Source organism: Anopheles nili, chromosome 3 (genome assembly GCF_943737925.1).
Source record: "Anopheles nili chromosome 3, idAnoNiliSN_F5_01, whole genome shotgun sequence".
NCBI lineage: Eukaryota > Metazoa > Arthropoda > Insecta > Diptera > Culicidae > Anopheles > Anopheles nili.
The window spans coordinates 10,331,774-10,470,215 of NC_071292.1; the positions used below are offsets into that span (position 1 = coordinate 10,331,774).

Consider the following 138,442-nt stretch of genomic DNA (forward strand, 5'->3'; position numbering starts at 1 on the left):
GGTGGTTTGATGCCCACATTACATGTGGGTCTCTGGGGCAGCATATCGAGAGAGAGAGAGAGCTTGGCGGGAAACATAAGTAAAACAAATTTCCCGCCAAATTCGTTCGCTTTCCTTTTTTTTAGCTCTTCTCCCTCAGCGATGGGTCTCGTTTATGTTGTTCGCCTTTCAAATTCCGGAATCATGCCAACATGGAACCCACCCTAAAGGTAGTGGAGGCTTCCAAATTAAACTTCCCATCCCTGGGCCTTTTACGATGGATTAGACGTGGAAAAACCGTTTAGCTCACCAAACTGACAGACAGCTTTTAAGGTGTGGTCGTTGGTTCAGGACTCCTCGGAATTGGAACCACGTGATGCGAAAGGCGTCTAGGCGTTGGTTCTATCACGCCATGCCCTAGATTATTAAGTCGCCATGTCTAAACCCTGCCAACTAAACGCCCAATGAAGCTGATGCTCGAAAGCCTGGCCACTCTTAAACACCCTAGTGCAGCTCGTGTGCTCCAGCATCACACCGCTAAAGTGACACCGGTTAATTAAAACCAATAACCCCGACAACAAATGCACCCATTGAAGGGTGAGCCGCACGATTGCCGGCCACGTGGTTGCCCCTTTTTGCCAACTGTCACGCTTTTGTTCGCGGCGCTTCAATGCCACCGAACAAGCGGACGAGTTCTTCCATCGCCACCTGTATGCCCGATCGATCGATCGTGCTGGCCGCATTCCAAAATGGCAAATGTGCGTGGCGTAATGGCATCTCAGTCACCTCACGCTACCCAGCCAAGACGTCGCCATCGATGGATTGAACGATGAGATCACCCTCGCATGTTCGCAAGTGGCCACAGCAGCTGAGCAGACAGAAGCCAGTCTGAGGTGTTTCTGGGCGGTTCGACGAGACAAAGCAAGAGAGAGAGAGAGAGCTAGGGCGTTGTAGGGGGAAAAAAGGCTCTCGAAGGCACCGATTTAGTGACACCTTCGCCACGAAACAATGGACCCCTTCTGGGGGGATTTCACTCGATTATCTTCGGATGCAAAATAATCACGAAAAGGGGAAGCAATCACCGTACAATCGTCGTTGTCCGGGAGCCCAATCCGGTCACGGCGTAAGCGCTAATGCCAACTTCCGGGCGTCTGTAGGGCGTAGAATGAGGTCCACCACCTTCCAGACGAACAGCTTCACTTTTTCGCTTGATCCGCGCATTGTTGTTTGAAATTGGGCACGGCATTATCGCCGAACCTGCCGAGGGTGGTCACAGATTGAGGGTCACACGTCGCAGGTGACATCATCATTTTTGAACGCGTAAGGGTTCAATCCAGAGGCTTGTTTTTTCTTCTTCTCTTCGCCCTTTGTCGCTATAATGTGTGTGACCTTCACGAACGATGGCGTGCTATCAACGGACCCGACCCTTCAGAGACCTCGGTGGGTTTTGATTTCTACCCACTTTGAAACAATGCTCCATTCAAAGCCGGGGACCATTTTTAAGGATAATTTAACGAACATCCCTTAAACCAAGGAGACACTCTCTAACCGGGCTTATTTTCTTTAAATGTCGTCGAGCGAAATAAATGACCCCCTCTTGGATGCATTATTACACGATCGCTAAAACGCGCCACAACAATTTACACCCTGCTCGGTGTAACGCACTAAACAACGGTCAGCTTTCGTTGGGGATCAGTTTAAAAATAGCTCAACCTACCGCACAACACCCAACTGGAAGGCATAAACAACTACGGTCACAACTGCGCCAGCTGTGAGTTGCAGTTCTCGGCCCCATATTGTTTCCATACGCCCGCCAAAGGGCTGCAAACAGGTCCACTTTGAAAAAGTGGCACACACGAGCGAGAAAACGAGAGAAATAATTCCAGAACCACCGGCCACCCCCATTCGAAAGGGTGCGAGAGCTTAATTGCATCACCTTGGCGCAATTAATGCGCCTCGCGTACGTGTGCAGCATCGATCGCGCCTTACTCACACGGTTTGAATATTAAGCCACAGGCACCATGTGGTCGAGGGACTGCTGCTGGAATTCCAACACGACCACAGTTTGATTCCAGCACAATCAACGACACTAGCGGGCCGTCATGCGAGACGACGCCCCATTCCGTTCGGGACTGACGTTGATCTTTTGATCTTGAATTTTAGCTAATTTAATTCATAAATACTCTCTCTCACTCGCGTTCACGTGGGCATGACTGGGAGCATTCCCCAACATGATTCCATGGAAGACCCAAGGGCGACCTAAGAGCTACTGGAATGTTTGCTGGACCCCTGAAGCTCAGGCACAGTGAAGTAGATTAAATTTATCGTTAATTAATGTCGCACTCGGGTGACATTTAATCCACCGGGAGGGGTTGAGAGTTGTTCGCATTTGTCTTTCGGGGGAGATCACACAACGATGGGGTTTGGTTTGTGCGCCCAGTCGTAACTGTTGCACTTGCGTGTCTGTTTTTTCTTCCCGCCCAACCACACGAAAGAGATGCGCTTTTAATTGACACCATGCAACTGCCTTGGTAGGGGGGGTTTCAAGTGCACCGCCTTTTTCCACGTAACGTGAAAAGCGCATGCTAAAAGGGGTGGCATGAAATGAAGAGTGTCAATTTGGGCTCGGTTGTTTGTTTTGATTCCGGAACAAACGACCAACCACCGGATTGTCGGAGACAATGAATTGTTTTTAATGACCTGTCCAACAGCGAAGTGGTTCGATTGCGTCACAACCTCTCACTTTCCAAAAATGGAGCACCCCAAACAATTGGAACGCGCACATATTTGCTCACACTCATCGTCCAAGCGATAGTGTGGATTTTGGGGGTTCGAACGTCTTCGAATAAGCACGCTTCAAGTACATGCGCTTAAGTAGAGCACACGAACGTTCGAACGAACCCAACGCCCTAGCTTCTTCATCAGATGGCTCACGATCACTTTGTTTGCCTGGCCGAAGAAGCCAACAAGTGGGAAAACCGTGGCAGTGGTGCTCTTTCAAACAATTCTGCTCACTCCCTTCCCATCACAACCGACTCGATTGTGACCTAATGCGGAGTTTTACGTTTGACTGATCACCGACAACGCCTCGTCAGAAGGTTGCGGGGCTCCAAAGCGAACTAACAAACAAACATACGAAAATGTAGCCCGCATTCGGCTAATTACTTCCCAAACATTTCCACCCTGAAGGACGCTGAATTGCTTATCCTTTGGAGTGTGTCGTTTCTCCGGTTCGGTTGCTGTAGATGGAGGTTTAGCTACATCCGTCACCATTATTGTTTTATTTTACTCTTTTTCATGCAACTCCTGCTCCGCCATCGGTTATCAATAATTCAAATGGCAAAAAAAACCGTCAAACCAAACATCTAATCTAACCGCTCAGGGTTTCGTTGCGCAGGGAGAGACCGTGAGCCGTTTCCTTCCGTTGCAGTTTCACAAACACGGTCTCTGCCGATGGTGACCAGCCTCCAACTTACCTGCTTCGAAGCCGCACAGCACCAGCAGCAAAGTTGAAACCAGCACGAGCTTGGGCGCCATGTTGTTTTATGGGTGGTGGTGGTTTTTTGTTGTCTTCTTCCTCTCACACTTTTTTGTTCCCTTCTTTACGTCACACGGATGCTGCACGGATGAAAGAAAAGCGGCAAATTGTCCACTTTTCGTCACACTCGTTTTTGGGTTTGTGTGTTATTTGAATTTTTTATCGACGCTCTCGCAAGCGCACTGAAACTTTTCAAAATGCACAAACCGCGCGCACCGAAGGATTGCTGAACGCTGGACGAAGATCACGCACGATCACAGACCAAAGAGGATCACTCGATCGCTTTACACAGATGGGGTAATGAATTTAGGCAGGTCAAATCGGTGACTGTTGGACACACGTGAATTAAAGCACACGTTCTAACGGGTGTACGGTTGCCAGAAGACTAAACAGACCCGCTTAGGGTGTTTTGCTTAGCGTGGTTAAGCGCGGTTTAGCATTCCCGAAGCGTGCCGATCGCGAACACAACCCGAACCCGAACGCACGAATCAACGCCACGTTTGGTGGGGCGCAAGCAACGGCGTGGCGTTGTTGTGACGCGTGATTTTTTCTTTCTTTTTCGCGGCTTCATGTTGCCACGCTGATGGTGTTGTTAATGTTGTTGCTGCTGTTGTTGTTGTTGTTGTTGTTTGCAACCACGCACGCGAACGCCTCGCGCAAAAAGGCGTCTATAGCAACGCGCGTAGCCAGTCCTGTACGCCTGCCAGCCTTTTTTTTTTTGATTTCGCCACCATAGGAAATGATTCAGTCATAAAAGGGGTTCGACACACACACGCTTGCTCCCACAGAAATCGTATCCTTCCTGCAAACAAACAACGGGCGCGTTGCCCGTGTGCGTTTGGCAAACGGGTGATGGGAAATTGGACCCCCACCCAAAAGCGTATTAATAAAATCTCGCCCGCTTGTCCGTGTGCACTTCTCGGAGCGAAATTCCTGCGGTCAAACCACCCGTTTCGATCTGACCTCCCACTTCACGCGCACCCCGTGTGGCTTTACGCATGAATTTGAGCGCTTTCCCAACGTCGAAAGCGATGTTTGACGATGATGTAATTTATGTCTTCGAAGAGCGAGACGAAAGAACAACAACGCAGCACAGCACGTGAGTGCGCCACCGGGGGTGGAGGGGATGGAATGAGGTCTGGAAGAGAAACAAGTTCTTTTCGGCGATGAAACGTGCCAAGCAAACGCGCCCGGTTTTTCGAGTTGATGCGCGAAACAAAGAATGAAACGATGGCAGCAGCGCGGACTGGAACTGTGCCAACGCGTGGGGCGTTCGGAAACGATCGCCCAAGATCGCGACCTGGGATTGGTAAAGGGATCCAAACGAGAGGGAGACGCGATCGACGAAGGTCAACAAGGGCTCCCCACCCTGGCTGAAATAAGGGTGAGCCGAAATACAAACCACACACAAACAAAAACACAACGCGGCGGCGGACGCTTGCGAATGATCGAGAGAGCTGCAAACGACCACGCCAGAAGACGGACCTCACGATTGACGAAAATGAGCGAGGTTGAACTATAGATGGGGGTCCAGGTTCAGGTAGATTTGAGGCCGTTTAAAGTAACCAAACGTTGCCCGGACGGTCCGTTGATCGTTTGAAGTTTGATTTTCTTTGGCCTCAGCAAAAACAGGCAACATTAATCTCGAGCAAGGGGACTTGTTTGGCGAAGCGGTTTCTTCTCAGTTTGACCCGTTCGTTGCTTTGCGTCATACTCCGGTTGGGTCCTAAATTCTCCATCTCTGCAACGTACGACTGTACTTTGGAGTGAAGGCACGATCGTTGGCGATTCGCCAGGGTAATCTTCGCTTTGGAAAGTTACGTACCTCATCGCCACTTGCTCTTCACACTTCAATACATCACGGCCCGGGTACGGCATAACAGGATGCCACCAAATTCAGCCGCGGGGAAAAATAAGCGAAAAAAAATGGACTCATTCGACACGGTTGATCGATGCCCGTCGGTTCCACTGCGATGTACTCTTGACCGACATCGATCCGGAAGCGCTGGTAGCCAATCGAACGGAATCAACCACCCGAATGTGGTCCATGAGTCTATGCGTAATTACGCGTGGTTCGTCTCCCTCCACATTTGACTGGCTTTGACTGTCTGCTGAACGGTGGGTGATTTTAAAATTAATTACTCTCAATTGATTTTGGACGATTCCGGGTACCCGATACTGGTTGGTTTTAGCGGTCAAACATGTTCAAGTGTAAAGTTACCACCATACCATGCAAGACTAAATCCCTTAAAATTGCATTAATTAACTGCGAGATTGTTCTTCTGTTTTCTGGTAAACGATCGCACAATGTCGGCCCAACAGACGTAAGATAAAGAGCCTCACAACGTGGAAAACATACTAAAACGAGAAGAATTTTAGAAACGAGTTTTTCAATTTGTACATTCGTGATATTATCAATATACCTTCCTTCCAGCTAGTTCGTTTAATCAAATAAACTCTTACCCTGTCGTGGTTGGTTTTGCATGTCGATTTTATTGTACTCCCTGCTTTCTATGACTCGGTCGTATTCCGCACTTCCGTAAATAATCCTGCCACGACGCAGATAGCGTGTCCTCGTTATCCCTTTAGGAGCACGTTAACTCACACCGGCTCACCCGTAAGTACGTCATACGATGTCTGTTGCCGCGTTTAATACTGCTGAGCTGACCCACCCCCATCGTGCCCATCGATCGGCGCATTTTCAGGCCCAATCCTTGCCGTGGGTCATCTGCACTGCTTTCCACCACCCCCTTTGCCTATCGGCCGGTGCTCACAGCCCGCTACGCACCGCACGACTAATATATGTAATATATGGTATGTGCGTACTGATTTTCCTAAACGTACTAAATATTTCACCAAGAGACAGAAAGAAAAACACACTCACAAGCAAAAGCCTAACGCGGTTTGCGTTTGCTGCGTACCGCTGGGCGACATCGAGGAAAACGGACGAACTGTGACCGTTTGCAAGACTTAAGCTCACCACACACAGACACACTCACACACCCGCTCCTGCATGGGTAGATTTTCTTCTTTCTTGGACTTTTCATGCCTAGGGCGCACGTTAAACAAGTGAATTTTTCAAGTCCTCCAACACCTCCTGTTCCGTTCGATGGCATTTGAATCACAATGGTTATTATAATTACTGTGTTGGAAATAAGTACTGATGAAAAAAAGAATGGAATGCAACGAGAAGTGCACCTCGGCGAAAATTGAATAATCACCACGGATCACGCGAAAGGAAGTCAGGTTAAAATAGGTACAATACAACGATAATAAGGAATTAAATTTTGCCCCTCAGCGGCATGCCGGTAAGGACGCAATCACTATCAAGCGTATTAGGAACGTATGGTAAAACAAAATGTCTCTCCTCACTGACTAGTGGCCTTGGGAAACCCCCAGCCCGGGTATGCTCGTCCTTTCGGGCGGCACTGGAGTCTCTTGCACTGAACCGGCGCTTTCCTTCACGCGTCATGCGTGCGTAGCAGTTAAGCCTTTATACGGCGTCCAAGTCGCGTGACGCCATACTTCGGATGTCCACCACCTCCGTTCCGCAGTTCCCCATTCGGAAGGCCTCCGTTACCGGACCGTCCCGGTATGACGCCGTTTTGTCGCGATCGGCTCTCGAACAGGACGTCCGAATCGGTTTCGCTATCGGAAATAGTCGTTCCCGTGCGATTAACTGCAAAAGGTATGTATTAATTGTAACGATTATAGAAACTTAAAGTCGTGCCTTATCAACACAGTGCATGAACAGTTGCGTGATCCATCCTACGTGAAATAACCTGCTTTTGTAAAGGTCTAGAACCACAATACTTCGAGACACTGTATTATGATGTATTATGCTTTAATCATTTAATTAATTATATATATATTACTTTTTGTATTAGATTAGGGCTCGACCCCTAGTGGGATCGAGACTGACAAAAATTCATATTAGACTCATTAGAGTACCCCTCTCCACGGAAATCTTTAGTAAAAGGCGAAAGATTTATTCGACAACTGAAGAGAGGTCAGAGTGAAGAGAGTAGCTTTTTCCCTCAGACCACACCAACCGGTGCCATGCTCCGTTAGCGATGTTTAGACACAACGCTTCAATCATATGCTGCACGCTCTTTACCCTTAACTTAACACTTTAAAAAGAGCCATAGAGCAATGAGTTGCTAACTAATGTCATATAACACAGCTAAATGGGGTAACAAAAAGGACAAAACGGGAAGTTTTTCACATTAGCCGTATATATTTCGGCTGTAATTTACCGGCATCATCGTCGGAAAGTCTGCTAGTTTTCATTGCATTCACGCAGCACCATTTTGACACATCGCGAACGCATATGCCAAATATGAGCGTCATTTGTTAGGTTCCGCGAAACATTTCAACAGTAGCTAAGGGTGCAGGCCAGCAGTGCATGACATAAATTTAACTACACCCATCTACAATACAAAATCTCATACGTTTTCAAGTTATAAAATAAAATAGTTTTCTAAAAACAGTTTTTTTTTTTAATATCAACCCAATATTTCTTATTGCTATCTCTAGCCGAAATATTACTTTATATGAATCACCCGAGTTATAATTATAAGCTAGATGTTATTTTATCTGTAACTCTTTGGAAAACTCATACTTTATATTATAATCTCTTGAAAAGTGAACATATGAAGGCATATAGAACACTGTTTGTAGTCTCATGAACCGGCTAGTCACAGCCTGTTGGAATTGATTAAGTTCATGAACACTTTCACAGATTTTAAGCAGATAACGATAAATGTAATTTCCTTTATCAATCTTAAACTTTACATTTTTGTGTAAGAATTAGGGCTCGATCCCTAGTGGGATCGAGACTGACAAAAATTCATATTAGACTCATTAGAGTACCCCTCTCCACGGAAATCTTTAGTAAAAGGCGAAAGATTTATTCGACAACTGAAGAGAGGTCAGAGTAAAGAGAGGAAATTTTCCCCTAACACCACACCAACCGATGCCATGCTCCGCTAGTGATGTTTTGTTGCGACGCATGCAACGGTTTATCGAACAGCTGAGTGACCATCATAACATCAACATAGCAACACCATAAATATGAACCGGTTCATAGCTGCACCATATACTCTTTAACACATATCCTGTCTGCTAGCAAATGACAAGTCATTTGATCGACATCGCAACAAAAAAATGGATTCTAAGCCTGCATTAATACAGCATTTTCTAACCGGCTCATCATTTCGATTATGCTGACATTCCACCGCATCTGTCATCGCAAGGATGCATTTTTTTGCATACAGACCGGTAGCACTTTTGTAGGGTTCCAACAGCATGTTAAAAGCCGTTTAAAAATTTGTTAACCCGTAAAATTAAGCATAAAGCCAGAAATGGAACATAATGGTCTATGTTTCTACCTAGTCGTAAAAAAATTAAAAAAAAAGTAGCTCAACCGTAACAATAAGCCATATGGTCCTTGTAAGTTTAAAACCATTGGCTACGTATAAATCATAAAACATCACAAATAAAATAAAAATAAAGATATACCAACTTTCTACTATTTTACAATATACTCACAGGAAGGCAATTCCTCGTCGTGCGTCTGTAACAATGAGTACTTCTGCGGTTTGGGTCTCGTACGAGGCTTCGCCGACCGTCGGCAAAGGCAAGTGATTCCCCAGCAAATTCCGGACAACACGAAGAATACTATCAATACGCCGACAATAACGTACAATATTGACCAATCTGAAAGAACGGATAATGAATTTAGGAAAATATGCGAATTTATCTTCCTTCTCCCTTTCCAATACCTACCACAATTGGCCTCGGCGATACCCCAGAAGTAGAAAACATCCGGCATCCAGAAGCTTTGGCAAATGCACTCCCGTGTTTCGGCATTGCACACGCCGTGCCCCGAGCACTCGTTCTGGCAAACCGTCGTTCGAATGCCCACAACCGACGTCCCTAGGATGGTGTAGTCCCGCCAAAACTTTTCCTTCAGTATTCGCTCCACCTCCAGTGCGGGCATCAGCTCTTGTCGTTCCTTATCCTATAATGGTCATTTTCGGTCAAACATTTTCGTTATTTCACACCCTCGCAATGCCACTTACTTCGAGGCCGTATTTTTTCTCTACGTAAAATACGATCACCACTTGACCAGTCCTCGGTTCCACCTTCAACTCTCGAACGTGCAGTTTTGCCATATTATCGCCTATCAGCAGGGTTAGCTTCTGCTCGATCGAATCCAACTCGGCCGCCGTCAGTACGGTGGCCTCGGTCGTGATGGTTACCTCTACCAAACTCATCAGCAACGGGTCCGGGCGCACGATAATACTAACGGTGTCGGAAGCGGACAGGCCTTGCCCATCGTAAACGGTCAGCTTAAAAACGTATCGTCCGGTAACGATGTTCGTCAACTAAAAGAAATTGAATTATAGTATACTCGGCTCGGTACAATCTCCACAGCCTACATACAATCAGCGCCGGTTTGGTGTCGCTGTCGTCGATTATTGTCCCAATCGCAAGACTGCCCGGTTCCCGCGTCCAGCTGTACCGCACTATACCGAGATCGTCGCTCGATCGACTGCCATTCAGCACGAGCACATTGGTGGGCAGCGTCACCGTTTGATCCCCTCCGGCATTCGCCACCGGTGGGGTGTTTTTCTCCTGCACCAACGTTATACGCACCCGATCGCTGGCATTGTTGTTAGCTTCATCTGATACGGTCAGCTCAAACACGTAGTCTCCTATCGTTAAACCGGTCGCATTCGCCGTCTGCAAAAAGAGTAAACCGTTAACCTACTGACGTGAAAAGAACACGTGTCTTCATGACTCACAGAAGCGTTAGCGTTAGCGATCAGCGCTGTATTGGGACCGGAAACTTGTTGCCAGGAATACGTTGCAATTTTTATGTCATCGCTTGATTCGCTTCCATTAAGCGTGGCCCAGTTCTGCGGTAGATAGATCGTGGTCCCGTTCGTGCCTGCTTTGGCAATTGGTGGACGATTCGTGGGCGGTTTCACGAATACGTGGACCATCGAGGTGCTGCTCTGGTTCTTTGCATCCGTCACCTTCAGCTCAAACGCGTACACTCCCTCCTCCAGATTGGATAGTTGCAAGAACGGAGTCCGTGTGTTCTGCATATCGACCGCCTTCGACTGGTTCGTGCTGGTTTTTGTCCATTCCCACGCCACGATGCCATTGTCGTCCTTGCTAAGTGACCCATTCAACGTGACGTTATTGTTCGGTAGGTATAGTATAACGTTTTTTCCCGCATTTGCTTCCGGCGGATAGTCGATTTCCTTCAGCACTTGTATGATGGCCGTCGTGCTGTTGCTTAGTCCCTGCTCGTCTACTACGGTCAGATTGAACGTGTAGTTGCCGGCTATCGTGAGGTCCTTCAGCTGAAGTGTGCTCACCTCTGGCAGCTCGGGCTGGTACCCGAGTGGGCCTTGGGCCAGCACCCACTGCCAGCGGATAATTTTGACGTCGTCGCTCGAAGCGCTCCCATCCAGGATGGCTTCGTGATTCGGCAGCCGTACAGGTTGGTTCGTGGGAGTTATGACCGCCCGAGGAGGTTTATTAATTTTCTGCTCCGGTAACACGGTGATGTTCATAAAACCTTCGCCGTACGAGCCGTTCTGGCCACTGACCGTTACCTTAAATTGATATAAACCCTCGGCTAGCCCCGACAACTTCGCGATGGACTTCGTTGGGTCCGCGATGGTGCTATTGTTGTCGCCCTTGGGCTGCGATACCAACGTCCACAGATAGTTGTACTTATCTCCGCTCATTTTCTCGTCAGGTATCACGTATGCGGACAAGGTGGCCTCATTCGTCGGAAGACGCACATCCTTCGAGGCCACAGATACGGTCAGCTCCTTCGAAGATCGCATCGGTGTCTGCAGCGGGTCTTCCGAATCGCCGGTGTCACCGTTTTCCATCGTAAGCTTTTGTGCGGACAGCATCTGCGGGACAGCAATCGAGCTTCCGATAGCTTGTTCCACCAATGGTTCCTTTGAACGGCACATATCCTTCTCACCGCGCTCGAACCCCTCAGGACACGTACAGATGCCTTGGTGGAGGGATGAAACCACGCGAACGCAGACTTCGTTCCTTGGACATGAATCCTCGCGCGTTACATCGCACGGCCGCATGGAGCCAAGCGCCTTCGTCTCCGAGTAGAACTTGCTCTCTTCAGCTTCCTCGTCGTACTGATCGCGGATGTAATTGTTGGCGTACTTCTCGAATCCTGCTCCCGGAGCTCCGTAGTCGAGCGATTTATATTGTCCTCGGTAAATGTCTTCAACGGATGGGAGACTGTACTTGTTTTCGCCTCGTGTCCGCACCACACCGTTCGCCAAGTTGTACATCTCCGCGAGTTTTCCCAAAAGGTTTTCCTCGCCATCCTCTTCGGGCATCGGCACCGGAGCTGCTCCATTCGCTAGAAGATGCTTTTCTTGTGTCTTTTTCAGCACCTCCCACCATGAGGCACCGGATAGGCCATCCTCGACCGGGTTAACTAGCACCATGCGCAACGTCGACGAGGTCTCTCTCTTCGCCGGAAGGCACATCTCGTTGCTGATACACTTTACATGGTAGCACGTTTCATTAAATATAAACGCCGTGTGACAGTTTGGCCCTTTGCGGCAGCAGTCTCTCACACACGTCTCGAGTGAAGTCGCTTGGGAATTTTCCGTGTAATTCCCAGCATTTTTATTTCCTAAAAACAACAATACACAACAATTAAATAAAGATGTAGCAGTAACAATAAAAGCGAACCAATTCCTACCCATCGGCGCATAGCCGTCGAAGACGTAGTGCATCATGCGAGGACATTTCTCTATGCCCGACAGCACTGCCGCCGTCGGAGCATGTTGTTCCTCCTTAGCATCGTCAGCGAGCCCGCAATCGACCAACGGAATTCTGGTTGCAACCAGCGCCGACACCAGCAAAATCCATTCTCGACCCGCAACCATCGCCACCTGTTTAAAACTGTTGCTTTTCGAGTCCTGCACGCCCGTCCGCTCCTTGCCACGGTGATTGACTCTCTATTTTGCTTCGTGCATTCACTTACTCCGTCGTAGCACGTTTACCTTGGCCGCTGCAATGCACTCCTTTTCAGCTGGTCCGCCAGTCCGTTCGGTGCATTTTACTTCCGCGAGCGTACAGGAACTTCTTCTCGATGGTTTCGTAAAGGCGCTAATTTTCAGGACAAAAACGTGCTGAGCTGTTGATAATGGAAAATCTGTGCAAATTTGCAGATACGTCAGCTTCGTCGAATATGAGCAACTTTGTTTTGTTATCATTGGATACACACACCACTAAGGCGCAACTCCTGACAACCGTTTGTCAAAAGTTACATTCCTTTTTCTCTCCTCCATGTAATGCAAACAGTGCGGAACAATTTATCAGTACGACTTCATCTGATAGGTCGTTTCACCGGTTTTTTATGAACTTCCCACTTTATCTCGTAACAATTAGGCTTTGAATTTACAATAATAATTATTGAGATATGAAATTTGTCCGTCCAAAATGAGCCTTGTCTTAGCCATATTCAATGGTAGCGTGTTGTGTGTTGTCTAAATTGTAGTTTACGCTTTAATTTTTAAATTTCAAACTGAAAAATGGAAACTAATCAACTTTCTTGTGATGAAAATTGTTTTAATCGACCGATTTAAATTAAATTGTCTCATATGTATCATATGACAAATGTTATAGGCATGCTTAACTTAATATAATCACCGTGTTAAAAGTAAAATGGACGTTGGCCATTTCTTATTCCATTATCGTATCGTATTACACCATTTTCATTTTATTCACGAAGGACTAAGAAGAACATTAAATCCCATTGTCGTCTGTATTCCTGCTTCGCAAACCAAACTCGAGTAAACTCTATTAAAATTGTGTTCGTTTCAAAAGTGTTTTGACCAAATGGCAGCTGTGGAACTTAAAACGCATATTTCAAAAGATACGAAAAATGTTAGAGTATCATACGAGCAAATGATGATAAATGCTATAAGCGAAAACGGAAATCAACGGAAAGGAATATCTTTTACTTCGATTATTAAATTCTTTAAAGCTAATTACATGCTTGGCGAGGTGCAAAAATTTTACTTTAAACAAGCATATGAGAAGTTATTAGAAAAAAGCGTAGTAGAGCATGCGGCTGGAAGTGGTTTATCAGGGAGCATCCGATTTACTAAAAAATATGTTAATGAAACTAATAAGCAAGCAAAATTGGCATCAAAGGCAAAGATTGAACCGAAAAAAAAAGATAAACCGACTGAGAAGGAGACCATAGACAAAAATAACAACAAGAAAAGCGGTGAAAAATCCAAGGATTCCAAGACTAAGTTGAAGGAGAAAACTAATACTCGAAATCCGAAACCAAAGAAAACCGCAATCACTACGACGAAAATTAAACGAATGGGCGGCAAAGTTCGGTTGTCCATTGTGCCAGTTTCACAGTCCACACCCAAGGGAAACCCTTCTAAGAAAATGTTGATTGCAGGTACATTGGACAAATCGAAGAACATTACTAAGCCAAATTCCAACACTAAGTCTAGGACCAAAAAGCAGACAAGCAAGTAAGATAAGCAAGTTTCATCGGCTAAAAGCAGCTCTTAAAACTGGAAGCATTTGATAAATTTCGAGTTTGAGTGATTGATTTTACGGCATTTTCAATTCTTGACATGTATATTATTATTTGTATGACAAATTTATGTAAACTTTTAGAAGGATTAAATTTTCCCGCTAAAAATCCCTGGGTGTTTGTTTCTTTTTCTTAATAGAAAAATAAGATCAATCCAAAATAGTAGTTTAAACGAGCTGGACAGTATGCCAGATGGACATATTTATTTAAAGGAGATTGTTACGATCGTATAATTTATAGTTGATGTTACATCGATGATTACGACGGGCATTGAAGTTGGATCTACTCAAGATCTTATGATTTAACTTTAATCCATAATGATCAAATCATCATCATCATCATCATCATCATCATCCACCTCGTGCGCCGAAACTTTCGCTTTTTTGCTTGCAGGTTCGTCAGCTTCTTGTACGTGCTTTCGTTTCTCCACACCAGAACCACCAGCTGCAGCCGCAGGTTTGCCCTTTGATGTGGAGGGTTTCTCGTCGTCATCGTCCTCCACTATGCACAGATCATCTTCGTCGTCTTCATTGGCAGGTTGCTGTTTGCCATTTGAAGATCCATTCAATCCGCTAGACGTAGATGGCTGGGCATCGTCAGGCACCGGTGCCGTAGGTTTGCTTTCCGCTTCCTTCGGTTTCAACGAATCCGGATCAGCGACGATTTCAAAGGCGGCTTCCTCGCGCCCGGGGTCCTTGTGTAGGATCGTGATGCTGAGCTCATAATTTTGGAGGAAATCGTCCGCCTTCAAAATGCACCCATTGACTATCTTCATCTCATCTAGTTTCTTCTCGTTGTTGCAGTCCGTTTCTCCCTCCTCCGATGAAATCACGATCGTGCCTGTACCGTCCAGAATAACATCCGGACTGATCATGTTCAAGGCTTTGATTAAAATTTCATCACGAAATTCGCGGACGGTCAAGTTCTTCGTGTCGACTTTCAACACGACCTCGGGCTTGGCGGCGCACACGTAGCACTTCGGATTCGGAGGAATGATATTATTCTCTGGTACAATGAACTGATTGCGCCCGTTCACCCGTAAACGCACGTACACAGTATTGCATTTTTCGTACGCTTCCTTCAGCACGCGGAATGCACGCATGACGACTATGCCTGCCGTGATAGCGTTGGTTGTTGCAATCGCCGGTATAATGTTTCCTGCCATAGCTACAAAATACATTATATTATCATTTGTGTTCTACAGTTCCTACATCTGAACTGGACATCTGCTAAACTTACATTTGATTTCAAATCGGCTCTTTCTTGGAATGCCAAATATTTGAGCACGAATATTCGCACATGCTGCCACAAAATCCATCGCATCTTTGTCGTCTTTGTCCCACACCAGATGGTCCTCTTCCGAAAGTTTTGAAAATGATTTCTTCAGTGCCTGGATGCTTTCCTCGAATACTTTTACTGACTGTGCCTGACTCAGCACTTTCTGATCCCGCTGGACACTGTCTTCGATGATGCCGTCATCTTCTTCCATCACTGTATCCCATTTCGAAGGTTGTGGCGGAGTACGGTTCTTCCACAGATTCGACATACTAAGCAAGTAGTTGATGTCATCGAAGAACAGTTTATTGTAGATCTTCTCTGCATCAAAATCGCACTGCTTCGCCCAGGTGCGTGTGTTGACACGATCAACGTTTCCCTTCTCGTTTGCTTCCTTTGATAGGGCTTCATTGCCAGCGTCCGCGCCAGCTTCCGGATCAGCCGTGTCCGGCGAAACGTCTTCATCTTCATTACTCTCGCCAAATAGCTGACTAAAGAATAAAACAAAAGAATGGGTTTGAGGCATATTTCAAGTGATAGTTTTCTACAACAGACTTGACTTACTTGAACAGATGCTTTGCCCAAACAATACAATGAATAGGTTCTGACGGTGTGTTACGGATGGTGCATCCAGGGTATGTTTTTTGCGCCGGTTGGGGAAAACATTCGTAGCACGGTGTAACACCGCGCTTAATTAGTTCAACCTGCCCATTATACCCAGCCGTTCCTGATTCGATCAACGGAACATCAGCTGTCAAGCATAAGCGATTTACATGACTCCGCGCGGCACGATTATCTAGTGCATTAAGAACGATCGAAAATTGTTGGAAAAAATTTACGCCATAGTTGTTGCTGCAAGTATGTTTAGAATGTTAGTATATATTTCTCTGCAATGGGATGAAGCTACTTACGTCGTAATACTGTCATGGTATGCCTTAATCTTCGCATTTGGGTTAAAAGCGAGTGCACTCTCTCGAGCGACATTCGCTTTTGATTTGCCGACGTGCTCCTTGTGGAATAAAAATTGTCGGTTCAGATTGCTCACATCAATCGTATCCAAATCGATCTGTGGAATATGAGACGATGTTAAACCAGATTTTAAACTCTGAATGTTCAAACCCGATGTACCATTAACGACGAAATGTAAGGTTATGTTAGTCGTGACGCTACCCGGTAAATCTATTGGCTACTTACGATTTCAATATCTTGAAATCCCGTGAGAACGAGATTTTTTAAAATCTCACATCCAATACCACCGGCACCGACTACCAGCACCTTGGATTTGGTAATTTTCTCCTGCAGTCCCGCCTCGAAAACACCTTCAAGCTGGGCAGCCATATTTCGTCCGGTTCGGGAGAATCGCTAAATACAGGGGTGTGAATCGATTTAATTATACGATATAAGCAGTCTGCAATTGAACATACAAACTTAAGATCTGATTAGCGAAACAACTATGAAGATAACACACATATAAACTCACAGAATAAGCTGTTTTTCTGCAGAACCGGGTACACAAAATCGCAACACAAAACAGCGTTTGTTTCGTCCTTGTTTCAGCAACTTTTTGACAGTTAACGCCGAGAGAGATAAATACAGCGCATGAGAGAGATATACTTTGACAGCTTGTAACACATCTAACCAGTGCACAGTGGGTTAAACCGTTATGGAAATACTATCTAACAAATTATTAAATTATTTGATTTTATACAAATTTTGCTTTTTAGAATGAATTTTATTTAACAGAAACATATTATGAGAAATTTAGATTATAGCTTAGATACATTTCATAGATCTAACTGGTTCCCATAAGCTATTCCGTTGAGAAGAAGGCGTTACGAAATGTCAACAAAATGATTAAACTACACAACAGATTCTGTAGCTGCATCAAGCATGATTATCGTTTGCATTTCGTATTCCTATTCTGCTACTTAGCGGTAGGTTCCATCGTAATGTTCCTTTAATAGTTAAAGCAAAAGCCTATCGAAGAAACACCAGTGCCCTCTTGCCTTTCAGCAATGGATTATAACAGTGCGTACAACAAACCATTGTAAGTGATCGTGTGGTACTGTGTAGCATCCCAGGAGTTGATCGAATTGAATGTTATTGGTTTTTTTTAGCTGCGGTGTTTCTCAACCCCATCCTGGTAGTTCCGGTTTCTTTCAACAGAATTCCACACCTCCGACGTTTCTTAAAATCCCTAACCCTCCGGCATACATTAAGCAAGAATCGGTAGCTAAGAGTGATACGGCGATACCTGGGGGAACTGTAACACCACCCGTGAACTACAGTCAGAATCAGCACTATGCCGGGCAGGAACCGGAGAAACCATTTTTCTACGGAAAACCCTTCGATTTTCAGTATGTGCCGAATGCTTTCATACAGCCACATCCTCAGCAATTTACACAGCACCATCACCTGCATTCGCATGCAACTCACCACCATGCGACTCACGGTCAGCATCACCAACAACTCCAGGTGCAGCAACAGCAACAACAACTACAACAGCATTCTCCTGCTCCTGATACGGTGCCGTCTCATGTACACTCTGCACAGCAACAGGTGCAGCATATGGGACCGCAGCACCTTCAGAGAGCACAGCATGTTACAAATTTTCACGATTATCCAGATCATTCAAATGCTTCCAGCGTAGCTTCCGCTATAGAGCCTCCCGCGTACATAATTCAACAGTCGCCCGTTCCGTTGCTAACCAATGTTGCGATGCCGTCTCCTTCCCACTCGATTGCAGCAAGTGCAGCACCGCCTGCCGCACAGCAGGGATCCCGTTTCAGCTGTGAAACCTGTCCAAAATCGTTCGATACGAAAGCGAAACTGAGCAAACACGCCAAGACGCACTTAGTGCAGGCTTGCAAACAGGAGTTCAAATGTAGGATGTGCGAAAAAGTGTTTCGCACAAAAAGCACACTAATATGCCACGAGAAGGTGCATGGGGAAAACGGCGTGGATAATAACTTCCCGTGTGCCGAGTGCGGCAAGGTGTTTGCATCGGATGAAAAGTTGCAGGTGCATCGTCGATTGCATACTGGAGAAAAACCGTATCAGTGCAAGGTATGCATGAAACGGTTCAACCACCAGTCGAACCTGATCGTGCATTCGCGCATACACGAGAAGGTAAAGAAGGAACTAAAGTGCACACAGTGCACCAAGGTGCTGGACAACGAGGAGCGTTTGGCCATCCATATGCGGGTGCACACTGGCGAAAAACCGTACAAATGTTCGTACTGTGACAAACGCTTCAATCACAAAAGTACGGTCAGCACGCACGAAAAGTCGTCACACATCGCGGCCAACTCGTTCAAGTGCGACCGGTGCCATAAAACGTTCAATCAAAAGTGCCAACTGCAGTACCACGAAAAGCTGCAGGACGAACAGACGTACACGTGTCCGCTCTGCGATAAGGTGTTTTGTTACAAGGCCGGCCACGAGGAGCACATGTACAAGGTGCACTTTCCGAAAACGAAAAAAAGCCATAAGAAACGTCACGCTGGTGATGTTGGAGGTGAGAGCAACAGGATAGTCAGCGAGGGCAGAAATAAGTTCAAATGCACCGTTTGCGATCGCCGGTTTTACTACAAACGCGCACTCGAGGTGCATATGGGGGTGCATGACGCTACGCTGGATGTAAACGTACTGTATTTCTCGTGCAATTACTGCCCAGAGACGTTCACGGACGAGGGACCACTGCAAAAGCACGAAGCAGAACACGTGGAAAACGGGACGACAGACTTCCTGCAGAACATGAAAGCGCTCGAGCAGACGGAAAATCCTGAAAACGGACAGGGAGATGACGAATTCCGCTGTGCGCTGTGTTTTAAGCGCTTCGACGATCGAGAGACACTGCACGAACATCACAAAACGCACCTTTGCCAGAACCGGGACTGCACCAAGTGTGGACCGGTGCACGATGAGGAGTTTCAGTTCACAAACAGCACGTACGACGCTAACGAGGACACCCGGGAGACGGTCTGCAACGTTTGTTATCGGGTGCTACCGTCGTTCGAGCAGTTCCAGACCCATTTCCATTACCACACGTCACGTGTTCCGTTCTACTGCTACCATTGCCGGATTGAGTTTAACGATAAGCGCGAGCTGTACGCACACACGAAGACGCATTCTCCGCGCGAGCTGGAGTCGTACACGTGCGAGGTGTGTGCGAAGGTGTTCTCAACGAAGGGCAACTTCAAGCGGCATCTGAAATCTCACGAATCGGTGCGTGCGTTTGCTTGCGACCGATGCTCTAAGCAATACGATTACAAAAGTGCCCTCGAGGCCCATCTGAAGAAATCCCACGATATCAAGCTGTAGCCCGTTTTGGTGATTCCGCACTGATGCAGTGCAGTTCATCTAGTTATAGTTTAGTGCTTATACGATCTGCTGAAGGGTGGCTTCCATAAACCGTAAATTACACGAATAGTATGTAAGAAAGCGATGCAATAAAGTACCAGTGAGGTATGTTTTATAGCAGATTATTTGTTTTTATTCAACCCGCTAAATAAATGACTCCCCGGGACGGATAATCGATCGTTTGGCGCCCTTTCTGCTTTGTTTCGATTGTGTGATGAGAATCCATCTGGCAAACGGTTAACACGTTAAATATGTACAATATACGCTACTTCTATAAATAATGACATTTAAGTTGCTTGATGACTATGTACAAAAACGGTTGGCATTTTCCTCCCACTGCCAACTGCCCTTAGTTCTTAATGTTGTTCTCCATTGCGTGTATGATCTGCTCGATGCTTCGGCCTCGCGTCTCTGGTATAACGATGGCGTTGAAGAGACCGGCAGTTAGGCACACGGCGCTGAACACCCACATACAGCCATGCACACCAATCAGTTCGACCATCGCGGGGAAGTACTTCACAACCAGGAAGCTGATCATCCACAGGAACGCCGTGCACAAAGAGCCGCCAAGACTACGCACCTGGTTGTCGGGAAGTGGCATTATTATTACAACATTCCATAAGCAATCTTGAAGGGTTTATCGTACCTTTGGTGGAAGAATTTCAGACAAAATGACGAACGTCAGCGGCAGCAGCCCGACGGATGCGATGAAAATGACAAACGACAGGCTAGCGACCGGGATCCAATTAATGGCACTAACGTCCACGTGTTGGCTCTTCAAATAACCATGCGTCCCCATCACAAACAGGCCGATCGCAGCGAAGAAGCACGTTGCAATGTACACGTGCTGGAACGATACACGATTGAATGATTATCATACTGGCGAAATACGAGCCTCACGGTTTTAGGAATACCTTGCGCTGGCAACGATCAACGATGATTGTCGATCCGTACGAGCCGATAATCTGTATAGCGCCTACCACAATGGCGGCCATGTTGGGATCGAGATCGGAACCGGCGTCGGCAAAGATCTGTGCGGTGTAATTGATTAGGGCGAAACATCCCGAGAGCTGATTGAGCGATACCAACACCAGCCCGATTAGGAGGGCTTTCCGAGCGGATTGTGGAGCTGTCGGTGAAGGTCGGGCAAGGACAATTACATCATTAAAACCCACGAAAGCCATTGGAACATCGCAAAGCAGCTGCTACTTACCGAAGTCGGCCAATGAAATGCTGCTCTGTTCCGAGCTGTCCTTATCGCCGGATACCTGCACCAGTAGACCGTCCATTTCCGATCGCAACATCTCGAGATGATCGGGCGTGGAAGTGTACCCACGCAGGTACTTTAGCGAGCTTTCTGCGTCCCGGACACGGTTCCGGCGGATGAGATACTGTGGCGTTTCGGGGAATTGCAGAAAAAGCACCAAGAACACGATGGGAAGAGCAAACAGGATGTACGCCGTCAGGTGGTAGGAAAGGTAGCTTCCCATCACGAACGACAACAACGTGCCGATGTTGAGAAACAGTATGAAGAATGACCCAAGTGTACCGCGGATTCTGTGGAAGAGAATGTGAAGCAAACATTCACCAGGTGCACTCTTCGATGCGTAGCTTTAAACGCTGATTGTACCACGTGTTGTTGTTGCAGCCTGCCGGAAACAGATGCGCTGTTTTCCGATGACCTTGAACGTGATTGGCAATCTCGCTCGCTGCGTCGTTCTTTTAATCACATTGTACACCCACCCCATCGCCCCCAAACGTACCTGTCTTCAGCGATTTCGGTGACGTACATAGGCACCAGCAGGAAAACACCAGCCGCTCCAAGTCCTGCCAGCAACCGGGCCACATACAGCACCTCGACGGTGGTTCCAAACGCGACACAACCCCAAAATCCAACCAACGGAAGAGCCGTCGCCAGCAGTGACGCCTTGCGGCCAAACTTTTCCGCACTCCAGCCAAACAGGAAGGTACCACAGAACGCTCCGATACAGAGCAAGGACGCGATCCAGGTCGCTTGTACGTCCGTCACCGGACCGTGGTCGAGCGGGGAGTCGGGTGAGATGAGTAGCGGCAGAAACGGGGACAACCAACCGATCGCGGTGCCCAGCGACAGCGAGATGATGTTGGCTGCAAACGGCCGATTAGGGAAAGGTAAATGTATCGTCGGTGAGATAAGTACCGCCGGTCGGTAAACAACACGGTGGGGTGGTCAACAACAGCCCATCAACAATGAACAAAAGAAGAAGAAGAAGAAAAAGAAAAAGCCTACAAGCTGAAAAGACAAATCATCTGCGAGACCTTCACGCAGGGGACTCATCTGGCGATTATCAACAGCTCCAAAGACAAGCCCCAAGATGTTGTCGCCTGTCGTGTGCCTATTTTTGCGCACCCAATCATCCTGACGGGGTTGGGAGCTGGGAATAGGGGGGAGGGGGTTTAAAAATAGCACCCCCTTTTTGCGGTGGTTCCGATATCAAAGCGACCCTTCTCCTTCCGAAGCCACGGCCAAACGATACCAATCTAATCGTCCGCTCGATTGGCCGTTCCGGTTCGGGGCGTTCATGCGTGGCGGAGCAGACATCAGTCGCAGGTAGCGGTTAATCACAAACAGGCGGTGGTGGGGTCTATTTATCGAACCGCCCCGGTAAGGTCACGAATTATCACCGAAGGTGCACTAGCCCACCGAGCCGGTTATGAGGTGAAGTGAGTAACCGTGTGTGTGTGTGTGGTTTTCGTCCTTCGATCCGATCTTCAAGATAATTCCCGTTGCCCTCAGCCCTTTCGATAGCCAGCCAGCCAATTGCTTAGTAAACAGAGGCACCGGCACTTTAGCACCTAATGACCGGCGGCAAGTATGACCAGCTGCCGGAAGTAGCTTTCTTTGTGTTCTATATATCGCTCTCTAAAAGGTGATTTGATTAAAATTACGATCACCTCAGATTTTGGAACCTTAGGTTGGAAAACTGACAGTTGAAATCGAAAGGGGCAAAACGGGAATGAGATTCACTTTCAAGGGTTTCAAAAGGGGGGTGTAGGTTACACGCTGGAGAGCGCTGATGGCGTGTTCGATTGTTATCGCTCTAATGGACACCCGTAAAACGGATGCAGCTGATGTTACAACCCATGGCACACTGTGAAGCGCATCTAGTAATCACTCGTTGCTAGGGGTTGTAAACGGGGGTGTTTTGTTCATTTTCAGCCTGGCTTCCACTGTCCACTGATGCACTTAATTTATCACAAATTCAGAGGCAAATGATCGCGTAGCACTTAACCATCGGACTGCAAGTCTACAGCGATTCGCTCGCCCAAAAAACCCTTCATCCCTTAGAAAAATAAACAACCGCCCTACCAGCGCAGGCTTTGTGTTCGGCTGTAGAAAGAAACCGACTCCTGCATCCCGCCACGATGACACGCATTGCCGTTTTTCTCGGTTTGTCCGTGCGGTGATTAACTTCGAACCTGCGATTTGCAACCTCCGAGGGTGACTGACTAGCTGGGTGGCCGGGGAAAAAAGGCAACACAATACGACCACCAGCACCAGAAGCCTCCTCAGGGTTCGGCCATTTCCATAGCCTTCCTGTGGGGCCGCAGTATCGAATCTGCGGTGCCGTTGCAGTGTGTTTGTTCGACGAAACTCTCCTCCCAAAACAGCATGTGAGCAAACAAACGTTTCGTAAATCCCCAAACCAAAGGCAACACAAGGGAACGCTGCGGTGGGTGGGCGTGAGGTCGAGGGTGAAGAGTCTAAACAAAAGAAAAAAAAGCGTGGCATTGTGTGGCGCCCGGGAAGGAACACGATTGCAGCATCACCTGGTGGAGGAGTACGTTTAGGGCACTTTTTTCCGACCCACAAGGATACCGGGTTGTGATCGGGAGAAATGAACCTTCTGGTTGGACACCCTTTCGTAGGCTTGGCGTTTTGGCTCGAAGGCTCACGGAACAACAAATAAACACCCCACAGCACCGAGAAAAGGTTCTAAGGGCCAGACTGTGCAAACAACCGACCATTGATCGCAATCCGTGCCAGCCTCCAATCGACTTCAGTTCATCAGTTCTCGCGCAGTAGCGATGGCGTTCAACACCGCGGTGGTAGAAGTTGCCTTCCGAGATGAGATTTCATTGCCAGTGATACTTCCCGTGGGAAATTGGAACACACACACGCCGGCCGGGGTGAGCCATTGTGAGGTGCACTTGTGATGTGAGAGAATTCAAAAAAAAAAAGGTGGCCACGTGCATTGCTCATGCCCCACCGATCGTGAGGGGTTTGGGCGGTGGTGTTTCGGTGAGTTCGATGCTTAGTACTACTGTTATTATAGCGCTAACCGTCGATTGTGTTTGGTTCGTGCACGTACGCGGATAATGACGGGGAGAACGAGGGCCGCTCAACATTGAACTTGGCACTGGTAGACACAAATCGATCGGTTTCGCGTACCGGCGCCATTTTCCCTTCGTGCGCGTTTGCAGAAAGGCGCATAACGCAACAGTTCGGCATGATAATTACCTCCGATGGCGGCCAAATACAGCTTGACAATCTTCCGGTCCGGTTTGATCGTGCCCGAACCATTCGAGCAGTGTTTTTCAGCCGTCATTTTGTGTCGCTGTCGCTGCTTCCGGTGTGTCGAAAACTGGGAACGCCAAAAATCACACACTCAAACACCCACACGCACGTACGCACGCACAGCGAGTTTCACCGAATTCGGGAAGTGACGTCACAACACGTGATTGGGTCCTTTTTGGAAGGTCCTTGTTCCTGTTCCTGCGCCTTCACTCGCACGTGCTTTGTAGCTCCTCGATCCTCGATCGATCGCGTCCTGATCACGATCGACGATAGGTGAACAGAGAGTGAACAGAGAGATAGAACGAGTGACGGGAAGAAGAAGAAGAAGATTAAAAAAGCACACACCAGGAGAGCAGAAAGCACACGCGGCCAGGAATCACAACAGCGACCGTGTTACTCGACCGATGGATCGAGCGCGAATGCGTTTTTTAGCCGCGCGTCCAGCGCCTTGGTTCTCGTGTGTGTGTTCGCATAAAACGCAACCGACGCTTGGACCGGCGTTGGTCGGCGGTGGTGGCGCCTCCGCTATCACCCTTCCCTCTCGGACCTTCCCCATAACCCCGCTCCAGCCCCTTAGGGTGCAAGGCGATGGGCATTGGCGTGTGTTTGATTTGATTCTGTCCCGCGTTGATCTCCCTGGAGCTGGTTGGATATGGCGGCTTGAGGGATTTATCAGCAGCGTGCTGTTTGTCTCTCGGTTGGTGAACTCCGGTGATGGGATCCGGTGATCCGGATGGAAGGTTTCTCATCCGCGCGGGAGAAGGGAAGGAATTTAGTCTCGCTTAGTTATGATCGTTTTATGCAAAAAGGGCCAACGGCCGTGTGTGACCATGGCAGTAAGAGAAAGATGCTTCAGTTGACGTGTGGGCTGATGACGTATGATCGATCATAAACGGTAGGGCTTTGCTTAAACGACACCTATCTGCGAGTCTGGTAGATTAGAAACCGACCGGATGCCGAACCGCGAGTTCCTGCTTGTTGTGTACGGAAGTGACTCCGGGCAGCCAAATAAGAGCATGTATATTTAACCGCTCAAGGACACGGTCTGGGGCTGCTCGTTCGGTGGTTCTTCTGGTACTTTTGGTTCCCTTTCCGGATGGTGTCAGCAAGGTCAATCGTTGCCAAAAATTCTGACCGCGGAATCGGAGTACTTCTGCAGACATGTTGTGCCGCCAGATCGGGCTCATGCTCAAATGAACACAGCACTTTTGGGGTACATTTGCATAAAGCGAATTGAAGGCAATTCAATGCTGTTACGCAAAAAAAACCCATCGGATGTCAATTATCGTGTACAGGTGCAAAAACGCATCACCGTTTGGTCGCGTGGACCGCCAACGTTGCGTCGCCACGATCACCTCACTTTTTTTGCTCTCTCTCCGTCGATTTCCCAGACAAACTTATTAATTTTAACGAGTGAACATTATGCTGATTCGGGCAGGGGAGACGTGTGCTGGTAAACGACGCTCCAGCCGGCACCTTTTTGGACTTTGTTTGATCAATGTGGGTCTGGGGCTTTGTCAAGCCGGCTGTTAAGTTGTTAGCCTGCGAACACGTGTGATCACTACAATCAGCAGGTATTGTATCGTTTGCATCCCTTAAGCCCTGTAGGAGAGTTAGACTGCTTTTAGTGGCTGTGTTAGGTGGAGCTTTTCGAGTTACAATCGAGCGTACCAGCTTCGGAGGAAGTGTAATGAAATCGCGCACTTATTTTCATCACCCGAGCCAGCGAAAATCAGCAAAAATAATGTCAAGCGCAAACGCGCTATCAGGGAAGTACATAATTGATGGCCCATTCGTAATTGCCAATTACACTATTGGCAATCGGTGCTCGAGCTATCCTTCCAATTCGGATCCATTTCTAACAGATAGCACCGGCGCAAGAACATAAAACAGGTTAACAGGCCGTAGGGCGGTCTCTGCGGCACAGATACTCCTGCGGAATCGTACCGAAGGGCCCTTTAAGCCCCCTAGAGGCACCTAATTAGCCGGTTCGCTAATCGAAACCTAAGCCACTCGCCAGTTTGCGGTGGGACGGTTGACGAAAAAAAAAGAAAACCTTCGCCACGGCTGGCCAAGACACCAAAATTTAACAATTGTGCCGGTGGTGATCGGTCCTTCGCAGGATGGCTGCGAAATTGGTTCATCGTGTGGCGCGGAACCACTGATTGGCGGAATGAGGATTACCGCATGACCTCCGCCCTTTCCCCCTCTCTCACCACCAACCAGGGCCAATCGTCATCCTCACGGGTTGAATGGGAAAATAAAATATAAAAAAAGAACCCTTGCGTCAAAGACGACAATGCTGATATCCTTCCACGGTAATTGCGCTCGTTTGCGGGTCGTTGCGTGAAATTTAATCAAATCGCCGCGTCGGAGTGCGGCACCTTTCGCGTTTCAGCGGGGCCAAAAGGGCGCAATACCCCCCCCCTCCCCCCTTCCGTTCCACCTCTCAGACACTTAAGGGGGGGTTTAAAGGAACAATAAAAAAAGCCGTGACGTACAACGAGCGCCACTGCGACAGGTACTTCACGGGGCCTAAGTGAACTCCAGCGTAACGCGACCTTGCACGGACCGCAATCGCACAAACCGGGCAGCATGGCGCACGCCGAAGAACAGGCAAACGGGCCTACTTCCGGAATACTCCTCGTCATTCCACCCCCAGGGGTTGTTTGGAACGTGTCGATACGCGATCGCCTGGCCTGTTGCAGCGATTCCGTTCGATCCCACCCGGTTGACTAATTGGGCATTCTTGACTCGTCAGCCGGTTCTTCCTTCCCCCGTCCATTGGAGGGGAAGCCGACCACTTCGTACGGCGGCTCATTACCACGCAGAAATCTGCCCCCAGGCCAGGCGACCTTCGCGAGCGGAGACAAAACAAAACACTTTCGGTTGCGCGAACCGGTATGCGCCACGAACCGGTTCTGTAGAGGAGTGTTCCGTTTGATTGAGCGTGAAAGTGGCGGGAGGCCGGTTCGATCCGGTACCGGTACGGGAGGGACATCGTGCGTGCGTGTAGAATGAATGTTCTGTTTGTATAATTAATCGCGCCTGGTCGGAAGCGCCCCTAGAGGGGTCAAACTGAACGGTGGAAATGCGCGATCAGCTGGTGGGGTCGGTTGTTACGGTAAACGTAGCGGAAGAAACATAACTCACCTCTTGGTGATATGTTTATTTTTTGCAATTTTTTTTCTCGCACACACCACGCGGCGCAATGATAGTGCGCAACGTGCAGCGTGTGTTCACGCACTTGCCAATCGACATGCACGGATCATCATCGAGCGCATCGAGCACGCGGGAACTGGTGGATTGACGATGGGGTGCGTGGGGGAGCGAAATTTGCATGCCTCTTACAGCTTTGCCACTTTGTCACTTCCTGCACGGTGCGTTCGTAAGCGCTCCAGCTTAGATGCTATGTCATATTTTAAATGATTCTTGCCGGACAGAAATTTCGCCTCCGGAATGTGTGCGATCATTAGCGGTCGTTAGAATGCGCATTTTTTATGATTGCCTCTTTGCCAACAGTTCCTTCCGTGCTTTCTTTGTCGTGCAAGGGTACCGTTGCTGTCGTTTACTGGCGGTATGAAATCGTCTCGAGAATAGTTTCGAACCTTCACGATCCTAACCGTTTGCGGTACTTGTTTTAGATGATACACGATGATCAATGAAATATGAATGAAAAGATTAAACAAACAGTAATAATTAAAACACTGAAAAGCATGTAAATAAGAAAAAAAAACATTAAATGCATTTAAAATCGTTCCCTTCTGTAGTTTTGGATACAAGTCAGTATATCGATTGTTCGCTTGCGTGCGAGACGTTGCATACAATACTTAGCCACAATTCGAGCAGACACATTGAGCTACAAATGCATTGAGCATGATGCACAAATAATGTAAACAGTTGTAATCTTACGCAGCATTTAAATGCGAGTTTATTCATTTGGTCGTTCATATATATATATATTTTTTACTAATAATTTATGAATATTGTATGTTGCGCTATCCGTAGTCATTGTAGTATATTATTTTTTAATGCTTGTGTTTTGCTTTCTCGTAAAGGCCCATCTATCGAGTAGAAGAGGACCAGTAAACCTATTCAGTATGTCGGACGCTTCCAAGTGAACAAATCATAGCTTTAATCGTCATTCGTTTGCTTTAGCGCGGTGATTAGCAAAATTATTAGTAGTGAAATGGGAGACCTCCTACTTTAACTAAATCACTCAGTCCGGCGAGTTTAAGGGTGATACGCGTACGCACCAAACACTCGGGACGTCTTTTGCTTACCCCGCTTTGGTTGCTTTTCATTCCTTAAATTCTACTTTTTGATGACCGAATTTCAGCCTAAGGCAAACGCTAATGTTAATGAAATTGTAATTCATTCTTGGAATAAATTTATGATTACTCAAAACAATAAACAAGAATCGTTAATTTACATATGCAAAAATGTGTAAGAGAATAAGTTAATAAATAAACGAAAAAAGGCGTAAGTTCATGTGATCAGAAAAAAAAACTAAACTAAATATTTAAAGGAGTAACAAAAAAGATATTTCAACCTAATGCACATTGTGCATTGTGCTTTTAACGAAATTCATATTAGCTCAAAACAAAAACTTTAAATATTTGTTAGCTATTGCGCTTCTAATAAACAGGTAACGAAATGCATTACATTACATAACTGTAGATGAGAAATAAATAATTATAACGTTAAATGAGACGTTACATTTTTTAACGATGCATTTCGTGTTTCGCAAAACCGGGCAATGGGCCATAAGCGTATACGAACGCTAGTCTTTCGAGAGATGAAAAATATAGATGATTTCAGCACGGTCATTGTGTTACTAGCGCTTGTAAAAGTTTTTAAAATATTCCTCCTCGAAAATAATAAACATGCCGTTGCATTTCCCTTTTGTTCTATGTTGTTCCTAAACCGTTGAGGTAAGGGTGAGTCCTATCGGATCCTTGCCATTAACATGTTTTTTTACCACCTCCGTATATTCGACAATGCCACTCTCACCATTGCATGTCGATCCGTTCGCAACCCCGCCGGCGTGTTGCTGCTGATGTTGGACGGTCTCGATCGTCGAAGGGAAGTTCTTCGATACATTAGGGCTGCTGCTGCGGGTGTTGCTGACGACCGACGAAGTTACACCGGAGACTGGATCTACTACCACGACCTGCAACTCGTTATCGACATTTGAAAATCGTAAGGCAATATCTTTGGATTGTTTTTTGTCGATCATGTGGTTGATCTCAAGGTTCGCGTTCAGGTTGCGATTTTTGTTCATGTCTACGTACGAAACCACCCGCCGTGGCTGACGGCTAGGGGAGTCGTATTCACTGCTACTACCACCGCTTATGTCACCCGTTTTATTCGGGGTGCTCGTAATAAAGGACGTTTCCTCGAAGTGATTCCGCATACAACGTGGAGGGCTTGTAGAGGACGATCTGAACACACTACAGTCCGATCTCAAGCTCTGGCTCAGGTCGAGCTGCTGTTCGTCGATCGAGCTAGTTGAACAGCCGCTCACGTTGCCGAGCTTTTTCGGCCGCAAGCGGACATCGTTTTCGTAACGTAATTTTTGCTCGATCGTAGCTGTTTCTATCAAAGGACGCGGTGTGTCATAGCTCTGAAGAAGCAATTCTTTCTTGTCTTCGCTGAGAGGTATCACAGCTGCCACCGCCATTGCTGATGGAGTTTGGTAGCGTCCCGTCAACTCGGTGCTATTATTGTCACTCATCGTTTCATATTGCGGTGGCGTCCAGAGACTCTCCAGTCGGTCTTGTTCTTCTTTGCATATAGCGATCTTGCCGCAATCGATTTCTAGAGAAACAAGATAAAATTAAATGAAGAACCGAAAACTTGGAACATTCGCAATCCTAACGAACTGCGTAACATGATGCTTACCATCGATATTTACACAATATACCGGATTGGAAATGGAATTCTGCTCCATATCGATATATTTTGCGCTCCGTCCCAGCAATTGTTCAAACTGGCCAGCCAAATACTTAAAACTGGGACGTTGTTTAGGATCGTCCGCCCAGCAGGATCGCACGATGCTATATCTGTTTGCCAAACGGAAAATGTATTTGATAATCAAATGTTTTATGAAACACGGCAACCTAAGGTGACTTACATTTCTTCCGAACAATTCTTCGGACATTCCATTCGGTAGCCTTGCTTCAATAGATTGTACAAGTTTTGTGGAGGAATACCGGGGTATGGCGATGCACCGAGGGTTATTAGCTCCCAGCACAGCACACCGAAAGCCCAGACATCACTCTTGGTCGTGTAGATATGATCAGCAAGCGATTCTGGTGCCATCCACTTTACTGGGACCCGATCCTTGCTCTTCTTCAAATACGCATCGTCCTCGTACACATCTCGCGTAAGTCCAAAATCGGAAATCTTGCAAACTTTACCCTCGGCTAACAGCACATTTCGTGCGGCCAAATCCCGGTGTACCAGTTTGATGTCGGTAAGATAAGCCATGCCCTTGCTGATCTGCCAAGCGAACGAAAGAATATCTTTGACCGTTATGGGTTCGACGGCGTTTTCGTAATCTGCGTTCAGGACCTCCAGCTTGCGGCTCAAACGAAGATAGTTCCTACAAATACAAACAGACGAATAGCACTATGTTTGTTATATCCGGATATCTTCCCGCATGTCTATCGAACTTACTTCAATGATCCGTACTGGCAGTACTCGATAATGAGAAGCGGCGAATCACCCTTAGTGCAAGCTCCTAGCAGTCGGATCACGTTGGGGTGGTTAACTTCCTGCAACAGCTGGTACTCCGATAGCAATGCAAGCAGCTCGACAGAATTGGCACCTGTTTTCAGCATTTTTACAGCCACCGTGGTGATACCTGGTTTTTCCGGCAAATCCTTAGCGAATGCCTTCAATACTTTTCCGAATTCTCCCTCTCCAAGGGTGGCATCCAAAATCAGGTTCGAACGGGGAAACTCCCATTTCGAGTCATACTGCAAAAAGAAAATAACATGTGTTATTTCTATACATAATAGTAAGCAAAAACATATACATACTGTATGAAGATGGCGTTTTTCAAGTGAATCAAATATATAACCTTTGAGTTGTACTTACATCGATCTTGAAGCTAATTTCGTTCATTCGTGTCGTTAGTGGGAGCTCAACATTGAAGATTTCCGTGTCGTTGCTGACGAGATTCATGCTGATGCTGTTGAGTCCTCCGGTTGTTCCATTACCACCACTACTCTCCAACAGTTTGTTCTTCACCGTTAGCTTGCGACTGAAGCAGTACAGGACAATCATGACCGCCACGATCATCGGTATCAGCACGATCGCTATCAGGTATATCGAAGCATGTGGTCCCTTAATGAGTCCCGGTTCGTAGAAGCTTCCGTCCCGGACAGCAGCTGGTGGTACATCTTCCGCCCGCTCGTTCAAATCCCTCCGTTCATCGCCGGTGGCACTTGATGCATTTTGATTCCTGCCACTGATCGGAATTAACTCTACATCGCTTCCTGATACACCAATCACGGTGGCCGGTGTTGTGGTGGTTGTCGAAGTTGAGCTCGACGTTGTGATGGTTTTGTTTCGCTTATACGATGAATTTATACGCAAATTATCGACGCATTCGCAATGTCCCGAAGCGCGGCACTTACAGTGACCTGCTGCGGTATGAATACCACGCGGTTTGTCTGAGTGGTGTACTCCGAAGATGTCCTGCTTGAATACACAATCCTGCGGGCAAATGTGGATTTTCTCCTGGTGACCCATCTCTTCCAGAGGATCACAAATCCCATCCGGACAGTGCGACAAACCGGACGAGCACGTGGGATAGTCCTCGTTCCAAGCCAAAGGATTTGGTATCCCCATCATTGCTGGCGGACGATACTCGCATTTTCCCAGCAAACTGCCTAGCCCACATGCACCCTCACAACTGGTACGGTTCGGATGTTGTGCACAAAAGTCCTCTTCAGCTTCCTCAATCGGCACTGGCGAACAATGAATGTCCGGATTTTTCTTCAGACGGATCAGAATGCTTGTACTGTAGTTCTTCCATGCTACAATGATTTCATGACGGTTCTCTGGCTTATTTTGAAAAGCCGTATCGTTCTTGAGGTAAATAATACCGGCGATTTGCGTGATTCCAAACGCATTTAATGGGTTGTTGGTGAGTCGAAAGTTAAGATCGGCACTGTTTTCCTGCACGAGCTGCTTGAACGTTTTGGGTTCCGCGATGCGGGCATACTTGCGCGACGTATCGTACACTGTCGCCTCTTTGGGGTAGGAGATCTTTGCAGGAGTTGCTTCTTTTTTGCTCTTCCTTCTGGTCAGCTTTGCATCGCTACGCATTCCACTTCCTTCGCCATATGCCGCCGCACTGACGATACCATTGCTGGTCAGGGCTTCCGGGCGCGGTAAGTCGTATTCGTGAATGCGATTCAGATTGGTACTAAGGCAAATGGAGGCGTTAGCAGACGCGAATTGGCCATCTCTGCCTGGCCGTGTCCGGGGATTGGGCTGTTCCAGATCGCGAGAAAGATGCACCGTTTGATCCACCGCTTGCAACGTGACGCAGTATGGGCTTTTCCGTAAGATTCCAGAACGAGCGAAAATGAGCTCTGAGAATGCACAAGAATGGATCAATCGAAATATCATGATAGTGCAATAAATACGATATACTTACTGCAACCAAAAACTGTTTGCTTTAAGCCCGCGTCGTGTTCGTTTTCGTACATGGCACAATCAGGATGAAACAGTTCCATCAAGTCACCGAGTAATTTGTAGTGCACACGAGAATTCAACGGAATTGAATCATCGTCAGTGAATACGATCCGGAAATGTCCTACCGTGTCACCCTATGCGTTTAAAAATATATATAAAATCATTATTCGTAATCTATTACCAGTCAAATTAATATCGACCATTGATATTTAAGCATCATGATATCTAAGATAAAAAGTGCTCGGAAACGATTTATCTGTAAATGATAGCTTCAAGAATATCCTACTGAAAGGATATCAAGTCAAAAAAATGTAATACATATAAAGTTTTGCAAAACCATTCCGATGAACGTCTCTACAAAGGTTTCGCAGACAGATGTGTATAAAAGAGAAAAAAAAGGAGTATAACTGCTTGCCAGCTAGTAGTAGAAATATTGTCGAACTACATTTTTGTCGTCAGAGGAATCTCTTTCCAGAGTACAATCAACTCGTCACACCACATCACACACTCCTTTGCTTTTATGGCCAAAACGAGGATACTTTGGTTTTTATGCAAACCAACTCCCTGGGTTAGAAAAAAATAGTCACACCGTTAGAGAAAAAAGAAAAGAAAAATCGTGTAGCGGTGACACAAGAAGGCAAAAGATCCACACCAGGAAAGAGAGCAAACAAAAGACAAATAATGCTCGTATAACAAATGAATTCACTTTATAACCCCGGCCGAATTGCCGCAGCATTTGCAGACTAAAGGGCTAGCAAAGAATCGTAAATGTTGCTTTTATGAGTCCTTTGTTCTTGTTCGCGTTGCTTTGCAGCCATCAATTTTACCGGCATTTCCGAACCCGCCAGTCTGCTACGGAAGCGCACTGCCATTGTGGTCCGTTAGCGATATTTGCATGTGGGGATGCGCTTGCAGGAAATATGCAAATTCATTTGCCCAATCCGATGTCGAACACCCGGACAAAATTGTTCGACCTCGCTGAGCGGAAAATTCTGTCGTCCGTTAATCCGTCGGGCTTCATCCCTGCGGTGTGGATTGGGACTCGTGAAGTGCGGGTTATTTCTCCTCCTCCGGAAGGGCACATGTCCATTTCTCTCGACTTCAGTCTGCAACAAATCTGCTAACAGCGTATTAGATCGTCTATGCATTGCTTGGCAAGGTTGCAAGCGCAGCGATTTGCATTGACCATTATATCCCCCCGGGATCTCCCAAGGAGGACCTTCACAAACGCAACCATGGTCAAAGTCATCGAACTTGCCAACAGTATCCACACGAACCAGCAGTGCTAGTGGTCAGTTTCTGTGGAATTAAGCTACGACATTCAAATAACAAACACGCCGCCTGCGAGGTTCTGGAAAGAAAGGATTGGAGGATGATTTTTGGATTCAATCTCCATGAAGCACGCTCCCTTCGCTCGCTCGCTCGCTCTATCTTTTTGAAGGGCTTGGCGATGAAGGGAAGCTTTGCGTGGCTCTTTTATCACTGTTTTATGCCCGTTGCCTAGCGGATCCAGTCATTTAGTTTGGTAATCCAGCGTAGCAGCTGCTCGCTTGCCTCGGAGTGCTTCGCTAGCGTGATTAGCTTGCATTAATCAGCGTGATGGTAAACAGCAGTGAAACGTAACGTCTGTCTGAACGAGCGACTCGGAAGGGTCTGGTCTGTGGAGACAGTGAACCATCCGTTGCCCCCTCGATCGCTAGACATATACTAACCGCCCATCGCTAGGGCGCTGGTACCGGCGTCTGCATTTACCATGTTTCCAACGGCCTAATGCCTTCGTCCAACCTGTGGCACTGTCATGATCCTCCACCCCCGTACGGACACTTGCCGCGGATCAACGGTCACCCTTCTCATTCGGAAGGCTTAGCGTGAAAAGGGAAAATCTCGGAGTAACTGATCGTTGTGCGACGTGTTGTGACAGATGATGATGGTGCACAGACAGCCTACAAGGGTTAGGCTCGTGATTAGGCGACAAGGTTCACGGTCAAAGTCAACCCATCCAGTTAGATGTAGACATATGGAGTATTCAGCTCTGTCACATGTATACAGTTGGTTGTGGTGATTCAGAAACTGCTTTGTAATCTTTATCTTTCTTGAGTAGAATCTTGTGATAAAATACATGGCATCACCTAAGAGCTATTTGTAACCTGAATCTAACCAAAAGCTACTACCATATAAAAATATAAATGCTATTTGCACATGGTTTAAATGTATCCATATTTTTATCTTTACTCTTTTCAATTATAACTATTCTAGAAGTTCTTCAAATATATTTCCAATAATTATAATGGATTTAAATAAGGCTAATTGACCGATTCCGCTTTAACTTCTTCCATTCTCGTAAAACACCTTTTACCAGAGCTATGCCTACAAGCACTCAATTACGAATAACGTACGTTACCCACGTCAACAACCCTCCTAAGGTTACAAGCAATTTTTTACGCCAATATTGATACAAGCTGATTGATACAAGTTCAATTCCTAGAAAGGCTTGTGCTAGCAGGAAAAGAGAAATTGCTTCATTTTTTGGCCTCACTTTTCAATAGGAAATGACTCTGCCCCAGTTTTATCCGATTCGTTCGTTCGGGCCATTTGTCAACAAATGTAAAGCAGGATGCCACCATGAAATTTGAAACGTATCCTGCCTCTCTCCATGGATCCTTTTCCTGCGTAACCGGGAACAAATATGCGGTACGCGTGCGAAGAGACACCATTCACGTGCAGGCATTCAAGTCAACCTTCGACCGCAATTTTCATGGCATCATGTCAATGAAAAATTGAATCGAATTACAGACATAAAGTAGATGAAGCGATTCAGAGGTGTAAAAACAGCTTAAATTACCATAAGAAGGGTGTTTTTTACGAGGAAGAACACACAAACAATGCGATAGAAAATTTGGTTAAAATTGTCGACATCATACAAAATCTTTTGATTTCATAAACTACAAACTCATATTATCGAAAACTATTGCAGTCAATAGTTCCTGCTAAAAGTTTTCCCTAAATTTACATGGTATCCCCTTCAGCGGGAAAACCATCATTGTTATTGTCAACCCTTTCTGTATTTTGAACGTAAAATAAATTGGGGTGATTTTTTTTGTTTTTATCTCGTCACCCTACAGTCCTTGCTCGTCCTTGTACTATTACACATGCATGTGGCTCTGTTACAACATGCCGTGAAGCGTTATGTTTGCGTCAGTGCGAACTTTGCTGATGGTAATGCAATTCTTTTTGTTTATTGCGAAAGGAATACCTCCTGCTGTTTATCTAAGGATGGCTTTCTGTAAAGACAGGCTGGCTTCATCAACAGAAACCACCACCGGGCGTTTGCAAACAAATCCCACCCCTTTACTTTGTACCTCGTGCTGTAAAGCTATACGATAGCAAAAGGCCAGCTATCAAACGTCCTCTGTTCCGCTCCACATCAACCAAGCCAGCTCTTCCTGTCGACTACTCTTGACCATCCCTCGTGCGTTTGTTTGATAAAGTCATTAAATTTTCATCGCCATTGGACGCTAATCACCTCGCGACGGTGCAATCTCTTTCCTTCATCGCCCAGCCAATTTGCAGACCCTACCTCTCGCTCTCTTCCTCAATTTCATTCGAATTATGTTTTCTCTCGGGAAGCGGCATGTTGATATGGAGTTTTGGGGTCAGCAAACTAATTGAATATAGCTCCCACAGCGGGGTGTATCTGACGAGCCCTCGCTAAACCTCCTGACGGGGAGCATCACTCATCAGTGAGTTGACCAAAAACGAAACGCAAGGGTATTTCGTGTCCCCGCTGTTTATGGTCTTTACGATGTCCTTGCTGAATGTTGGGGAATGAGTTTCCCAGGACAGGGAAGGAAATGACAAGAATTCGATACATTCTTAATTATGTTAGCTTGTCTGCTTTTCCGGTACAATGTTTGGCGGGTTTTCTGACCACAATCTAATACGTAGTAACGTAAAAGAGAGAGAAAACTCACATCCGAGCGTCGATTCTAAGGCACGGATAGCGAAAGACTGTTTTCGTTTGAAATCGTGCAATAAAACGATGTTCGCTAGAAACATGGCACCTTCATAGAGCGTTAAATAATCCGCTACGCAATACCTCTGGAATGAAGTTTTCCTTAGCTAGGGAAAACATAATATAATAGAAAATTCGTACCATCGACTCACTGGCGCAGCAAAGAAAATACGCTATCTCCGGGATTCAATTACGCAAATGGATGCTAGATTACACAATTTGCTACGCTGTGTTATCCTTTTGCTCGCGAGGCTCAATTTCTGCAGGGATTCGAAAGGAATGCCAAGTTCTATGTTGTTCGTTCTTTGTACTTTGGATAAAATAAGTTTCATATGTCAAAATTTATCAACACTAATGATCAAGTAGCCTTTTTACGAATACGATTAAATATCCGAAATCGAAATGTAAGCGATATTATCTACAAATGTATGATTTCTCACCTGATTAACGTGCGGATCGTCAATATGCACGTGATAGCTGGGAATGTCATCCGGTAGCTCTGGATGATCGGAACCAGTCGTTCCAATCGGAACTTCCAGTCGAGGTAAATTATCGTTCCGATCTAGCACGTTCACTGTGATCGTTCGCTCGACCTTTTGAGATTCGACAGCACTGTTGGAAGTGGAATCGGAAGCCTCCTGCTGGAGAGTGCATCGTACGCCAGCCCGCAGCGTGGGCCCCGGTGCGTGTGTATCGAAATCAAAGGATACTTTCGTCCTCAAAATACCTTCCTTAGGTTCGAGATGCAAAAACTCATTGCTGTTGCTACGGCTGCTTGTGTTTACAGACACCGGCGGAATCAGTTCGTACAAGGGCCGATGTTGTGGACAAAGCCGCCGATAGAAGGCTGGTCCAACCGAGCCAATGGCCCAATCTCGAGGACCATTCTCCGCCACTCGGTACTGGACCGTGTCCCAGAAACAGGCACGCTCCGGATGATGCTCGCAAAAGCTATCCAGCGAATCCTCGGCCACCGGTAGTGGATCGATTGTCAGCGTGAGTCGAGCAACCGGAGGAGTCCCATAGGTGTTGGATTGGCCTCCGCTCGCATTAATTGCAGCAATGACGAACTCCGTCACGTTCGACAGGGTGTAAAGATGTGAGGTTATCCACAAATCGCCTGTTTGACTGTCCACCTTCAAGTATTTGGTATCGAGAGGGCTCTCGATGGTGTAGTCGTACTTGGGTTGTTGAATGGCATTCGCTTGTTGCTCGCTCTCCGCCGACAGAAGGCGTAGGTTGACGATCGGTTCGTTGCGCAGGATGATGTAGGACTCCTTCGAGATGGGCAACGTCACGCGGAGCTTTGAAATGGGAAAGTAAACATCCGACGAGGCTGAAAAGGGCAAGCATCGAAACGGGTTGTACATCAGTAAACGGTAGGACGAACGAAACGATTAAATATTAAACACGATAAAACGGAATCATCAAGGGTTTCTCGCGGGACGAGATTAAATTGTTCAACCATTTGCTTTCTCTTAGACCTTCTTTTAGTGGTCCAATTAGGACGTTGCTTTTGTTATTGATTTATACAAGTTAAAAGTTCACCATAGATAACCGACCCTCGGCTACCGATCTGCTTAGTAAGCACCGCAACAAATTTTTCGAATGACCAAATGTCTGTGAAGAAACGCTTGTTTACTTGGGACATTCTGTATTTTATATTTTTTGTCTCAGGAGAGCCTATCGAGATCAATGGCGACAGGTTGGGTTACAGAATTCATCGTAAGATAGATATTTCATTCGCAAAAAAAAATAATCATAACGACACCTAACGGGTTTGCTGCTGTATCAAATGTCTTTGATCTCGCCTTTTTTCTCAATCAAAAATTGAAATTTAATCGTCTAGCAGCCGGAACGTTTCCCATCAATTAGAGCACACGCTTAATCGGAGAACCCACACCCCAACTGGATCGCGAACGCCACGGTCGCGAGGATGAAAAGGATTGGGGAAAGCATACCCATTTACTGTTGCTAGACTGCCGGTGCTGCTGACGGTGATCTGTAACCGCCCTAATCTCTCCACAACACTCCTTTCTATCGTTTTCTGCTTCAACTAGGTGCGAAAGTTCTAGAACGTCATTTTTATGAGCCGCTAAGCACCATCAATGAAGCGAGACTACCTCTGAAACTTTCACGTTGATGGTATCATCAGGATGGTAGGAGCTATCTACTGAACGGCCTGATTAGAAACTCATCGCATTAGATTATCCTCCCGCTCTAGGACGGTCCGGTAATGAGAGTTAGCTGATAGTTCGTGCCAGGCACCTCTGTCCCCGATGCTAGGTACACGCAACCCGTCCATCCATCTGTCGAAGGCAAAGAAAAACACAGCTTCGAGAAACAATGGTCCTTTTCGAAGGAAGCGGCTCCGAGAGACCGGTGGTACAACGAACGTGGCTTACATCAAACAGGATGGGTGGGTTTGATGGAAATATCAATTAGCGTTACGTGGACTCTACCGTGAGTTTCTCGCCATTTTCCTGTACGTCTTTCATTCGCAAACAATGGCAAACCACGTCAACATCGATGCGGTGACGCAGCTACACCACATTAGGCGAAAACGTATACGATTACGATCTGTTGCGATCGCATGGAAACACGAGTGGAAGAACAAAGCTCTGCTCCTCTTCAGGATCGCTGTCGGAAAAGCGTGAAAAAATGGCCAAAGTTAATGCATTGCTGTTTATTAGATTTTTTGTCCACGGTATCGTCGGTGCTCCAGTAGACGACAAAGTGTACCGTGAGTGATTTTCCATTTTTGGTACGGATGGTGCCACATCAATGCACGGCTATTGTGTGTGCCGACGAGCGCTATCGATGGGGAAGAAAATAAAGGTGCAAAATGCCGTTCTACGTACCGATTAAACGAAATAATGATAAATGAATTCCTGAAACGCGACACAAGCGCAACTAAAACACTCCATTTTCCCAGTCGCGGGCCCAACGCAATTTCCCGCCACGAGTCCACAAGGTTAAGTAGTGGGTTCGTCGAATACCTGACCACCACAGCATGGTACACCTTTGCTCGTCCTTTTACATTGCAAACCAACAACAGCAGAAACAGAAAATTCGTCATTCGTGAACACATGAAAGTCAACTTTGTAATTTGGGAGTTTGCTACATGCTTTTCCCGGGAGGCTTACGTGACTGCGTTGGCCCAGCGATGAGATGTGAAGGCGAGGAATGATCGAGCGTAATCAACTCAACGAAGCACACCCCTTCATAATTGGGGAGTTGGCATAGAGGAGCCATATATTTTGCACGCTTTTTGTGTTCATCAACACCTTTGCGCTTTTTGTGACATAAAACCATGCGACGGTTTCGGCGCCAGTTGAAGGTGATTGAACTAAGAGCTACAACATTTATCGATCTTCATTGAAGGTGTGGGTGTTTCATACGTCATTTTGCAATCATCGTATCCGATACCAGAATCAATGACATAACGAATCGTGCTCCAATATGCAATCAATTCGCGGTGTGCACACGTTGAGCTCATATCAAGTTTCCGTATGAACGTTGTTCGAGAAAAACGAACGCATTTTCTCTTCCATCCTTACTACCGATATCAATCTACAGCTGCTCATTGCTGCCGAGAAATCAGATATTGCAATGCCGACGTATAAGCCTCGTAATTAATTTTCCGTACAAAAAAAGTTTTTCATCCATGAAAACCTACCACCTTAGGACATATGTATGTTATGAATCCACCTTCAGCTATACTTCTATTAATGGCGATACTTAACAGTAGCAAAAACTTCTCATTCAAGTGCAAGCAACAAGTGTTCACAGCATGGATTTCCATGGGCTTTTCCGACACCCTGCGGGGTTAATATTGTGGCTCTCCCACACCACGTTCATTTACATCGATCGATTAGCAGCGTGAATTGAGAAATGATGGCACAGATACGCCATCAATCACAAATACAGCCCAGAGCCATGTTTGGTTTGGTCGGCCACGCGTCTCCACCAGACGGCACACGATACCAGGAGGACCGCGACGGAACCCGTCGTATGGTAATTCGATAATATATTTATTGATGATAACGATAATTGTCTTATCTGTGGCCCGCCGGCGACTTCCCAGCACCGCCTGTGGCTGACGTATGCGATCAGTAAACGACCCACCCGTGGTGGTGTCGTTGAAGCTGTTTATCATTATTTTCCTGCGTAAGTTTTCTTTTTTCGGTTTGACACAGTTCGACACTTTACGGTGAAATCTCTCGCGCTTTCTCACGGCGGCGATGGTACAACGATTCGTCATTTCGTGGGTGATTATTTTATCTCAGAAAAATTTATCAGCGACTGACGGCACGTGACGGTAATCGAAATTGGTTTCATGATTTTTTCCCTTGAAGCACCCGAAAAGCGATGCAACGAAAAGTAAGCAGGAGCATGATGTTCGTCTTGTCGTTTTCAGGACAATAATTGAACAGTCAAAATGTTAGCAGTGTAACTTTATTTCAATAATGAACCTGGCTGATGCCATGATGTTAAGCATACTCAATTTACATTTACCTTGATGTTCCATTTTTTACTTATGTGTTGCCAGTGGAAAATATATTATAAAAAATAACACCTCAAAATATTTCTGTTCAACACAGGCGAAAAATATTGATGAAAAAAAGAGAGTGTGGGAGATTTCGTTATGAATGGAAATTCGTTCCGCTTTAAAACTTGGCGAAGGAGTTTGCGAGCAAAAAATGACGAACGCGACACGACCAAGAAACAAAGTTGATGTCAACATCAACCATAACTGTTCCATGTCTGCCTGAGAGGCGAATCAATGAAAATTATTTTCAGCAAACAATCTTTCGTCCTAGCAGCGTCATCACTCACCACCGTCACCAGTGCGTGGCTTTTCATTTCTCTTTTTTTTTTAAAGCGTCGTAAATGATTTGCGAAGTGGGCTGGGATTTTTAAGCAATATAAAACGTGATGACCGACAAAAAAGTAAATAAAACATATTTTATACTAGATATGGCTTTGCAGAATGCAAATTGAAACATAAACATTTCACAAAATCGCTTCTCTTTAAAATAAAACCTCCGCTGAGGCATGATGCACATTATGATTGATTTAAGAACTTTTTAGGAAGAATTTTACGTAAACATGTTTAGACGTGGAGAGAAAAAACACCAGCAAATGGTCAATTTCAGCTTGCTTCGTATTTTGAAACAGATTCGCCAGGATTATTTGCCCGCCTTCGAGTCCGTGAAACCTGCTAGCGAGGAGTCTTTTATGCTGCCCAAATTGATGTACACCTTACCTTGATGTTATATCACCGGACCCGCGCAACGTTCGCGCAATATGGAGGAACAACAGCAAATAGGGTTTTCCGCATTTTTTCCTCGGTTTGTTAACGGAGAGAAAAATCCAATACCCTCCAGGCGGTGGATCGCTTTCAAGGCACAATCCGTTGTTAACGTTACTTAGTTAAGATTTCAGAACGAGCTCTGACGATGGACACGCCGCTGTCGAAAAAGGACAAATAAAACTTTCAAGGGCACGAGCACGTGGCCGACATAGGATGCTCGAACAACAGTTCAGCTCCGTAAACCTTTATGCTCTAAGGCTTGCTATATTTGAAATACGTTCCGAAAAACTTGCTGTTTCAGTACGCAGTCAAGAAAAAAATATATGTTTATATGAATCAAATATATCACATGTATACACATTTTTTTAAAATAGAACTACAATCGTGCTTTGCTTTGTTTACCGTACTTTGATCGCCTTTTCAAAAATGCAGATCAATGTATCCTATTCAAACATCCGTATTTTTCGTCATACGAAACTGCGTAAAATCAGAGTATTGATTTTACAGTGAGCTATGATTGAATACCCCTCATCGTACCAGACGATGCCAAACTCTCGTCGGTAATGAACTTCGCAGTGAAAGATTACTCTACGATTATTTGCGTGATGTAGCGCAACGAACGAGCAGCTCCAAGCTGCTTCACCAGGTTTGATTGCCTAAAATTATTTAAATTTTGTTACACTCCATTGATTAAACAAACACCCCACCTCCATCCGTTGGCATCGTTTATCTCGCCGGAACATAAACACTCCGTTTATATTTGCAAACGGTGAAGGCGAACGTAGCACGCTCTTTTACAAACTCGCCGCCAATTTGCGTGTGCAGTTGTCACCTCGCGCGTGAAATTGAAACGAAACCCGCCGATGCCAGCAATCAATCGCTTCCCCCGAGTGGCGACTCAGCCAACATGCAACATGCTCGGGGTTGTGCTGAAATCGCTGAAGTAGTCGGCGGCAGCGGTTAAGTGCTCGAGATGTAAACAATCGTCCCGACGAAATGCCCCGTGCGCCCGCGGGGGCATCTTCTGAAGGGAGGATCCGTCCAAAAGCAGCTTTAACCGGCAGCCACCCACGTCGATGTCGAACTTCTGCCAATGGCAAACGACACGGGAGCAGCAGCGGAGAGATGCGGGGGAGAGACACCCAGACTTAGGGTCTTCTTCTCCAACGCAATATCTTGCCAGGAGCCCGCCCGCGAAGGGGCTGCTCTCGAGGATGTGTTTGTAGTGAAGAAGGTGAAGTGTGTCCTTTCCCGGAAGCAGGAGGATTGTCCTCGTGCGGCCGGGGAGGTGAAAGAAAATGGGAAGGAGAGCGGGGGGTTCAAAGAGGCTATTTGTTGCCGCGTGGTGGAAGATTTTCGCGTGATTTATATGCTCGTGTGCACTGAATTTCTGTTTACTCATCGAACTTCGAGCCCCGATCATCGCCAGTCGGAATTGCGCGAAGGCGCATGATGAGATGACGGATTTCGTGGAATTAATTTGCCCTCAAGCGGTGCTTTTTGTACCATTTTTTCTTTCGTTGTTGTGCTGCGATGGAAATCGTCGTTGGTAACGGAGGGGTTTTTCATACAAAACCGATTAAGGATAAAACTGGCAAGGTTGCTCACATAGCCATCACGTGAGGCTGGAGCCAGCGGAGCGATTCGCTTGATGATGAGAATGGCGGTACGCATCCTTATGTTGGTTCTGAGAATTTTTTTATCACGTCAGGATATAACACTAATCCGATCTAATCGCCTAAACCAACAACTGGAACAGGAAGCTTAGCTCTTCCTTTTTTTCACAACCACTTGCTCAATGCTGATAATGCTTGCGTGGGTTTGTGAATTCGGAGGAATTTGTGAGCTACAAGAAGCTACAAGAGAACATGAGTAAGGTAATTTAATTAATATATTCCTCTCGAAGCGAATAGCGAGAAACGTTGAACAGAGCAACATAAATATCAGAAGATGCTTTAAAATACGTAGAATTCGGATATTCGTTAAAACATTAGCTTTCACATGAAACAACAGAACTATTTTCTATATCAGAAATACCTTGCTCTAGAAATGGTAGCTAAAACATTTCCGCTGCTTGTAAAATGTTGCTTAATTTCAACACTAATGCGGTTAAGCACAAATATACTTCCTAGAAAACATTCCACTTTACCAGCTGTTCCTTACGTTCGATCGCTTCCAAACACATGCTCACCAGCATTATGTCAACATGATTCTTCCGCAAGATTAATGATGTTTCTCAAATACTCATAGGTCCTTCCTGTTTCCGGGAAGGTCACCACCTACCAAACCCTGGACAACCGAAAATTGAGGCAACCCCAAAAGCGATAACCGCAATTGGGAGCAACCCCAAAAGGACCCTACGAAGAAACGTCGAAAGTTCTCCCCATTTCCGCCGATCGGAATGGACCGAGAAGTTTCAATGGGCGTACGGTGGTTTTCCACTCACCCAAATCGACTCCGAACCTGCGAATCATGAGCAATCGCGTATGTCCGTTGGTGTGTTGTGTGAAATTCCACTCCGCTACCAGACTTTTCAGTTCTGGGTCATGGTTGGAAGCTGTCCACACGATGAGTGAGAGTCCCTTCCCATGGGTGCGGTGACGAAAGGAGCTTCTTTTTCCAGCCAACCACCCAGTATGCTTGCCTTTACGCTAATCGAATGAGCAGCTCGTACAACCGGGAAAGCTACAGGGAAAGTGCCTACGTGAACGCGAGAGGACGCCATTTATCGAGACTGCAAACAGCAACGGGGAAAATGCCAAGCAACCGAATGTAATCTTTTGCGAATAAGAAAAATCTCCCAGACACGCGGCCTGCATCCTTTTGTGCGCCCTTTCAGTAGGATGAAAACATTTCTGGGCGTGTGCCAGTACAGCTTAGGGAATTTCCCCGCCACGTTGCGACAAAACCCTGACGGTCTGAGTCATCACCGGATGCTGCTGGAGACTGGGTTTGGGTGCATCAGGTTCACTCAACCCGGGAAAAGGCAAGTAATTTATGCACCTTGGCGATGCAACCAGTGTGTGTTATATTCCCGGCCAGGAAAAAAGGACATAAAAGATACGCATTATGTATGCTTCCCGGAGTATTTGGGGCAGTTAATTTCACAGAAAAAAGGTTTTAATTTGTATGCAAACAATAAGAATGTTAGTAAATATGTGCCATGCGTTCATAGAAATAGCACTAGTATCTTATCATAGCATTTTAATAAAGTTTCTGTAGTATTTATTGGCGTGCATATTCTTTAAAGAAGAATATTCTTTCGAAGAATTGTTTTGTGCATTCTGTTAAAAAATGCAATAAAAAGAACATCCACAGTTTACAATGTGCTCCGGGAATGTTTTTCCTCAACGACTTTCACAGAAAAGAGAAAGTTTTAACTTTCAATTGGGTTCACAAGCGATCCGAATCATGTTTTGCCATCTCGATTTCATACTGCTCTGTTCGATGATTCCATGACTATTTTTTACTCCTAACTTGAATCAACATTAAAGAACTCGAAGGATACCGTTTGCGCAGAACGGTTCGTGCTACTTAAAAAACTTTGCCCGGGAAAAAGCAATCCCTCCTAATCTTTTCCCGCAAACGATATGATGGAAAGTAGTTAAAAGAATTTGCCTCGCATTGAAACGACGAACGAATACTTTTCCGGAAAATTTGTGTACGCCCGTGGCTAGGGACGCGAGATTCTATCGCGCTCTAGGGTTGATGCTCATAAAAATCCCCCCAGGCACACTTATTGAACAAATGAATAGAACATCCCATAAGCCAGTAGCGAATATTCGCTGCACTTTGCAAGTTTTATTGATATTCTTCCAAGCGCTGGGGCAAAGCTACCTCTCAGTACGACTCAGTAGTAATCGAATCAATTCGTAACCAAGGGTGGTGCTGATTCATCTGGGAAGTAATGACCAACCAAAAAGGGGGTTGTCAGGACGATTCGCGCCAATGTCAACACCATGGACCACTTTTATTACACAAGCGGAGATAAGTGTTCGCATCACAATTGTCTTTAAAAACTTGTTCAGAGAAAGTTGATGTAAAACAAAACAATTAACCAACAATTAACGTTCCCTTTTTAAACAGCTTTTTTTTTACTAAACCACCATGCTTTTAAAATTTGTTCTCAAATATGTTTCGATAAAACCGGGAGCCGAAAAAAAAACAAATAAAACGCTTACACTACACAACAATTGCTATTACTCACCGAAGGCCGTAGAAAGAAAATCACTGCAACAAAGGACCACCAGCAGAAGGTAGCACGATGGCAGCATCCTTGGCCTCATCATCCGGTTTCGTCTTTGGGAAGGACACTGAGTTGATGACAATCGCTTCCGACAGCCGAAGTCAGCTCGTGCTGATGTGATGAGATGTCTTGTAGGCGATAACATGACGGTAAGATGTTTTGTGCTACTGCCTTCCATTTCAGAATGTGTTCATTCGGAAGCGAACTCCTTTCTCGCGCCTTCCACAGCCGCCTTCTAACGCGGCTCGTCGTTCCCAAGAAGGGCTTGTGTCAATATACGATACCAACGCTTGCGGAATGTTTGTATTTTCTAGAATATATGGCCTGAGCTGCAACTAATGGTGAAGCTTCGCTTGGCAGCATGACATCCTTGCACCAGGAATCTCATCGCATCTGGCGCGTATCGGTAGACCTCTGCATGCACCACCCGGATGTTCGCTTGCAGGCACAGGAAATCATCAACCAATTACTGAGACACACGTCATACGTTTACGATGCAGTCGTGTGTGTCCTTGCTCTTATCTATCCTAGCGCTTATCTTAGAGGACAGGAATGATGCGTCACACGTTCTTGACACTCAGATGATGCTGCATAGCATATGATGACAGAGCTAGCGATCTTTCGTATTTAGTGCATTTGAATACGTCGATTCAAATCGCAAAAATACACAAAAAAATCGCTGATTAAGGGTGGCTGCTCTTTTGCCACCAGCACGTTCTTTTAGGAAAGGTTGCTTGCCTTCTTTTAGCTCTATTTTTCGTCCGTCAGGGAGTAGAGTTTTTTGAATCTGTCCAATTTAAAAACCATTTAAACTGACAGATCGACCCGGAAGGCGGGGGTGCCTGGTGTGGAGCTGTTCGGCAGCTTGTTGCACGTCCGTGTTCCGTGGGGTGCTTGTCTCTACGAAGGCGACCTCTCTTTCTCCGGTCGGGTACCTTTCGATTGGTGATAATTCAACGGACTGGCGCCTTGATCTCGCGGTGCCACGGTAAATATTCGATGTGAGACAATATTGATGGTGACAAGAAGATGCTGGGTGCTGACCGTGCGACCTGCAATGATAAGCGAAGATTTGGTGGGTGTTGAAGTTGTTGGCAGCTATTCATCTCATCCCGTATCGGTGGTTTGAAATCGTAATCAATCCCCTGACGCTTACGAAACATGAGTGAGGGATGGTCTTTAATCCATGATCGATTCGTAGGCTTCAGCTTTAATTCGCTTCGTTTATAATCAACATTCACGCTCTTTAATCCAGGAAATGATTCATACAACACTTTCCGGTCAATTTTTACGTACTTTCGGTCGTTTGCTATCGTCCAAACACCAGAAGAGAAATCTTCACGGCAGGAGAAGCTTAATTGGCACCATGGAAGCCAGCCAGTAGGTGTAAAGATAAGCATGACCCACGACAAAAGTGCCAGAACCATCGGCAAGGACGTGTGAGAATTGCCGATAAGAAGAAAAAAAGGGATATGCCGCCAAACGTGGGCTATGGGCTCGACTGGGTCATTAATTAGTGACGTCAGTGCTGCCAAAAACAAACCCCAAAGGGAACCCTCCGACCTTATCAATGCCTCTATCCGCACCCTCACTGCACTGTTCCCCGCACATAGATAAGAGAACTCTCGCACAGCAGGTAGGGGCAGAAAAATCAGGTGGTGACGACCTTTGGCCTCCGTTTGAAAACGATGCAAAACGTGACGAAGTATGTCTCGTTGTGGCAACGGCAAGCGTTGACAAAATAAAGACCACTTTATCACGCCATCAACCCAAGGGTTGGAACGAAATCGGAAGAACGAGGGAGAAGGAGATTCCATTACCTGTAATTGCGACAAATGCCTGCGTGTTACACCGGTAGGCTTGGTACGTGAGATTTTGGCGAACCAAAAATACTGCTCCAGAGGTTTCCAATCAACGATCAAACGACCTTATGATTCGTGATAACAACCCTTGATCAGGTGCCCCAAAAAAACACCTGACAGTCAACCGGTGGTTTTTGCAAATCTACGCTGATTCTTTGGCTTTTGGACTGCCTGCTGTGTGATGAACGATTGGGGATTGAAGCCGGTATGAATCGAAAACGAACCTAGCACACTTACCAATTGTCCTACCTGGAAGACGCCGGAAGCCACGAAACCTTTCAATGGAATTGTAGCCGCACACGGTGCGTTTCTTCCGGTTGCGATTTCATTCAAGAAACGTTAACGTCCAGCACCGCACCGGATACATTTCACAATTCACGTGCCACACACACAGAATTCACGGATTCGTTAGAACGAACGGAGCGTTGTTGTATTTTTTTGGGGTAACGGGTGTTTTGCCCAACAACTGCGTTTTCTCAGATTTCTGACGCTGTCACTATGCCGTCACGTTTGCAAGTTTCGCAGTAACCTTTGTATTCTTTTGTAACGCAGAAACGCGCCTACGTAGTGCACTTTTTTGGCCACACTGTACTTCTACTCTAACCCATTTAATTTGGCCCACACACGCCGCACATAACGAGCATAGCGAACGAATTTAAGACAACGACGCATGCCGCCGCAGGAACTATGAGCAAGGACGGACAGAAAAAATACCACAAACCGTCAGAAATATTCTAATAATCCTGACAAACGCGCACTACGGCTAGATGAACGGCCATACGGCGTATTGTTTTCCTACCCCGATGGGTTGTCGCGATTCACCTATGTAACCGCCTTCTAAGATGACAACACGCGGTACTTCACTTTTTACAGCCAAATGCGTGGATGGATGTACGAAATTCAACGCTGCAAAAGAACAAATTTACGAGGACAAAACGGGACGGTGCCAAAACGCACTTACTACAAATTATCACTTCGTTTTTTGGCGTCCAAATGACACTCTGACAATCGAGAACTGTTCACTTCACTTCACTGCAAGAACACGCGTTAGTCGGTTGGACGCGAGAGCAATACTAATGTGCCTGCGGAAAGCACCACGATCTCGATTGTCCGCGCGGATCCTGGAAAATAACAATAGCCGCCGCACATCCGTGCGCTTTCGGTGGTATCACAAAAGTGCTTGACTGTGGTGGTAGTAAGCGAGCGAGCGAGCGCGCGCTGGTTTATCGGTGCTTAGGGCGAGAGCGGGGCGGTGAGGATATTTTTGGAGCCAGCGAGACGCACCGATGCCTAGCCAGAGCGAGACCGCAGTACAGTCGAAAGGAATGAGAGTGAAAGGGCGAAAAATGGCGACAAAACAGCGATAATTGAGAGAACACGTGCACGCGCCGCTCTCTCATGGATCCGTGTGCTGTAGAGCGAGCAGAAGAGTGAGTGAGAGAGCGCATATTATTGAAGCTAAAATAGATGTGTCAGAAAGAGAGGCACACGATGGTCAAATTTGCTTGTCTAACGGGTGTCATGTAAATTGGAGTGAAAAGGACAGAAGGACAACAACATTTAAACTAACGAGATAAACTTTTAAAAAGCATGATAATAAAAACTGTTGTTTCATTAAAAAGCTGCTTTACGAATAATTCATTATCTGTAACGCATCTTATCTCATTGCCGCTAGGTAACATTGCTATAGTTGTTAATGAAAAAATAAGAACATGCGGACAAAAAGGATAAACTGGTTTGTTCTAACACGTGGTCCCGAGAATGTGACTTGCACATAATACTGCAAACCTTTACCGAAATAATTTTAAAGCGAGAATCTATTTTTTTATAAAACATGCTACATGCTCTACACACCACAATCATACACAGACGACAATAATGTTTGAATGCTTCTTTTTTGAGCATATTTGCTTTCTTTCACTGCAAGTGTAACTGAATTCGAAGAAGGAAGGTAACAAAGAAGAGAAGAGCAAGGCGTTTTTGTATAAACAACCCAAACAAAAGGGAAACCAAAAGGGCTGTGCAATAAGCCTAGCATGTGTAAAAAATGTAAATGATCCGTACGAACGGATTCGTTGGAAATAGATTACACCTTCAGGCATTGCGATTCCCAGACACCTCTATTCATTGCGCAATAGCATTATCGGATGCGTCAGAACATCGTGTTAACCTCGTCCCAGCGACGGCTCAATGTCCTTTTGGTACATTGTCACTGGGTCACACATGTCCGCCAGTGATCGACGCGATCGACGCTACGTGATCGGGTTGGCATGTCAAATGAGCCTCCCACCAAACCACCCAATGACGTTCGATGACCGCCATGCAAAGGTGTACCGACGTGGCCTGTATCCCTCTCTCCATCGGGGCTCATAATTCGGCCACCTGAAGACAACCCGGCCAATTAATCGGGTATAAATGTGCCGGTTGTGGCCAACAATCGACACAGTTCGCATTCAGCAGCAATTCAGCAGCTTACATTCGCTCTCAAGAAGCCTTCAGCGCACTCAACGCAAAAAAACCAACACAAAATGTTCGCCAAAGTGTTCGTATTCGTCGCCATTGCCGTGGCCTGTGCCGCTGGTAAGCCACTGACCGCTGCCGTCGTAGCTGCTCCTGCCGTCGTGACAGCCCAGAGCTCGCAGGTTTTCGCCCGGAACTACAACGGAGTTGCCGCAGCTTACACCGCGCCGGCTGTCGTGTCCGCTGCCTATACTGCTCCAGTTGCTGCGGCCTATACTGCTCCAGTTGCTGCTGCCTACACCGCCCCAGTTGCTGCTGCCTATACTGCTCCTTTTGCTGCTGCCTACACCGCTCCCTTCGGGGCAGCTTACACCGCCTCGCCGTACGCTTCGTACTACCCGTATGTGTTGTAAGCGATTGACCACGTTGGCCACCATTCCCGATCCCGATCGTTTGTTGTAAATAATCACCATGGTTCGCCATTAAGCATTCAATCCTTGGTCCGTTATCCTTGCTCCTAGGGGAGCGTTTTGTTTTGTTTCAAACCGAAAGAAAATTGTTGGAAAAACGAACGAGGAAAACCGAGCGCCATAGATGTCCTGCCGACGAGGAGGTTGCTTTGAAGTGTCTCCACCGTAAGGACGATTCCGCCTCGCCGCGCGCGCAAATAGACAAAAAAGATTTACGACCCTTCTTTGCGTTTGCCCCTCGTTTGAAAGGATTCCGGCCGGGGATGTCCTCTCGAGAATTGCAACCGGACATGGTGAAGCCTTTGATGGGATTGGGTCCGTGGCAGGTCGGGTGTGGGAAATTTTTATGCCCCAACCCAATGAAGTGACCATTTCCAATCGAATCGGTAATCTGGGACGCACTTTGAGTGTCACGTCGCGGAAGGGACACCATCCGGGCTGCTTCCGTTCTGTGTCAACTCGAGCGTGGCCTATTTTTCTACTGATGGTCGCCAGGAAGCAGGTTAAAGACTCAAACCGTCTTAGCTCGTTGCCTCAAGGTTAGCAATAGCTCAAAGTATCGATAATACTACTGCAAGCAATAGCGATGAAATGTCCACTTAACATAATTTGAAATGTTATCCTGTTGCGAAAATCGAAAAAAATAATCGATAGTTCAACTAAATTGTGCTAATGCGAGGCCAAGGAGCAACGCATCTTCTACGGGCAGAAAACACTAGCATACCGATTACCTTCATCGTAATGCAGCCCCAGTTTATCTTCACACATTGCAATGAAGATTATGCAGATGTACGCCGGTACTCATAAACGGTCCGGTCATCTATCATCCACGGCATCATATCTATCATGCGAACGGCGTACCTCCGATCGGAATTCTCGCAGTTATTTCGATATATTTTCGTTCCACTCCTGCTATATCGCTCTCTCTCTCTCTCTCTCACTTGCTTTCTTGTTTTTTTTTCTAGATCCTGCGTTCAACCAAGCAACTCGTCCTGTCGATTGTTTAAAGCAAGGATGCGCCAACAGACCGATATACGCTGATATTTGCTTGCCGTGCTATCACGAAAACACCCTCGCTCTCCGAAAGAGGAGAAGGTTGGCCCCGTGTGTAGGAATTTTCTTACCCCCTCCCCACCCTCTGATCTCGCACCGTGTCAAAAAGGAAACCGGCACGATTCGAAATGGCATTCCCGGCCACACGAACCCCGGTGAGGAATACTCGGAAAAATGCCAACAATTCCCATATTTAATATTCATGCCCATAATTATGCACGGTACGTTCCCGGGGGCGGTTAGAATACGCCACCGGATATCGTCTCCAGGCACCGCCACCGCTCTGCGTCTCCATCGCATCCTTTCACGCCGAAGGTGTGTATGTGCGTGTGTTCGAGGAAAGAAATCTGCTCCATCATCCTGGGACGCACTAAGGAACAAACAGGATACGAGCTACCGGGGGCCACAATTGAGAAAGGAGCAGCGAGGACACACCGACACACGTATCCGCTTGCGGACACCGGTTGATCCTGCGTGCTTCCCGCAATGCCGCTCAGGTACGGGGTGGCCATTTCATAACCGCGAAAAATGGCATACGACCATTCCAGGCTCCGTCGCCGTCGTCTTGTGAACAAAATGGACACCACCACAAAAGGTGCCCGCAGTCAAACGTCGAACGAAGGCGAACAAAAGCGATAGAACATGACGCGACGCCGGATCGAGGGATGGGGCGAGAAATGGCAGTTTGCAAGGAGCATTTCCACACGAAAAGGAATTCGCTTGCCCTACGCGCGGCAGGATGTGAGACCCAGCCACAGGATGCTTCGCGCATGATAAGGACGGACGGAGATATCGCGCCAACGGTGCCGGTTTATAATTGCACGAAGTTATTGCCGAGAGAATGAGATTAAAAGGCTATTGTCGAAGGGGGGATGCTCTGAAGGACCTTCGGAGGGTTGAACGGGATCCTGCCGGTGGGAAGGTGCCGACGAAATAATGCACGGACCTGCTTATGTGCCGTGGGCTTCTTCAAGTCCGTACTATGGGCGTGAGTTGGTGGTCAAATTTTGCTCCCAATCATCATCAGGCGTTGGAAGTGACATTATCACCAGTTGATCCTTTTTCGAGAAGCTTCCTATTGATGACGATCAGACGTTGTATGCTCCTTTTTGTAACTTTTTCCCATCGTCAAACTATCCCACTGTCCCACTTAATGTGGCCACTTCCCGTACGTTGGCATTAAAATGCACCATTTTCGTGCCCGCCGGCGAAGCGGATGCAACCGCATCATCCATCATCACCCATCGGCAGGACCTCGTTGATTCGCGATCGCTCCTTTGGTCCACCGTCCGCGCAATTGTCACTTCCCGCTCAAGGCGGCATCCTTGCATCCGTCCGGTGGTCGGATTGAAGGAAAAAAAAACCTGCAACGGCACGACACCGACTGTGGTCTAAGAGCTGCACGCCAATGGGCAAACACCGTTTAAATCGCGCACTGTATCGAGGTGGCGGTCGTTGACCCTTATTCCCCCCAAAGGACTACGTCCCGTTTCGGTCATCCATCAGGGTCTAGTCTAGCCGGGGACATCGATAGACTCGCCGGCATCGTCATAGGCGCGGGCAGCCGTTGGGACTTGAAGGAGGTTCGAAGGAGCTCGTCCCATCCTGGAAGCTTTGGCCAGGACACGACGGGGCGTGGACTTAATTGGGGGAGAGTATAAAAAAAATTAATTCGAAAGTAAACGTCAATGAGGGATGGCACGGCCGCGGCTGATGTTGGGTTTGCTTAGAGAGAGAAGGAGAGAGAGAGAGAGGTCGTACTTTTTTAAAGGAGTAACGTCACACTCCAACGTGCCAAGCTGGAGGCGCGAAACTTGAGCATTGCCCTGTCGATTGTAATAAATTTACGATTAAATTACAATCGCGATTGAATTACGTGGAAAGGGGTTTTGTGTGGCCAACGCATTCGCTCTAGACACCCCTGGCGGCCATTCCAATTATCGGCCGGAGGGGTTGGTTTATCGATTTGATTAGGATGAACCCGCGGCGTACCGAAGGCAACAGGGCAGGCCCGTATCCTTACGAAATAGGGGCGCGTTTTTGAGTGGACGGGCGTATCTCCTTCCAGGACGTACGATGAAACGAGGCAAAAAAAATCACCCTTAGTGAGTGGAAAGCAAAAAAAACGTCCCCAAAACGTTGTGCGTTGGCGATATCGAGGGAAGGATATATGATTTGGCCTTCCGTGTTTCGTCCTGTCCCGTGTCGTGTTCGTTAGAATTAGGTTACGCATTGGAAATGGTGTCAGATTTGTGCACAGTACGGTTTTTTTTAGCTGAGTAGAAGCTTGGATATGAAATATTCCAGCCTATGCGAGTTGCTAGCAAACGTTCGTCGTTTTTTTTAAAGGAACCGAGTCCGACAAGAACAAGCACGAATTTTACTATCATGTGAAAATCACAGAACAACGTGACATTACCAAACCACACAAAAAAGCGTCCGACCGCCTGCGAATGGGACAAATTTATAGGGGCCATAGTGATAGAATATTTTTTCTGTTGCCGTTTTGATAATCATGACGTAATTCCGGCGGAAATGTGTGCGTTTATTGCATCGCTCGGAAAAGCTGGCCATGGGTGCGCCCGGCCCTGTTGGTTCATGTTCATGTCTGAAAAATTTACATTTCCAAGGGAGGTGCCAATCCGTCAATTTAATCACTTTCGAGTTTGGGATGGTTTTTCCCCTGGCATAGACTCACTTGATTTTCGTTGCCGCCGAAACAGACGTATGTAAGTCTTCCGTTACCGTTCAAATATAGCCCTGTAATTGGCACGAGGTTAGTTTAATGGGATAAATACACTTTCAATAATTATTAATGGCTCCCTCCTACAGAGTAATGTGTGGGAAAATCCAACGCAATAATTACCATTTTCTTAAATAAACTGATGCCTTTTCAATAGGTCAAAACATGGTTTGAATTTGTTCCCCTCCACCGGTATTTTATTGATCCAATACACGTTGTCGAAAATTCACTACGCGATAGGTGAAACGTGCCGCGTAGGTTATATTTGGTTTTTCATTTCAATCTATCTAATAAACCCCAAAAAAGGGACCAAACTTGGGAGCGTTGCTCCTAATCAATTGATTTTACTCAAAATACGACGATCCAAAAGAACGAGTGACCGCTGCACATTTCGTCTCGTGATCACGATGCGATCCTGGTCACGTTTTGTCGACCATAAAGCTGATGGCTCTATTTGTACATTGTTGAATGAAGCAGCACGTGCCAAGGGTGGTGTCTTCGCGGGCGAAAGCGAAGCTTCCACACACGCAGAAACATCCCCTTATGAACCGAAAATGAATCCATCGCAACAAGGCCGCAAGGGTGTTGTGCATGCAAGCGATGTGAACCCCCTCGAGGGGAAGCTTCGATGGACAACCCTCCTCCGAAAGTCCAAGGGACGTAACCCTCGTTATTCCAAGCCGCCCTCGCCTCGGCCTAACGTGGCTTTGGTCGATTACTTAATTTGTTTTACATCGACAAAGTTGATGAAAACGGGCTATTTCCAGCGGGTGTGCGTATACTTGGTGGCGGAGATTTAGCATTAATCACGATCGAGAGCGGCTGCACGCATTGTGAAACTCGCAAGAACTTAACCTGTTAGGGCGTTTTACCGTAGGCTTTCCCTTTCGTATTATAACAAACCCTAAATCATTGGTAAACTTTTACCGCCATTACCAGCAGCATTGCAGTAATTCACTCCACTGGACGCTTCAACCTACTCCATATAATCGAAGAAGTATGTCCATTTCCTCGAGGTATGGCGACATATCGAGAATGGGCGGACAACGGGTGATGATGATGGTGGCTGTTTAAATACCATCGCATACTTGACATAATTTCCACATACGCTGGAACGCTTCTGCTGTAGGAAGCGAGCAGAAAAAGTAGTGCTAAGGACAGTCTGCCATCGCCTTAAGGAAGTGGAATTTCATCTCTGCTGCCGGTGGCCTTGTGCACGTTACGGGTAATGTCGTTCGTATTATTTTTTCAATGTTTAAGAGGAGTTTCTGCATGCTGTAAAATCTTTCGCACAAGTCCCGTGCGGTGTCTGCTGCACATGCAAATGGAAAACCGAAAGGGTGTAGAAGATATGCGAAGCAGTATTGTTGAAAATATGCTTCAATCTCCATATTGATTCCTGATTGCTAAAGAAATTTGGGCAAAAACGATTCGGTAAAACACCAATATTAGTATCTAATGTCACATATTCATAAAAAGTTGTGGATAGTAAATATTTGAATATTTAATTGCCTATAGTCCTCAGTAACATAGCATTACAGCTAGTGCATGCTTCTGAACATCACATGTGCATTTACGAAATAAACTGTTCAGGGGCAATATATGCTCTGCTGACACATGTACCAATTAACGACAAAGCGTCATACTTAAAATTAACCCATTGCATCCCTCAAATGCACCGGTCTCATTATAAACGCTGTGGTAAGATATAAAAAAAATGAATCTCATTTGTCTCAAAATAGATTGCTCCGCTTGCCCTATACCTATCAAAACCAATTATCATTACGTTCCACTTCAATACGCAAGAATGCAGCGAAAAGCTATGAGAGCATTAAATAATATCTTGTTTTGAGATGATTTTATTTTATTCTAAAATTTCTGAAAATACTGATTCCCTTCACCGATCCTAGAAAATCCATTTGATCTAAAGACACTAAGGCTCTTTCGAATAGGTACCGATCAGAGACGGTTCCACCTTTTCGCGACAGATCAGGCATTTTTACTTCTGCAACTGTTCGATGGCTTTCTTGTGACGAGCGATCGCTTCTTCGTGGTGCTTGATGGATTCCGAATGGAAATCTTCCTGGTTGATGGCTTTTTTCTTCAGTTTCGCGAGCTGCTCCTGTCGCTAAAGGAGAAATAAAAATACGTTCAATTCACACACCTGTTGCATTCATGGATTATCGCAACACAGAACGAATCTAACCTGTTTGTAGAAGTACTCTTCTTCATGTGCAACCTCCATCTTGCCGAAGGAACCACCGGCATCACGAATGGAACCGCCACCGCCACCACCCTTCCCCGCGCCACTACCCATTTCACCGGCGCTCATACGAGCAATTCTAAAAAGTAAAAAACGGGTGTTTTATCGGAACGATTATTGGCAGATAAGCAAGAAAACCGTCTTAACCGATAAGAAACGATCAACTGAGATAGAATATAAAAGGTTGCTTTATGAGCAGACACAAAATTTTACTACGCATTAAGAGTGCTATCCTTTGGAATAATATCAAGTATTTACCTCATGCCACTAGGAATAATCCAGGACGATTTACGAATGGATTGCATTTTCTGCTGCACTAATGAAAAATGACTGGATGGAAAAGCGTCCTGCTACGAGCGTGCACAATCTCAAAATACCAGACACTGAATATGTACTTTTTCTTATACTTTCTTTACTGCGCTAAAGCAACGGCTGCAATATTAAAAAAAGTGTATAGGTTGGATGCTAATATATTGTTCGGTTATTGTTTACAAGTTTATTATTATCAATAAAAACAATTCTATTAAAAGAATTTATCAAAAACTTTAATATCATACCTCAACCGATACTGGGACGAAACGAATGCACTCTCAAGATATGACGTATCAAACGCACAACGTCAGAAGAAAAGATGCACTTTGCGTCACATTTGATAAATTCAAATAAACCGGTAAACTCCTATTTATTATGTAATGTACAATATGCGAAATATAATCAACGTATCTTGCACCAAAACTCCATCATATCCCTGCAGTTGCAGCACAATAGCTTGAATCTTTTAATATATATAGTATATATGTCAATATTCGAACAAAAAAACATCGATTCGGTATCTCATTCATTTAACGATTTAATGAATTTCTTTATTCTGTTCTGCAGCATCAGTCTTGAACAGTATCCCCGGTGCCGACGGCTTTTCCGGGTACAGCATAAATGCATTGCTCCCATCATTAGCTCAGCAGGAAGTATGAAGGTACATCGACGATTCTATTGCAACCTCCTTGTACAGTATGGCTAGGAGGGCAAATGAATACTCATGATATCAAGTGGGTTCCAAAAGTGCTTTTATTGGTTGTCATTTAGAAGAAAGACTTAAAAACTCAAACTCATTGCTAAGAATAAAGAGAAACATAGTTTTTTTTGCCAGAAATCTTAGCGTCTCTTGATGTTTTGTTAATTGAAATTTACCTTTTTTTGGGTGCTAAAAAATTTGAAATTTAATAACATAACACGTCGCTCTTTAAGATATTATTCTTAATTATAACATATTTTTATAACCAAAATATATTTCTGCAGGATTGCATATTTTATTGTTCCTGTCTAATTATAACACTTCTTCATAATATCTGGAACATCCTGAGGCATTTAATAACTCATAAAATAGACATGACAAACTATACATCGATCATCAGGACAAACACTTAAAGGGCAGTTATTGTGATGGGAACATCAACTGTACAAGCTATGTCCAAGCACATAAACAGACATTCTCACCAGTATAAAAACTATTGATTCCAGCGTTCAAACAAAAAAGATTTAAGATAAGTTTACGATAATTAGTTACATGTTGGGATGCTCCGCATAAAACAGGATTCTAGAAAATTATGGATATACATTTTGAAATCAAATGTAAATGACATTATCCTACCTAAGAGAAGCCTAACATTACAAAAATGTATATTCTAAATTCCCGTATTGAGATATTTCAACTAAAGTTTTTAAAACATTATTTGCTATCCATGTATTTTAGTCGTCGTCGCTGGAACTATCTAGTTCTAACTTAGTAGCGCAATTACCATCATCGTCAGAGTCACTGGATTCATCTTCACTCGTGCTATCATCGTTAACCACTTCATCCTGGTCTTTTAGCTTATTGACGAATATCTCAATTTTATCTTTTGGTAGCATCTTCAAATATTTCTGAAGCTCGTTGAAATACTTCTTTTGTTTGTCCTGCATTTCTGCTTTGATTGCGTCGCGCCGAATAGCAGAAAGTTTTTTGAAGGATTCCTTAACATTTTCAAGTTTTCCCATATAGTGGAATTTTTTGTAATATTCTAGTACATTTCTAAAAAAAAATGAACCCATGGCATACAATTCAAATATGTTACGGACACAAAGGATAACTACTTACTTTGGTGGGCGTACAGGTTCAGTCATCTTGGTCGTTTTGTCCTTATGCTTGGTTGGTGATTTTTTCCTGTTGTTGAAAAATTAGAAGTTTATTTGTATGTCGGCACGGAGAAAAAGAAATACTCACTTTTCGATTGAGCCGTTACTGATCAGAGACTGGACCGCTGGCTTACTATCCTTTTCGTTTATGGTTGAATCACTGAAAAAGGGGAGAAATCCAACACCGAGGTATCAAAATACAGAGCTCTAAACAACAAAGAAAAATCGTACCTGTTTGACGCTGCGTCCGATGCCTCGTATGACTTTTTCGATTTCTTTTTCTTTGAACTTGTTACTAATGCTTCCGGTGGTTCAATTGCTTTACGTTTTGGTGAGGATACTATCGGAGCACTCTTTAAAATGGATTTAGTCTTTTTTGATTTCTTCGACAGTTCTGTCGTTGTTGATTCAGCTATCGGTAACTCTGTCATACTATCGTTGTTAAGTGCCTCAATTAACGAATGCATTGGACGATTGTCGATCTGTTGCCGCTCATCCTTACTCATTTTGTTATTAATGAATGTATTAAGAAAAGTAATTTCATCGTTTCGAGTCTTCTCATCTTCAAGGTTCATGATATAATCTTTATATTTCGAAACATACTCTTGTTTTCTGTTGCGAAAATCTATTTCAATTTCTAGTTTGCGTACTTTAGGCAGATTTTTGAACTCAGCTATTTTTGCCTTTCGCCATGCGGTGGGCGTCACGCCCGATGAAACTTCAGCAAAATGCTTCAAATAGTTATCCGAAACTGAATGAGGGATAGGCTCAGGTTTTCCATTCATCTGTTGTAGTAAGCTTTGCTCGTTTTTGGTCAATTTTGATGGTTTGTTGCTATCGTCCTGAAAAGCTTGCTGAATGTACTTAAGCTTTTTATTCAATTCAAGGTTTTCCCATTGTTTCCGAAGTACTGCATGTGGAACATTGCCTGATTTCCGCATATCATTAGCAAACAGATTGAATGGCGTGATAATTTTTAATTCCATCTGTGACTTTCGTGATTTGGATTTTTTCTTTGTTTGTTCCTCAAGTAAAAGTGCATCGGGATTTTCTTTGCTGTGAATAAATTTAGGGACATAATAAAGCCAATGCTGAAATCGTGTAATATTGTGATAAGATACGTACTAATATTTGTCCAATTCCACCTTATATTCTTCTTTAGCTCGAGTTGCCATTAATTCGTATTTCTGTTTTTTCTTTTCAGAAAGTACGTTAAATTCTAGACTTAAATTTCTCCAAATTTGTGCCTGTGAATCATGAGCCCAAATACGACCCGCAACAAGGTTTTAATAAATAAAAAATTATAACATGTTATCAAATTGCAATTGTACATCAATGCAATGTTTAAATCGCAATGTTACGAGTCTCCCAGACTAGATCATATACTCACCGATGAAAGTTCAGGAAACTTTTCTTTTAAAACTGGATATTTCTTCTTTACGTAGAAATTATATGCTGATAACGGGTGTTTAGGCTTACCAGCTTCAAGAGTTTTTTTTATAATTGCTGGAAAATCTTCCACTATTTCAGTGAATGTACGAAACTTGCGCGATTTGTTAAATAGCATCATCGTCACATCTTTCACGTCGCTTGACGAATGGCCATTGAACGCCAAATCATCCCAAGATACTGTGTTCAACACAGTTGTAGGTTTTCTAACATCTGTTATCGGCAGTATGTTTTTTATTTGTGTTAACAACGTTAAGTAATCACCTGCCGACCAATTTCCAGCAATATTTGCCGGCGCGCTAGAATTATCTGAATCCTCTCCATGATCTGATTCAACTAAAAATGATAAATTGAATTATTTGGTTAAGTAAATGAAGCAGATCAAAATGAAAATACATTACCTCCTTCAAATTTTCTTGAAAGTTCTTCAGAACGATTATTACGCTCGAAAGCTACAGAAAGCGAACGTTTTCTCATTTTCTCAGCGTCGGATGTTACATGCGTCAATATGTTTGGTTAGGATTTCACAGCGCTTCCCTCCAAAAGGTAGCGCTCGAAGAAAGTCGAGAGGAGTGTTATAATAGCAGTTTAATTTGACTTATTACCAAAATGAACACTAGCGAGGTTATTTCTATAATAGGTAATTTTGCTTCGCGCACAGTTTATTTGGACAAATACTAACAACTTATTTGAGTTTTTGAGAAACGCTGTTTTCACATGTTGATGTTATTCATATGTTGTTTCAACTGACAACTACAGCCGGTTGTCTGAATTGAGTATGTTTATATTCTATAGATCAAGTGGCTATGGTTATATTGATAATTCAAAACTTCCTTAATTTCACGCGATGCTTGATAAAAGATCTCTCGCGATCATTGAAGAAAGTTTAGTGTCTGCAATTATTCATGTTTTTTCTTTATTATCCTAATTAACTTTATGTTTAAAATGGTTGTAACCTGTTGATTATCGTAAGAACGATCCGTTGCTATTGATACCTGTAAAACGTAAATTCATATTTTAAGCTGTTTATTTAAGTTCAGAAAACTAAGCATCCACGACCTTAGTATGTGAACGATCACGACCATATTTATGTGAAACGTGCATAGTTTTAATTTAACATTCGAATTGGTAAGATGTCGCTTTAGTACCCCTGCTTTTTATCCAGTTGATTGTATGTTTGACGTTTCATTATAACTGCTGGGAAAGAAAAAGGGAGGAATCAAAGGAAAAAGGAACGTAAGCTTACAGTGACTTGACGCGAGAGTTGTGCGATAGGATTTTCGATTGTTTTTTGAGTAAAAGGCAACTATAACAATTGTGCAGTTGCGCGTCCGCACATTTATCGTGTGTGAGCATATCCTAAACAAAAAAATACTACGATGGAGGCCCTCATCCCGGTAGTAAATAAGCTGCAGGATGTGTTCAATACCGTAGGTTCGGATGCCATTCAATTGCCACAGATTGTCGTCCTCGGCAGCCAGGTAAGATTTGGAGCGGGTCGAGCGTGATATTGCGTGGTGATGACTAAGAATAATAAACACCTCTTCTTCGAGGCTCGTTATTTTGTTCGGATTTGTTTCGGGGGTTTCGATTGGAGAAATTATGTAACAATGTAACGATTTGGAGCCTGCCACCAGCGACAGCTTTATGAATAAGTGTTACAGTTTGATGATACGAAGCAAACACTACATATGAGTTGTTTTTTCTTCTTTTCTTTCTATACTGCAGAGCTCGGGCAAGAGTTCAGTAATAGAAAGCCTCGTCGGGCGAACGTTCCTTCCGCGTGGAACAGGCATAGTTACGCGTCGCCCCCTGGTCCTGCAGTTGGTCTACACACCGCTGGACGACCGTGAACACCGCTCGGCTGAACATGGCACGGTGGCCGTGGAGGAGTGGGGCCGTTTCCTGCACTTGAAAAATAAGGTGTTTGCCAACTTTGATGAAATACGAGCGGAAATCGAAAATGAAACAGATCGTATGGCGGGAGCCAATAAGGGCATCTGCCCTGAACCGATAAATCTAAAGATCTACTCGACGAAGGTAGTCAACTTGACGCTAGTTGATTTACCTGGTATTACTAAGGTGCCGGTCGGAGACCAACCGGAAGATATCGAGGCGCAGATCAAGGATCTGGTGCTTAAGTATATTGAGAATCCGAATTCGATCATTCTGGCTGTGACCGCGGCAAACACTGACATGGCAACAAGCGAGGCGCTCAAGATGGCGAAGGACGTCGACCCGGACGGTCGTCGCACCCTGGCAGTACTTACAAAGCTCGACCTGATGGACGCGGGCACAGATGCTATAGACATTTTGTGCGGGCGCGTGATTCCGGTGAAGCTGGGCATCATCGGCGTGATGAATCGCTCACAGCAGGACATTCTTGACAAGAAAGCGATCGAGGATCAGCTGCGCGATGAGGCGGCGTACTTGCAGCGAAAGTATCCTACCCTGGCAACACGCAACGGAACGCCCTACTTAGCGAAGACGCTCAATCGGCTTCTGATGCACCACATTCGCGATTGTTTGCCCGATCTCAAGAAGCGCGTCAACGTGATGTCTTCACAGTTCCAGTCGCTGTTGAACTCGTACGGTGAAGATGTTACCGATAAAAGCCAGTGTCTGTTGCAGATCATCACGAAGTTCGCTTCGGCCTACTGTTCCACGATCGAGGGTACATCGCGGAACATTGAGACCACTGAACTGTGCGGTGGAGCTCGTATTTGCTACATTTTCCATGAGACATTTGGCAAAACGCTCGACTCCATTCACCCGCTCCGAGGACTAACGAAGATGGATATCCTGACGGCGATTCGTAATGCGACCGGTCCGCGGCCGGCTTTGTTCGTTCCTGAGGTGAGCTTTGAGCTACTCGTAAAACGTCAAATCCGTCGACTGGAAGATCCGTCGCTTCGATGCGTCGAGCTGGTGCACGAAGAGATGCAACGCATTATCCAGCATTGTGGCACGGAGGTGCAGCAAGAAATGCTTCGTTTTCCGAAGCTGCACGAAAAGATCGTCGACGTAGTTACGCAGCTGCTGAGGCGGCGCCTGCCCACTACCAATTGCATGGTGGAGAATCTCGTGCAGATCGAGCTGGCGTACATTAATACGAAGCATCCAGACTTTCACAAAGATGCGGCCCTCGTACCGAGTCTCATCAAGGCCGATTCGCAGGATCAGTGGTCGTCACACCAGACGGGAAATCCGCCAAGTCGGCGACCCGGCTCGAACAGACAGGCCGCGTTGATGGATAAGACTGGTATGCTTAATTTGAACCACGATCAAAGCACCCAGCAGCAAAATCACACCGAACAACCGGGTGGCTGGCTAGGAAGTATTCTTCCCCCGAACATGGAAGCCATGATCGGTGCTGGAGAAGTCATGACTAATGAAAACAATTGGCGATCTGGCTCGAAAAGGCCGCTTCACTTAAATAACGATTCAGCGGCGCACGAACATGCGAGCGGTTGGTTGGGAAACACAATGCCACCAAACATGGAGCCGACAGGAAGCGAAAATGGCACGGCTACCAACACACCTACTCACGGTTTACTAAGTCCGACCAAACCGGTTAACCTGCTGCCGGATGTTCCGATAAATCATTCATCGCGCCCTCTTACCGACAAGGAGCAGAAAGATTGTGATGTCATCGGTAAGTAAATTTTGCTTCACAAAATCATATGCACGCTATATATTTTTGTAAGAAGTCCAACGAATGAGGATGCCCAGAAGTCCAGTAAAATCCATGTTACCCAGTTTTGTTTGCTCTACTCAATTCGTACACTTATGCGCTGATAGTTGTAAAACTACAAACCGTGAATGCTTGAAGCATGTTTCATTTACGGTTCAGTGGTTAAACAATCCATGATTTCCGGAAACGTACTGAAAAAGATTACATTTATCAAAGACAGGCTGAGTGTGAGTGGAAAAACGGTGAACATTTATACAAGGATCTCGCTTTTAGAGAAACCCGAAGAAGAAATTGGCTCACATATTGAAACAAACATTCCATTTTAATATTTATCCTTTCTCTTAAACGCCAATTTGTTTATGCTGTTACAGAACGTTTGATCAAGTCGTACTTCTACATAGTACGGAAGTCGATTCAAGACTCCGTACCGAAGGCCATCATGCATTTCTTAGTCAACTTTGTCAAGGACAACGTGCAGTCCGAACTGGTCACGCATCTGTACAAATCAGATTCTGCCAACGAACTGTTGAACGAGTCCGATCATATCTCCATCCGACGCAAGGAGGCTAGCGATATGTTGAAGGTAAAGTCACATCATTTCAGGGACTTTTTGGACAGAAAATAATTTTTTCCTTACTGTCATTTTCGCAGGCGTTGACTCGGGCAAACCACATCATCAGTGAAATTCGTGAGACCCACATGTGGTAAGCGCAACAAACCTGTTCACGCACACGGAAAACGAACCACCACGATATATGGCTAAGGTGCATGCGAAAGATGGTCGAGGTCTCTGTGGATGGATAATGTTCTGTTTTCGTTGACTATGCAAACACCACGTACACGACCAGTATCCGTAGCATACATTATACCCATTCGTTTTGGTTGACGCATATTGGAATGCATTTGAATTTGCTGGCACGTTCGTGTAGGAGAACGTTTTGCAGCGATAGTTTGTTGGAATTCATGAGTAAAATTTTCGATTCGTTAGAACACACATCTCTTCACGCCATATGACGACGGATATTTGCGGGAAATGATAAAATACTTCTTGCGCGTTCGGGAGGAAGGCTTCTTAGATTATATGGAAACTATTCAATTGAAATTGCACGCATAAGTATCGTAATGCTATGTACTATTAGCTGAATGGCGGGCGATATTATGATAGCGGACGAAAAGGAAATGAGCTAAAGCAACCAAAACATAAACCGTAAAAAAGAATGTATGCATATACTGATAAGCTCTATGTAGAAAGTGCATTGTCATGAATCATGGATGTACGGCAGGAGACGATCGAATAACCAGCCAAAGCCCTTGTATTTCGCGTTTCTTTATAATTTCCTTTCTGATGTACACTCGATTACAGCCAAGAAGAATGGAGGATGGAAGAAATGGTGCGATTCAGCGAGGAAATGACCGAAATGCTTTTACTAGTCCATGCGTTTCATCCCGAAACTTAGCGTGAGTGTGTCATAACAGAACACATATTTCATTCCCCCGCTAGATGTCGGATCATTTTCATCGGTTTTTCCGCAAGGATTGGTGTTTAGTTCGTGCAAAAATGAACATTATTATCTCCCTGTTGCACCTGGCTCGATCCCTAAATCTCAATCGTTATAAATTTTGGCGCGGGTCTTAAGCTCCATTCAAAATTCTAGTTAGCAAATATCGATTGATTGATTGATCCGTTCAAGATCCTGCATTTTGTTACGATGACGTAAATGTTTCTATGTTGTATGAATTGCACTCATTTGATGATTTTTCACCCTTCGATTGTGATGCGCATCTGTTTAACATTTTTACGAGTTATTAGATATCCAATAAGACACCATGTCTATACTAGTTCTACACCTGATCAAGATTGAGCAGAAAAATACATTACACGTTTCCTCTATTAATGTTTTGATGCTGTAATGAATCATTTGTCGCCTGACGATGGGAAAGAAAATGAAGAATAATGCTTACGAATCCGAATCGATTTTGTACTTAGTTTGAGGAGTGGTAGCATTGATACAGTGAATGTTAAATGGCAAATAATACCTATGGTAGTGATGTTAATGAACATTTAGCAATTAGTGGTTACTTACTTATAATTCCGACAGTGAATTTTGGCATGCTGTTGGAGAACCCGAAAATGCACGTGGTTAAGGGGTTACGTTTAAATCATCTTCTGGGTAGTACATGTAGTAGACGTAACGTTAGAGTTGTTGGATAGGAGAATCTGTGTCTTCAAATCTTGGCCTGCTATCAGTATGCGATCACTATATACATATAATATTTTAAAGGATTTTCTCATGTGTTCAAATCGTTCCGGCAAAGTATGAATCGACATTAACAATACATTAATCACCTGTTTATTTAACACTTTGGGAAAAAAACTCAATCGTAACCGCTCGATCAACTAAGAGTTTTTGTTTGGGAATGAACGTACCGATACTTGGCACGTTTCACCAGCATCAGTTACTACAATTTAAAATGCGCTATCTAAAGCGTGAAACAAATACTTCAAATGTGACTTGTGACGCTGTTGAAGCACCCTATTTTGCGCGGCGTTTTCGGAACGAATTTTGCTTCAACTAAATATCGAAATTCAAGCCCGAGCGCTATCCGATAACACCCGTACGATACTACCAACGCCTCCTTTCGCAAACACTTTTTCGTGCCAGGTCAGCAGATGTCCACTTGAGCCCTCGGTTGGCATTTCGAATCCACGGTAGATGTATTTCATGAGGACATCGCATAAATCCGGGTCGTCCAGCGACTCGATGGCGGCATCGATTTGGGATGATTTAATGGACAATAGCACTCGCAGGGTGAGACTTAGCGCGTTATCTTTTACTTGTTGGTTTTTGCACATCAACGGAGCATTTTGAAGAACCGTTCTCAAAGCGTCGTTGTTGCGTCCTGTGCTGGCGCAAATAGAATAGCGTTAGGAATTAAGGAAAACATGTATGATGAAACATCAACTATGGTGGGAATGAAACATTAAATTCTGCAAATTAGTTTGAAAAGGATATTGATTCAGTAGGGAGTTGATTTCCGTTTCGTCCGGCACAATCATCCCGCTAGAGGCCTGGTCTGCGTCATCCTCCTTGAAATTATCTTCATTGTACTGGTCAACATCAATTTTGCGGAACGCCGAACTGTTGGTGTTTTTGGCCATGGCAGTATCGTATGCTGGGGTAGAGAGACGTATTTTACACTAAAGCTTACTGTGGTTTACGATTCAAAACAAATTACAGTGAAAACACTAGCAAATTATGCAGAGCAACACCCTAGATTTACTCACCGACGTGACTGTTTCACTTTTGACACAAACCAAAACAACTGTCAAACGTAACGCTGAGGCCCTGTCTTCTCATTTAGACGTACAGTAACAATTGTTACTTATAACGAGTAATATTATATCGATCGATAATAATTTGAATTAATTCACCAACTAATTGGATTAATTAAATAATTGTAAACGCTATCGACTGCATGGCTAAATCGGATAATTTTTGATAGATTTACTTATGGTCTAAACCCATAAAATTTCTAAAAAGGAATCTTTTATAGTCGCATGATTGCTGTTGAACACATGATTGGTACATGATTGCTTTTGAATTTGTTGCTTAACCTGTTAATTGTACGAAATTATTTTAAGCAACAATCAGTCCGGAATGCAATATTGTTTAATTTTAAAGGATTACTTGTGTTGATCGGATTTGAATATAAAATAAAGTATCTTATTACGACTATTTTCTTCATATAATCGTCAGACTACCAGTAAACGATGAGACTTAGAGTGTGCCGTATGACCGTTTAATATCGATTTGCTAATTACCATTATCCTTTCACCGCGTGATGGTTTTCCGGGCGTCTCCGCCTTGCCGTTTCATGGTGATGCTGTATGGCAACTTTCATCTAACGATCACCTATCCGAACGCGTGCTGTACGCGTAACGTAAAATTTGCATTGTACCACGTGAATTAATTTATTACTCCACTTTCAAGGCACGCGAAATATTGTTGCTCTTGGGTGCAAGCAGCGTGATCCTGTTTCAGCTCGTGGTGCTTTTATCACTTACGTAACGCAAACGAGCGTCTGCAGGAATAGTGGTAATCATATCGAACTATCGTCGCTATGTTCCTTAGGACCGATGGGCAATGGATGGAAAGACGATCATGTCGGTGTGTCACTGTTCTGTTTATACCATATCAAATAGATGAGTAAACAATTCGCAAACGTACTTTGTTTCCTTGGAAGAAAACCTGGCGATATGGAAGTGATGAAAAACCACCACTCTGACTGCAGACGGCCGTTTTATCTGGCTTCATCTCAGTAGGTAAATAGTGCAGACGCGACACCTTTAAACCAGCTAGTGGGTTAACATCGTGTCACGCGAGTTATCCGCCATAGCGCAGTTATTCACACGCAGCAGCTTGGCACTCGTCTAACCCGACAGGGAAAACCCCCATCAAAGTCGGCCAACACGTGCGACGGAAAGTGCAAGTGGAAAACGATTACCCACCACGGCGAACAGCTGATGCACCCGATGGTTGATCCCGTTCCACGGGGCGGGTTCCAACGCATGGTGGAGAGGATTTGTCTGCAGCCCTGCTAGACGAGTCCCGCGCACTTCCACCCGGCCACCTAAGGGCCATTTCCCGTGCCGTTAGGTCGTTTGACAGACAGCCAAAGACTCCGCTTTGCTGCACTCGGTCGGAGTCTGCGCGAGCTGGGAGTGGTCGGGTCGATTAAATCGATGCAATTATATGCAAATCTGTCTAAGACCCGCTGATGGGCCTTCCGCGGGACACGCACTCGACGACGCAACGCGAAACCGGGGCCTGTCTGCGTTCCCTGAGCCCGGGTACGATCGGCGACAGATGACGGATGACGGTGGCATCGGTTTGGAATGTATAAAGTAGGCGACCAACCGGCGATTGGCCATCAGTCGTCTGCAGCTGGTGATAAGAGCAGTGAGCGCTGTCCGGAGTGTCGTGCAACCCGCGTGTCTGTCGGAATCATGGTCGAAATGAGCTACCTGAGGGTAAAGATCGCGTTTTAGTGACCTCCTTTTCATGGAGTCCTTTTGGGGTGACATATCGATTCTTTCTCGTCGTAGATATTCCTAATCCTTCTTGTTCTGGGCTGTCCTGCGATCGACGGACAGGAACGTGAAGCTGGAACCGTGTCTGAAACTCCTGCTGGCCAACAATCGGTCGAAGCGCAATCCTCACCATCGGAAGGACTCCCAGTGGCTAGTCAGGATAAGCGAAACACCAAGCGACACCTATCACTCGGATTTGGACACGGCTATGGTGGAGGAGTTGGATTTTCGGCCGGCGTCGGGTATGGTTCAGGTGTCGGAGCAGGATATGGTTCGGGTGTCGGAGTAGGATACGGTTCGAGTCTCGGCTACGACGCCGGTTACGGATATGGTGCCGGCTATGGTGCTGGATATGGTTCCGGATATGGTGGATACGGTTACGGTGCCGGATACGGAGCTCGGTTCCGTGGATACGGCGGATATGGTGGAGGATACGGAGCAAGCTATGGTTCCGGTTACGGTGGGTTCGGTGGTTATGGAGCGACCGGATTCCACGGATTTCACGCACATTACGCCAAACCCATCGTGACCGCGACGATCAAGGAGCACATCCCAGTAGCGATTCCAAAGCCATACCCGGTGTTTGTGAAGAAAACCGTCCCCGTTCCGGTTCCCATCCACCGGCCAGTACCATATCCGGTGTTTGTGAAGAAAACCGTTCCAGTTCCGATCGTTGTGTCACATCCCGTGCCCGTACCGATCACGAAACACGTGCCAGTACCCGTCCCACAACCGTACCCGGTGTCAGTACCACATCCGGTACTGGTGAAGGTCCCAACTCCGGTTGTCGTGGCTAAACCCGTCGTGGCGTATTCACCGATCGTTAGTCCACCAGCCGTCGTCAGTACGCCCATAGTGAGCACGCCCATAGTGAGCACGCCCATAGTGAGCACACCGATCGTGAGCACGCCGATTGTGACCAGTGCTGGACATATTTCCGTTTCCGACCATGGCGTACACCAAACGCACCATTCGCACTCACACTACGGCAGTGGGGCGTACAAAGCGTACACTTCCGGTGCCGCGGGTCATTTCGCTGGAGGACACTACGGAAGTGCGGGAACGAGCGGTATTCACTTCGGTTCCGGATCGTACGGTGGTGCGGCTCATTATGGAGCTCACTACGGTACGGGTGCTGGCCACTATTCGGGGCATCTTTCCGCTGGAGTCCTGTGTGATCACTAGGAAGTCCGCTAGGGAAGCGTAGTTAAGCATTGTACATCGTAAAGGGGGACATTGACGAACCCAAATCCTCAGGAGTTTCATTTCAGAAAGCGTTCACGAAGCTCACACAGAACCCTGCGTTGTATAAATAAAGTAATATGTTACCATTTTGTTACAACCCAAAGTACAACCGCTTGTTTTTCTTTGCCCCACGTTGTCATCGTTCGACCGGCTACAGTGGCGATATCTAGCGGGAGGGATTCATCCTCTGTTAGTTGTTTCAACTTACAAAACTTTATTAAACAAAAATGGTAGGGCGCCAGATTTTCAACAACCTCGCGCGCGTTACCCCTGCCTAGGTCTACATGTAGCGCAAAAAACGCGAACTAAGTGAAGGTGGAAGGCTCGCAGGCGCTGCCAGGACGGCCCACAAGCTTGAGCGAACGTACATTCTTAAACCACTAATCAACAACACAAAAACACACGGTACGATACGCGTGGTAAGGGTGGCAAAAAGGGCGGCTCAGGGAGGGGGCGATGGAAAAGGGAAATTACAACAACGTAACAACGATTAAAAAAAAACAAAAAAGAAAAAAAAAACAAGTGCAACGCGTGCTAACACGTGGCAGGAAGCATGGTTCAGGAACATGGCGTATTGGTGTGGCTCTCGGCGTTGTTGTTACATCATCGGGTGGCTTGTTCAGGTTTGACTTCCTGCGTTGGATACAGGAAAAGTCCTCCCTCTCCCCACCCTGCCCCAGCATGAAATCGACGCGTAAAACACGCGCGCACGTGTGCGCAATCACGCGCGTCACATGATGTTTGGCGCGCAAATCCGCGCACATCACGGTACGCCCACCATGAAGATGTTCCGGATGTTGTTGGCCACCCGCGGCGAGGGCTGTGATTGAGCACAATAAATAAACCGGCCTCACCAAATGGCACGGAAAGCGAACAACCAATACGCCAAACCTCGCACGCTTCCTGCCTGCGTGGCGTCCTTGCGTGGATCACGGCGTAAGCACGTGTTCGTAGGAACCAACCTCCCCGTACGGTGCCCGGAAGTGACCGCGGGTGCCGCCCGCACCATCGTCATCGTGAAAGTGGAAGGTGTTGCCGCTGGCAGGTGGATCGTACGAGCTTAGGAGACTTCCGTCCGATCCGGTAACATCGTACTGCTCACCGGGCTGGACGGCGTGGACGGTGTACTGATGCTCACTGGCTGCTGGCTCGTGGTGGTCAGCTCCTCCTCCGACGGGGTGGACATTGTGGAAGTGGTAGTGGAATTTTCCACCCGCTCCGTCGTCGTGACCGCCTCCGTTGGGGTTGTAGTCGGGAAAGAGATGAGCGTCACTAGGGACACTGTAGAGGGCGGACTTGGTTCCGTAATTTGGCGCGTACTTCGAGCCAGCGTGCTCCCGATGGTGGTGGTGGTGGTGACCGGCGGATTGGTGGTGCTCCCGATGTCCGGACTGTGACGAGGACTCCTCGTGACCGCCGAACTGTTGCTCAAGCTGATAGGTTGCTCCGCTGGCAGCAATGTTTGTGTGAAGCGATTGGAGGCTTCCCCGAGCAAGATGGGGATCGTCCTTGGTGGCTTGGTAGAAGGGAAAGGGCTCCACGGCGCTACCACTTCCGGTACCACCGGCCCCACCGGTACCACTCCCTGCCCCACCAATGGCGCCACCGTCGTCGATGGTTTGATGACGTAAATCTTGACCCGTTTGCCGCCCCGGCGTGTCCTTATGATGTGAATGCGTATGATGGTAGCCCGTGGCGGGTAGCGACGAGTAGAAGGGCCGTTCCCCCGGTACCGTGTAACCGTGTGTCTCGGTGGTGGATGATAATTCGGCGGTTCCACCAGCACCGGTTGTTCCGCCAGGTTGGGCAAAAGGCGCGTGATCGAAGCTTGGGATTCCGCTGGTGCCGCTTCCGCTACTCGTCTCGCCGGTTGCTTCGTGAGGGCGTTCCGTGTGCTGCCGGAAGTGCTGGTGATGGGGTGTGCGTACGGTGTGCTCGTGATGGTGGGTGTCGGCTTGGTAGCGGCCAAAAGTGGGCTTCTCATACCGGGCGTACGATTCGCGAACAAGTTGGAACGGGCGTGGTGTGAGATCGTGGAGCGCTTGGGTTTTGGCGTCGTCGTTGTCGTCGTCGTTTTCCGGTCCGCCTTGGGTGTTCCTTTGTCCCGACGTTTGCCCTTCGAGTTGCGCTTCACTTTCGCTTTCAAAGTGCGGGAGGATTTTGGCCGCTTCGTGGTGGCCGTTCGGGATTTGGATGACCGCTGCTTCCGCGTATTTGTGGTACGATTGCGAGACAACTTCCGCTTCCGTTTCGGGCGCTCTTCCGACTCCGATTGTGAGTCCTCCTCCGACACGCTGTCCTTCTCCTCTTCCTCCTCCTCCACTTCCTCCTCCTCGTGCTCCTCCTCGTCCTCCTCCGGTGATTCCTGTGACTCCGGATCCACCTCGTTCTCCTCCTCCTCCTCCTCCTCGACCGTATTGCTCAACCGAGAAGGCCGCCGCCGTTCCGGGCTGTCCTCGCTGGAGCTGCTGACCGCTGGTGAAGCGGTAGCCCGTAGATCCGGCCGGCGCCGTAACCGACGCAGATTCGCCTCCGGTGAAACCTGCCGCAGCGGTATAGACCGTATCCGGGGTACGGGTGAGCGCGGTCGGGTGGTGTTGCCGGATTTGCCCACCCCCATAACCATACGACTCGGTCGACGCTGGGCGCGCATGAGACTGAGGTCCGAGCTTTGCAGCCGTATGCGCACCGGTTTGAACTTGAGCACCACCGACATAGTACTGTCCGGTTCCGGCGTAGTACTGTTCCGCACCCGGACCCGATCCCGCCTGCGCTGGCTTTGGGCGGGAGTGCTTCGGCTGGGACGGCCCGTGGCTGGGGCGCTGGTGCTGGTGCTGTTGCTGGTACTCTTCCAACTGTTGAAGTGAAGAAGGACTTGGTTTACTGAACGTGCTTTCAGTAGGGGAGGCAGTGTGCTTCGCTAGTGCGAGACGGTTTCCTTCCATGGGATTGTAATCGTCGCCAGCGTCGTATACAGAGTGTATTGGAAACGAGTGTACGTACTCTTGAAGCTGCACCGTGCTCGGGTGCGCCTGCGAGGACGCCGGTGCCGCATCCGGGCCCGTTCCGGCCGCGGTCGGGCTCGGACTTCCGGTGCCGGTGGTGCCGGTGGTGGCGGTGGCGGTCGGGCTGGCCGATCCTTCGACCGGGATTGCCACGAGCGTCGGTACCGGGACCGGGACGGGTTTGGCCACCGGTACGGGCACCGGAACCGGTTCCGGTACCCTGACCGGAAACGGAACTGGCACCTTCACCGCCACCGTCTTGGTGATTTTGACCGTCTTCGGGGGCAGCTTGTGCTTGCCGACGTACACGCCCAAATCGATCAGCTTCTCGCTGGCCTTCTCCAGCTCGGTGAAGTTCTGATTCATCTCATTGATCAGCTCGTGCTGCTCCCGCACGACGTCCTTGTAGTAGTTGCCGAGCGCCGCTTCGCCCAGCGCCCCTCCAACCAACAGCGCACTCAGCACCACGAACACCTGATCCCATGGGGAGAGGGGCGAGAGAAAGGGGGTGGGGGGTTGGGTGGGAGAAAAGGCGGGAAGAAAGGAGCGAAAAACGAAGCAAACGAATTAATAGTGTCCTTTATTGAAAACGGGCTAAACTTTTCAAATCTCTCAACTGTCAAAACACCACGTGTGGGCACTAAATAGAAACAAACACACCAAACACACACACACACACACGCACGTGGGTCATGAACTTACAAACTTCGCCATTGTGTCCTGGAACCACTGGAACCACAGTCACGTGGAACTGCTCCTCCTTGGATCGGCCGTTACGATCGTTTTTGGCTGCCTGCCTGAAGCGTGCTATCAGTTCATGGGTGTCCTTTGGCGTTTGGAGGTGGGTTATCACACTTTCTTATCACACTGCACGAATGCACACCAATGCACGGGATCACACCACGAGGCTTTCGGTCGAGAGCACAGGACCAGCCCGAACGGATATCGCACCGCACACTGTCTAATGGCCGGTTGGTGGTACTTTCTTTTATACTATTTGTGGCCGCCCCACACAACAATGCGCAGTTTTCCACCCATTTCACCGACCGACCGACCGACGGGCCAAAGCCCATCCCTTAGGGGGGTTGAAGTTGGCACAAAAAAAAGAGCAAAGCAGTTGTTAAACGAAAGGGTGGCAGGAAGCGTTATTCGAGGCACCGAATGGCACGCCAAGCGACTCCACGCTCTAGGGGCCACCTTTTGGGCAGGGAAGTTTGCAAGAATGCAACGGAAGCCTTCGGGACGGACACGCAGCTGCATAGGAAAATCGTCGAACAACGCCGAAAGGGCAACGGACACGGCGACGACGAACTGGTGAGGGTGGTTTGTGCGAAAGCGCAATTGGAACGTATCGAACGGAGGGGCGCACAGTAAAGAAATCGCCCGAATTACGCAACGGCACGGAATCGGCCGAATTTACTCGGAACCGTTTGGCTTGGTGGAAAAACCCGACGCGTTGCTTTGAAGGGAAAAACCCTCGCACGGAGGATGTCTGAAGGGTCGGGGCTGGCTTCGAAGTGGAGCGGGAATTGATATTAATTTGTGTTCGATCGTGGATTGTGGGGGTCGAATCGAATCGGAAAATGGACGCTTACTTTCGCCCGGCCTGGGGTTGGATTTGAAAGGGCGTTTTGATTGCGTTGGGGGATCGTTCCAATTCTGGACATGGTTCCGGTTGAGGTTTGTTGATTTACTTGCGATCGTCTTGGGTCGAAGAGATGATCGAGAAGGTGATCGTGTTCAAACGAAGGGAGAAAGTCGTTTGCAGTTGTATCGTTGGGTTGTTTTTGACAGTTTTCTCTGTCAAAATAAACATATTGTTTTTGAGGAAAGCATGAATAAATGATTGAACGCAAAGTTCAAAGGCTTATGGAATTCACCCAAATTCCCCGCCAATAAAATAAGTATGCATTTTCCGTTTCATTTAACGACGAGATGAGCTTTTACCACGCCAAAATTGATCAACAACAGTGAACCGGTTGTAAAATGAACGATAACTTTTAATTCACTGTTGCCACCTGCTTCAGCTCGCCGTTCGTTTGCGATCGCTCGGCGGTTAATCAAACATTTTTCCCCACAAATTAATCACATTTGTTCGGAACGACCGACGCGCATGTGAACGATGCAGTCCAACAGGCAATTGGCATGCAACACCGCTAACACACTCGAATGCACACCAATCCATCCTCGAAAGGGGGTGTGTAAATGTTGAGCTACGTTGGTGCGTCGTGTCCTGCATGCGGGTGCGTGAAAATGTGGGCCACTTGCACACACATACGCACACGCACACTCCTCTTCGCGCTGGGAAGTGAGGGAAAGTGGTTAAGGAAGCGTTTTCCTCGATCCATGCCCGGTGGATGCATTGGCGAGCGTTACGATTGGAAAACGAAACCAAAGTGCCGCGTTTTGCGAGGAAGCAGGTCTCGCGGGCACTTTTCTACCGGTATGCGTGCGGCTTATATCACACACCCTGAAGAGGAAACGGGCCGTCGCCGCCGGTGTTGGGCGATTTTTCCGATTACCGGTCGACCCTTCGCCACCCAGCCGCCACACACACGCACAGGGGGTCATCTCGACTAGGTGGTCGAGCTGGAGTCAAGCTGGAGTCGAGGCCTAGGGCTCAAGGCAGGCCAGTAGCAGCCCTTAATTGCCCTCAGACACATGTGGTCCGATCAGGACTTGAACCGGTTCCGAACCGGAGCATCGCACAGCCCTAATCGCTTCCCATTCATCCACGCCTGCTTCTTACCGGTGCATGTGCAATCGGTGCATAATTGGTGAGTTACTCACCGGCGCTGGGTGTAAATGGCAGATCAAAGGATGTCCGTCCGTCTACTCACTTTCTCGGTACAAAGTGGAACGGGTCTTGGGGATCTTGGAATGTGGCTTGACACATTCCGTGCCGGATCTCTGCGCTGGGGGCATAATTGTTTAATTATGCAACACGCATCCGTCCGTGTGACAAAGTTATTTTTGATGATCAATGCAGGATGCACTCAGGCTGGCACGAGCCGGCTCGAGAGTGCCATTAGGGATGTGATATGTAACCGTAGCCGTAATCTGGAGATCATTTGCTCTTGGAGGTATGCTTTGGGGCACTCATTTCGGTACCATAAATCCGGGAGATGGTTGCAATCTCATTCCTCGGGTTACGTATGACTATAATTTGTCATATGGGCTTTCAGGATTGATTAATAGACATGCTTGCAGTGTCGGTAACGAATAGAGAATGAATTTTTCAATGCCTAGTGCATGTTTGGCGGTGATTTTTGGTTTGAATGAGCAGCGAAAAAGAACAGTAATAGTTTTAGGTTTTCTTTACAATATTTTGAAGCTATTTTAAATTAGAAAAAAAAAAACATCAAATACGGCCCTTTTGACAACCATTTTACAATTTAGATATTATCTGATTATCGCGATTAAGATAATGTACAAAATGTTAAAACAATCAAATCATAAACGCAGCAGTTTGCAATCTCATAATTGACGAGAAATCTTTCGTTTTAGCTGGGAACGTTAGTTTTTTATTCCACACAACGATGGATCGTAGGCGCGCTGGTTGGCTGGGCGCTGTAATTGTTGGTTATCGTGTTTGATCTTTACTGCCTCACATCATTCACCGTATGCCGTTGAAGTCGCTAATAATCACGCTTAATCATATGTATGAAAGTTTTTATCTGATTTTAAAGGACGCAATGGATGATCAAAGCCTGAGCAAATGATTGTACGTGGTTCACACCGCGAAATCGATTAGTTACGCTTAATAGTACGGTGTGATTTTGTTCCACGATAGCAGAAGTGCAAATGCAAGTTGATGGCATGAATCATGGTGAGGAATTTATTCCTTTGTCGTAGGTTATTTCAGGAAGCCTATAGCATGAAATTTTAAAACTTAATTAAATGTGTTCGTCACTATTTTAAAGTGCTAGTTAATTTGGTTCGATTATCTCTCAGTTGATGTGATTTCTCATTCCATTTTTGCCGAAGTGAAGTGTCAAATAACTTCTTTATTCAATACCGTCTCGAATGTATCCTAGTAGATTAAACACGAGTTTCAGATCGTTTGATCTTTCGTATGGAATCATTAGATCGTTCGGTGATCGTTGATTGAACGTTAAATTCCCCGAGTATGACTAACGGACAAACTAATGTATGATCTAAGTTGAACGGTTTTATAACAGAGAAAACCCCTAAAAGTATGCAACACGCATCACACATGTGCTATAATTCGACATCACTGTAATTTTAAAACACTGATCGTTGCTTAGCCCTTTACATTGAATTGCTCCTTTAGTACCTATGTTGAAATACATAAAGTTATAATAATTGATGTCTCTAAAACGTTTGAGTTTGCAAATAAGTTAATAATACTGCATATCTACATAGTATAATGGAACTCTGCTCATACCGTTAATCGACGCATTGCTCAACAGTGAGATGCTCGTTAATGAGCTGTATAGTTGGACCTCTTGAAGCGTTCTTTTCAAATTCATTGCGAAAGCCCATCTGTAATCTGATTCGCTGCGTCCCACCGAACCACGCAGCAACGGTAGCTTGAGGCCTCCGTCATAATTAGCTACACGATGATCAGCGATCGGGATGCTGTTTTCACGCTGCAACCGACCGAGTGGGCCCTCCGCTTTGAAAGACCCTTCAAAGTAGCATAAATTGCATCGCACACGGTGGCGCACCGCCATAATTGATGCAAAGATCTCGCTTTACACTTTCAAAAGCCATCATCCGTCACGTACCTTGACCTCGGCGTGCCGCGCATCAGCTCCCGGTTCGGTGTTGAGTAACGGCCAGCCATCCACGCCGAGTTCGTGCCGTGCTGGTGGGCTAGCGAAAATCTAACCAACGTTCATCGGAAGACATCCATCAGATGCTCCAGATGACGGGCTGCCATTGGTAGTGGACTCGCAATTTTGCATTGTGCTGTCGATTTCGCACCGTGCGGACGATCCTCGGGTCGATCGGTCAAGGGTCAACCACGGCAGGTGATGGGCACGGCCAAAGTAGGCCACCAGTAGGAACGGTAGGAACGCACCTTCGTCGTAATGCAGCATAATGAGACGTATCTTGATCGTGCGGTCAACGTCGGCAGTGGTCAACGTGTGCGACCTGACCTCACTGTCAACGTTCCGTACCATTAACCAGGACGGTCTATAGTTATTTGAGGCCTTGGGCCATTTGGACTTAGTCGAAAATTCCAGTTTGAAGTGTTCTTTCAAATAGCAGCAGCAGCATAAGCGATGGGATTAAGATTTTTATGTATTTTTATTACGTTTTGTTTTCATGTCTCATCTGTTTCATACATGCATGCCTACAGGAGTGTGGGCAGAGTAAAATAATTTATGTACAGTCGACAACAAGCTGAAGATGAGGCGGGTGTGCGTGGGTCCGTTTGACATCGGTTGGAAGAGAGCCAGTCCAGGAGTTTGCTTTGGTGTTTTGGGTCGGAAAATGCGGTGCTGATTTAGGGGTTGAAGACATCGCTAGTTCGCAGGCTTGAATGTAGAGGGCGCGCGCGAGTGAGCGTCACAAGAGATCTAGTAGGCGGCGTGAGAAAAGATTTTTCAAGGGTGCAATTGTGGAGTCATCACAGCAAGAAGCGTTGTTGCCAAACCGAGGATCACAATCGAACGGTACCGGTGTGGATGTATAAATGTGTGTGTGTGTATGTGGTTGTCACCCAGGAGCTAGAGACCTGCTCGTTTACCACGAGTGGAACTCGGAGTACGAGTGCGAATGAGGCTCCCATCCGTGCGACTTCACGACGACGGGGACATGCTTCTCGACGTACACTGGCTTCTTCACGATGACCGGGACGTGCTTCTCGACATGCACCGGGTACGGTTTCGGGACCTCGACGTACTCCTTGTGGACAACCTTAACCGGGACCTTCACTGGGTACGGGACTGGACGATCGACGTGCACTGGGACGTGCTTCTCGACGTAGACCGGGACCTTCTTCTCAACCACAACTGGGACGTGCTTCTCAACGGTGACTGGGTACGGGACCTTCACCGGGACTGGGACGTGCTTCTCAACCTCGACCGGGTACGGGACATGGACCTTCTTCACGTGCACGGGTTCGTCCCAACCGTGAGACAGCTTGTGCGAGTCCCAACCGTGCGATTCGTAGCCGTAGCCAAGATCCCACAGACCACGCTTTTCCTGCTTTTTCTCGCCCTCAGCTGCAGCCGGTGCTGCCTCTGCTTCCTTCTTTTCGACAGCAGCGCTGGCCGCCAGGGCAATTGCCATCGCAAACACCACGAATGCCTGCGGAGGTGATTGAGAAGGAGAACACAAGAAAAAAAAGGACGATTAGCAAACAGCACCATCGTGGAAAATGCGGGAAAATCCACGAGATCTCTCTTGGATCCTTCGAAATCGTTGGCACTTCTAGCACTGCTGCAAGGACACTAGGGGGGGCTGAACTACGCACCTTCATTTTACAACTGGTTGAACACGTAAAACTGGTGGACTGATGGTGCGAAGACCGAATGATGATTTTCCAAAACTAACTGGCCATATATATACCGGCCACCAGGTCGCTGGATGTGGTGAACCGGCCAGATCCCACACCGAAGCCCCTTCCCAGGGTACGAGCACTAAAGGTGAAAAAAAAAACACACAACTCCAACAATCGACACACCACCATGCGGCATCTCGCTCTTCCCATCCTCTGGGTCGAACCGGCCAGAAACCACTAAAAAGGAGAGGGCAAATGTGCCCGCCGTGTCGTCAAATTATGCCACCATGACGATCTTGCACTCTCTGCCCTCCCCCCCACTGCTGGGCGCGCTAGAACCTCCCCACCCTTTGCTGGGGGTGGTTTTTTTTGCCCCCGCCACTGTGCCGTCAACCCGCGAACCGGCGGTTGTAAACGCGATCGGTTGACGATCGCGAACCAATGTGTGACTTTTTGGCGCGCTCCTTTTCACGACGGGCTGGGCTTTCTCGCTCGGTAATGGTGTGCGATCGATCGAGAGGTCTAGAGGGTTGCTTTGAGCAGGCAGCGAAGAGAAGCCTGTTGCATCCCCATTGCAACTGCGGTGGGGTTTTCTTAACACACATACGCATCCCACTTCAGGAACAGCTGTTTTGGCGCCCCATGCTGCACGTGTTTCACTTTCAACGGTTGGCGCCGCGTGACGTTTTGTGAAGCGCTTGTTTGAATGCGAAAATAAGGCCCCACGAAATTGGGGCACCGTTTGCGATCGGTTTTGGGTCGTTGCTTCTTGGTTTGCTTCCTCAAGCTGGGCGTTCTGACGAGTTCGAGGGACAGCAGTCGATCGGAGTTTTCCAAATGTGCAACAGTGCGTACGGCTTGTGGAATGGTATTTTTGGTGTTTGGTGCTTATAAATGTGGGCTTTAATTTCAGAGTGCGACAGGATTATCAGCGGATTAGGTGAGATTTGTTGAGTGAACTAATCGCTCCTAAACGTGTACAGCCTGCTTAAGCGCATTCGGTGTCAACGTAAATGGAAATTTGTTTATTTTATCAGCAGCCCTTTGTAAAGTGCTAGTAAAGTAAGGCAAAAAAAAAGGAAAACAGTAGCTTTTTAAAAAAACCTCCTTCCTTCAGAAGGAGCCTAAAACACGTGTAAGCTAGATTAGAGTTTAAAAAACCTTAAAACCATTATTTAATCATGGGATTCAAAACCAGCTACGTAATACCGGCGAATTGGGGCGGATTGGATGAATGATTGATAAGTTGCTTTGGAGCAGCAAAGTGGCACGTATCAAGCGAGTACGCCTCCGTTTTCGACAGTTTCGACAAGGGATCTGGATGTGAGAGATGTTACGTGAAAGCAGCCGCCACGGTACGTTCCTAAACAAACAAGTTCTGATCGATCTTCGGTCAGTGGCCTACTTTAAAATAGGCTGGTTAATAGGAAAAAACGGTGCCAAATCACGGCCGCTCACCAGCACAAACCGCGTGTCAATGTTACAAGCGTGCGAACATCATTTCAGCAACTCTTTCTCTCGCCAATCTCACATCAGGCCCCTTACTCCCAAGAACATGTGCGTGTAAATTACAATTTAACGTCTAAATTAACGTTCAAAATTAATTACAACGCTTTAAAGCCAACTCGGTTCGCTCACACCGCTCGACATTTAGCACGTTTACTTTAATGATGGCCTCTTGCCACCGAACAAGCCGTGTCCTCGCCCTCGAGAAACGCGCTGCCTACGACACAATGACGAGCTCGTTCGCGGCGCCACCGTTGTTTTTTGTCATTATTATTAAATGCCCAATCTTAAGCCTACCCGAGCCCTGCGCAACGCGATGAGAAAACCAGAGGATTCGAATGATACCACCGTCCGGCGACGGACTCTCACGAAATCCCCCACCGAAGGGCGATGAAGACATGTGCGAGCCGTGACGATTGGCCGTTTGAATGTAGACATTTTTCCAGCACGACCTTCCGCGGCTCAACGGCGTCGAACGGAAACCTGTGGCGCCACGATGGCATTGGAGATAACGCAAATGCTACGGTAAAGTCGGATTACCTCGCGAGTGCATCCTTTGGTGCGACTCGGCGGTTGTCCTTGCTGCTTCCTGAGGCGGATATTGGGGTGGAATATTTTAAAGCGTTGCCAAAATATGCACCGACGATTCGTTACGGAGACTGCGTTAAATAAAGGCAATATTCAGCTGCACCAAAACTAACAACATCTTTTCTTGAACAAATGAAGGAAAATGCGACAATATTCTATTCTCATACGACTAACATACATAAGGATCAAAATGAAGGGAAGACCACATGTTTGTTTCATTTAATGTTTGAGTGGTTTAATGTTACACTTAACACGAAAGTAACTATAAACTCGTAAAGTTTAATTAAAATTGATTCAATTTCTCTTCCAAAATCGCACCAAAAACAGCCTGATTGGTTTCACTCGTACGCCACCAAATAACCCAAATTAATTGGAACTGGAATGTGCTCCCCCGGTTTGGGCGGTTTTGTTTTATTTTCCAATACGTCGGTTTTGCTTACATAATCCCATCAGCCGGATCCGTGCTAACTGGCTCGTTTACAGCACTTGGACCAGTTCTGGAGCAAGGTGTAAGGGATAAATTAAAATTTTATGGTCTCCTCTCCCTTTCTCAGCGCGTGGTAGTTGCGTAAAAGTGATTATCAAAAAATTTTCCCGTTGCCCAATCAAACGCAACCCGTTTTCCACGATCAATCCACGATCGACTGTGAGCAATCCTCAGGGCTAGCCGGACGGAAAATGAAGCTTATAATCACGCACGATGAACGATCGAACGCCAGCGAGTGGGATTCTGCGAAGAATTGCCAGCATTTGCGCAACATCAGCACGTGCTAGGTCCGGCTCATCGTATGCAAAGTTCGTCAGCTCAAAGCATGAAGGCTAAACGGCGCACCATGAAGGCTCGCGACTCGCGACGCAATGGCAAACAGGGGCGAACTAATTCTCCCGCCAGCAAATCCATTGCACCATTCCGTCCCAACCGAAGGGACACACCGTTCGACGCGAGGGAATGCACCAACGACCGGACGGTTTTATGATAACTTGGGTAATTTTTACGCTTCATTGACCCCAAACGGCCATCTCGGCGCGACGTTGGGAGATCGATTTTGGACAAACCACTCGGCACTGGGCAAACGGGCGGACGCTTGGTTTTTTATTCGCTTTGGGGTCACCCATAAATGCCATTCTATATGCACCAACGGTTGTCGGTCTCGCAACGATGGTCGAGCAACGTGTGAGTTTTTTTTCATCATCCACGTCCAAGCCTTACCCGGGAGCCAAGAGAGCAAAGAGGGAAAATAAATCGGCCCCCGTTTTGTGCACGATTATTAGGCCCCCGGAGGGAAGGTCTCGAGAAAGAAGGAAAGAAGGCTTGGTGCGTTTTCGTCGCGATGGGTCACTCGCAACATCCGCTGACGGTGAGGATCGAACAATCATTAATTGGAATCTAATCATCGCGCGAACAGGCTCGTCCCGTGGCTGGCAGGCGCTGAGTGAAGGGTTTTTATTAATTTTGATGGCTTTTTTCGTCGATCGCCGATGCCACCTTGGATGCTGGAATCGGGTTCCCGCCTTATGCGCTCGTTGAGATCGAGAGCGATCGATAGGGTCGTGTTGTGGTTGCGTGTGGTTATGTTTTCGTGTTTAAGGCTATCACGTTGCATTTACGAAAGCGCCATGTGAAGACGCTGGTGTATTTTCGTTAAAATACATATTTAAGGCCCTTCAAAGCCCTTTAGAACCGTGCGTTACCTTCTCTCGCTGGCTGTTGGCTCGTCGTCATCCTTGTTTTAAAGGTCCATCTTAGAACGTGCTGCAAGAAGCCTCCAATTACACGCTCGGTGTTGTGGCAGAAATTGATTTGACTGGAAATTGCCTCGGAATTGCGTAAGTCACCACCACAGAACCGGCCCTCGAGATCTCGCTCTCAATCAATCATGGCACTGCATGCCTCTCAGAATTCCTCTGCCTAAGATTAAACCTTCATTAGGCTGCCTCACAAAGCACCCAACGCCACCCGGTGAAGCTATATCTCGAGTCACGAACTCACCACCTAATGGAAGCTGCATCTCGAGTGGGAGTCGCTTTTCATTTTCCCACTCCAACGCTCGGGAAACCCGGCGCGAGTTGAAACCGTACCCAACCGCGAACCGTGACGCACAAGCGTTTTATGAGTGTGTTTTCTTTGTTTTCGGTGCCGGTTTCCGTGGGTCTACCCACCCGGGTGGCCTTCCCGAACCAACTCAGACCGTTCCGGCGGCCTTGCGGAAAATGCTTTTAGCGGACGGTTTCCGGTAGAATTTTCGGCCACTTCCGGCCGATTTCAGACCGAGAGGGAAGTTCTCATCGCAAGCGCGCGATTCTCCGCGCGAAGGGTAGACATAATGGTACCAATAAATCGTTTGCCGTGTAAAACATGCCTCGTAACAGTTCGTTACAGTTGTGCCATTTTATAACAAAAGAAAATTTTTTAAAAAGCCTTCAACATAAGCTCCTACAAAAACCGCCACCATCACGTCGCCGTGGAAATCCGCTCGTTAAAATAATATCGAACCAAGCTCCGGCACCGAGCCTCCGCTTCCGAGCGGGCCCACTTCAGCTGCAGTTTGGGGGGAATAATTGGTCATAACTTCTCTAGGTCAGTGCGTGGCGTCCGTCAAGGTCACCTGCCCATCGGCCTGCACTTCGGTGGCGCTGCGTCGTGGCGTAAGCCGACCTTTCCTGCGTGCTTTTTTTCTCTCTCTCTCTCTCTCTCTCATCCACCGTCTCGTTTCGTTGGCCGCTGGAAAACGTATAATTTACATCCGACGGAAGCCACCAGGCGTCCCAGTAGCAGGCCCGATGGGTCCGGCGGGCAGTGAAATCATTAGACGCGCCGCTTGCGAGCTGGGTCGGAGGAAAAGGAGAGTGTACACGAAAATAAACTGACCTTTGGGGGGAGCAGAAGGAAAAACGGCCCGAATTAGCTACCGTTCGAGCCGGTGAAGGGGCGCCGTGTACTTGAGCGTTTGGATGCAGAATTGGGTTAAATTTATGTACCGTCATTATAGTAGGCTTGGAATGTTGTGGCGGTGCGTGTGCGTGTGTGAATGTGTGATTGTTTGATCACATCTTTTGACGTATGTTTGAGCTCCCATTTTTGTTGCTGTTTCTGGAAGGCTTGATCGCAGTTGTAATAGGTGATGGAGCGCCAATACAATTACCACGTCGAAAGGGAATTGGACCATTTAGGGGGTTTTGGGACTTAAAAGACGACATAAATGGTGCAACATTAGAAAGTGAGCATCAGCTGGAGATGGGGAAGCACGTTTACATGCAGTAAACGATTAGCTAACACCATCGAACAAGCAAAACGCACATCCAAACGGTATCAGCAGTGGATGGCTTCCAAACACGTTTCGTGGGGGGGTTTATGTTTTTGCGGCACCCCCGGTGCGTCTCATAAAACTGCGACACTAACATGACCACCAGGTGGTGCGAATATGCAAATGCGCCTGCACCGTATCTGGCATTCATTTTATGAGGCATGAATGAATTTACGACGCCTCTCATTGCGACAACATCCCGCTGAGTCTCTGGGGGTTTAGTAAAGAGCTGAGCTGAGCCGTTTTTCCAGTGAAACCGGTAGCAAATCCGAACCATCGTGGTCGTGGGTGATGAAAATTTGTCTTCCCACCTAATTGGTTCTAGATTTGCGTGTGGCAGGCACGGAGACGTTGTGTGATTAATACCCTCCACGAGCAAGCAGCCTCGTTCGAGCTTTAGCATCCTTTTCGGCGTACCACCGACGCGTCGAGGTGGTGTAATAATGCTTCACTAAAGCCCGGTGTGACGCACAATGTTGTGGTGTTTGAACTGTTAAATGACGGGTTAAAATGGCGCAAAAACGCACACGCCAAATCGTGTCGCATTATCGCGTCACGTCTCGTCTACGATCTACTTGAGCTAATTTCCGACGAACTTCGGTAGCTCCGGGGGTTGTCGTAGGTGTGATAATGACGAAACGTTTACCGTGAATCGCGTTGTGAGCGTGGTTTTTTAACGGTCTTTATTCGCTTGTGCCATTTTCTTATGCTCCCTTCGCGTGGTATGCGCCAGGCGTCGCGAATTTAACGCAATGCGCACCACGAACAATGCCGCCTAATGGAGATTATCGGCTGGATCGGTTGATGCGAGAGAAGGATAACGGGTGAGCGAACTGCGACCGAAGAATGTGGCACCAAAAGCCACCCTTCTCAGGTGGATGGTAGACGTGAAAACGAAACGTAAATAAACTTGAACGATGCGATAAGCGACGAACCCCACGTAATGTTCGATGCAAGGGGTTTTCCCTCGACAAAATCCAAATGTCTCGCTTGTTTATTGGTACTAAATTAGACAAATCAATCGTATCGCTTAACTGTTTGGGATCTACACGCATTATTGTCGAATTTGCTTCTCTACACTAGGAACTTGTCGACCCGCTGCGCTTGTCGTAAAGCTCAACATAATCACCGAAATTATGCGCGGTCTCCCTATGGCCCGCTTTCTGGGTGGTGGTTTTTTTTTGTCTGCCTCGTATTAATTCGTTTCCATTTTGCTTTATTCTGCGCGGGAATGACCACTCACGACAAAAGCTTCATCAACCTACCGACCCCAGCTGGGGACCAGTTCTGGTGGCAATGAATCGTCACTTGATGGATCTTCCCTTCGGCATCAACCAGGTGCATCTGGCCGCCGGGGTTGCGGAATTCTGTCACCTTCTCTCTCTCTCTCTCGTTCTCTTGCATTGGGTGTACTTGGTCACCTCCGGAATGCCCACACTTGCCGCCTCACCACCCGAACCGTCATCCCTTTGGAGGCGTTGAGAAAAGGCATTCATATAATTTCATTTTCATTAGCCGCCGCATCTATCGGTGCAATCAATCGCCCCGGTACTCAGAGCGCCGTACAGGGTTGGGGAAAAATTGCAACAGCACGCCGTCATGCCGAGAATGTGTCACCCCGCGTGTGGAGCTGAACTTTTGCCGCATTGCAATCCTTTAGACCCGTGCCGGTGTCATTTGGTATGCAGCGCGACAACCGAGAGAGAGAGAGAGAGAGACAGGCTGCAATGAAGGGTTTGCAATAATTAATTTACATAACACACTGACCGAAGCATGGCTGAAGTTGAGCAAAGCCGACCAGTTGGAAGAATCCCGCCTGATAGAGAGCATTAAATGCGTCAATACCGTACCGTTGGCTGAGTGCAATTCCAGGCACATCGCACATCGCGACTGTCACGAATTTCCCCCGCAGTTTGGTGCGTTTCTGGGGCACAATTCCCGTCTCTAGCGATGGGTCCGATTGGGAAAGATTTACGGTGAGAGTTTTACACCTTCTGCGGGTTCAGTCACATCAGGTATGCCAGGGATGATATCGCTAAAGTTGCTTCTGCAAGCCGCCTCTGTGTGTTAAATGATTTATTAACCTTTGTGTAGAGCCGGTCTATAAACTCATCGCTCGATTCCCGGTCGATCAAAAAACGCCTCTTTTTCGCCTACTTTGATCCTTTTTCACTCGTCACAATAACATTCGATCGGTTCCCCCCACACGACTCGTCACCTGGCGAGAAATTAATCCCATCAAAGCAGCCTCTGGGTGTTTTTGGATTGTTATTGTTTTTCTACTATTTTAGAGCACCATCGAAACCGGTCACATCGAGACCCCTCGGGCGACGAAACAAAGGAAAACCCGCTGTCTCGCGCAATTTGCCAACTGGAGGACCCAACCGGCCGGGTAAACAGGCCGCAGTTATCTAACGAAAACTCAAACACCCTTACGGGCCATGTTAGGGGCGATTTTCACAGATAAATAATAACCGGGCAAACGCGTGGTCTCGTTGACCCCAAAAAGCTGGCCAAGCAGATGGCACCGGTGGCTTTCCGGGGGCTGCTGTTGGTAATGCAACTGGTTCGAGACTGGCAAGTTGTTGGCCAAGACAGCCTGTGTTGAGTCAACCCGAAACGCGGTGTCTCGCCGCCGCCAATTAGCAGAAATTGTCACACTTATTCGCATTTAATAAGCCGGTCCGATAAAGCGTTGCACCACTGGTTTGAAGAAGAAGACGAAAAAAAAAGGAAAATAAAGCCACAAGAACAAACACAATGGTGATTGTTTTTCCACCCGTTGATCGAAAAAAACTGTGGCCCACTCGGGGCCGGCCCATCCAATTCATCGCCGGCTTAAGGTTGCTTTTCTCGAACCCTCGTCCTCGTCACACGGCCCGTTTCCACTTGCCCGGGGCCACTTTCGGTTGTTGGCTTACATAATCCCCGAGTGGCTCGCGTTTTATGCTGCGTCCGATCGCGGACGCCATTGTTGAAGCGTGGGGTTTTCGGGGGCTCCATTTTTAGTTCGGCTTTAGTTTTCGTAGCATTTTTTGGAGCACGCCCTTCACCTACTGCTGCTCGTCGGGCTCGGAGGTTTTTGTTATCTCGTTCCATTTCCCTTTCGCAGCCTTTTTTGATGGGTTTGATCCCCTCGCGCGCATTTTCCACCCTCCAAGGTCCCCGGGGGGGGGTGCCGTAAAAAGAGAAGACACGCGCATAAGAGCAACCCTCGGTCGATCGTCGATCGCTGATCTTCACCTAATTTACACGCCTATTATGTACGATGTATCGTTCGCGGTCGGCCAATCCATCAAATCCGCCGGCTGTGGCGCAGGAAGTCGCTTTTGTTGGCCACGTGACGGTCAACGGTAGTCGGGAGCGATTTATTTATGAGCCGTGGTGAAGGCGAAAGGTGAACCTAGAAGACGGACTGCCAGAAGCTCGCTTGAGTGCGTTGGAGCAGTGTTTGTGACGAGCGACAAGATTGGAGGTGGCTGTTCATCTCCAAAAATGGTTTATCGCCGTTTGAGATGACGACTTTATTCCTAAATGCTGCCGCGTGGTGCCCATGCTTTTTGGCTAGTGAATGAGATTAGGGTGTCGGGTTTATGAAAATGGCGCATGCGAAGTAGATCGAGGTAAAAAAGGCACCCATTATTGGTGTTGTCTTGATTGTGGCTATTAATTTGTGTCGTGTTTATCATTAGCATGATTGATGTTTGATATTCCATTTGAGAGCTTTTACGCTTAACCCAGGCAGGGAAAAGGCTTCTTATAATATTTTGAACACGAATAAGCATTGTTGTTCCATGTGTATTGATGAAATAATCTTGTGAAAGATGGACAATTTTGCAAAAAAATTGCTAAATAAGTATGTAGGTAAGTTGGTAAGTGAATTAATTCTCAAAAAAAGTATTTTTCTTTCCACGACCACGTTTGAGAAATTGCTCTTTCACCATTCCATGTAAGTGATATTAAATTAAGCTCCTTGTCATCATCACCCCATATTAACAAGCTACCTTTTTTTCTTTTCTTCTCCAAATGCCCAAAGGCACACAATTACTTATCCCCTCGGGCAGTAATTGGCTCGTTCGGTTCATTAATCATACTCGCAAGCAGCACACGCCACGCCACCAGCGTTCCCAGTGCGATTGTTTATGCGCTCACTCCTCATAAAATGGTGCTTTTTCTTTGCCGCACAAAACGCCACCACGGGCTCGATCAAGCGGCACGTTTTGCACGATCGCGAAACCATGTGCCCTTTCCCTTGTGCGCACTCTTTCCATGCCCTTCCATCGACAGGTGACCGTTAAAACAAACAAACGAAACTGGCTGACACCAGAGGGCGCTAGTGTGCATTTCGTAACCAAGAGCAACCCGTCTGGGTTGCTGCTGCTCCGGAGAGCTGCTCCGTTTATGCATCCGTTGCACCTACCACAAGCCCTGTCAACCGCAGCCCAGAAGCGTCTCGGGCGCAGGAAATGGCGTGCTACTGATCCGAAATCGAACCGGAAACACCTTGCCATTCGGGGAGCCGCGTGGTTGCGAGCGATCGATTCATTCATAAATCCAACCGACTGGTTTTGCTGCTCGGTGAGCGGCAAGGGGTTGGTTTGCGCTTTTTTTTGGTGGGTTTCTTTTCCATTAAAAAGCCCCACCAGATGGCCAATCGAGGTCAACATCGAGGTTTGAGCCCGTTCGAGCCCGTTCGTGATGCAACTGTAGCTTTTTGGGATGTGATGCGTGCGATAATTAAAATGTCGGGTGATTTTCGTCGTAAGTTTACGTCTTACTTTGGGGGCTTTATTTGCTTAACGCTCTGTGACTGTGCGGTGAAACGCACTTCCGGAAACGGTATTGAAATCTTGTCATTTGCGTCTGCAACTGCAACGACTTTCAACTACCAGCCGTGATGGTGTAACAAGTGTTTATGCTTGTTGAAGGACTTCTCGAGAGTGATCGTTTTGGTGAACGACAATCCCCCATGACCTCCACCGTGCCCTCCGCTACCACCACTATGACCTCCGTGACCACCTCCACTACCACCATGCGCACCGTATCCGGCTCCAGCTCCACCCGCTCCACCATCGTACCCTCCGGTATGGCCATCGAAGCCACCAGCTCCACTACTGGCACCTGCACTCGCGTGTGCACTTGCACTTGCACTTGCACCGGCCGAGGCTGCCTGCCCTCCATAGCCACCTCCACCACCGCCATGTGGCACCAGAACCGGAACCTCTTTCACTACCGTCACCGGGACTTCCTTCACAACCGTCACGATCGTTGGTGGTGGTGGTGGAGCTGGATGACCTCCTCCGTGGTGTCCATGTCCACCGTGACCGGGAGCCGGAGCTGGTTGGTGAGCTGGTGTTCCTTGGGGAACGCTCGAATGATCGACGTGTCCTCCCGAGCTGACTCCAGCATTGGCGTGAGCGTGTGCGTGTGCGTAACTGCCTCCGTATCCACTGGAAGCTTGACCACCGGCCGGAGGTGTTAGATGACCGGTTGGAGGCTGCAACGGTTGTCCATGACCATGGCCGTCGTAGTTACCCTGTCCGGAATAGCCACTTCCGGCTCCAGCACTGGCACTTGCACCTGCACTTGCACTTGCACCAGCGTGCGCTCCGCCAGCACCTGATCCGGAATGGACTGGACCTCCACCGGCAGCTCCACCGTAGCCGGAACCTCCTCCATATCCACCGGAAGCACCTCCATATCCACCAGAAGCTCCTCCATATCCACCGGAACCACCTCCATGTCCACCGGAAGCACCTCCATATCCACCAGAACCTCCTCCATGTCCACCAGCACCTCCTCCATATCCACCGGAAGCACCTCCACCACCATTACCAGCACCGCCGCCGTGAAGACCACCACCGAACGAAAAACCGATGCTTCCTCCTCCTAAGGAAAAGCCACCGTGACCACCGTGGCCACCGTGGCTACCGTCAGCTTCGGAGGTGAAGATAATCTTTTTCTTAAACAAAGTAGCCTGGGCGAGTGACAGGCACAAGAGTGAAGCGATCTGAAAAGCAGCATGAGGTTCTAGGATTAGTGGGGAAGATCGTTTCCAGGGGGATTTTCCTTTTCTTTTTTTGCCCCGTACACTGGTAACAATAAAGGGGAATTTTGAAGGGAAATTTATGACACGAATAAAGTACTCCTTTGTCCATACGAAAGTGACTAATGCGTTGGTCAACAACAAACATGTAATCAAGAACAATCAAAGTGGGGTTTTTAGAAAGCCCTCTCTAAAGGAGCATCACTAGTGTTTTTATTTCACACTAACGAGAGCACATTGTGAAAAGCTTTAGACTCATAATGCCTTAGTTAAACTGAACATCACAACATGAGAATCTCATGCACATTAACTAGAACACATTTCCACACGATCCATCGTCCAAGTATCACCTCACAAAAGACTCACCAAGATTTGCTTCATTGTTTCTGCGATTTTTTTACTCTAGCCTAGGTATTAGAATATTACTTTGTATTTGATATTGCACAGGGATCTGGAAAGTAAACTCCTCCCGATCCTATCCCGACGTTCGATCTGAGCAAATACAGTCTTCCTGCGCGAGGTTTTATACCGACGGTGAAATCATTAGAACAATCGGGTTAGCCGACGAACGGCGAATAATTATCATATTAATACGCCAACCCATCACGAGTCCTCTCAGCATGTACCGATTGGGAGATTCCCGATTCCGCGGGGCAGGTTTGCGCGTTCTTGATGATGATCGAAACTGAAAGTGGGCTTGGCTGCTCGTGCAATTGCGCTTTGCCACCGTTGGGTGATGTAGTGAATAAATTCTCACTTGGCTTCGACAGGTTCGTTCCACGTGAGCTTCGTCCGAAGTGGCAGCGAGGCTGGCGTAGCGATCACTTAATCTTCCTACGATAAGGGAAAATTTAGCACGAGCAAGACCTTAGGCGTGAAGATTACCATTACCGGGAAATGCACGGGCAAACCCCGGGCGCAATAATTTAAAGCAGCCACGGCTCGTTGTGCCTTTCCAAGTTTATGATCAACTCACGATATCTCACTCACAAGATGAGGTGTATTGGGATTTATATTAATTGACATTTTTATGCTTCGTTCGACGTAAGACGTGAATTACGCGCGCAATCAATTAATCTGCGGTGGGTTCAAAGGCGATTATTCATTCGAATCGAACAGGATCCGGCTTCCGAAGAGAAGCGTTGCCGCAATTCTCGGTAGGTTATATCCGGGAGTGTTGTGAGACGATGTTCTTGGTAAATGGTGATATTTATCCTTTCAATGTTTCAATGTTATCTGTCACGTTAGCCCTGTAAATTACAATTGTATCAGAACGATGTTAGTAATGACGTATGCATGTACCTACTTAGAAAATAGTTCCAATCGTTTATGGCTCATGCTAAATATGATAAAAATGAATTTTAAAATAGGTCAAGTTAAGAGCCTTATCAATTTGATGAAAAAGAAACTATAATGTAGTATTAAATAAAATTTAAAATTCATTACTTTAAGTTTCTCACCATTTAAAATGCATAGTGAATTTAGGTCTTCCTACTGCAAAATTAACTACTTCTGAACCGGTTCAACCGGTTGGCATTCATTCGGTTGAATTCATCTACATTACATTGTGCACAGGTAGTTCATTTTGTTGATTCATCCCAATGCTTCATTCGTAACATTCACCCGCACGTGGCATGAGGTGATGAGCTGACCATGCTTCCATGATTACAAGAAATTTAAGGTAAATAGTGTCTATAAATATGTAAGATAGTATGATGAAACCGTTGATCTTGAAAAAAACTCTTAATACGTGGAGATTCTACTTCAGTGGAGTTGTCAGTATTCAATGGCATTCAATTCTAATGTGCCTCTTTATATAGCTGATGCATTTTATCCTCGAATTTCATGGTGCATTTTGATTTTTAACAGCGAAACATTTCTTATTCGGCACATATTACTCTTTATCTATTCGTAGTGTTTTGTTTGGAAGCGTTTTTATTCATTGCAAATGCTTCGTGCTAAGAAACGATGCTACACTGTTACTTACAATGCTCAAATTGCCCACTGTTGTAGCGGATTCATTTCTCCCCAATTTTTCAAACAACAATTCATTGTTCCCTTGTGCTACGGCTGTACACATTTCACTACAGTGCAACAAAACATCCTGCAACGCACGGGGAAAACAACAATCCCCTGTTCAAGAAAGAACAGCTACATTTCCCCCGATTCATCGCCATGATTAGTTCATTTTGTTATCCTGCAACACATCAGGGGAAAGGTTTTTCCCTCTGCAACGTACAACATTTTCCACAGGATACAATCATTTGTTGAGGCCTATCCATTCGCGAATCAAGGAAACACTGGCATTCATTATTCCCCTACGCTACAGTTAGGGGTTTTCTCCAGAAAGAGCCATCACAATCGTGGTCTCCTTCGATGAATGTTGGTTATGTTTCTCCTTTAGTGAACCTTGCTTTTATAGCATCCTGAAACGCTTAGTCACGTTGAAATGTTTCCACTAACACGCAGTCCAAGGACGACTTGAAAAATTTAGCACTGTAAGCATGGGAAGGATTCGAATGACTCCTTTTCGGTACCGCGGCATTGCAGTCGTAGCCAGCACCATCGTCGAATGGGCAACCCGTCTTTTTATCGCCACTAAATTCGGTGTTGTTCCCATCGCTGTTTCAAGTCCCCATCCGCCTACCGAGTGGAAGGGTGATCTTAAGCTGGTCAGATTTTGTACACACGCGTGTGTTTCACCCACCACCCCATAACACTGCAAGGAAAGGACTTGACAGTGTCGCTGGGGTGAAGTTTTTCACTTCAAAACGGACACGATAATAAACATGCCTGCTCGTCTGTCCGTGCGCTCGAGCCGACGGCTGATGGGCGCAATTAAAATCCTTTATTAAAGACGGATCCTTCCTCTCCTCCCACCTCCCACCACCACCTGTTCCGGAAAGGAAAAACACATCATTTCGTCCCATTTTCTGTGGGTTTCCCTCTAATCCCCTTCCGGACAGTCTTCGGCACTTCCCGGTGCCCATTAGCATTGGGCGACTGTCCTCGCGGTGACGAGTTGGGTGAAAATCTCAATGAATACGACTGTGTAAAGGGAGTGGAAAGGAACGAATGGGTGGGAGTACAAGAGGTGGAGGCTTGAAAAATAGGAGCCCCTTTTTTGGGAGGCTTCACTCCTGCCATTAAATGGAGCCATTCCAGGATTTCACGTTTCGTTTCACGGTTCCGCAGGGCAGATAAGGGAGCGGGCAAGAATTTTCCAGCCCAAGCCGAAAGGGAACTGTGTCCGCCCGCGTAACCAACGCTCGCCCACGGTCCCTGTCCACCGAGCGTGAGGATATTAATTCAATTTAATACCGGTGTATTGTCTCGTTTTCGCCACGTCGCCCTCGTTCGCTTAGTCACTTCAATCGGACTGGTGTGTCTGTTCTTTTTTTTTATTATTTTATTTTATTTTGTCACTAGCCGCTTTTCCACTCGCTAGACGGGACATTTTTGTGTGTGTTTTTTTACTCTCGCTCCACCCCCTATCGCTCTATTCGTTGAGGGTATGCGGAAATAGACCCCAATCCGTGGGCTTTTCGCTCACTCTCTCTCTCCTTCGCTCTCTCGCTCTCTCGCTCTCCCTCTCTACTTCACCAGTGGTTTTTCCGTGTCGGATGAAATTTTGCTGAAAATTACGAAGCGTGAAAATCGCCCACCTGGCCCAGTGGGTGGAGGTGTTGCACCGCAACTTCTCCCTTCTCTCCCGCTTCTTCTCAGCCCCCACGAAAGTTGTCCTAAGCAAACGCGAACCATCTGTTCACCTGAGATTTGGCCCTCTTCTCATCCCCGAACCATCGCTCGGACGCCTCGGGGGTTCTCGTTTTCCGGCGGACACTTTTTCCGTTTTGAAGCGTACGTGTGTGTGTGTGTCCTTTTGTTTATTTGTTTCCCATTCGGCACTCTCCGGTGGGTAGCATTTTCATTCCACGCCTTAATCGCTCATCCGTGGGATCGTTCCACCCTTCCCGTTTGCTCCCTCGTGGGCATTTTCACCTCCCCCCGGTACTAATCGTCTCCCCACACTCCCCGAGAACCGGCCGGGAAGAAGTTTTGGGGGTAATTGTAATTAAGAGATGGTCGGAAAATTAGGAATGGTAATTGGTGTCCGCAAAATTTGCCACCGCTAAAGTGCGTTCCCGGTTTGCGTTCGCGCCACCAACAACAAGTTGCTAATCGTTTTTGGCATCGCCCGATTGGGGCACTGAGGTTCTTCCTTCGTCGATCCTCTGGCTGGTCCACCATTTTACTACTCCTTTTGCACTGGGGTGAATTTTTTTTTGCAAAACTTCACGGTGCAAAGATAACTTCATTCCGCGAGATGAGTGACGCAGGGACATTCGAAGATAAGCGCCCGATGGCAGGATGTTTACCGATGGCCAGGGGCCAGGATATTCCCTCTCCAAGCTCCCGTAATTTCTCCGGCCAGCCCTGCGGCGTCCCGTAACCCCCCTCCCCCCTAGTGCCGCTAATGACAATTAGTCTACTTTTCCGGAGCGATGGCACGCTGGGGCCAGGAAAAAGGTCACAATTAGCTAATTGTAGCGCTTGCCCTCTCGCTGAGTTAAGTGGTGTGTATTGCTTAAAAGTGCGCCGCAAAGTTGGACGAAACAATCGAGAAATGGAGAGTTAGGGTGGCATTAAAATGATAACAGTGATGTGGACAACGGCAGGCGGGCAAAATTCACCACGCGAAGGAAACAGCCCTAGCTCTAGCGGCCTTTAAGCGGCATCCTGTTCCGATGCACGCGTTCCGGAGTACGAAATATCACAAAATCTGCTCCACGGGCGCACTTCAAAGCACACGCGCGGGGTTTATTTCAGGGAGGTGGTAAAGTGCATTAGCGCTAGCCGCGTAAAGGCTGGGCCGCCTTCACGCGAACGAACGCACCAGCATCGAGCAGGAAACCACGAGAACGCGTTGCCAGGGTAGTAGCACGTACGGCACGCTTTGATGGATCTTTTGGCACATCAAAGTTCAACGTTCCCGGTTTTGTGCCGAGGCTTGCATCAAGTTGGCGTGGGAAATACGGATGGGGGTGAGCAAAAAATAGACCTCTCACAAGATGGCGGCCAGCGCTAGTGCCCTAACCGGCGCACATTCCCTGGTCCGGTTCGCTATGCAAACAGCAGAAATACCATTAAAGCAGAATGTTCCGTTTGATTGAGTCCCGGTTTGGCTTCGGTGTGATGAGGAGCGATTAGAACTAGCGCAACATGCGCTGCAGCGGGCCGATTTCGGGGAAGGGCCGGCTGGCGAAAAAAAAAAGGACAAGTGAAAATTGGTTCGAAATAAAATGAAAAACCAACTGCAAACGGAACCGAATGGGGTTGGGAATAAAAATCAATCGAACTGGAGCATCAAACTGGCAAGGCAAAGGGATACGAGAGGGTGAAAAAATCAAGCCACACTCGGCGTTGGGTCCATTAGGTATTGACAGACTCCCTGCTAACCGGTCCCCTTGCCCCCAAAGGGCTCCCCACGCTGTGGGAGTGGGTGTTTAAAAAACGACAAATAAAAGCGATGCAAAAATCATTCAAATAAAATTAAATAGCTCGCCAGCAAAAAACAATAGAAACCGAGTGCCAAAGAGAGAGAGAGAGTGGGAGAAAAAGAGAGAGGGCCAGTTCGATCGGGATCTGTATTAAAAATCGTCATAATAATCGCAGAAATAAAATAGCATGAAAAACAAAAATATCTAACCACCCACCCGTGTGACCACGTGACGCCCACGCGCCGAGTGTGCGATCGTGTGTGTGGGTGTGTATGTGTGTGTTTTTCTGTTTCAATAAATTTCAATTTGCAGCAATTTGCTCGACCGTGCACGCGAAACACCCTGTGTCCGAAGGCTTGGGTGTAGTATTTGGCGTATTTTTTGTTTGTGCTGCTCTGGCCGCCACACAGCAGTCGCCAGCTCCGGTGGTGGTTTATTAGTTAGGTTTTAAATTGGGCGGTGGGAGTGAAATTCGCAAAGCCCCTATTCCGGGTGGCAGAGGGTGTCCGGGTGTCCTGCGAGGGAAAAAAAGGTCCGGAAAATGCAACCGTTCAGAGCGTATTTGGCATCGCAAAAAAAAATAATAAAGCAGAAAAACGAGCCGGATTTGTTATTCCATTTTCGTGTTTTTTTTTATTACCGCACTGCTACTTCACCAGTATTACCCCCCCCCCACCCCTAACCAGCTAAATTGATGTAAAAATTTGACGCGCTCGTAGAAACGCGAAAAAAAAACAAAACAATCGGCCTATTAAATGCATTTCGATGTGCATTGAACGGGAAAAAAGAACGGCGCAAGAAACCCAACGGCACCCGGGGTGGGAGAGATCGAAAGAGAATTTTGCATTTCGAAGCGAGAACTGTTTTGATTGATATTCGATGAAGAGCGAAACGAAGCACATGAAGCCGCCAAGGAAAACCAATTACCAGCGGAATTTATGCTCGCGGTTTCGATGTTTTTAATCCTACCTAGAAAAAGCACACGCAAGAGTGAGATCGAGAGAGAAAGAGAGAGAGAGACACATCGTCAGGATCAAAATCTCCGCCATCGTAGCCATCGCCTGCTGGGATGAATTTTTCGTTCAAATTCGGTACAGAGCCTGGGAAAATGTTGGGCCATCACTTGCGTTGGTTTATTTTTTTTCATCCACCATTTCATTTATACACCAATGCAACCGGGGTGGGGGTAGGTTTTTGGGAAATAAATTGTGTGTGTATGTGCGATTCTTCCAACACCGCTCTATAAAACGTGGCTAATGCCGTGATCGTGATAAATTACCAGCCGAGACGAGCGGTCCCGTTGGGTGGCCGGCTTTGCCGGTGGGCGGCGTGATAGGAGCCACGTTCGAACCGGAACTGGAAATGCCCGCGGCCACGGGAACGAATCGGTTCTAATGGGTTTTGCTCGACGATGCACGGATCGGATCGGGTGTGATCTTCCACCGGGAGACCGAGAGAAAACCCCCTGAAGGGATCACCATAAACATCGATACCCATTATCGGGTTCGGGTGACTGCGCCCCATCCTCTGGCCATCCGGGAGAGAAATTTGAGATTTGACGGCACAACTTTTTGTTGCTCTGCTGGTATTTTATAACGACGCAGCCACGCCAGACGTAGAAAAGCCTGCCGCGAATGATGATAAAACGCGGTGAAAGGCTTCCGGTAGGCGATGCGGCACATTGCTGTATACATTTTGAAACATTTCTATTTCAAATCGATCTAAATGGCTCCTCGGTTGGGTCATTCGTTTTCATCAAACTTTTGGGGGAATAATTAAAATGATAAATAAGCTGCAAATGAACAAATGATACATTCTTTCACATGAAAAAAAAATTTAAAGAAAAACTTTCCCCTCAGATGAACAATGAATGGTCTTTATTCTGCATCTTTGGCTAGGAAAAGCACACAATTTTCCACCACACACGCGTTAAAGCGTTACGCACGCCGATAAACCCATCATCGCTCAATCAACGCTCCCTTCGGTACCTTCCGCGCTGTTTGTTTTACAAATTCACCACCGATAATCCAACGCCAATCTCCTACCAACCGGCATAAGGAAGCAAATAAAAAAAAGCCGCGAAAAGAAAAACCCCCTCTCACCCATAATTGAATCGGTTTCAGTTACATTCGATTCGTCTCGCCACACGGCTCACACGGCTGGCTTGGGTTCGATTTAATTTCGCCGATTCTGGCCGCACTGCTTCCGCCCGCCTCAAACAATCCTCAGACAGACTGCTGGGGGGGGAGGACCATTACTCAACAGCTCACGCTGGCTTAGAGGCCGCATACGGTCGAGATCTTCGCGAGTCTCGCCGTAAAACCCATCCCCAGCTCGGTTCCGTGCAGCCCGGTGCTTGTGTGCGACGAATCGAGACGAAATTAAGGCCCAGGCGGAAGAGACACACGGCTTTTCTTTCACGGCCCGACCCCGGGCGATGAAGGTGGTGTGGAAAGCGGCCCCTAACGAGAGCGAGATCGAGATCGTGATCCATACGTACGGTGGGCGAAAGCACCGGCGCATGTAACGAGGGTAAAAGTGTGTGCTATTGAGCAATCGTACCGGGCGCGTGGTTGTATCATCGATCGGAGCCCGCGAGTAAATGCGCACGAATGTGGGTCGAGAGGAAAATGACCGAAAAATGATCACCCCACCCAGCAGCGCTGACGGTTGACGGAGAGCTGTCATTTTGGCGTTTCATTTGTTTATTGACGTGCTTGATGATGGCTATTTCTCGCCTCTTTTGCTCCTTCTCTCCCGATCTACAGTGATCGACGAAGTGAACACGGGATCATACAACGCACGCAACTGGCAGGTGGTTGGTGTCTTAGCTAAAGCAATGTGACTGTGCCTACTGCGATGGTAGACGTTTGGATGAGCGGAGAATCGATGACTCGATGGGATGAAGCGGTTCTTACGGTGAGCTAATGAGATGGGAATGACTTAATCTACTGCGATGACTCCTTGTCGGAGGACTCCTTCTGTGCTTCCTTCGAGGCGTTCGACTGGCTCGAGCCTTCAGCAGCCTGCGTGCTCTCTACCTTACGCTCGATCTTCTGCGACTCCTCACCGTACTGATGCTCGTGTTCTGGCACGTGAATCGGCTCGGAGATGAAATCAGTCGACTTAACACCAACCGGGCGGATGTCGTGATGGACGACGTGTTCCGGTTCCTCATGGCTGTGCTCGTGGCTGTGAACGTGCTCAAGCTCCACTTCGTGGCTGTGTTGTTCGTGACTGTGCTCGTGGCTAGCGGATTGCTCCACCAACACTGGCTTTTCGACGTACACGGGGTAAGGCTTCTCAACCTCCACTCGATGAACGACCGGGACGTGGACCTCCTTCTCGATGTACACCGGGTATGGTTTCGGGATGTGCACTGGGTAGGGTTTCGGGACCTCCACCTCAACCTTGTGATACACCGGCACCTTCACCTTCACCGGGTACGGGACTGGTCGATCAACGTGAACCTTCTTCTCGACGTACACCGGGACCTTCTTCTCGACCTCAACACGGTACGGCACGTGCACTTTCACGTGCACCGGAACCTTCTTCTCGATCACGACCTGCTTCTCCACGTTCACGGGGTACGGCACGGGGACCTTCTTCGTGATGATGGTGTGTTTTTCCTCCTTCCAGTTGTATCCAGCCGATAGGGGTTCTTTGTGCAGGGGTGCGTACTGGTTGTGCAGGTGATACTCAGCTGCTGGGGCAACGTAGGCTCGTGGGGCAGGTGTGTGATGTTCGGCAGATCCAAGATCAAACCCGAACGATGGTCGGAAACCTCCTTGTAGTTCTGGTTCCTTCGCATATCCATATCCGTAGTCGAGAAGGCCACGTTTACCGTGGTTCTTGGACGCGGATGTTCCTGATGCCTTCTCAAGGCTAGCCCCAGCCGCCAGAGTGGCCATCAGTGCCACTAGGCTCGACGCAACGACGAAACTCTGTTTGGGGGAAAGACAACAGAGTGTTAGTGTTTGGGACACTTGGGAGATCACTCAGAAGATCATGCATTTTTACGGATCTTCACGACGCATGACACTTTATCACACGACATTCTTCACGCACCTTCATTCTAGAGTGGCCCAATAAGGGTCGAGATCAGGAGAACTGGGTTTTTCTTCAAAGAACACACACACACACTCACGAACACGGAGTTCGGAACACTTTCTGTAGGTTTCCCGGGTAGCTTCGAAACTCGTAGATCGAGATGCTTCTAAACGACTCAACACTCAACACTGGAGATGGTTCGAACGATCGCTTGTGAATGATGCATCCCACCGAGGATCGTAATCAATTTATACCGCGCCCAGTTTTTCCGCCTCTGCCAGCCACAACCGAGACGAAGATTTTCCTCTCCATCTCAAGACCCGAAGGCCCGGAGTTGGAGCGTTGTTTTCGCGCTATCTCGCTCTCACACTGGGACCCCAAAAGCGGCCCGTTCGCTTGCGTGCGTGCGTGATGACGAAAACTCGCCACGGTGCGTTCATCTGCGCGGGTCTACCATGACAACGAATTAAAGCGATCGGTCCTGCTCACCCGCCCCCTTACGTGATCCCAAAATGGGCGTATCAGCAAGAGGTTAAAGGGGGTTGGAATCAAATCAACCCCTCAGTAAGCGTGCGCGAAAAGCGAGCAGTTTTTCATTACGCTTTTCGCAGCAAAGTCAGCACTTTTCCTTTCAACATATCCGCCGCACGGGACGGAAAGAGTTTGTCACAACGCATCGATCGATAGGGGGGTGGATATTTGGCGAAGCGTGTAGAAGCGAGAAGAAGCATTGAAAAAAACCATCTCGCGAAACGACTGTAATGCGTCCGATTAGCCAATTATTGCTCGCGAAAGGGTGAGATGGGTTGATCTTCGCCAAAATTGCTCCCCTTTTGGTGGGGTTTTTGGCGATAACGCTTCACTAAACCCCCGTGGGGTCGAACGATTGATTGTGGCTTCTTGTGGTTTCGGTGATGTGGAGCGTTTTTCCTTTCGTTTTTTTGCTGCTCCTCCATCAGACGGCCCTCTTCACACGTGCATTGAAGCGTGCCTTCATTGGGGAAATCGATTTTTGATGCGCGAAAATCCACATCATCAGGTCAGCGCGGATAAAGCGCAATCATCGCGCGAGGCAATTTCGGTGTCACAAAACACTCCCCGATGACCCTTTGATAGCAGCGTCGAAGCGCTCGAGCGCGTGTTACGAAACCGCGATTTTTGGTGGGTCTGATTTCGGTTTGGGCCAGATTCCGAGGGCCCGCCAGGACCATTCGGATGGATGTGTGTCAATCGCATTATGCAGCTAGGGGTGCCGTTTTGGTTCCCTTCCCGGCTGTCGAGCCACAGTGGGTTGTGCAAACGCGTGGCAGCTTACGGTGGCGCTTCAAGCAATTGACTGCACGCGCGTGTGATGTCACACGAACGATCGCGCCCGATCGAGTTCCAGCTGGGGTGTGTGTGTGTGTGTTTTTTTTGTTGTTTGATTTGTGGTGTTTTTTGGAGACCAATCACTGCCCCACAGAATATTGATTTAGCCGCACAAAACACGAAAAAGGCATCCAAAGTCATAAGCCTGAATGTTGAATGGGGATGCAACAACAATAAACAAAAAAATGAAGCCTCACGAGCGTGTAAGTTGGCGCTACGGTATTGCGCTATATTAATGCCCATAAGCCCATCATTTATGCGCCACGAAAGCGTGCCGTGGCAGAGGTTTAACATTAATTGTTTCGTTTATTCCATGCGAATGCACCGTCATCCCATTACGGGGTGGAATCATCCCTTCCAGCGCCGGTGTCAGATGTTAATGCAATATTGTTTTTCACTGCCCGCCTTTTTTTTGTTGTTGCGGCTTTCAGCAGCAAACAACATTTTTGTGTGGTTTTTAATTGATTAATTCCCTGGAAGGTATTATCAACCCTGATGAGGGTGCAAAAAAAAAAAGATTGCTCCAAAACGCAAACGTTGATGAATGTTCTGTGCTAGAAAATCAACAAAAAACCGCCACATCAAATCAGTGTTGAGTAATCTTATTTTTATAATCGCAGCAAATCATCTCCAGCAGCCATCGGCAGCGCATTATCGCATTTGCTCCCAGCCAGCCCAACCCTAGAGGGCTTTAATTTCGTCAGCAAACGGCCTGATTTGGCTTTAAAACATATTGCCGCACGGGTCGGTAATTCATGAGATCGTTTTCCCACCGCTCAAGGTGTCCGAGAGCCACCAACGGAGCCGAACACCTTCAGCATCGATGCTCGAGACGTGCGAACAGCCCGTCGGTGTTCAGGGTGCAATAAATTGCGAGCAGCCCATTTTCGCTCTTCCCACCGGATGAACGCCAACCGAACCGAAACGGCCTGTCTGCTTGTCTCCTTCTCCACCACGGAAACAGAACAAGGACACCGATAAGGATAACGGTCAGTGTCGTGGCGATTGTTATCGGGCTTTGGCGGTAGCGCATGCAAACGCTTGGCCAGCCGGCTGCAACGCCCGAAAAGACTGACATCCGGAAATAATTGAAAACGTTAGCGATAATTTATGAACCTCATAAAACAATATCCCATTACTCGAGCCGTCGATGATGCGCTCTGCTTTTGCCTCAGGCTCCGGAGAGGAGGAACTTTTGGTTGGTTCTGCATCAGGCTTTCTGAAGATGCTCCTCCCAGGCCTCGTGATTCTGAAGAAGGCATTGGATTTTGAACCCCACGCGGACGGTTTGGTCTGGACCGGATAATGATGCAGGGAAGGATAAAAAGCGCTGCTTGGAAATAAATCAAACCCAAATGTCAATGCGTTAAACGCGTTAACTAGCGAGAAGCGCATAAGGAAGGAAGGACTTGATTATCCAACCTTTGGGGGTGGGAAACAGTGAATAAAAAAAAGGGAAAATAAAGACGCTCCGTTTGCTGTGCCACCAGTTTTCCGACGCAGTCCGTTTTGCTCCCCAAATTTACATGCTAAAAGGTGAACGATAAAAGAGCAATATCTTGCGTTCCGGCTGTTAAGTTGTCGATGAAAATGCGCCACTTATTCCAACGCCACATTCCACCGCTTCGGTTGTTTGGCATTTCCCATTTTTCTCCCTCGCGGCCACCACATCTGCATGGAATTTGTCGATATTGTAATGAATAATGCACACCTGGCAGTGCGTTAATTATTTATTTATCAAAACCTTTCCTCCCCCGAATACGCCGGCGTCGTTTGATCTTTGGTGTGTTTGAATCCCGCGTTGGTTGATTCGCTGAGGCGTCACGGTTGCATGACAGCTTAAACCGAGAGCGTATTGATTGCATCACTTCGGTTGGATTTGACTAATCAATCCCCATTTTTTTCTACCACCCTCTCACACCGCAATGACTCTCACAGGGCGCTAAAGAGCTTTTCTGTTCAAGCCGAGGGCTGCGAGCGTAATGAAGCTTCATACGTATCACACCCTTTCGAAGGGCTAATGATAGACATAATTCCAAGGTAGGCCCGAGAAAGCGATGCATAGTCATATTCAAGTGCGGAAAAACCGTTCCCCACGAGTGCCAAAAATAACGCGTCCTTGTGGCGTCTCGGGAACAAAAGAAAAGGACGCTTCCAGCTTCGTGTGAGCGTAATTAAATTCAGTTCGATTGGTTGGCGCTCGGGTTTTTTCCGCGAAAGCAACATCGGTCGGAGGTTTCCCTTTCCGGGAAGCAGAACCGCGCCCTCAGAGGGAAAGTGGAGCGATCCTGCGAGCGAGCGGATGCAAAAACAAAACACGATGCAAAAGGTGTTTCTGAAGGATACAGTATCCTTCCCCGCACCGGATGATGAGAAATTAAACGTTCAAAGGTGTACGCCTCAAGGGTCCTCAATGGAAAGGGATGGAAGGCGCGATGGGTGGGTCTGGAATTTCAATTCCATCCCGAGCCCATTTATTATAATTGCGAACCCGTGAACTGGGCTGCCACGAGCCGCTTTCCAGCCGGTATTGGTGTGTAGGCTGGTGGGTTGTTTTCCCGAGCCCCGTCAAGTGAGCAATTTTAAAAGAACGGATAAAACAACGATAAACTGCCGAGCCGAGTTGAAGAAGTCGGCTGGCACGGATGAAGGACGACGAAAGCGCCACCACACGAAGGAAAGGAAGGAAAAAGCGATCTGCATACGGGCCAGGTCCCGTTCGCGTCGGTTCGATCGGAAAAGCTGTCAATCGTCAGTGCCACAGGCCATGGGTGATGACGAGAGAGACGGGTTTGCTACAGAGTAACAGAGGCCAGCATCCGTGGCCGATGAGTGATGAGGGTCAAGGGTCAATTAAGGGCCAAGACGCTGTGTTTGCTGATTGAAATACTTTACCTTTGGTTCGTTTCCACCTTCACGCCATCCTCCCGGTGGTAGAGTGTTTTCATTTTCTCTGCGGCTTGTGGACACGGGTAATCTACTAGGGGCCGGACGAGGATCAATAAAGAAAATGCTTTCGTGATACATTTCCAGGAAAATAAAATCCATATCTAATTCCGGGCACTTTGTTCAGGGATACCAGCTTATTTTGCTTTAATTGTTGACCACTGATGTTACTTTAGATGTTATTTATTAAATTCTTGCATACTTTATTATGCTCTTTCACTGTTTTTTTTGGTTCAATAAAACACGCCATCAATGGCACGTGTGAGCTTCGTAGTTCAGACAACAGGCGAGACTGTGCCAGTCCTTTCCCAGAATTGTGCGACTACCATTACAGACACGACATCTGAACCGTACATCTGAATTCTTGTGAATTAATCATTGCTTCTGCTCGTCTTCAGCCACTCCGCCATTAGCCGGGGTATATTTTTAGCCCAACAAATCTTCCCGCAATCCGTGGTGTAGTGTTTCCGAGGAAAGTAAATTTTGGGTAAGCAGATTTCTTCAACCCTGCATAACATTGCCCATATCGTCATGAATTCATTTAACGAATTACTCTTTGTGTTTTGTGGCTGATACTGAACGGACAGTTATTTACAGCGTTATAGTTAGTTATAACTAATTTAGCAGTAGAATTAATACTTTGTGGTATGATCATCTTGTCAGTTAGCTCTCGAGATATCCACAATAAGCATCTCCGTTCAAGCTCTATATTAAATTACATCCATCGCTGCTATCATTTCGCAAGCATTACATATTTCCGGTTGCCTGTACGGTTTTCTCGGTGAGTGGGTCGCACGTGTTTCAAACGTGTGCTTCAATTAAACACGTGCGGTTTCCCAACAATGGCCGCCAATCCTGTGCTGATGTCAAAATAATGTATCGAATTCACAACAATCTCAAACAGTCACTACCGCTTGCACATGTCGTGAAAGGAAGTGATCAAATGATTAGCTCACTACCGCTCAACCACGAACATCTAGTAGCCCAGCAACAGGATGAAGCAGTTTCAATGGGCGCCATTTGTTTTTTGCGTTGCACCAGCGCCTACTTTAAAACTTTAAAGCTTTCGCACCATCACCACTCGCAATATCGGAGATTGATTACACGCACACTTCCTGCGTTCCGGCGATCAGTTTTTCCGACCTCGGCCATTTCACTTTCATGACGCAAAACGCGCAATCTTCGCGAGATCCTCTCTGGGTCCGCGAGTGCAACGACCCGTAGCCCCGTCTGAACGAGATTGAAGGCGATCTTTCGCGAGGTCAGTGTAAACGGACCACGACACCACGTGTGTGTGTGTTTGGTGGCTTATCTTTCGCTTGTACTTGTGACCGGTTTAACCGACCGCGAAGCCGGAGCTGTTATCGAGCGCGACGCGTTGTCGCAACCCGATGCGCGTGTGGATGGGTATCCTTGCGATAAGCGCTCGCTCGTGGAAAACCACCCCATCGGAGGGTAGTTGGCCAACCGTTGGACCACTCGCGGGGCAACTGGAGCGTTTCGGCCGTGTGCTCGCACCATCGAGGGAAATGTAATGAAAGAAAAAAAAACATATGCTCAAAGGCGACCCAAAGAGGTAGAAAAACAGAACAATTCAACGCCCTAGCCGGAGGAAGGAGACCCAAAGAGAAAGAGAAAGAGAAAGAGAGAGAGAGCGAGTGAGGGTTAATTCGACTTGGCCACCCTTTCTGCGCGTGGTGGTCCCTCGCGGTGACGCAATCGGCATTAGTCGGTGCGCATTTTTCTCGCACTGCTGCTAACGATCACGAGTGCAGTGTCATACGTACGCGGGCAAGGCGTGTAGGGCAATGCGAAGCAAACGAAATAGGGGTAGGCCAGAGAAAGACAGAGCCTTAACCGTGAACGAGGGCGAATTTGAATTGCAGGTCGGTTTGGGGCGATTCGGTGCGCCCATTAGGCTTGGTCAGTGGCATGCCGGGTGTGTGTATATATAGTGCTTGCGGTCTCTGGCTAAGGCATCAGTTAGTTGCGATCTGTTCGGCTAGTCAGCTGCCTCCAGTGCTACGGTATACGCTCCCAAAACCACGCGTTTCCAACCATGAAGGTACAACCATTCATTCACCCCACGGGATGGGGGATGTTTTTTCTCAAAAGCTTTCTAATTTTCTCTTTCCCCGTCCCAAAAAAAAAGACGTTCATCGTGCTGTCACTAGCGGTCGTCCTGGTGGCGAGTGCCCCAGTCGAGTCAGGTGACAAGCTGGAAGCGGCCGAGAGCCACCAACACGTGAAGCACGTGACGATCACGAAAAAGGTCCCTGTGCCGTATCCGGTTGAGGTGGAAAAGCACGTCCCAGTTCCTGTGAAGATCCCGTACCCGGTGCATGTGGAAAAGAAGGTGCCGTTCATCGTCGAGAAGAAGGTACCGGTGTACGTGGAGAAGAAGGTCCCGGTACATGTCGATCGACCAGTTCCGGTTGAGGTGAAGGTCCCGTACGAAGTGCCGGTTGTGCACAAGGAGTACGTCGAGGTGCCGAAGCCATACCCGGTGCATGTCGAGAAGCCATACCCGGTGTACGTGAAGAAGCCGGTCTACATCGAGAAGCCGGTTCCGGTCAGCGTGCACATCAAGAAGGTGAAGAAGCACCATCACTAGAGCTGCCACAGGGGGTGCATTTTTTGGGTGGGTGTGAATTTTCGTGAGGTGCCGTTTTCAGGTGCTTCTGGATCGCCTGCTCGTCCTTTAAAGCCCTGATTGTTTGTTGCTAAAGTGGTCGCAAGATAGATGAAATAAAGCCATGAAGTAAAGCCTCCTTCCAGAGGAGTCAGTCCTTGTAAACATTGACGCGTTGGTGAGGGGTTTTTTTATTTTTCCATCCATTTTCCCCACCTTTACCCGAGACCGATCAAATTGCAGCTGAGTTTCTATTTTGTATTTCGCCACTCCATCGGCAACCAGACACACTCAGCGACACTTGAAGTGGCGCTCGAGAGCAACCAACGCTTTTCATGCTTGCTTTCTCTGGTGGAAAGCAGATAAAAAACACGCGCAATAAAGGTACGCTCGTTTTGGCGTGAGGCAGCGAACCACCAGGCGGCTCCATCACGGAAGCCACGGTGCACAGTGGGCACTTCCATACAAAAACCGGGATAAAAGTCTAGCGCCATTATTTACTGAAGAATTTGATTGAAACATACAAATTCGTATTATTGGAAACGGTACATGATCAGTTTTGAGTAATTCTCTTACTTTTTTCCATCCATTCATACATGTTCTACCATTCATAGCGAAGTATAGACATTTAAGTACGCGGACAGCTCGATAATGGTAGTGCGGTGATGAGAGTGGGACGAGGAGGGGTGGGGGTGGGGGTTTATGGGTTGGAAAATCTGGGGGTATTCGAAAAATATCCCTCAGAGCTCGCATATATTCGTGGGGTTAGATCAGTCTGTCAAAAATAGCGCCCCTTTGGGCCAAAAGATCCGCAATCTCATTGCCGGGAAATTCGATCTTTTCAGCTATATGATCGATGTTATTTTACTTGGTTCTGGAAAAATCCTTTCCAAAAACTCATGCAGCTTATGCAAATTATTGTGCAAAGTTTTTATACGCAGATTATGTAAAATTTTTGTATGCAGATTATGTACGCAGATTATGTAATTTATTTTAATGAGGTCACCGGAATTTATAATGAAAGAGCACATGACGACGCACGCTGTCAATCGAGAGGATTTCGACGACAGGTTTTGAACGCCAAAATCGCCAAATTTCAATTCGCTAGTAACGGGAGATCATGCGTCGAAGAGGATGCATCTACCAGCTGGATTCGTTCCGATATTGGTGGCCTATCGATAGAATTTTGTGAAATCCACATGCACAGTAGCCACGCCCAACGACACCAGATTTGGCACTGCTGATAAAAAACGTGCGCCATGGGCTTACAGATTACTATTTCGGATATCGAGAGCAGCACGTGAGCGCAACAAGGACCAAGCTACTATATTTTGTACCAGGCGAGCGTAGGAGGTGACATTGCTTGCACTATGGAATGATGCGTGCTAGATGGACATCGTGTTTCATCATCCCGCTATTTTCATATAGTTTTGTGATAAAAAGATGTTCGATGATATGGGGAGCGGTTGTTTAAATAACAGAAATTTATCACACACCGTTTGCTGCCTTGTTTTGTATCAAAAAAGCATTTAATGTATGCAGTCAGACAATTTCTTATGACAGACAAAATTCTGCGACCGAATTTTGACCAGCAAGGTACAACGCTCAATAAGTTGCTACAGTGTGCTTAGAATGCGATCGATAGCAAAAGAGATGGGATGCTGATTATCATGCGCCAGAAAGATCGACGATATGTACTGATAACATTAGGAGCGGAAACCCCCAAAAATAGTGTGTGTTAGTCCTGCTGGTTCACGCAACCTCCTCGACGCATGTTCTCTCGTTACTAGCGAATTGAAATTTGGCGATTTTGGCGTTCAAAATCCGTCCTCGAAATCCTTCCGATTAGCAGCGTGCGACACGTGGTGGCTTATCGATAGAATTTTGTGAAATCCTCTTGCGCGGTAACCACGCGCAACGACACCAAATTTGGCACTGCTGATAAAAAAACGTTCGCCATGGGCTTACAGATTACTATTTCGGATATCGGGAGCAGCACGTGAGCGCAACAAGGACCAAGCTACTATATTTTGTACCAGGCGAGCGTAGGAGGTGACATTGCTTGCACTATGGAATGATGCGTGCTAGATGGACATCGTGTTTCATCATCCCGCTATTTTCATATAGTTTTGTGATAAAAAGATGTTCGATGATATGGGGAGCGGCTGTTGAAATAATGCAAAATTATCACACACCGTGTGCTGTCTTATTTTGTATCAAAAAAGCATTTAATGTATGCAGTCAGACAATTTCTTATGACAGACAAAATTCTGCGACCGAATTTTGACCAGCAAGGTACAACGCTCAATAAGTTGCTACAGTGTGCTTAGAATGCGAACGATAGCAAAAGAGATGGGATGCTGATTATCATGCGCCAGAAAGATCGGATATATGTACTGATAACATTTGGAGCGAAAACCCCCAAAAATAGTGTGTGTTAGTCCTGCTGGTTCACGCAACCTCCTCGACGCATGTTCTCTCGTTACTAGCGAATTGAAATTTGGCGATTTTGGCGTTCAAAATCCGTCCTCGAAATCCTTCCGATTAGCAGCGTGCGACACGTGGTGGCTTATCGATAGAATTTGGTGAAATCCTCTTGCACAGTAACCACGCGCAACGACACCAAATTTGGCACTGCTGATAAAAAACGTGCGCCATGGGCTTACAGATTACTATTTCGGATATCGAGAGCAGCACGTGAGCGCAACAAGGACCAAGCTACTATATTTTGTACCAGGCGAGCGTAGGAGGTGACATTGCTTGCACTATGGAATGATGCGTGCTAGATGGACATCGTGTTTCATCATCCCGCTATTTTCATATAGTTTTGTGATAAAAAGATGTTCGATGATATGGGGAGCGGTTGTTTAAATAACAGAAATTTATCACACACCGTTTGCTGCCTTGTTTTGTATCAAAAAAGCATTTAATGTATGCAGTCAGACAATTTCTTATGACAGACAAAATTCTGCGACCGAATTTTGACCAGCAAGGTACAACGCTCAATAAGTTGCTACAGTGTGCTTAGAATGCGATCGATAGCAAAAGAGATGGGATGCTGATTATCATGCGCCAGAAAGATCGACGATATGTACTGATAACATTAGGAGCGGAAACCCCCAAAAATAGTGTGTGTTAGTCCTGCTGGTTCACGCAACCTCCTCGACGCATGTTCTCTCGTTACTAGCGAATTGAAATTTGGCGATTTTGGCGTTCAAAATCCGTCCTCGAAATCCTTCCGATTAGCAGCGTGCGACACGTGGTGGCTTATCGATAGAATTTTGTGAAATCCTCTTGCGCGGTAACCACGCGCAACGACACCAAATTTGGCACTGCTGATAAAAAAACGTTCGCCATGGGCTTACAGATTACTATTTCGGATATCGGGAGCAGCACGTGAGCGCAACAAGGACCAAGCTACTATATTTTGTACCAGGCGAGCGTAGGAGGTGACATTGCTTGCACTATGGAATGATGCGTGCTAGATGGACATCGTGTTTCATCATCCCGCTATTTTCATATAGTTTTGTGATAAAAAGATGTTCGATGATATGGGGAGCGGCTGTTGAAATAATGCAAAATTATCACACACCGTGTGCTGTCTTATTTTGTATCAAAAAAGCATTTAATGTATGCAGTCAGACAATTTCTTATGACAGACAAAATTCTGCGACCGAATTTTGACCAGCAAGGTACAACGCTCAATAAGTTGCTACAGTGTGCTTAGAATGCGAACGATAGCAAAAGAGATGGGATGCTGATTATCATGCGCCAGAAAGATCGGATATATGTACTGATAACATTTGGAGCGAAAACCCCCAAAAATAGTGTGTGTTAGTCCTGCTGGTTCACGCAACCTCCTCGACGCATGTTCTCTCGTTACTAGCGAATTGAAATTTGGCGATTTTGGCGTTCAAAATCCGTCCTCGAAATCCTTCCGATTAGCAGCGTGCGACACGTGGTGGCTTATCGATAGAATTTGGTGAAATCCTCTTGCACAGTAACCACGCGCAACGACACCAAATTTGGCACTGCTGATAAAAAACGTGCGCCATGGGCTTACAGATTACTATTTCGGATATCGAGAGCAGCACGTGAGCGCAACAAGGACCAAGCTACTATATTTTGTACCAGGCGAGCGTAGGAGGTGACATTGCTTGCACTATGGAATGATGCGTGCTAGATGGACATCGTGTTTCATCATCCCGCTATTTTCATATAGTTTTGTGATAAAAAGATGTTCGATGATATGGGGAGCGGTTGTTTAAATAACAGAAATTTATCACACACCGTTTGCTGCCTTGTTTTGTATCAAAAAAGCATTTAATGTATGCAGTCAGACAATTTCTTATGACAGACAAAATTCTGCGACCGAATTTTGACCAGCAAGGTACAACGCTCAATAAGTTGCTACAGTGTGCTTAGAATGCGATCGATAGCAAAAGAGATGGGATGCTGATTATCATGCGCCAGAAAGATCGACGATATGTACTGATAACATTAGGAGCGGAAACCCCCAAAAATAGTGTGTGTTAGTCCTGCTGGTTCACGCAACCTCCTCGACGCATGTTCTCTCGTTACTAGCGAATTGAAATTTGGCGATTTTGGCGTTCAAAATCCGTCCTCGAAATCCTTCCGATTAGCAGCGTGCGACACGTGGTGGCTTATCGATAGAATTTGGTGAAATCCTCTTGCACAGTAACCACGCGCAACGACACCAAATTTGGCACTGCTGATAAAAAACGTGCGCCATGGGCTTACAGATTACTATTTCGGATATCGAGAGCAGCACGTGAGCGCAACAAGGACCAAGCTACTATATTTTGTACCAGGCGAGCGTAGGAGGTGACATTGCTTGCACTATGGAATGATGCGTGCTAGATGGACATCGTGTTTCATCATCCCGCTATTTTCATATAGTTTTGTGATAAAAAGATGTTCGATGATATGGGGAGCGGTTGTTTAAATAACAGAAATTTATCACACACCGTTTGCTGCCTTGTTTTGTATCAAAAAAGCATTTAATGTATGCAGTCAGACAATTTCTTATGACAGACAAAATTCTGCGACCGAATTTTGACCAGCAAGGTACAACGCTCAATAAGTTGCTACAGTGTGCTTAGAATGCGATCGATAGCAAAAGAGATGGGATGCTGATTATCATGCGCCAGAAAGATCGACGATATGTACTGATAACATTAGGAGCGGAAACCCCCAAAAATAGTGTGTGTTAGTCCTGCTGGTTCACGCAACCTCCTCGACGCATGTTCTCTCGTTACTAGCGAATTGAAATTTGGCGATTTTGGCGTTCAAAATCCGTCCTCGAAATCCTTCCGATTAGCAGCGTGCGACACGTGGTGGCTTATCGATAGAATTTTGTGAAATCCTCTTGCGCGGTAACCACGCGCAACGACACCAAATTTGGCACTGCTGATAAAAAAACGTTCGCCATGGGCTTACAGATTACTATTTCGGATATCGAGAGCAGCACGTGAGCGCAACAAGGACCAAGCTACTATATTTTGTACCAGGCGAGCGTAGGAGGTGACATTGCTTGCACTATGGAATGATGCGTGCTAGATGGACATCGTGTTTCATCATCCCGCTATTTTCATATAGTTTTGTGATAAAAAGATGTTCGATGATATGGGGAGCGGCTGTTGAAATAATGCAAAATTATCACACACCGTGTGCTGTCTTATTTTGTATCAAAAAAGCATTTAATGTATGCAGTCAGACAATTTCTTATGACAGGCAAAATTCTGCGACCGAATTTTGACCAGCAAGGTACAACGCTCAATAAGTTGCTACAGTGTGCTTAGAATGCGATCGATAGCAAAAGAGATGGGATGCTGATTATCATGCGCCAGAAAGATCGACGATATGTACGGATAACAGAAGGAGGGGAAATCCATTAACATTGGTAACCCTTGAATGACAAGTGATGTTCGGACCCGAATCCAGCTGGTAGATGCATCCTCTTCGACGCATGATCTCTCGTTACTAGCGAATTGAAATTTGGCGATTTTGGCGTTCGAAATCCGTCCTCGAAATCCTCCTCTTTGACAGCGTGCGTCGTCATGTGGTCTTTTCATATAAATTTCAGCGACCTTTGAAACAAAAGGTATTTTTTATACATTTAAATTTTTCAATGTTTTCTTTAAAAACAAATTTATTTAATTTGATAACAACAATTGAATTACCTATCCATAATTGCAAAAATGTTAAGTCTGTGAAGTTTAGTTAAAAAGAAAAAAAGAGTAAAGCCACCTTGAAAAAATTGAAAATTTTTCAATTTTTTCACCCATTTCACTTTGACAGGCTGTTACTCCGAGAATGTTGGGCTTAAACCCATAATATTTTGTTGTTAACTAAGCTTAACCCTCTAGTTTCAGTATTATAACAACAGTTTTTCAAAAATCTCAAATTTGTTTTTTGACTTTTATCCCGGCAATTGCTCTACGTGCGTTGCCACGCTGACCTTCTGCTGAAGCGCAGCTCGTCGGTGTAATTTATTGCATTTCTTGCCGCTTTACATTGCGCCAGGTAATGAGCAGCGGTGGGTTTTTTTCTTTTTGTCCTTCCGCATTTTCTTTTTCCTGCTACGCTCGTCTTCAACAGCAAAGCTCGCCGGGAAAATTGTTTAGTTTTCATTCCACCGACAACGGGTTCGCTGGTTTTTATTAAATTTAAATTCAATGCTGAAGGGCTTCTTGAGTGAGAGTACACACACAGACACATTCATTCTACAAAAGAAAGCACAAAAAAGGCGATGCAACGCGATGGACGCGCAACGGTGCAAGCGCGAATGGCGAATGGAAACAAATAAACACAGGGTGGTGTGCAAAAGCGCAAGGTAAACAAAAATTAAGATGGCACTCGGTTGCATCGGTGCACTTGCACGGGCGCACTTCGCTTATTGAATATCCTGGCCCGACTTTCCGACCGGCGTGGCGATAAATTCAAATTTCAAATCATACCCCCACCGACACCATTTTCACCACGCGTCACCCACAATTTGTTCGCCCACGCTCGGGCTGGTTTCTTGCAGCTTCGTGGGTTGCGTGTTTTGCAAAACTTGCCCAGCTGCCCGTGATCGTGAATGCAAAAGTGTAACAATAAAAATAGCCCCACCGAACGGACGTGCGGGTGCGTGCGGGTGTCCCCTTGCGAGGTGGCCATTTTTCTCACCATCCCACGTGGTGGGTTTTCACTTTTTTGTCGTTACCGCTTGTTGTACCTCAAAAAGGGGCGCCTTTTAGCCACGGTGGTGGTGCTTTTCTTTACCACGTTGGGCTCCTTTCTTTCGGTGTCATTTTTGTGCTGCACCTTTTCGGGGTGGAATGAATCCTTTCGCATCGCCACCCTCCACCCGCCACCCATTCCTTAGGCGTTTCGTATTTATGCGAGCGAAATTCATCGCTGCTCGCTTTTCGGTTTTATTTCTCGCACGAACAATGCATCCATAATTTATTACGCAAGAGTGAATGCAACCCGAGCAGGCAGGGTGCGAACTCGCGCCCCCCACACGTACCAGAATGCATTGCTAGGTTGGAGGGGCTGGGACAGAACCGATTCCGGAACGGCCAGAATCGGCCAGCTGTCGTGAAGGAGCGCCCTTGGCGCCGGCGGGAAAATCTAATAACGCAACCACAAAACAAAGAATCCTCGCTCCGAGAAGGCAGAAGAAAGGGATGGAGTGGGTGGAGCTGTTGGAGGGGGAGGGGAGGAAAATGCGGAGGGGATGTGCATAAAAATCGTTCACCACAAAACATAGAAACAATGCGCGGCGATGCTTTTGCGCGGGTGAAAAGCCTTTCCGCTTTTCCTCCTTCGCGGTGGGTTAAACCTCGTGCCGGCGGGGGTTAGGAACGGCTGCTGGAAAAACCCGCGTCGACACGCTGGCACATCGGGTTTGATTATAACTACATGCGGAAAACAAGTCGTAAAAAATCTTTACACAAACCCTGTGCGAGGGTTCCCCTTTTTCGTTCTCGCCTGAAGGCTCGTTCCCGGAGGGCATTTCTGCAATCCCGAAATCGCAAATCATCCCCACCACAACCCGATCCAGGGGTGAAACCGGCCCCTGAAGCTTTCGGCCCGTTCCCCAACAGGGTGACCATTGATCGGGACCGGAACGGCTAACCGGTGAGAGGACACGGAAGGTACAGGAATTGCACGAAACCGGAGCTTAACGGCACTTGCCCGGTCGGGGTGAAGCCGGGAAAACTGATAAAACGGTGAGAGAAGGACACCAGCGAGGGTGAGCTTTGTCCTGTGGGGTGCCCTTTAGCATTAGTTGGGCCTTCGGCGTCGGCCGCGGACGACGTCGTGAATGGACGGTGCTATCCAATAAAAATTTTTGATTCATTGCGTCGCGTTTTATGACTCTCTTTCGCAGGGCAGGATTTCTCTTCGAAGGGCCGTGGTGTTAGCTTTTTGTGTTTTCCTGTCACGCTTTTTGTTTTCGCGAGCTCGTCCATTTCGGAATGGCGACTTTTCACTGTGTGTGCTGTGTGGGATTCGGATTGTCGAAGAAAGCAAAAAAGGAGAGTAAAACACATCCGAATGATGAAACGGATGGCGAAAATGGTTCAAAAAGTGACGTTTCTGTCGAGTTGCGAGCAATGAGGTCATAAACATCTGACTGCAGGATTAGCGCTCCCAAATTGGCTACTACGATTCAGTTTTGTATACGCTAGATGTGTACGAATGGATTACACGCAACGTAATAATGAAGGACAAACGGAAAGAAAAGTGCCTAAAGGATAGTGTGCTATTTGGCACGGCTACTTTCGCCAACGAACCACCAGTCCACGAAACGAATCCTCGCTGCACCAAAACAATTAACCGTTCCGCATGAATTTCGCTCTCATTTTGCAGCACATTGGCCAATTGCAACGTCCCCTCAAGGATACGCCTGAAAAGAGAGCAAAAAATATTCAGAAAAGCATGCAAATCTGAGCCTCGCCGACATGCGGTCACTTTTCTTTTTTTTTGGAATGCTTTCGAGCGCGTACCTTCAACGAAAACGACAAACTATTATTGCTACTCTTGCGATGCGACCGACCACAATTCATCCGGCGCGTTTCGAGCGCGCAAAACCGAAATAAATAAATAAAAAAGCCCGGCCTCGGGTGTCTCTCTCTCGGGGGGTAGTTTTGTTTTTGTGTTGTCGATTTTTGTTGTTGTTGTTGCTAGCCCCCCTTCTCACGGGGTTGTATCCCTTCGGTGTGTTTCGAGCGTCCCTGCGTTGCATGTTTCCGCCTCGGGGACGCTAAATCTTGAATGTTTTATATTGTTTTTTTTTGTGCTTTCCCCGTGCAACGTGGCGCCTTTTTTCCGTTATCTCATCCAGCGCCATTTTGCGCTAGTTCGCGTTTCATTTTCATCAGTTCCCGCAGTTCCCGGTTTCCCGAGGGCGGCATGGTGCGGGCCGGGCAATTATTATTAGTCCATTTTTCATGCAGTTTTTCCAATTTTCTCATGAATTTATTACAACACGAAATTGATGGTGCTCGTGGCCGGCCCTCGTTGTTGTGGGCTTGGAGGGAAAAGCGCTACGTGTCGGTTGCATGTTGCCGAGGTTTGGTTTTACTTTGTGTCCGAATGGCCGTTGTGTCCACTTCGGGTGGCGTGTTACGAGGTTTCACTAGAATTTTTCACTTTTTCACTGTCCTCTTGCAGGACCTCTGTGAATGTACGGGTGGTTTTCCGCGATCGTGCTGTTGGGTTTTTGTCTCAAAAAAAGAAGCCATTCTGGGTGCAACACTTACGCGAACGATGGAGTGTCGATGGGATCGTTTTTGTTTTTGCGCCAAGGTTGAATCGCGTTCCATATCTTTTCCTTCACACACTGCACACCCAGCAGGACATCATTGGAAGCGTTGGACGCGACGGGAAAACGATTTCTAGAAGATCATTTTATCTTCTCGGAAACGAAAGCACTCCCGGGAAGCCACGGGTTGGAAATGCGCATTGGTGGTCTTTTATTTCCCCGTTTTTCTCACTGTCTTTGTTCTTTTACGACGATCCCAGGATCTCGTTTGAATCTCGGATCTACCACACGGTTCTCGGACGTTCGCAACAGTTTAATTGGCCGTTCTTCGGTGCAAGGGAAGGTTTTTTTGAACCACGTTTTCAAACCTCACCCTTTTTGGCCCACGCCGTATTGAAACGAAAAGCCATTTTCCACTCGTTATTGTGGTGCTCGCATTGGGTGTGTGTGTGTGTGGGTGAGTTGTTGTCACCCACCCGGTAGAAGTTATTTCAAACCGATAGTTACAAGAACCACCCCCACTGTAGCAAACCTTGGCAAGCAAATGGAATGAAAATAAGGAAAAAAACAGTAGTAAATGGAAGCGCTTCGTTTTGTGCATCCACCTAAAAAAGACCACAGGGTTTACAGTCGGTTCGGTCGAATCGATAAATATGCAAAATTTACTGATTAATTCCCGCAAACGGTGCAATTTTTCCTCGGAATTGTGTGAACAAATCAAAGCGATATGTAGCCCAAAGAGTGATCATAAAACAAGATAAAACAATCTATGTAAATTGATGTAACTGAATTAAATTTTCCTTCGTTAAGCGCCGTTCTGATGAAAAAATATGAGTTAATTTTGGAATCATTATTCTCTGCAATTCCGATGAAGAAAGTATAGTTGCAAGGACAATTGCCTCGACACAGGATGGCGCTCATCGATTCGAAAGAAACATGACGTTTACAATGTTGCCGCTCAGTTGGATGCATTTTCCCTGAAAGGAAGTGCAAATACTGTCAACCACCGGAAGCACGGTCTGTGAATGCACCTGAAGGTGCATTTCGTTTTCCGACGTTCGAGCTAGCGACTGCAAGGCTTCGGTTTCGCAGCATGGCACGAGAACGCAGGTAACGCAGAACGGCACGAGAGGGAAGCAGAAATAATTGGGCCGATGCCCCCAAGGACGAAGAATGCGAAGTGGTTCCGGACGCACGATAAAACGCTCTACAGGGTGAGTTCGGTTTCGAGGGGAGTCGAACCAGCAAGAAGTCGAACCGCAACACCGAGCTGGCAGAAACACCGAAGCGCCCACAACAAGGACGATGGCTGGCCGTTTGGTCCTCACAAGACGTGGCCGGTGGGCGCTAACGAGCCCCGGCACGTGCAGACGAGAGCGAAGCGCAAAAACATTAGCAGTACATCCATTATTATCACGGCTCGGGAGACACCAATTAAAGTTAATATCGCACATAAATTAGGATATGGAGAAAACCACATTAAATAATTACAAAACATCCCGAAATTTATACGTCTTGATAACGCAATTTACAGCCTGACGCGGCAAGCAGCCAAGCCGGGCACAGGAGCAGAGAAGCAGACAGAGTTTTCAGCAGAGTTTACGGCGACTCATTCATCTCTAGGGGCCCTTGCTTTGGTTCTGGGGCTTGCTTTGCGCAAAGGAAAAGCGCCCAATTCCTATCCACCGGCGAGAGGCGAACAGCGGACGCCATGGCAACGCCCGATCGATGTAATGTAGGCGCGTGGTTCATGTAATGGCCGGTTCGCACGCCTGCTTCGATCCTGTCAGGCTGGCTGTGCCGTGGTGCACGTTATTTACCGGCGGGATACTCTCCAAACAACTCGATAAATTGTAAATGGCTTAGTTCGGAGCAAGGTGCTTGTGCTCGGACCGAAGCCATCGTAAATTGTGGATGGCCACTGGCACACGGTCTACGGGAAATAAACCCCACAGGGGGACGAAAAGGACCCAAGCTCGGTGGAAGGATAATCATGCGAATGATGATGCTTTGTGCGTATTGTTGACAAATTAACACGTACGTGGACGAAGAATCGTCTTGTTCCGAAGCGATCGTAAGCGAAAGGATTGATACTCAGTGCATTAAAAGAGACTGAAGATTATTTTTCTCATTTTTCCGCTTAACTTTTAATCATTTTTAGCTTTTTTTTTACATTGTGAAACTCCTATTCGTCGCACGCCCGATCCGGCTGCTTCTGCAACGATCACACCCATCTCGATAATCGAGACCACTTTTTTTGCGAAACGTTTTTTGCACATAAACCCCGTCGCAAGAAAAATGATACTAAAACGCGATCTAATAGCACTCTCGCAATGGATAACGTGCCGGTGCAATAGGGGCTCAGGTGAGTGCAGCAAAGAAAAAAAAACAAGGACAAAAACCCTGTCCACGAACCGATTAAAAACGTTGCAAAAAGAAAAACGATTCGGTGGGAGGATTTCCCAAAAACGGACGCGCGTACAATAAAATCAATAAAGCTCCATCAATAAACCAATTGCACACCGATCGGCGGCCAGTGCAGCAGGCGCTCGCGGCTGGATGTGCTGACGGTTTTTTGGGGGTGCATGTCGGTATAAAACCTGCCACCCGGTTCCAGAAGGTGTATCACTTCTTCGCCGAGCGGCAACGGAATTCGACACTCGACGGGCAGCATGAAGGTAAAATCGGGGAGCCATTCCCGGTGGGATTTCTTCCCATTCCCGGGGAAGGATTAAACGTGCGGCGAATAGGTTGGACTGGAAAATAACCGGAAAAACCCCTCAATCAATAGCCCCTGCTGGTGGCTAGCAAAGGCTTTTCCTTCCTTGCGAGCCTTTTCGATCACACATTTTTTCTTCACACGCTCTTTCTCTCGCTTTCTCTCGTTTCGTTCAAGTTTTTCGTGGTCGGATTTTGGCTGCTTATCGCCATCGCGACCGTCCCGGGTACGGTCGAGGGTCAGTCAAGGGTCGGCCGAGAGCTCCGGTTGCGTCCCACTACGGCGTCCTCCCACGTGGCATTCGCGTACCAGTACCGGACGGATCAGATCGCTGGCGTGCAGAAGGTGCCACTCGTACCGGTGGCAGCCTCGGTGCACCTTCGGAATCAACTGCTGCAGCAGGTTTCTGGTGGGCGGCCAGAGCATGAGCCCCACTACCCAACACGCCGACCCCAGCAAGCCGTCGACCAGCTGCATACGCGAGTCGACATAGGACAGCGTCGTCGCAGTGCTACAGTTCTGCCTGTGTTGCCCGTTCTGCCAGTTCCTCCTGGCACTATCGTTGCTCATTCGCATACCCAGGTGTACCGGAAGCATCACTGAGATAGAGCACCGGTCGCACAAATAAATAAGTCCAGCTAAAACTCACCGAAAGTGCGTTGTCTTTCATATTTGATTTTAAGCTTGGGATGGGATATTTATTTTAATCATACCTTTCCTGGGGCTTCATTTGCACCCCATTGTTGGAGGTGATTATTCAGATTTGTGCATATTTAACCCCATCAAGAGAGGTGAAGAAAAAACCAACACGCACTCGCGGTGATATAAGTTATGCTAATCGTAACAGCCATCATCAAGGCGACCCTCCAGGTGATAGCGCATTTGAATGCGTTACAATCTCGCACATGACAAATTGTTCACGGTGGCGTGAAAGTTGCGTTAAATCGCCCACTCAACCAATGTGGTGGCATTTTGGCCACACAAAAAAAGTAAATACCCCTTCAATACGCACCTCAAACAGCCCCAATTAAGCACCCGCTCAGTGGGTGGTGGTGTGATTAAATCGTGATTAGCAACTCACCCCCACCCAGCGGGGATGATTCGATCGCAACCGCCACTGGTAAAGTTAACCTTATCGGACGCTGTTTTTCTCGAGCCATCCATCCGTTACGAGCCACAGCTGAGAAGCGCTACCCGGTGGCATAGAAAATGGTGCGTATCGCAAAGAGGGGATGAAGCTTTTTGCGTAACCCATCGTTAGAGCCAACCAACAAGGTAAAATTGTCCGTGCGTGTCGAACGCGCACGTGTGATAAACTGCGCGATGTTGTCTGGCGATAAGACGCAGTGGGTTTGATTTTTTTTATTTCTACAACCGATTAAGCCAATGCGTAACAACCCGATGCAAACTATCACTCCAATTACGGTGGTTCTCGAATGGGTAGTGGTGTTGACGCGTTAAAGGTGCGTTTCGAAATTTGATAATTTTTCGGACACAATTTCATCCGAACATCTGCCCGAAATTGAACCTTCCTAGCCTTTTATAGAGGCTTTCCCAGCGCGGAAACGGTGTACAGAGATGGACAACCCGATGCTAAACCTGTGTCTCGTTGCCCTCTGCATCCAATTGGTTCAATTTGCATTGGATTGCGGATGGGGCATTGATTCCGATTCCATTGCACTCCATTAGCTGACCTCAATCGGCAACCAGGGCCCAAAGCCCTCTCGAAGCACGGTTGTGTTACGTTTCGATCCTGGATGGGATTTTCCCGACCCACACGCTCGGTTCGTTCCCATTACACAAATGCACTCGAATCACGTGCATCGGAAGCACCCTCTCTCCCACCCCCACCCGCACGCTCGCTGTCACTTTCTCCCCTCACCAGGTGCGCACGATGCAGCTCCAAACAAAACAGGCCTTTTTCGCAAAAAAAGGATAACCTTCACCGAGAGAGCTCTGGCAGAGAAATAGTAACATCAAAGCGCATTCTCAACCGAGCCGTAGTAGGCGCAGGGTTACAGGAAATAAAAAAAAACAACAACCAGCCCTCATCTCACAGCCTACTGCAGGAACCTTCACAAGCCGTGCCACAAAACCACACGGCCCACTGAAATCACAATGGGTGCAGGGATGATGCACGGTTTGCAACAGCAGCGCGGGAAGAGCTTTTCCCGTATTTTCCAACATAAACGCCACAAAAACGGAACAACATTCGGGCCTTCCGAAATACCTCCCCACCTCCGTTTCAATGGCACCCCTCCGTCTGGTCGCTGTTTCCTGACGTGGTTCTGTGCGCTCGTCAAAAACCATAAAACTCATCAATCAATCATGGTGATGGATTCGACTTTTATGCCGTCACCGGCGCTATACTGGCAACCGCCATCGGTGCTCGAATGGTGGCAATCAAATCTCTCGGTCGAATTCTTTATCTTCGAGCTCGGGCAAGAAGCGGCAAGAAGCTCATTGCTTGACGGAGCGGTTGCAAAATCGTCCGTAATGAAGATGGGCAATTTAATAACGCAAACACTGGCGCGCATCTGGTTTTGCTCATCCCTCTACGAAGCGGCTGTGTGTGTGTGTGTGGGTGTGTGGTGGAAGTTGCCTGCCCAAAGGTCCTTAGTCAGCTTTTCTACCGTGGTAGTAATAATCGGAGTAGATCCACACAAAGCGAACCCTGCAGCACTTCATTTGGATGAGCTTCGTCCTTTAAGTCCAAGCCCACTCGATGGTGGTGGTTATCCTTTCGGGGCGTCGAGGGCATGTTTGCGCAAATGTTCTCTCGTTGCGCAATATAGTTACCGATGTTAGCTCAGCAGCCTCACAGCGTAAAGCCCCGCTTACGGGCATTTGCGTCGATTTAATATTGCATGTCGTGTCGACAATGGTCCAGAAACCGACCACTGGGCTGCTTTTCAAATCCCCGCGCACAAAGGACGTACGCTCGTCCTGCGGGGCCATTGTTGGCAACCCGAGGCGGCCGTAAGCGGGTCACCATCGTTGAAACGATGGTCACGATGGTACGCACCAGAGCCACCATTGCTCATCACGCTACGAGCGTTTCTTTTATCCGTGTCCTTGTTTCTTGCCCGGCTTTCGAGCGACTTACGATCCTGACGGGGTTTGTGTGTGATTAACGTTCCGTTCCGAGATTTTGTGTGTGACGGTGTGATGAACATGGTTTGGCAGGTCAATTGAATCCCCGAGGCCGCGATGGGCGTGATAAGAAAGAACCCCTGTTACACGGTTACGCTCAATTCAAGTGCCTCGGAGAGTTCGCGAGCCTGCGGCTGTTGTTTGGAGATTGAATTTTGACACCTCGCCTAAAATAGCCTGCCGTGACGCTCTTCTGACCAGCACGTGTCGAACCATTTCGTCGATGGATGGGATATTGCAGCTCTAAAAGAAGGCATGTTTACTAAGCCACTTGCTATGGCGTAGGGCTTTTCCGTAGCAAACTGCAAGTGCAGCTGCAGCAATAGCTCTTCCGTGACGTGAAGCGCGCTGTCCGGAACGTGGAGCTACCCGGAAGATCTTCGTTCGCTTCGCTGATGTATTCTATTTTAATGAGTGTACAAACTGCGCACAAAAGCAACCGGAAGCATGGGAAATTTGAACCGTTAATTGTGACTGTTACAAGGCCATTAAAGGAATGTGGTTGATCATCAGAAGGAAGAGCTACATGCATCAACTTGACAATACTTTAGACACTAAGGTGCACTGTTAGATACGCAGTTTAATTTTTAACTGATCCTTGTCAGTGGGCACGAGCATTTTGCCAAAAGGAATCACTTCAAAACCAGCATTAATAGACGATTTCTTCCATTTTTTGTGAGGATCTGTTTCATTTGAAAAATTGTCCAGTATATGATATCTCGGATGAACTTTCCTGCATCTATTATCTGCATGGTTCCGTTATATGACATCTCTAGAGAGCCTTACCAAGAGAGACTATTTGTTGATGAACGTCATTAATAGAACAAGACGAGCGTTTACTGAGCACAATTTTCCACCAACGAGTGCACCGGTTTGATACAGATCGGTAGAGAAAATTAAAAACAAGTCCATTAGATCCATTTTCCCTAGCTCAACGCCACAACGACACCGTGTTTCGCGTGGAAAAGCACCAAGAAACGAAAGAAAAAAAAACGAACCGTACACTTCTAACAGAATCTCCACAAATTGAATCTCTTTGCTCGGATTTGCGTCCAGTTGGTACGGGTTTGCCGAGTCGCCACCTCCATCCGGACACAAACCGTGGCCGTATCCTTCACCTCCCATTGCTCCACCATTACGGTTTCCGGTCACAGGTTTCTGTGCCTCCGGTGGCGACGATACCCACATCCCTGTGCGAACGACAGCAATTCTTTGTAGCGCTTCGAAAAGCATCACCATCACCCCGAAGCGAATCATAAACTCATCATAGGTCCATGTTTATAGATACCATGTGTAGATTGCATGATCCTGGGCAGCCCCGAGGGGGTAGCGGGAGAAGGACAAAAAGGACGCGGCGTAACGAGCCGTCCTTCGATCCCGTAAAACGATCCCGATATGTCGGACATCGCTCGGCACTCTCGGGTTGCGCCCCGCACTAAGCGATAATATCGTCAACAAACGGTTACTAGATTTGTGCCCAGGGATGCCGTTCCCGGATGCTGCTGGTCCGTGCTTTTGCGCTTCGGTTCCTTCGGTGCACTTTGTCGTGGTTTCTTTCTTTCTCTCTCTCTGTCTCACTCCCTTAGTTGGGCTCGCTTTTGTTTCGTCCGCCGCTCACTTTATTTGCTGGCTCCCGCCGTTACGAGGGCTGGCCGGCGGGAATCGCTTTCTTTATGCCGACGGTGGGAGTTGGTCCCGTTTTTGCTATGGTTTCATCTTCAAATTGCATGTACGTTACGAGTGGCGCTCAATTCACTCCCACCCACTGGGGTGGGGCGGATGCACTTTACCTAATGCGAAAAAGGGCTGCGTGCTGCACGTGCAGCAAGGCGGTCATGGTGGGCCGGCCGTTACTGCAGCAAATCATAACAGTTTAGACAGGCCATCGGCAGGATTTGGTGTCCATTGTGTACGCCTCCACACGCCGGTTGGAGTCGGTTTGTTCTGATGGTGAGGGTTTATGCTCCGTTCAGCTCACTGCCCTCGATTCGCCCTTTTGAGGGGTTGGTCCTTCTCCCCGGAACCGATAGATTGCTTCGGCAGTGGGCAAACGAAACCGCACAATGAACGCTCCTAGCTAAAATGGGAACAAAAAAGGGTGCTGATGGAGGCTGTGTGGAGTGTCCGACCGGAAGCAGGAAATATGAACCGCAGTCCGGTGTCCCGAAAGCGATCCTGGGGCGACCATCGATGGGTCCAATTTATACGGCGTCTGTTGGGTTTGTTCTCGTAACTGGTGCCTTTCGCCGGTTCACACAATGGCCAGTGGGATCAGTGTGGGGAAAATTTTAATTTCATACCAAATTAGTGGGAAGTCGACCGCATCTATGTTCATGTGTGGTTCACCAACGGTTGAAGAGGAAACGAAGCCTAAAAGATGAGGTTTGATGAGAAGTAGCCGACGTTGTGTGTTTGGACAGTTTGTAATAAAGAATTTGCTTGAACGCTATTGAAACAGCCCATGGCCTCCGGTTGTGTTGGAAAGAAAAGATATGAGAGAGCTTATCTGATCACATGAACCTAAAGAAACTGGAAATAGATGGGGCTCGTTTTATTCAACTTATCACGAACGATATCGCTGCTTATACAACATAACGCCTTCTTGCACCACTTTGATCTTTGCTCTGTTTGAATACAATAAATTAATCTCTAACACTGTGACTCTGGCTATTTCCGTTTGACAAAGACACAACCTTATACTGCATCTTTGCTGCATGACACTGAACTAATGGGCGGATACGATCTTCTCTGCGAAATGGAGGCTTATTAACGGACTTTCGTTTCGGCAACTCGCCAATTCGTTTTCCACAGTTTCGTCGACTCTCGGTTTCGGTTTCACCTTCAAAAACGTGATGAAGCAGCGATGAGATAACAAACCTCGTGACGAATCAACACAAAGCTAATAAGTACCACTTCGCAAGTGGGCGATTAATTTGCATGGATTATTGTCGATTCCTATGCTTAACTTAACGCGGAGGTTTTTTTTGCGTTTGAAAGAAACTCCGAATTTGTTGAATGGAAGAGAAGGAAAAACACTCTCACACTCGAGCTGGAAACCGCTTCACCGGACCACATGAACCGAACGAACGTGTATAAGCATAATGGCCGTAAAAGGATTGACGGTTTGTGCGGCCACAAACGAGCTTTTGTGTTACGTGAAGCACCACGCGAAGAAGACGAAAGCCATCAAAGCCACCACTGGTTTACGTTTTGTACGTTTCGCTGAGCCATTCGTGTCCACCGCGGAACCAAGCGGATACGCACGATTACCTAAGGCCCGTGTTTTTTTCCCCGAAATTTGGCAAACAACTCTTGCAGCAGTTCATTGACGCTGCTCAAAATCCACTCGGTTCGGTGACGATGTCTACTAACGTATACACTCACTTTCACACCAGCCAGTGACAGGTAGGGGCATGTCATCTGTCACCATCACGTCACGGCTGTCACGCTGGCAGTTAGTAGCGCGTTCTCGATTTGATCAGCACCTTGAACGGGCGGTACTTCTCCACGAACACGGTCCGGTGTACGAACACCGGGTACGGACGGTCAACGTTGAAGACGACTGGTTTCGGGACGTGTATAACTTCCTTCTCGTGTACCCGCACCGGAACGGGAACCTCGTATGGTCGATCGACAGGAACTTCCACCTTTTTCTCCACGTACACAGGGACCTTTTTCTCGATGAACACCGGGATCTTCTTTTCCACGTGCACCGGGTAAGGGACAGCGATCGTCACCGGTGGAACCACACCACCATCGTGGTTAAACCGTTTTCCCTGCTCCTGCTTCTGTTGGAAATTGATCAGCTGTGAAATGAGACCGCTGTGGCCATTATCGACTTCCTCCTCGTCGTCATCGTTGTCGACTTCGTGATCTTCGCTTAAAATATGTCCTCTCACTCCATTCGATGAGTGATGATCGTGCTCCTCGAATTCAATTTCCACTGATTCGTCATCGTCGTGATCGCCAACCGTGTCCACTCCGTGCTTGTATTCCCCATCATCCGTGTCCTCCACCTCGTAGTAGCTCTCCTCAGAATCCGAACTAGCCTTCCGCCAGGGACTAGCACCTTGAACAGGCACCGATTGCCATCCAGCGATCAACACCGCCAATATCAGTAGTTCCCGTGCGACAAACCTCCATCGTCGGTGTGACGTTCCACCAAAGGCCAACAGCGAAGATCCGAGGGACGCTACCAGCAACGTGCAGCAGATCTGCCCCCCGGAAATGACAAAAAAAAACAGAGTAAAAATGCTCACCAAAATACCCAAACTACCAACGAGCGTGTACTTACGTCCATGTTCGACTTTGGGGCTCAAATTCAACGCACGAAGAACGTCCAACCCCCGGAACCGGCCACACAGCACTGACCGGACCCGACCATCTCGGTGGGTACTTTTATAACTTCTCCCAAAAAAAAGGCAACCCACCACCCCGTGATCCGGTTCCGGACAATGAAAAGAAGATACGATTACACGCCTCCAGCGTCAGGTCAGCATCATCATCTTCCGACCGAGTGGTGGGGATCCTCAGGCTCAGAGTCTGACGCATCTATTTGCATCTCCATCAGCTCATACACCACGCTGAACTTTCTCATCGCAGGAGGGCCAAACATGTGGCCGCGATCGCGCGCAATGTTGGCGCGCATTCAGTGGTGTTACAATGTTACATCACTGCATCTCTCGGCGGCCACGGCGGGTCAGCTGGGCATCTTCACATCGCTTGCGCATCTCTACCATCGGTCGATTATTTGGGCAGAAGGTTACGACGATTGCTCCGAGGCACGCCACACAATTATGATGTTGAATTATTCACGCCCTGGCATCGCTTTTCCGCAGCACGCTTCCCGCTGGTCGGCACATTTTAATGACGCGTGAAAGGGAAAAGGAAAACAATCGAACGGTGGTCGGTAACGGTGTGCCATAAGGGCCCCTTTTTCTCATTGGTTTGACGAATCTTTGGTGGGCTTTGCGCGCTCAAGACGTGCGTTATCTGGTGCGCTGCTTCAAGTTGCTTCTTGCACGCTTGTTGACACATTTTATAACCTACAAAATGAAAACACTTTCCACAAAAACCGAACAACACGAAGCTCAGCTTCCGATGGGTGCTGCACTTGCAACAAAACCCAGCGGAAGCATGTTTCTCCGAACGAAGAGCGTACATCTCATTGAAAATTTCGCTTGATTACACATTCGTGTAATGAATTCCTGAGCCCGAGTGCGAGGGCTTAAATGGTACAGATCGTCCATCGTCGGCAGCAAACAAACGGACACACGTTTCAGCGGATTCAATGATGCATTTCCACGTTTGCCCTCGGTTGAAGCGAGGCGTTCCAATTTTCAACCTCCCTCGGTGGGCAGGGTTGTACATAAAAATAATTTGCCATCAATCAGCCTTCGACCACCGAAATGATGCCCCGGGCTCGAAGTAGCTGCCCGAGCTGCTTAGGTTCCGATATCAAATGCAATCACGCGCACACGGCCGTTTGATAATCCGATAATTTATTTCTCCATTCCATCGCGCTCCCGCGAACCTGAACGCTACACCCCGTCCGGGTAGGGTGGAATTATTGGAAATATTGTTTTCCACTGCCGGTGCATCTCTCGGTGACCCTCGGCAGCGATTGAAATGAGAGTGATTTTATGAATGCATTTGTAATTAAAAGTATGTGTGTGTGTGTTTGAGTCAGCTCGGCCAGCCCCGGGAGTGCTTTTCCCGGGTGTAGCGGTAGCTGGAAAAAGTCCTCGGTGCGGACGAATTCGGTAGCAGCTGTACGCCCACGGGGTTTCAGCAGCAGCTGCCCAGCGCTATTCGATCCGGCCCGGGGGGAACTACGAACCAGCAAAAAGGACGCCAATTAGGTGCGCCTGGAGCGTGGATGGAAATGCAGGACACATTTTAATCAAATGTGACTACACACAGCCCAGCCAGGCGTTCGATTGGCAACCGAACCGGACGCCGGTAGCCAACCGGACGGTGGTTTAATTAGAGACTGAAGGCGTTAATTTCTTGCCCCCAATTCAGTGGGCAGGATGATGATGATGTTTTTTTTCTCTCTGTTGCTTACCATCCATCTGATTTTCCCGGCCAGCTTTGATCGATTGAAGGGAGCTATTTTGCGATAGAAGCGGATTAATTTGGGTGCTGATTTATTGGCATTTTCCCTGCGAAGTAAAATTGTTGAAACGACTTTCGGGAAGCGAATTGGATGACTCTACCACTAGTCAGGAGTGATTTGTGGAGCATGAGTTTGAAACAGTTTAGCGATACTTTTACACGTTATTGAAGAGTTTTTGCGTGGCCAGATGTGACAGGAGCTGAGTACAATTTACGGACGTCATTTTAACTCCAATACCCATCAAACGTCCTGACGATTTGTCCGCAATCGCGCGGGAGTGCTTATAAGATTGCATTACGACCAACCAAGCACTCCTATGCCATCCGATAGCTTCACCGATTTCCGACAGCTAGCAAACGTGTGTCATGGATGTGTCGCATAAGGATGGCTTCCAAAAAGTTGACAACTTCGATCCGTTGGTCGAATTGAATTTCGCTTGCCATCGATGCCGCGGAACATGACACTCGAGACACTAAGCTACATTGTTTCGCTCGCGCGTTGGAAGGATTTTAAGAAACTCAACTCGCCGGGTCCTTTTTCGGACGGTTCTTTCCCAGGAAAAAAAAACATCCACATCGGACGGATCTGTAAGTGCATCGTCCGGGAATGCCATCAGATGCAGGACAAGTGCCGTAAGAGTATCGCAAACAGCTCGTGAGACGGTTTCCGTCCTAGCGTCCGGCTTCCGGAATGAGACGAAGCAGACGGATATTTGCCATCGGCTTTGTCATTTTCAGGATGTTGGTGCCACCGCACGGAAGCCGACAAGTAACGCGAACAGCCCGATAAATAAATTATCATCAGGTGTTCCCTTACATCCGTGTTGGATAGAGAAAGTGCATTTAATCGGTGCAGGGAAGAAAACAATGACCAAACGGCTCCTGTTCGGTCCAGGGTCGATCGATTCGGAAGATGGAAAACCCGGCAGCCAAAAAGAGCCAAAAAAAGGGTGAAGCAAACTGCCGCTCCAAACGCTATTCCCATAGAGTGCTGTCCGCTCGGAGAAGTACATCGAAGCTGCAGAGGAGGAAAATGAGCAACCCGAACCCGCAACCGGGAGCTTTGGAATGAAATGGGATAAGTGTTCGGACAAAACTGTGAAATGTTCGTCTCCCGGAAAGCTTCCCGGAAAGTTCCACCCGCTTGCATTGTGCCGAATGTAGGTGGACGGGAAAACAAGAAGCTTAAGGTCGCGCCGGTCGCCGGATCCGCGTCGAGTCCTGCCGTCATTTCCTTCCATCCAACGTGACAGACGTGCGCGCGCGCGCGCCTGAATGCAGGCAATTGCAAGCATCTCCCGCGGGCTCAACCGGACGTCCTGCCACAGGATACGGGCCCACCAGTTCCCGGGGAAACTAATTCTTCGATGGTATTATTTCAATCAACCGGAACGAGGCGCATGTTTTATGGCACGGGACCACTTCCCGGAGCGAGCTGTCTCATGTCCGGGGCGATTTTTTTTTGCTCCATCCGCATGCAACCGGATAACGAGTTACGAGTCCGAGCTCTTGTGTGTGCTATTGTGTCTTTCAGGTTCATTCTCTTCTGGCTCTTGGGCAGCAGCCTTCGGTAGAGGTCTCTGCCTCTGACCCATCCTTCACTATCTCCACATCCACACGTGTACCGGTTGGACACGTGGCCCGTTCATTTTCCGACGGCTGGAGGTTTTTCCGTTTTTCTCAACTCGTCCTCGTATACACGATCGCATGCTTGAGTGGATGGTTTATTTTATTTCTGTTTTCAATCTGATCGTCACTTCTTCGTTTTCGTGTTGTTTCTTTGCTTTGTTTTGTCTCGTTCTCTCTCGTTCTCTCTCCTTCTCTCTCTCTCTCCTATGTCACGATTCATCCAGCCCCAAGGCTGCAAGTCCTTTGCTGGACGGTTTGGCGAATCGGGAATATGAAATGCGCTGCTTGAACCTTTACCGGGCTTGCCTGGCCGTCGCCGGATTTTAGTGACAGACAAACGAGCCGGTGCCATCAGCTAGGATGCCATAAATTCCCCCCCCCCCCCTCCCCACTCTATTTCCCCTTCTCAGTTTCCCCTTTCCCGATCCCCGATGCAAGCGATCTCGCTGCTTTTTTTTCGTGCGCTCCTTCTTTCAAACGCGCCCTTTGGTGGCGTTTCCCTTGCGTCTCGTGAATTGCTGCAGTTATGCCCGGTGAGGTGCGCTTATTGAGTTTGTGCCGGGTTTATGCTACCCCTCTCCGCTTCTCCCCCACACCCCACAGGTGGGTGGGGCCTTTCCGTCGTCCCGGACGTTCCCCGTCGCGACAGCCAATATTATTATTTATGGAGCTGAGCTGCGCTCGAGTGTCTCGTGTGCATATTTCAGCTGCATTTGTCTCGGGTCTGTGTGGTTCACCTGGCGCAAACGGGATGTCATAGTGCCACGGGGCACCGGGTCCGTGTGTCGAAATGCATCCTTTCCCACGTTTTCCCGCACGGACCCGGTGACTCCCAGCGCCAGATGCCCGGTAATGGTTTCGCTTATGGAAGTGGCCAGATAATGTTTACGGATAAATTACCGACCGTTAAGCGGGGCGAGCGAGAATGGGTACAATTCAATAAACGGCTGCAATAACTCGGTTTGGTGGTGGCCGAAGTGGTGCTCAGAACCGTCTGGAAGTGGATTCTTTTCCCGCGCCCCAAAAAGGACCACGCGCATGGACCGCGTTTTGCATACACCATAAATGTGGCACGGAACGGTTGAATCGACTGTTTAATAGTAATAAAATTGAGCGCTGCTGGCTCGTACCGCTCAACGGCCGGTATAAACGTCTCCAACGGGTGCTGAATTTAATTCGATATGCATAAATCCAGAGGGGTGCTGTCGAAGTTCGTTTGCGCGAACGATCTCCCGGGGGCGATTGGGATCCATCCAGCGATGGTTTCTCAGATGCACGTTTTCTGCCGCCCTTAGAACGCCATTACGAGCCGCTTCTACGTGCCTATGGGCACGGATTCGTCGATAGGATTTTTGAGTTACATCAATTCGCGCTCATTCGCGAGATCCCACCACGATAGCCCGTTTTTCCGCACAACCAAACAGGGCGTCAGTTCATTTTTCATCGACCTTATCTAATTGTTCCGCCATTTCGGGAACCCTAAACCAACCGTGGGTATCGCAACTCATCTACCGAGCGCTCGGAAGGTGCAACCAGCGTAAACACCACCACGTACCATGCTACGGGCACGTTTTTCACGTCGCGCGTTGAGAAAGCTGAACGAAAAGCCCTCAACCGATGACGACAGCCACACGACGCGCCCGCCCAAAACACGTAAAAGCCTGGCATGTAAAGATGGCCGCCCGGCAACGGCTTGCGAATGAGGCATTAGCATATCGGGGCATCAGATAAAACTTTGAAATAGTGCTTTCGATCCCTTTCCGCAGCTCGTTATTTTAATTCAACGTTTCGAAATTAGAAATAAGCTCATTTTCCTCACCGAGCACCGATCGGCTAAGGATAACGGCTCGACTCACGAGCACATTCCGGAGACGCTCCATCGATGTAAGTGCGGGCCCATTATTCCTGCCGAGCTTCCGATCGGTGGCACACGAAAGTGCACGGAACCGGGACACGGAACAGGACATGGCCGGCCGGGTGGGTTTGTGGATTATTAATTTCCATTGTGTGCGCGCCGTACAATGAGCAGGTCCTTCGCGAAGGAACCAGCAGGTTGTGCCCTTTCGCCGCAAAAACAATGGCGCGTTCGATCGGGCCGAGCCCAGGACTGGGTCAAAGTGGATTTGATTAGGACGTCGTGGGCCACCTTTCTCCTTGGACCTTGGCTTGTTTGGGATGGGGTAACGTCGAGTTGGCGAGCAAGGACATACTCGACTAGCCACGGGCGAACTATCTTCGGTTCGCTGGTCCGTCCGTGGCTTTCGTACGCATCCGCAAAGGACACCCGGGCACCGACACCGGTGGAGTGGTCCTTCAAGAAAGCGCTCCCACCCCAGTGGAAGGAGCAGTTGGAAACAATGACTTCATTGAATGCGGTGCGGCCAAAGGGGACCTGGTTCGAATGATTTTCCGTAGTTTTCCACCGTCCACCGCATGCCAGAGCGGAAGCGACCGCCGGTGCAAACATGGCAGGCATTCCAATTAAGGCGTAATGAATTAGGGCCGCACGTTCCAGGACGTTCGGGCCGCGACTGCCTTGAAGGTTTCGCTCGCTGGTCGAGATCCTGATAGCGGTGAACCATTTATCGATGATATATCTTTACGGTTTGTTTACCGTCGCTGCGAATATCGGGCTGTGTGTGTGCGCGCGCGCGCGCGTGTTCGGGCATCGATGACAAAGAAGTGTACGTGCACGAACTGGGCTTGTACGTGGCCGGCAGGACCTGCCAGGACTCTGGTACGACCTCCCACGCAGGACACGTGCAAAGGAACGCGGGAGATGATCCAGGGCTGGTGGAGCGGGAGCAATAAATTTTCTGTGCAGCGAATTAATCGCTGCATTTCGTGGCGCCCGGGAGCGATAAGCTCCTGTGAGCGCGATTGAAGTCCACCCTCCGGGGTTCGTCCGTTGTCCGCACGCCCGATGTGTTGTCTTTCGCCTTGGCGGGAGCGAATTGTGCCGATGGAATTGTAAATTACGAATTAATGAAGCATATTTCGGATCAGCAGATACGGCTGAATGCGGTGCATATTTTATGGCGGGATGGTTGTAATAAGTCGATCGGCTTGCTTCGGGTTTGGTAGGCGAGCGAATTAAAGCGAGATTGACTTTCAGTCTCGCGACAATCAGCGCTCGCTTCGGGTGAATATTGGAAGCCCCTAATTGGGAGCGGGAGTTCTATCAATATGGATGAATAGTTCATAAATAGGTCTTACAATGGAGCTTTTGCTTGTTCATTTTATGGCGATTCAATGGAAAAGTGGAAGCATGTTGAACCCAAATTCACACTTTAATGTACTGCATTACAATAAGCTCATTATTATCCTGTTAATATTTGGGTAATCATTCTGAAGCTCACGTCTGTCATGTAGACGACAAAGCAAGCCATTTGTTTGGCTGTTAGTATATCATGTCAAAGTATCACGCAACTGTCAGCTCGTCTCTGACAGCTAGTATCAATTTCTAACGGACAACGCATGTTACATGCTTTCCTTTACACGGCTGTTGAATTTTATTTGCATGTCAAACCATATGGGCCTGCTCTGCCCTGCCATCCGCTGGAACTGCACATTTTCCACATGCCATAACGATCCCCGAAACATTATTTTACTAATTACGAAACGAAATGCATGTTTAGTGGATCCCTCCAACCCACCGTTTGCTGCTCAAGCCCTTTAACAAGTACCGCCCACGGACTTCCGAACCCTAATGAGCTCCAGCTCGGGCGGCGGAGGGCGTGATTCCAAGTAAACAATCGCACCAGCAGTTCCAACTTGCTCGCCATGTTTCCGACACGCATCGGAGTGGTGGAGCTATAAATGTACCGGTTGGGCGGTAATCCCAAAGCATTCCAGTGCGAACCATCGGAACTGTTTGGTGCAACAACATGCAAGTAAGTAGCCCCGGTTGGTGTGATGAGCTCTCCAAAATGACCCACACGTCACGATTTCAGCGCGTTGTGTTAGTTCTCCTGCTGGTGGCGGTTCATCACCCATCTTCATCAGCCGAAATAGCCTCACAAAGGGCGCCATCAACGGCGAGACGTCTCATCCCACTTGGCACAACCCAACACGTCGTATCGGCGCACACTTTCGACACGCAAAACCCGGAACCATGGGGCAATAAGCAGTTCAAGGAGGTCACCATCACGAAGAACGTCCCCGTACCGTATCCTGTGAAGGTGGAGCGACACGTGGCCGTGCCTGTGAAGATCCCAGTTCCAATCGCCATCCACAACAAGATCCCGATCGTGGTCGAGCGCAAGATCCCAGTGTACGTGGAGAAACCTATCCCGGTGCAGGTGGATCGTCCCGTTCCCTACGCGCTGCCAGTTGAGATTCCCATCTTCCATAAAGTTGCCGTTGAGGTACCGAAGCCCTACCCTGTGCACGTGCCCAAACCGTACCCGGTGTACATCAAGAAGCCGATCTTTGTGAAGCAGAAGGTGCATCAGCAGCCTGAAGAGTATCATCAGCAGAAAGGTGCCGCGGGCAAGCGCACGAAGAAAAGCCCACCCGTGGTTGTGTTCAAGTCGACGAAAGTGTAAGTGGTGTCGATGAACCGGTTCAGTGAACCGGTTCGACCTTCCCTTAGCGTCCATGTTGGATCGCGTTTGTTATTTCTAACGCTGCGTCGTCAAATAAAAGCACAGTGACGGTTTTACGTGACAAGCGGCTGTGAGTTGCTATTGTGGTGTGCATGTTTGTCGGTGTGCACTCGAGCGGTTGAGTGTGGGTGGGTGTTGTTGCACCGGTTGGGTGGCAAGTAAAAATGGCAACTATGTGGCGGTCTGGTGCACGCTACAAATTAAGCTGCTCCCTCAAGTTCAAGTACCTTTTGAACGCGGCGTGTTCCGGTGCCGGTCTTGCGCTTGAACGAGTGCGAATTCATTACGCAAAGTGCTAATTAACTCGCGCACAAGCCGTCTCGGGCGGACGGTGAGGAAAAGCTCATCAAGAGGCGCCCCAGCGCTTTTCCAACCGCCCTGACTTCGGCTAACGTTTTGTTATCGTACCGGAACATCTCGGTCGGCAGGGGGCGTAATCCGATAGGGCAGGACGCCGATCAAACTTCAAACGGAAGTGTTCACGCTCGCGGCTTCGAAACCTAATTTCTTCTGCCGGTAATTAAATCCAGCAGACACCGTCGCTCTGCACCGTCACTGGGTGAGGGCACAACATAAACAGAGCCCGAAAATAGGCCACCCTGACACGGGTTGCAGAGCTTTTGCGCGGCCGTTAATACAACACAACTTGAAGGGTTTATTTTAGCGAGTTTTCACGAACTTCTTGGTGCGCCCCGGGGAAGCAAACTCGAAGCAAACTTCCCACCCATCGAGGAGGACGTTTGCTGGACAGTTTAGTCTTTATTTAGTTGCGCTTTTCTAGCGCCGGTGCTGATGAAATTTTCCAACAGGAAATTATATCACAATAATAGGCAGCTCGAACGCTCGAAGCTTAATTGGATACGCACACTCTGATTGATCCCGAGCGGACGCGCCCATTTTAAGCCGTGGAAAATCGTTCTCAAAACGCGCTGCCACCGATCCAACACCAGAGCGCGATATCAATTTCAATAAAACTTCACTATCTTCAAGCGATTAGGATCCGTTCTATAAAACCCTTCGAAACTGCCAACATCATGTCGTAACATTTTACGCGATCTCTCTCTCTCTCTCTCTCTCTCTCTCTCTCTCTCTCTCTCTCGCTCGCTTTCGACACTCTGATAGTGGCCTTTCCCGTTTCATTCTTGGCACCGAGCAGGTCAAATCGAAACGCCAACTAAATTGTGACCATTATGCCGAGTATGCTCCTCTTCGGCGTGGCATTATGTCGTGCGGTCGATTAAGCTCCCTCACGGTGCGTCCTCACCGAGCAGCTAGTCTGACCGGTTGAGCTGGCCACTTAACTCAAATATTGCTCCTAATTAAACGCGCTTATTCATAAATACTGCACTCGGTGTGCGAGCACCACCAGGCGGCCAGTATCAATCGTTATTGTTATTGAAATTTGCATAATTTGTGCAATAAACTATAACTTAATTTAGCGCTAAAATGCGCTCCATCCTCCCACATGGCGCGTGTGTGGGTGCGGAATGGTGCAATATCAATATATGTTAATCGTTATTAGGGTGCCATATTCGTTTTTCGGCAGTCGCCCTACCGAGCGTGCAATGCAACCCGATGGTGCATTCCCGAGTCGTTGGTGTCAGGTCGGTAGAGTCAGCAGCCCTACAGGACTTGTGCCATTTGTGGTGCGAGAATAAAAGTGTCTTCAATTTGTGCTGCAACCCGATCGGTATCGTCACGGTGCCAACGAATGCATGCGTGTGCGAACTGGCAGGATAATTATAAGCTAGTGTTGAAATCTGACCTCATCTGGTGACGGTGGCGTACCAAGGGCCGAGGAAGGCGAACGGAAACCGAAAGCCTTTCACGATTCACCTGCTGCAGCATCAGCTTTCAGTGAAAAACCTAACGGCGATCGGAAGGCAGA

General features: G+C 47.4%; 20 protein-coding genes and 2 non-coding genes across 22 annotated transcripts in view; 7 read left to right on the forward strand and 15 right to left on the reverse strand.

The window, feature by feature from the left end:
• The window catches only part of LOC128722887 (uncharacterized), an 11,095-nt gene extending 7,209 nt beyond the window's left edge, over positions 1–3,886 (reverse strand). The window contains exon 1 of the mRNA XM_053816573.1: positions 3,456–3,886. Within this exon, the coding sequence (XP_053672548.1) occupies positions 3,456–3,516 (61 nt within the window). The 5' untranslated portion in view covers positions 3,517–3,886. The remainder of the gene's footprint in view (positions 1–3,455) is intronic.
• A 2,110-nt stretch (positions 3,887–5,996) lies between these two features.
• LOC128722638 (dyslexia-associated protein KIAA0319-like protein) lies at positions 5,997–12,468 on the reverse strand. Its single transcript, XM_053816314.1, has 7 exons — positions 12,282–12,468; positions 10,327–12,212; positions 9,965–10,264; positions 9,601–9,906; positions 9,305–9,539; positions 9,068–9,235; positions 5,997–7,196 (listed from the first exon to the last, which is right to left on the reverse strand). The coding sequence occupies exons 1-7, from the start codon at positions 12,466–12,468 to the stop codon at positions 7,003–7,005; spliced, it is 3,276 nt and encodes a 1,091-aa protein (XP_053672289.1). The 3' UTR covers positions 5,997–7,002.
• On the reverse strand, positions 7,414–7,536 carry LOC128728052 (U5 spliceosomal RNA). Its single transcript, XR_008411005.1, has one exon. It is a non-coding gene; the product is annotated as a U5 spliceosomal RNA (small nuclear RNA).
• On the reverse strand, positions 8,338–8,457 carry LOC128728054 (U5 spliceosomal RNA). The gene has a single exon (XR_008411006.1). It is a non-coding gene; the product is annotated as a U5 spliceosomal RNA (small nuclear RNA).
• A 1,882-nt stretch (positions 12,469–14,350) lies between the features above and the next one.
• LOC128723447 (SUMO-activating enzyme subunit 2) lies at positions 14,351–16,757 on the reverse strand. The gene is made up of 5 exons (XM_053817190.1): positions 16,614–16,757; positions 16,331–16,485; positions 15,984–16,271; positions 15,384–15,910; positions 14,351–15,311 (listed from the first exon to the last, which is right to left on the reverse strand). Exons 1-5 carry the CDS (start codon positions 16,755–16,757, stop codon positions 14,452–14,454), a joined length of 1,974 nt encoding a protein of 657 aa, XP_053673165.1. The 3' UTR covers positions 14,351–14,451.
• A 677-nt stretch (positions 16,758–17,434) lies between these two features.
• On the forward strand, positions 17,435–19,859 carry LOC128723130 (zinc finger protein 813-like). The gene is made up of 2 exons (XM_053816841.1): positions 17,435–17,466; positions 17,537–19,859. Exons 1-2 carry the CDS (start codon positions 17,435–17,437, stop codon positions 19,740–19,742), a joined length of 2,238 nt encoding a protein of 745 aa, XP_053672816.1. The 3' UTR covers positions 19,743–19,859.
• A 75-nt stretch (positions 19,860–19,934) lies between these two features.
• LOC128722960 (facilitated trehalose transporter Tret1-like) lies at positions 19,935–24,370 on the reverse strand. The gene is made up of 6 exons (XM_053816655.1): positions 24,283–24,370; positions 21,545–21,908; positions 20,995–21,338; positions 20,696–20,910; positions 20,428–20,628; positions 19,935–20,361 (listed from the first exon to the last, which is right to left on the reverse strand). The coding sequence occupies exons 1-6, from the start codon at positions 24,368–24,370 to the stop codon at positions 20,131–20,133; spliced, it is 1,443 nt and encodes a 480-aa protein (XP_053672630.1). The 3' UTR covers positions 19,935–20,130.
• A 4,890-nt stretch (positions 24,371–29,260) lies between these two features.
• LOC128722642 (uncharacterized) lies at positions 29,261–41,594 on the reverse strand. The gene is made up of 8 exons (XM_053816318.1): positions 41,582–41,594; positions 37,504–38,399; positions 33,014–33,185; positions 31,444–32,948; positions 31,021–31,322; positions 30,476–30,946; positions 30,244–30,404; positions 29,261–30,159 (listed from the first exon to the last, which is right to left on the reverse strand). Exons 1-8 carry the CDS (start codon positions 41,592–41,594, stop codon positions 29,261–29,263), a joined length of 4,419 nt encoding a protein of 1,472 aa, XP_053672293.1.
• A 9,422-nt stretch (positions 41,595–51,016) lies between these two features.
• LOC128725661 (vitelline membrane protein Vm26Ab-like) lies at positions 51,017–51,361 on the forward strand. Its single transcript, XM_053819421.1, has one exon. The coding sequence runs from the start codon at positions 51,017–51,019 to the stop codon at positions 51,359–51,361; it is 345 nt and encodes a 114-aa protein (XP_053675396.1).
• A 5,603-nt stretch (positions 51,362–56,964) lies between these two features.
• Positions 56,965–58,058, reverse strand: LOC128723609 (ATPase inhibitor mai-2, mitochondrial-like). Its single transcript, XM_053817366.1, has 4 exons — positions 58,035–58,058; positions 57,736–57,909; positions 57,421–57,556; positions 56,965–57,342 (listed from the first exon to the last, which is right to left on the reverse strand). The coding sequence occupies exons 2-4, from the start codon at positions 57,780–57,782 to the stop codon at positions 57,214–57,216; spliced, it is 312 nt and encodes a 103-aa protein (XP_053673341.1). The 5' UTR covers positions 57,783–57,909; positions 58,035–58,058; the 3' UTR covers positions 56,965–57,213.
• A 1,165-nt stretch (positions 58,059–59,223) lies between these two features.
• On the reverse strand, positions 59,224–61,575 carry LOC128722643 (nucleolar transcription factor 1-B-like). The gene is made up of 7 exons (XM_053816319.1): positions 61,500–61,575; positions 61,040–61,278; positions 60,775–60,896; positions 59,881–60,705; positions 59,738–59,809; positions 59,612–59,677; positions 59,224–59,545 (listed from the first exon to the last, which is right to left on the reverse strand). Exons 1-7 carry the CDS (start codon positions 61,573–61,575, stop codon positions 59,224–59,226), a joined length of 1,722 nt encoding a protein of 573 aa, XP_053672294.1.
• A 770-nt stretch (positions 61,576–62,345) lies between these two features.
• Positions 62,346–66,675, forward strand: LOC128727777 (dynamin-1-like protein). Its single transcript, XM_053821718.1, has 5 exons — positions 62,346–62,579; positions 62,827–64,420; positions 64,478–64,753; positions 65,164–65,375; positions 65,444–66,675. The coding sequence occupies exons 1-5, from the start codon at positions 62,478–62,480 to the stop codon at positions 65,498–65,500; spliced, it is 2,241 nt and encodes a 746-aa protein (XP_053677693.1). The 5' UTR covers positions 62,346–62,477; the 3' UTR covers positions 65,501–66,675.
• A 445-nt stretch (positions 66,676–67,120) lies between these two features.
• LOC128723720 (actin-related protein 2/3 complex subunit 5-B) lies at positions 67,121–68,070 on the reverse strand. Its single transcript, XM_053817486.1, has 3 exons — positions 68,030–68,070; positions 67,807–67,966; positions 67,121–67,695 (listed from the first exon to the last, which is right to left on the reverse strand). Exons 2-3 carry the CDS (start codon positions 67,950–67,952, stop codon positions 67,380–67,382), a joined length of 462 nt encoding a protein of 153 aa, XP_053673461.1. The 5' UTR covers positions 67,953–67,966; positions 68,030–68,070; the 3' UTR covers positions 67,121–67,379.
• A 1,619-nt stretch (positions 68,071–69,689) lies between these two features.
• On the forward strand, positions 69,690–71,069 carry LOC128722646 (uncharacterized). The gene is made up of 2 exons (XM_053816321.1): positions 69,690–69,824; positions 69,900–71,069. The coding sequence occupies exons 1-2, from the start codon at positions 69,690–69,692 to the stop codon at positions 71,067–71,069; spliced, it is 1,305 nt and encodes a 434-aa protein (XP_053672296.1).
• Positions 71,070–72,058: 989 nt separating this feature from the next.
• On the reverse strand, positions 72,059–74,848 carry LOC128722650 (uncharacterized). Its single transcript, XM_053816326.1, has 2 exons — positions 74,837–74,848; positions 72,059–74,608 (listed from the first exon to the last, which is right to left on the reverse strand). The coding sequence occupies exons 1-2, from the start codon at positions 74,846–74,848 to the stop codon at positions 72,059–72,061; spliced, it is 2,562 nt and encodes an 853-aa protein (XP_053672301.1).
• Positions 74,849–79,826: 4,978 nt separating this feature from the next.
• LOC128723151 (zinc finger protein 512B-like) lies at positions 79,827–80,616 on the reverse strand. Its single transcript, XM_053816866.1, has 2 exons — positions 80,583–80,616; positions 79,827–80,416 (listed from the first exon to the last, which is right to left on the reverse strand). The coding sequence occupies exons 1-2, from the start codon at positions 80,586–80,588 to the stop codon at positions 79,850–79,852; spliced, it is 573 nt and encodes a 190-aa protein (XP_053672841.1). The 5' UTR covers positions 80,589–80,616; the 3' UTR covers positions 79,827–79,849.
• Positions 80,617–90,771: 10,155 nt separating this feature from the next.
• LOC128723725 (uncharacterized) lies at positions 90,772–92,538 on the reverse strand. Its single transcript, XM_053817490.1, has 2 exons — positions 92,421–92,538; positions 90,772–92,018 (listed from the first exon to the last, which is right to left on the reverse strand). Exons 1-2 carry the CDS (start codon positions 92,433–92,435, stop codon positions 90,894–90,896), a joined length of 1,140 nt encoding a protein of 379 aa, XP_053673465.1. The 5' UTR covers positions 92,436–92,538; the 3' UTR covers positions 90,772–90,893.
• A 7,965-nt stretch (positions 92,539–100,503) lies between these two features.
• On the reverse strand, positions 100,504–101,629 carry LOC128722652 (titin-like). Its single transcript, XM_053816328.1, has 2 exons — positions 101,624–101,629; positions 100,504–101,499 (listed from the first exon to the last, which is right to left on the reverse strand). The coding sequence occupies exons 1-2, from the start codon at positions 101,627–101,629 to the stop codon at positions 100,504–100,506; spliced, it is 1,002 nt and encodes a 333-aa protein (XP_053672303.1).
• A 6,349-nt stretch (positions 101,630–107,978) lies between these two features.
• LOC128722656 (zinc finger protein 512B-like) lies at positions 107,979–108,533 on the forward strand. The gene is made up of 2 exons (XM_053816332.1): positions 107,979–107,984; positions 108,072–108,533. Exons 1-2 carry the CDS (start codon positions 107,979–107,981, stop codon positions 108,531–108,533), a joined length of 468 nt encoding a protein of 155 aa, XP_053672307.1.
• Positions 108,534–119,483: 10,950 nt separating this feature from the next.
• On the forward strand, positions 119,484–121,651 carry LOC128722658 (uncharacterized). The gene is made up of 2 exons (XM_053816335.1): positions 119,484–119,543; positions 121,226–121,651. Exons 1-2 carry the CDS (start codon positions 119,484–119,486, stop codon positions 121,649–121,651), a joined length of 486 nt encoding a protein of 161 aa, XP_053672310.1.
• Positions 121,652–127,656: 6,005 nt separating this feature from the next.
• LOC128722660 (uncharacterized) lies at positions 127,657–128,501 on the reverse strand. Its single transcript, XM_053816337.1, has 2 exons — positions 128,496–128,501; positions 127,657–128,415 (listed from the first exon to the last, which is right to left on the reverse strand). Exons 1-2 carry the CDS (start codon positions 128,499–128,501, stop codon positions 127,657–127,659), a joined length of 765 nt encoding a protein of 254 aa, XP_053672312.1.
• A 7,333-nt stretch (positions 128,502–135,834) lies between these two features.
• On the forward strand, positions 135,835–136,494 carry LOC128722670 (MAGE-like protein 2). Its single transcript, XM_053816347.1, has 2 exons — positions 135,835–135,840; positions 135,901–136,494. The coding sequence occupies exons 1-2, from the start codon at positions 135,835–135,837 to the stop codon at positions 136,492–136,494; spliced, it is 600 nt and encodes a 199-aa protein (XP_053672322.1).
• The last annotated feature ends 1,948 nt before the right edge of the window (positions 136,495–138,442 follow it).

What these genes read in the sequence shown, in the direction of transcription:
- LOC128722646 (XM_053816321.1), top strand. Translation starts at nt 69,690, where the DNA reads ATGTATAAAGTAGGCGACCAACCGGCGATTGGCCATCAGTCGTCTGCA. An exon ending in TCGAAATGAGCTACCTGAGG is followed by an intron (nt 69,825 to 69,899) that starts GTAAAGATCGCG and finishes TTCTCGTCGTAG; the next exon opens with ATATTCCTAATCCTTCTTGT.
- LOC128725661 (XM_053819421.1), top strand. Translation starts at nt 51,017, where the DNA reads ATGTTCGCCAAAGTGTTCGTATTCGTCGCCATTGCCGTGGCCTGTGCC.
- LOC128723720 (XM_053817486.1), bottom strand. Translation starts at nt 67,952, where the DNA reads ATGGCCAAAAACACCAACAGTTCGGCGTTCCGCAAAATTGATGTTGAC. An exon ending in ATCAACTCCCTACTGAATCA is followed by an intron (nt 67,696 to 67,806) that starts ATATCCTTTTCA and finishes TTGCGCCAGCAC; the next exon opens with AGGACGCAACAACGACGCTT.
- LOC128722658 (XM_053816335.1), top strand. Translation starts at nt 119,484, where the DNA reads ATGCCCCCAAGGACGAAGAATGCGAAGTGGTTCCGGACGCACGATAAA. An exon ending in ACGATAAAACGCTCTACAGG is followed by an intron (nt 119,544 to 121,225) that starts GTGAGTTCGGTT and finishes GTTTCGTTCAAG; the next exon opens with TTTTTCGTGGTCGGATTTTG.
- LOC128727777 (XM_053821718.1), top strand. Translation starts at nt 62,478, where the DNA reads ATGGAGGCCCTCATCCCGGTAGTAAATAAGCTGCAGGATGTGTTCAAT. An exon ending in AAATCACACCGAACAACCGG is followed by an intron (nt 64,421 to 64,477) that starts GTGGCTGGCTAG and finishes TCGGTGCTGGAG; the next exon opens with AAGTCATGACTAATGAAAAC. An exon ending in AGGCTAGCGATATGTTGAAG is followed by an intron (nt 65,376 to 65,443) that starts GTAAAGTCACAT and finishes TCATTTTCGCAG; the next exon opens with GCGTTGACTCGGGCAAACCA.
- LOC128722638 (XM_053816314.1), bottom strand. Translation starts at nt 12,468, where the DNA reads ATGGTTGCGGGTCGAGAATGGATTTTGCTGGTGTCGGCGCTGGTTGCA. An exon ending in ACACCAAACCGGCGCTGATT is followed by an intron (nt 9,907 to 9,964) that starts GTATGTAGGCTG and finishes AATTTCTTTTAG; the next exon opens with TTGACGAACATCGTTACCGG. An exon ending in CGACGAGGAATTGCCTTCCT is followed by an intron (nt 7,197 to 9,067) that starts GTGAGTATATTG and finishes TACCTTTTGCAG; the next exon opens with TTAATCGCACGGGAACGACT.
- LOC128723609 (XM_053817366.1), bottom strand. Translation starts at nt 57,782, where the DNA reads ATGCAATCCATTCGTAAATCGTCCTGGATTATTCCTAGTGGCATGAG. An exon ending in ATTATTCCTAGTGGCATGAG is followed by an intron (nt 57,557 to 57,735) that starts GTAAATACTTGA and finishes TTTACTTTTTAG; the next exon opens with AATTGCTCGTATGAGCGCCG. An exon ending in AAGAGTACTTCTACAAACAG is followed by an intron (nt 57,343 to 57,420) that starts GTTAGATTCGTT and finishes TTTCTCCTTTAG; the next exon opens with CGACAGGAGCAGCTCGCGAA.
- LOC128723130 (XM_053816841.1), top strand. Translation starts at nt 17,435, where the DNA reads ATGGATTATAACAGTGCGTACAACAAACCATT. An exon ending in AGTGCGTACAACAAACCATT is followed by an intron (nt 17,467 to 17,536) that starts GTAAGTGATCGT and finishes GGTTTTTTTTAG; the next exon opens with CTGCGGTGTTTCTCAACCCC.
- LOC128722643 (XM_053816319.1), bottom strand. Translation starts at nt 61,575, where the DNA reads ATGAGAAAACGTTCGCTTTCTGTAGCTTTCGAGCGTAATAATCGTTCT. An exon ending in GTGGAATTGGACAAATATTA is followed by an intron (nt 60,706 to 60,774) that starts GTACGTATCTTA and finishes ATTTATTCACAG; the next exon opens with CAAAGAAAATCCCGATGCAC. An exon ending in AGTAACGGCTCAATCGAAAA is followed by an intron (nt 59,678 to 59,737) that starts GTGAGTATTTCT and finishes TTTCAACAACAG; the next exon opens with GAAAAAATCACCAACCAAGC.
- LOC128722642 (XM_053816318.1), bottom strand. An exon ending in GCAAACAGTTTTTGGTTGCA is followed by an intron (nt 32,949 to 33,013) that starts GTAAGTATATCG and finishes GTGCATTCTCAG; the next exon opens with AGCTCATTTTCGCTCGTTCT. An exon ending in TGCCAGTACGGATCATTGAA is followed by an intron (nt 30,947 to 31,020) that starts GTAAGTTCGATA and finishes TTGTATTTGTAG; the next exon opens with GAACTATCTTCGTTTGAGCC.
- LOC128722960 (XM_053816655.1), bottom strand. Translation starts at nt 24,370, where the DNA reads ATGACGGCTGAAAAACACTGCTCGAATGGTTCGGGCACGATCAAACCG. An exon ending in CATTTCATTGGCCGACTTCG is followed by an intron (nt 20,911 to 20,994) that starts GTAAGTAGCAGC and finishes CTTCACCGACAG; the next exon opens with CTCCACAATCCGCTCGGAAA. An exon ending in CTGAAATTCTTCCACCAAAG is followed by an intron (nt 20,362 to 20,427) that starts GTACGATAAACC and finishes CCCGACAACCAG; the next exon opens with GTGCGTAGTCTTGGCGGCTC.
- LOC128723447 (XM_053817190.1), bottom strand. Translation starts at nt 16,757, where the DNA reads ATGGCTGCCCAGCTTGAAGGTGTTTTCGAGGCGGGACTGCAGGAGAAA. An exon ending in GATTTCAAGATATTGAAATC is followed by an intron (nt 16,486 to 16,613) that starts GTAAGTAGCCAA and finishes CATATTCCACAG; the next exon opens with ATCGATTTGGATACGATTGA. An exon ending in TGGGCAAAGCATCTGTTCAA is followed by an intron (nt 15,911 to 15,983) that starts GTAAGTCAAGTC and finishes TTTATTCTTTAG; the next exon opens with TCAGCTATTTGGCGAGAGTA.